The following is a 144179-nucleotide window of genomic DNA, read 5'->3' as shown; positions in this document are numbered from 1 at the left end:
TCCAAACCCACAAAGCTCAATTCCACACCGACCTGTTAGCTGCAGATTTCTCTGAATCAGTTCTGGACCTGACCTGACCAGACCCAGTGTAGGGTTAGGGTTAGGACAGCATCATTATCACCGTCTGTAGTCACAATGAATTTCTCCCACACATCTGACTGGGCCTTCAACAAGGTGTTTTCAACAATATGATCACTTTTAGTCCCCGTCCATCCCACATGGATGCTATTCAAGGAGACATGGTAGCTTGTTGTCACAGTTTTAAAAATCATAGGAAATAACTTGGTGGGCCTTAGTCTGGAAAACCCCTGCTCTGTGGTTTCTTTGGCATTTATTTGGATGCAGATCATTACTTTACATGTCAAAACCAATGGAAGCCACAGGCTGGGAGTGCAACAGAAGGTGCATACAGACTGACGTAATTGGAATCCAACTATAATAACCTAAGTTACCTATTTCAAACCTCAGACTTTTATAAGAATTTTCATTTGGACTTGGACCCAAAAGCAAACCAACTTTTGTTATTTCAGAGTCTAGTAAATGAACCCTGAAACCACAGCAAATTCATGTGCTTTCTTTCAAAAACATGAAGTAAAAGGAAATTAGCAAATAGCAAAAAAAAAAAAAAAAAAAAAAAAAAACCCAAAAACAAACAGACAACACATTAGTAAAATAAAAAAAAGAAAAATTAGCAAATATTTTTTATAGATCTTGTACTTTTACTGCTAAAATTGCAGGAATGCTATATTTGTAATTTAAAACAATATATAATTAAAATTATAGATTTAAACATGAGAAACAAGCATTTAAATTAGTGTGAAATTCAACCATTTCATTTAGGAACCATTGGGCCCTGGGGCCCCTCTTTGAAAACCACTGGATTAGACAACGAGCAACGCCGTATTTGTACATTATTATTGCACGGCTTCTGTGTAGATGCATTTACTACAGAATGTTAATCTATATTGTGTTTTCCTTGTAAATAGCTGCAATGCCCCTGAATTCTTGTAAGAAAGCAACACTGCATCAGTTTAGATGTTGTTATTATTTATGATCTTATGATCTGAGTCCTTGTGTTTGCATCTCCAGCACCTGTCAGCATCCCTGGAACCTCTTCCCATCAAGCCCAGGTTTATTTCCACCCACTGCCTCGCTGGCAAACAACTCGCCACTCTTCTGAAAAACACCCCTCCTCCCCTTCTGCCCCCCCACTCTGAGTGTCTGAGTTCTCACGAGTGGCATATACACAGTCAAAGTGCCAAATCCGGACCTGCAGGAGAGCTGCTTATTTGCTCTGTTAGGGTTTATTTTTAGACTGTGGCAGGGTCAAAGGTCAGCCCATGAGGCTTACACCCGCACATCTGCCAGGGTGAGGTTAAGCAGCCAGTGCATGGAAAACCTATCAGAGGTGTGGTCCAGCCTGTGTGTTTGCTGCTCCAAATAAATACATCCTACACAGAGATAATGGCGTCTTTTTAATGTTGCTGTGATCCTCCCAAACCCAGAGAGAGTGCCTTTCATCTGTCCTTCAGATGTCATTTGCACATTTGCACGTATACTTCACACAACACCAAGGATGAGGCAGAAGGTATGCAGCTTTGTTCTCCCCACTTTGTGTTTGTTGCTTGCTTAAAGAACCATATACAATTTTGGTTTGATTTTACACCATATAATCAAAATCCCTAGATTTTCAAATATTAATTTTTGGTTTAAACACCCACCTTATAATAGGCCACATGCATGAATGTTTTTTTTTTTTTTTTTTTTTTTATGTTTCTCTTATATTTGTTCTTGTACAAAGCAATGAGAGGAAAATAAGAAAATCATATGTGGCATTCATGAAATGTGTTCATAGGCCAGTTCTTATCCATGAGTGTGTGTTGATGAATTGCATTTGATCTTAAATTGGATGCATGTGCCGGGCAATTTGCAATTAGCAAAAGGAAACACCCCAGTAAACCCATATAAGGGCAGCAGACAAACCACAAACCAATAAGCAAAAGATGAAAATGAGAAAAAAGGAAAGGAAAATGCCACATATATGGGCAGCAAATAAATAAATAATAAATAAAATTTTAAAAAATTAAAAAATTCAAAGTTTCATTCAGAAAAAAATTGTCACTAGGATGTCCCTTTTTTAAGGTGAGTTTAAATTTGGAGATGGTTACAGGTGACCTTGTTTATTCTCTGTAATGTATTTTCCTTATACAGTTTCAAATGAAATGCTTGCATTCAGTTCTAAATGCCCATAGTGTGATGATTACCAAAGGTGACATGGGTTACATGTTTACATGATGGCGGAGTAAAATGACTATCTGTAATAATGCTGACTGAAGAATCCTGTTATTTCAGTTTCCAGAGAGAATTTAAGAACAACTGGGAAGTACGCAACTTTTGATGAATACCACAAAAGCTCTATCATTGTTTGCATATACAATTTAAGATCAAATCTGTGCATACACACATGATTCAGGCATGAGGCCCAATGTTCTGCTCCAGTGGTAAACAAAGTCATCCCCATTCATAAACCACAGAACTGATAATTGGTTGTGTAAAGCAAACAGGGGACTACTTGTGAGTGTTTCACCCAGTTTCACGTCATCAAAACACAACAGTGCTGCTGCTTTAAGGAAAACTATTGTGGACAACTTTATTCCAGTGATGGAATACTGAAGAAAGTTTGAAGCCTCTGAAAGTTCATTTTCATATCATAGTGGAATGAATGGAAACCAACAGCTGGAGAAAAGGGAGGAAAAATGATACGGCAGTTCTGAAATGCACTGCTTGCTTTGGTAAAAGATTAGCAGGAATGTAAAGTATATACATTGTGTAGATATTGCACTAAACATGTAGAATCACTGGTGCTGGTTGTGTTTCCATGCCCGTGCATTCTGAAGGAGCTCCACAGAGGAAAGTTTCTGTTCTGGGAAAGCCCCTGACCTTCTGACAGATGTCCCCCCCCTCCTCTGTAATTGCGCCAATTACTTTTCCATAACAGCCCCGAAACACTAATGTATGTGGTTAGAATAACAATTTCCACATGAAACACTCGCTCATTCATAACGTCCAGTTAGGTGATTCAGGGGTACGGGGGTATCCTCAGCATGGACGTCACAGTAGAAACACTGTAGCTCCATTAGTGGACTGAGAGCGCTGGCTGCCCTCTGTGTGGGCCCTGGGAGGCGGCCGCATGTCTTTCCTGCCCTCTGATCTCTGATTAGTGTGGGTGCTGCACTGCTGGCTGCCAGGCGCACCCTTTCCATGGCAGCAGGACAGGGAGATCCTTTTTGATCCACTGCTTCTTGTTTTGTCTAGAAATTGTCCAATCTACAACAACACTCACTCAAGTTGATGTAGATAAACTGAGCGCAGAGACCGAGTTTCTCTAGCTCGTCTTTCCAACAAAATGAGGAGTCATGTGACTTCACTAATTTACTAGAAATTTTAAAAAGTATGACTGATTAGGTTTAAAATTAGTATTCAATCTCACTACTTTATTTACTATGCTATTTATTTGTCTTCGATTATGACTTCTAAATAGTTTAATACCTAACACAAAATATTTTTTCATATCAGGGTCCCTATAGGGCAAAATCGCTTCAGATGGGGGTCCTTGACTTAATGAAAGTCAACTTGGGGGTCTAGAACATGAAAAAGTTTGAAAACCCCTGATCCTTGAGGGTCCCTCCTCCTTGAGGGAATAGTTTAATTTCAGTTTCACATCAGATATTGTTTCAAGGCTGAAACTGCATGAAGGATCATTTTAATATTGTCTTCTTCTTGGTATATTGCCAATATTTGCAATGTTTGTCCGTTTCAAGAATGACATTGAAACAGTTTAACCCCCTTGAAAAAAAAGAGAAAGAAAAATTTAAAATAGTAATAAATGAATAAAATTTTTACAAGAAAACTATGTATTTACAATTATTAAAATGATATATTTAAAAGTCAGATCAGTGATGCTGGATCAACATGAGATTTCTTGTGTTGACGCTGCATTCAGAAGTCTTTCACATGCATTTAACACTTGCCACAAACCAAACTATTTGTTGACATGGGGGTCCCTATGGGACAAAGTCACTTGAAATGGGGATGTATGGCTCACTGAAAGTCAATTTGGGGTCCAGAATATGAAAAAGTGTGAAAACCACTGACAGAGCTGATTCCAGCCAAGAGAGCAGGCCTCACAGGTCCTTGGACATGACAGGGTGTGAGGGAACAGAATAATACCTAATGCCTGTTATGCTACCACCATAACTCTTTAAATTTATGTCAGTATGTTATTCATTCTGATTAATAAGAGTTTCTTTTGCACCTTTTGTAGTTTTGGACTAAATATCCACCTGTCTCAGTGAACAAGGTCAGTGTAAACCCAGGCCTCCACAATAATATGTAGGGAACGAGAGTCATAGAGGTTTCTCCCATAATTCCCATAACTCCGCTCTCAGCTGGCAACCACACAATAACACCAAAGTATGGATGGTAACCTCTTGTCAGCACTTGGCACCACACTGTGAAAATGCACAGCATGAATCTTTAAAGATCTGCATTCATTCAGCTGGAATCGTTCCACTGTGTATGTGCTGCTCAGCCATATTTATGTCTTCTTGGTTACATGCAAAAGAGGGTGAAAAAAAAAAAAAAAGAATCCCAACCTGGTTTGAGCCAAATGGGTCACCCATCTGTAAGCACAGAAGAGCAGCACAGACCCTGAGCAGCATGAAAGAAGGAGAAAAGCGCTGGTGTCTGCATCCTGTCGGACTTACAACCTGCGTTTATGTTCACCTTACCCTGTTGTAGGAAATGATGTCAGCTTGGCAAGCTGCAGGCGCAGGGATGCATTGACTGAAAGCTTCCAGAGAAAAGGCCTGTCCAGCAAAGCCTGCAGACCTGTAGGCCTGTTTGTCAAGCTGGAATGCTGTAATGACTTACTTCAGACTGAAGAAATCCCATTTCAGGAAAAAAAAATCTTGTCTGTCGACCATACCTCACCACTTGTACGCGTACTTAAAAACACTCATTACATGACGTGTGGAATAAGTTACATAAGACTGTCATTAACTAGGTGACTTGTGATATAGATGCTCATACTGAACCATTATACCCCTGCCAGCCTCGGTGCATTTCGTCATTCCAAACAGGATGTTTACGAGCTCCGATTTAAAATGAGACTATCGGCTTTATTAATACCCCTCCAGATACAATGATATAACATCATGATAATCAATCAACTGCACTTGATTCATTTGCTGCAGAGCTGATTAGAGGTCTCGAGGTCTATTTGTGGCTGTCCAGACCACTGCCTCTTATCAGCACGGTCATTGCCATCTGTGTGATGACAGCTTGGATCACACACCCAGCTGCACACATGGAGGATGAGTGACCGCCAGGCACGTACAGCGGGCCTACACGTTTTGATAAGGGCAGGAAAAGTATAGGCTGCAGACGCTGTGGAGAACACAGCAGAGGTCACATGGCACCAGGAGTCCACAAAGTGTTCTTTTTATCCACCTTTATACCACCTCCTTAACATCATCACTGTTACTTACCATCATTTTCCAGGGAAAGTCAGCTGAGCCATCTTCTATGCTGCAGGTGGCCACTGGGCAGATGGGAGGGTTCAGTGCCTTGCTCAAAGGCACCTCAACAGTAGTTTATTCTTCTTCCTCTGTCACAGTTACAACAGTTGAACAAAAATGTAGGACAGTAGTGGTGCTGTCTTCCTCTCATTGTTACTGAGTGCTGGATACTGGCTGGATGCTCCAGATGCTAACTGTTAGCCTCCTGCCATTGAGATGGTCTTCCCCCGAGCTGACATTCTTAAAAATGTTTCAAAATGGGTGAACTATCCCTTTAAAGTTGATTGTGGCTCTGTATAGCTGCATATAGCTGTAGGAAGGGGTGCAGGAAGGAGGGAGGCTGGTGGCACGACGGCTCCACTGGCAGGGACTGCTGGGTAGAATCATGCTGCTTCTTACAAAGTCTGAGAGCTACTTCCCATCTGACTACCAAATGATCTTTTTTTTTTTTTTTTTGTCCTCCAAATACATCCGGCATTAATTTTCTTTTTCTCATGAACTCAAAGTCCGACCAGTGACTGTGTCAGCTGTTTTACAATCCTTTTTGTGTTGCAGTGTTGACGACTCTAATTTAACTTGCCAAGTGGCATCTCTCTGTTTTTAACAGGACCTTGATAGAAGGCTGTTGCCAAGAAAAATTCGATACGTCTGGTGATATGTCTTTCAAGTTTCCTGCCCTCTTACATTCTAGCTCTAACATAACAAATGAGTTCAGAGACTTCATAGTCCCTCAATTTTAATAGCAAGAGTGGAGCGAAGACACAGGCCAAATTGTCCAAAGAAAGGAAACACAGTTCAAAGTGTGTGCTTTGGCAGCTCTCCCAATGTGTTAAGAGAAACCATCATGGTACAATGAATCTCTCTCTATTCCTTTTCCAAGGCCTCTCTATATCCTCCACTGAGCAGGAGATCCCATCATAACTTTTACTCTCACAATCTCTTTGCTCCTCTTGGATGTGTAAATTGTTCATTTGAGGCCCCTGTGTGTAAACTTGTCTGTGCCACCTTGGGGAAAATCCTGTGGTCTCTGAATTTACTACCCTGAGAATCTCATAAAAAAAATTCTAAATATAGAACCGTCTTCAAATAATGATCATTGTTCGTGTCACATACCAGCCATATCTGTTTCAAAGCATTCTCTGTGGTAGTCAGTCAGTCATCTGTTCCAGTGGTTTTCAACCTTGTGCCATGAAAGCCATATATCCTGCAGGTTTTCATTCCGGCCAAACACCACAGCAACTGATTTTGCCCCCTGCAATGAAATCCTGCAGATTGTTGTTCCTCAGTGGCACATGGTTAAGAGCTATTGATGTCTATATGTACTTTTTCACACAGTGTTGCAGGAAAACCCCTGGCCCGCACATCCCACCCATCCTCCAGAGGACCAGGACACTCTGTCTCATCCACCCCAGGTCAGGTTACAGTTCCTGGGGTGTGGGACGCCACGCTGAAAGCTCCTCTTCCTTATTTTGACTGTGCACAGGGTGGGGCCCAGACTCAGGCTCCAGCCTCAGGATGCTGATCCTCCTCTGCTTATGAACTCCAATCATCAATGTCATTTGTGATTCATTTGTGTCATCTGGTACACTGTATAGGGCAACCAGGCTCAGGCTCTGCAGTCTGCAGGTTTTCATTGCAACCAAACACTAGAACAGCAGATTTCATTGATTACGACTTCAGACTTCTGGATTATAAGCTATTGTTCATTTGGTGTCAGGTGTATCGTATATTCCAGTTTCCCAGCAGTAAGTGCACATGAACGGCCTTCTAAGTCAAATCGTGCAATCAAGTTCAGTGGCCTCATGGGCGACTCTTCAAAACCATGCCCACAGCACAGAGTTGTCTGTGAAATGGATAGCTATTCTTGTTGTTATTAACATAACAAGCTAATGGCAATAGCATTTCTGCTTGTGCAACTGGAGTGCAACTGGATTTTTTTTTTTTTTTTTTATGTCCAACAGTGCAAACCCAGAAGTGGGGGTTTCCAAACTGCGCCATAGAATCTGATGAGGACATGAACGCGACATATGTCCCAGTTCAGTGGCCACATCCTTCAAAGGTCGCATTTCAGTTTGAATTTAGAGGACACAAGTGTATCCATTGCCATCCTCCGTATCCCATAATTCATGTTGCAGTTGTCATTTTGGAAAGCTACAGCAATGGTATGTGAAAGGGGAACTGAAAACTACAAAGCTCATAAATGTAAGTCCAAGCTATTTATTATGAAATTCATTTTAATTTAAAATAAATGCTAAATTGAAAAAAACAGTATCGTGACATTGACAGTTCAAGATTAATTTTATTATCCCATCCGCCAGGAAATTCATTGACCACTACCTCACTATAAAGTCTAACCTTCAGTCCTCTGAAGACCACACCTTTACAGACTGGATCTGTCAAAGTAAACTTCCCCTGAATTGGCACACAGCTATTGAAAGGCACTGCACCGAGCAAGGTCTTTTGAGGCTAAAGTTACATCTTCAACAAAGGATTAAGTCCAGCAAATAATAAGCATAACTTATATCGAGCCATCTGATGTAAAACAGCTTGTCTTGTCTTGTCTTGCCATTTCTGTACAATGATAAGAACAATTGAATTTTCTCTAAGGAAATGTTGCAGCAGGCTTTTGACTGGAATTGGCCATTGGCTCATATCCCCAGACTGGATCACAAAGATAGTACAGGGAGAGTGAATGAGTAATGCTCTCCCCTCCCTAAACTACTGCCAAAGTGCCCATTAGGAGGACACTGAAGCCCCAGTTGTTGTAGTCGAGCCGGTCAGCAGTATTAGTGTTTGTGCTGAGCAGCTCCCAGTGCCAGTGAGCTGAACCGTATGAATGTGAGACAGGGTGTTGACTGTCTCTGGATAAGGTTTTAAAAAAAAAAATCTCATTCATAATTTCTGACATGTTACATCTGGCAGTTTTTAAAAATGTTTTACAGTTAGAAGAAATGTCCCTCAATAGTGCAGCAAAAGGCACTTTTGCTCACACACCTCTAGAGGTCAGCACTGTCAACACTTGCCTGGCCACCTCACCTTCAGTCCTCCACAGCTGCAGTGAACACAATGAGCTTCTGATTTCCTGCTTTTCAAATTGCATTAAAAAGCAATCATACCATGGAAGTTATCACAGACCTAACATTCTGTTTAGGCCAACACTTGCAATATAGCAAGCTATATCTAAATTCTGTGTTTAAATTTGTATAGTAACAATACAAAAAATACAAAAATATGTTCGGTTATAGGCTGCAGAATGTTTACCTGTTTTAATTCTTTGAAACCTTAAGAAATTTACTTGATAATTTTCAAAAACATGGGAAAAGGCAATAGGCAAATTTGCCTAGTTTTTAGTTTAAAACAAAAGTTTAGTTTAAAACAATTTTAAAACAAAAAACAAAAAAAGAAAAGAAAAGAAAAGAAGCCACTTGTCTGAAATTTAGCAAGAGAATTTATTCATTATATATTTAAAAGTGAGATCATTGATGCTGGACTGACATCAAATTTACAATGTCAAATTTAGAGTGTTTTTAGTTTTTAAAGCAGAACTAGGCAGAGCAGCAGTGGCCACAGTGACTTGAAACATGTTTTCATGCATCCATGTTGGGTAGACCCTTTGAAAACAAAGGGGCAGGTCATACTGTGTGTGCTTTCCACCCCAGAATGTGTGCGGGCTACATGTGTGAGAAAATTCAGGCTCCCATGTAATTATTTCCACTGCTACTTGCGTAGCCGCCAACCTTACTAAGGGCCTTCCTGAAATTATTTTCTTGTGTAAGAAAAAAAAAAAGCCCTCATGCACTCAAACACACAAAGCTCCCACAGTTAGAATACCTGGGATCCTCCCACTTCCTATCACTTGATGCATTTTACAGGATTACTGAAGATGGCCTGCCTGGGCACTGGCAGAATGAATAGCCTGTTTCCGTTGAGCTGTTTTCCGCTGGTAGGGGCCTTCATCATTCACCTTGACTGAATATGCCCAAAGGGAGTACATGGATCGGTGAAACCCCAGCAAGACCACTGATCCAAGATAAACTGAACCCTTCTTACTAGAACTCCTGGTCTTGGTTGATGATAGTGGTAGCAATGTCCCTATACAGATCAGTTGCACTTAGGGTGCAGCAAATCCATGCAAACAGCCTTTCATATTCACCATGCAATCCTGTCTGTGAGGCTCTGGCAGCGCTTGAGACTGATGGGCTTAAGCCAAAATATCAGGCTGATATACTCTTTTTTTTTATTTAGACTTGTTTATTTAGTCATTTAATTGTTGAATGTTGAATCAGTCGGGTGGTCTCTCATCATCTACGACTTACCTACATGTCACTGGAAACTCCACTGACATCAGTCGAACCAGCAGACACATAGCAAGTTATGGCGCTTCCCATAGGCGGAGTTTGAAATTTGCGCTGGGGGGGGGGGCAAACTTTTTTTAATTATTATTATTTTATTTATTACAATACCAAACATAATGTAATTCAGATTTATTTCTGAAAATAATCTTATTTTATTGCATTGCTTAAATGTTTATAGATATGTATACAGGAAAAAAAAAATATTGGACCTGTTTTTGACTCAATGTAGTGACACATTTCAGACGCTAGGGGGGGCAATGCCCCACCTGCCCCCCCGCAAACTCCGCCTATGGCGCTTCCCCTTGACTGTCGGATGTTTCAGCTTCCAGGTTGAAACTTGCCACCTCCATGTTGAAAGTGTCCCATTGCAACAAACATGGCCGCCTGCAAAAAGATAGAAAAACCTCTTCATCTTCATTGCTGGGTTTTTTCATCAAATTAAAAGAACACACTGCTATAAATCTATAGCATCATAACATAAAGACGCGAAGAGCCGATTGAAGTTGAACACATTTTCAAAAAAAAATCCGGTCAGAGATTTATTGTTGACAGTGTTGTCCGACATTTTGTAATTCCCACTTGGAGTTCCGACTTAGCTGGCGTTCCTTCGCACTTTTCCGTGCAGGACGTCAGATTTATCCTAATTTGAAATTCAGTGGAAAGCTCTATTAGCCCTCTTAGTTCAATCCCATCTTTCACCGGCAAGTTAACGTTCTCTTTTTCCAGCTCCAAAATAAGTAGAAAATGGCCATTGGGTTTCTACAGACAGCTTGTGCAGCATAACCCAAGTGTTTTGTAGCCAAACAATTACACCATGGGACATTATCTCCTTTATTCTTTATTTTTACTGACAATGCTTTCATTTTCCGTTGCAGGGTGTTGGCGCATTGTTGAATAAAGTACTGTTGGTCAGCCTTGGCAAGAGTAAAATTCGGAGGGAAACACTGAAACCTTGTTATTTGTTGGCATGAAAAAAGTTTTTTTGTGATAAAAATTTTAGGAAAATACTGGCAATTGGCAGCTTCAGTTCAAAATGTCAGCATCTGGAATGACCTTCAAAAAGCCATATCAGTCAAAGCCTATCTGTGATGCTGGCCCGGTGTTGAGAGGATGATGAACTGTAGGGTGGACAACCTGTAACCCTTCATTCCTCTCTTTGCCCATGGGCCGCTCAGGAACAGTGGGCTCCATTCACCAGAGACAGGAACCAGAGAGCCGTCTACAGCTACTTCACCTCTCCCTATACCCGATGAAAAGGAGAAAAGCTGTTTGTCATGCTCTTTTTGTTGTTTCTTTCCTCCCAGTGACTGCTACACTGCCGCCCTCACAGTGCAGTTTGGCTACTGCTACTCACCACCCTCTCTGGTTGCACCAAAAAGTCCCATGATGCAGAGTTAATGAAAGCCTAGTCAGCTTTTGGCTGAGGTGAGTCTCAGTCTCCAAGACATATGAAATGCAAAATCAACTGTTGACACTGATGCATTGGTTTCATTTTGGCTTTGGAGAAATATTCTTTTTCTGTGTCGTTTAAAGGACCATACCAGTGATTTTGTATGTTTAGGGTCATATCTACAAAATGTATAAACTTCACGTTTCTGCAAATTTTTCCAACGCAAGCAGTGGTATTTAAAACACCGTTAGCATTTTTCCTCCCATTTATCCAGCTGTTGGTTTCCATTCATTCCACTATGATATGAAAATGAACTTTCAGAGACCTCAAACTTTCTTCACACCATCACCGCAATAAAGTTGTCCAAATTAGTTTTCCTAGAAGCAGCAGCACTGTTGTGATTTGATGACTTAAAATTGGTGAAATGGTTCTCATCTGGAAAATATTGTAATCTCCAGGGAAACATTTGCTTTCCACAGCCAACTATCAGCTCTGTGGTTTATCAATGGTGACGACGATGTTAGCTGCAGAAGCAGAACATTATAACATGGGTGTTGCAACCAAAAATTCAAATTTGGAAATGGTGGGATATATGTTGTGAGATCTTTCATTCCCCTGCATCATTTTTCAAAACAGTTTCTTGAAATGTAAAATATGGGGGAATTGTAGTAAATGGGCCAAACATTCAAAATGTTTGGGATGCTGCCTGTACCAATTGTCTTTTACTCACATTAAAAGGGGCTAAAGGCAATAATTCTTCACCAAATGAGCTGACGCCAAGTTGACAAAGGTCACAGTTTGCCAAACTGGCCTGTTGTCTAGCATTCCTGCTGCAAGGTGAATTGAAAATTGTGTGCTCAGCAGAAATCCTGTTTATCTGACTCAGTGAATACACTACCCAAGACACTGATTTGAGGGAAATAGAAATCTGTCTCCTAACTTAACAAATATGTCATATAATCACAACAGAAGAGCCCGGTATTCGCACAAGTAAAAACATAATCCCCTCACGATGAGGACTCGCACGTATAACCTTTCAGAGACCTTATTTTTCCATTAGTGTTTGGGTGGTGGAGAGCCTGTCAGGGGCAAAATGTGGTAATTGAACTTGAATAAAAGTTCTTAAATGCAAGCATTTTTATATAATCACTGTCATTATTGAGGCTACTAAAATAATCAGGCCCATTAAGAGCTTGAGGCCTCGCCGTGCCGGTGCCTCGGCTTCCTCCAAAGTGTTCGCAGATACCTTGCAGTGCTGAGCCGCCAGTGACCGCAGCAGAAGCAGACTCTGTTCTCCAATGCAGCAGGACTGGAAACACTGGGCTGCCTTGCCTCGGAGCTGTGAGCTCTCAGGGAACAGGAGGGCAAACATCTTTGAGGAGCCCGGGCCGACAAACCGAGGAAACCAATCCCTGGTGTTTGATGCACAGATGATATTTATAGCCTGTGGCTGGATGCTGTTCTTTTGCATGCAGCATGGGGTGCGGTAACTTAAGATGCCAGTGTCTTCGCGTGGGACGATGGGATTGTTGTGTTAAATGAAGGGGAACAACAGGCAGGCTGACTGGAGGTCTGGACGAGACGGCTGTAGATGACACAAGATTTGGCCGCGTGTTTGTTTTTGGGAAAGAGTAGCGTTTCACCTGTCAGCCAGTGATGTGACAAAATGAGAGTGAGCTAGGAAGGAATGTCCCGCTCTCTCTCTCTCCCCCCCTCTCTCTCTCCAACACAAACCACACGCAGCCTCAGAGGGATAGACAGAAAGGAGGCACCACTACAAAACACAGCAGGGGCTTTCAATACCAGAGAAGCTCAGGAACCAAAGCATGAAATGTGATCAACACCACACCGTCTAATTATCCATCCATTCCTTATGCATTCATATTTACTTAGAGACTTTCCATAACGTGTCTGTGTAGACCCAACAGGAACACGCTCAAATAAAAATCAACAGAACAGCTTTTCATTGAATTTAGCGAGAGCCGACATTCACTCATGGCTGATTCATGTTTAATATTTCTAACCATGCACTTTACCTGGGGTTATGTTGGAACACGACTTGGTGGTGGTCCTGCTGTTTGGTGGGTGTCGAGTTATCGGCCCCCAGCTGGAGGTGTTGTTGTTGCACACCAGGAGGGTTGAGCCAAACACAGCAATTCTCTGGCACTGAGGAATCCAGGCCTTTTCCCAGCATGCACCACTGATAGTAGTGTGGGGACTGTTATTATGTAAGTCTGGTTTTTCAAGATGGCAAATACAGTTCTTTACACTGGAAGACGCTGAACTAGAGCAACACTCCTTCAAGTTGTGTTAACCCTTTGAAATCTGAGCAAACATTACTTTAATAACCAAGAAATTAGCCAAAGGTTAGAAAAAAAATGCAAGAAAGTGACCATTAACTTGCCCCAAAATGACTGAAAAACTGCAGGAAAAAATAAGAAAAGTACCAAAAAAGAACAGAGAGCCGCCAAAGTAAAAGTCCACCCGTGGTCTTCTGTGTTTCAGCAGGTTAAAATATCAGATTATAAAGGTTATGACTAACTTACTAACTAGAACTAAAATCATAACTAACTAATTTATTGTTGGAAAAAAAAAGATTAGAGTGTTGACATGTTGAAAAAATATTAAAAACACAATTAAATTAGGCAATGAACTAGTGAAATTGGCCAAATAGTTGCAGCATCAACCTGTCAGTCTTCCACATGGGTGCCTTTTGGACAAAGCATCATTGGCAATGACATATAATATATATCCAAGTGTTATGCAATATGATTTGAAGATTTACAGTTTTGTTTCTGTTAAAAGTTGAGTGAAACATATTTTGGAAGACTGCCTTATAATATTTAAAATTGGATTTTGAATATATTTCAGGCAGGCAATAGGCCAAGCCGTGCATCATTTTTAAAAGCAGAAATGAGGACCCTTTAGACTCAGCTGAAGAAAAAACATGGCATACACAGGAAATTTGATGGTTGGATCCACATGGTCCTCAGTGGTCCAATGACAATCCCCTTCAACTCAGCTGACAAAACACATGGAACAAGCACAGACTTTGAAGTCTACATGGTTCCCATTGTTGATCACGATTCTTGTCAGTTGAATCTAAATGCTCCTCACTTCTGTCAACCCTCAATTTTGTACATTTTTTGGGCAATTTAACTGTGAAGAGTGATACTGGGCTTTAGATGCAGCCTGGGTTGAATAATCGTGAACATTTTCCTTCAATAATAGCTCAACACTAAATCACATAAGGCAGAAAACATCTGCTGCACTGCCCTCTAGGGGTTGAGACTTTCAGGCATGCTGCACCTCTGGCCACACCCGATCCAGAATGTGGCAGCAGGTATTTTCAGCAGCTGTCAGCGGGGAAATACCTGCAGCATCACTCACAGGGTGTGGCCACAAGTAAAACATGCCTCAAGGTTTCAACCCCTAGAGGGCAGGAGAGTAGGCGGCTTATGTTGCTGTTGAGTCACTCTTTAACTGATGAAAACATCAGTTCATTATTTACGGTCATAGCAACACCCCCCTCAAGCTTTATGGCTCTGATGAACATGTCTCCCATAAATCTGATGGAGCTGGAGGTGACACTTAATGAGATACAGACTCCTTTCTTATCAGCAAGTCTGCATCAGTATTTATTCATGGCAAACAGAGGATTTGGATCACATGTTGTACCATGCTGTCCCTTTTGAAGGTCTGCAATGGAAAATGCCGAGCACACAGAACTGTCATTCATCCTGTTTGTTGTTTGTTGTGACCAAATTTTTATAGATGTTTTTTTCATACGAGCTGTTGATTACATCGGGAATACATGGAAGCCAGACTCATCACTGTTGCAGAAATTTAAATGTGTACATAACATTCAAGACGTAAGATAACACAGAGCTTGTATATCAATTACACATGTAGATGTTCCCTTTTCTTGCTCTTGAATCAATACAGCATTCCTAAGTATTCCATCAATATTCATTTATTAAGAAAAGTTCAAAAACGATATATGATCCCTACCTTGCCTTATGAAAATGTCACATGTGAAAAGGTGTATTTCAGCATAAACTTTACATTTATAGCATAAACTTTACATTTAACATGTGAATTTACCATTTTCACATGTGATTGGCAATGTTCACCTGTGAACTAACATTTAGTGAATATCATGTGAAAAGAAAACGATGTCACACGTGAACTACATATTTCCACATGTGATTTGCTATTTTCACATTATTGAAATTTTCCACATGTGAAAAGGAAATTGGTCGTACAAAGTCATGTGGAATCAACATTTTCACATGGGACTGGCTTCTAAACTTGAATATCCACATGTGAAAAAACATGTGAAATAAACCACATAATTTTAGAGCACATGTGTTTTTCATGGTCCTTTTTCACATGCGAAATAATCACATGTCGTTGTAGATCACGTGAAAAACATGAAAATCACATGTGCAATAAACCACGTGATTTTGGAACACCTATGTTTTTCTTTTTGTTTTTTACCATGTGAAAAAATTAAATCACATGTGGTTGTAGATTACATGTGTTCCAAAACCACTGATTTTCTCGTAAGGGTTCCTCTGTTTTGTAACCTTTAAACAATATCTTCATCTCGTCTTCTCTCAGACCACCACCTTCATCTGAAATGAACACATTCATAATATTCCACTCCGAATTCACTTTCTCTGCTGCAACATTTAAACGTTCAATCTTTGCCCCAGTCATTCTGTCACATGTCAGTTCTACTGAAAGCATGTCTAAGCTTCAGGGGCCGCTGGTTAAGGTGAAGCTTCTGTCGAGGTTTCCACTTGACGGCCAACATTTTCTTGGCTGCTGTCACTCCTGCGAAAAAAATATTCCTTTCTGAAACATAACTGTAAAGATGAGTTGCCATTTATCAGTTGTGTGCTTGGAGTACATGGAATACTTACAATTTAGTAAGTTGTGATAAATTCTTTCTGATTCTTATATGTATTTTAAGGATAATAGCTAAGTATTCTGATTTTATTCCTCATAAGTGTGAGTTTTAGGCTGGCCATTATTCATTTAAATTGGGGGTTAGACTGATATATCAATTGGCCTTTCAGTTAAAAAGGAAAAAAAAACACCTATTCAATGTTGCCCACTGTCGATATAATGGAGCTCTTAAAGGGATAGTTCACCCATTTTGAAAATGTGATATTATTTCACTCCCCCAGCTGTTCTGTAGGACAGTAGTGGTGCTATCTTCCTCTCATTGTTACTGAGTGCTGGATGCTGGCTGGATGCTCCAAATGCTAACTGTTAGCCTCCTGCCATTGAGGGGGGAAGTGAAATAATCTAAATCTTTTTCAAAATAGGTGAACTATCCATATCTTCTTAAAGGAATGTCATTGATTTGAGTTTCAGTGGAGAATTTTGGTGGCCATGCGTCTTTTCCACCCTGACAAGTAAAATTATGTGGAAAATTCTGAATATTTACTTTTTTTTGTTGTTGTTGTGGAAATGGTCAGATTGGAATATGCAGCATAATATATCAACACAAAATATATTGTATTGACAGTTTCAGTCCAAAAATATCAGCAGTGGAGCTCCAACTCCCTTCACAGTCGGACCCTAATTTGAACTGAGCTCAGATTACGGCGCAGGGCTTCTCTGCTTGCTGAGAGTCAACCATGCACCGTGCCTTTTGAATTCCCTCGTCTTGTACAGTGTTGTTATGTAATCATCCAGCCGGCCATCTTTCACGATGGGCGCGGTGGGGAGATGTCATCCCAGCTGTCAGCTCAGCGGTTGTAAATGAGCTTCTTCCCTCACTCCTGAGCACTGTTGATCTGTCTGTTTGTGCCTGTTGCTTAGTGAGTTTAGCGCAGACGTTCAGGTCACCTGGACGTCGAGCGTCAAGTTCAGCAAGGCAGATGCTTGGAGATGCTGTGGGAATCTGCAGCATTCTTTGCAAATGAACTGAAATAGTTTCAGCCGATTAGTGTGGAATTGGTCAAATGTGTTGCTTTTAAAATTTGAGGTGCATCCATATTTCTACAGGGAACGGTCACCGGGATTTTCCACAACTTTTTGGTCAAATGGAATAATTGGGAGCATGAAGCAAGTGGGTCAGAATAATTCTTGATTTCACTGAATTAGCAAAATGGTATGCACAGTAAAATAAGGGAATGCAGACAGTAGTCTTCGTTTGATTGGTTGTTATATTGTTATGCCTGAATTTTCATGTCTTTCCCATAACAAAAACACTATTGTCACAGGTAATTATGTTTTTTTTTTTTTTTTTTTATTCATCTCCAAGCCTGTCTGTCTGAGTTCACTTCTTGCTTCTACCTGGGCCATACCACTGAGGACTGTAGCGTTACATGACTGTCAGGGACTGGATGTCCCAGTAGTTTTTCCAACTAAATTCAGACAAAACTAGCGTTGTTATTGGTCATATATAAATCTCTATACTGATTCAGTCATCTGATGTTCTTAAACTCCTTTTAACTGTATTTAAAAATCGAGGATGCATCTTTGCTTGTTGTTTCATCCTCGAGCCACGTACTAAAAAGCTGGTTAAGACATGTTATGAGATGCTGCGGTGAGGATGTTTTGTTTTTGAACCGCACGGAGCCTTTTGGATGTGTTTTCCTATGATCTAGCCCTGACATAAGGCCTATTGTCATGTGCACGGACAGGCTGTGACAGGCCTGGCCCCCGGCTGCAGCTCCCTTGTTCAGCCTCTGTGAGCCACATAATGACATCCTCATAAAGGTTACGCTTAACCCTTTGAATCCCATTCTGAAAGCTTTGACTTCACATGAATTTAACATTGGCCATTCCCTTATTACTGTTGCTGCTGCAAGTGAACCTGCTGCGAACTTGTCCTGTGTCCTTTGCTTGTATGGTTTGGGTATGTATGGAGTACTGACTAGTATTTTGTTAACAATCTGGTATCTTGTTATATAACTGTGTCTTACAGCTCTCTGTTGCACGATTTATGTGTTAGGTGTATATTACCATTTTACTAATCCATGACTTCTATTGGATTTATCTGCTCCTGCCGTCGACCTCTACTACAGTGTAGTAAAATATTGTACATATTGTATTATTTTCTTGGTCTAGGATGCCAAACAACACCCAACAAAGGGACCGACCATGAAAATTACTGCCATCTGGCTAATTTGGGTGTGTTTACAGTTTTGAATGTTGATTAATGTACATTGTCCCTTTTCAAATAAACACTAAAATAAGAAAAATAATAATAAAAAAATAACCCTCTGAGCAAAATTGCCTTAATTGCCTTAATTAGTGCTTTTCTTTTTTCCCCTTTAAAAAAACTTTTCTGTAATTTTCTGTTTCTTGTTTTTTTAAAAAAAAATAATATTTCATTATTATTTTAATTATAATTTTATTTTAGTAATATTTATTTATTTATTATCAGAAAACGTACCCTAAACATTTGTTTTACAAAATTTTCTGCAATTTTTTAAACTTATCTGTTTCTTTTTAATAAATTTTTGTGTTAATTTTGTGATGTTTGGTTTATTTTAAATAAATATTTATAATTACTATAAATCATTTTTATGTATTTTTTCTTGTTAATTTTTGGGTCATAGTAATTAGGTGATGTTTTATTGAAAGAAATCAAGTGAATTTGCAATTTGTAAGTATGACATACTAGTATGACATACATCTTTATGATATAAATTCATGCATCATAATAAATAACAAACTGGTGTATGTTAAATGAAGATAGGGTCATTTAATGAGAAAAAGCAGAAATGAATGCAATGAATTTCAGAGACAAACGGGAGCAATAATTCTCAAATCTGAATAAAATCACTGTATTTTTGTGTTTCCTAGTAAAGTTTAGGTAGCAAATTACAATTATGTGCACACTAGTAATGTTCTCTGACTCCATCAATAACAAAGAGGCAAAAAATATGACTTATAAGTTTGTTTTGTTAGTTAAACCACATTTACAGGTCAAACACAGAGTATGGCTGACTGATTTACTGTATTTCAAAACTTTGTCCATGTTTTGTTGGGTCTCTTCTCTCACAAACAGACAAGGCTGGTGATTACATGACTCTAGGAACACACATATACTTTAACGGATTAAATTAAGGAATATTTATACTACTTACAGAAATTGCATGGACTACATTTAGATTTTTTCTGTCTCAATGATCAGGTTTATTTTGCCCACAATTCTGCACCTAAGTCCCAGAGTCAGAAAGCAGCACTGTATTTCTGCTCTGCACGGAAAATGTCCTCAACAAATTTGCTATCCAAACATCATTTTCAAAACAGACAAATTGAATAATTCAGCACAATTACCTGAACAAACACACACTTTCACGCATGTTAATAGGATTAACGAGCTGCACTTAACTGTCTGTTGACATTTTCTGAGGACGTTTAGCTTTTCCATCTTTAAACCAACATCCTCACTTTCCGAGAGCTTGTAAAGGTTGCATTGATTAACTCCTAACAACAGCAGCATGCACCCCGACCCCAACAGACTTGGACACATCCAGTTGAGGTCTCTCCAAAAACAACCCTGAGGGCTTTTGAAGTGTGAGAGCGACCTGCAGGCTTGAACAACATGACCGTTTCTGTAGACGCGGCCAAGCCCACCAAAGAAGAAGCTTCCGCTCAGCAGATCCGTCGTCAGAGGCAGGAGGCTGCAGCACTCCAGCACTTCTCTTTGTTGTCTGTCTCTCCATGGAGCAAATACAGCCGACTGCTTATCCTTAATTAGGAACACACTTCAGCTCATGAAGTTGAACATTGTGCTTTTTGGAGAATTTATGAACTTAAAGTGGCAATGAGTAAGATTTTTTTACTGCCCTTTACCAGAATATGACTATAAAATATCTGCAAAGAGTTGTTGATCAATACCGAGAACTCAGTGATTACTCGGCCAGGTGGTGAGAATTCTGGCTCTCAAAAGTCACTCTCCATCCTGTACTGTGTTTTGGAACAAAACCTCTCCACCCACTGGAGCTTCAAGAGACTCCCAGTCCCCCTCCACACCTACTGACGTTTGCAGCTCCGCAGCGATAGAAGCCGGCGCTACCAAGCACACAGACCTTGAACAGAGTAAAACACTCGCACTGTTTGCTGTGGTCATTTGGCTTAGTATAGCATAAAGTGGCAAGTATGGTTTGTTGCTATGGTAACAGTGCAAGTCATTGGGGCTGTTAAATGTGTCACACCTGCTTGGGAAGTGTGCAGACATGTGCTGTGGCTGCAGCCCTACAGCAGATATTACAGAAAGAATTGTGTGCATTTGAGGCTAGGTCCACTTTCCAAGGCTGAATATTTTGAAAAAACATCAAAATGAAACAATTTGATAATGCCGATGTCAGCGGCAAACCCTGTTTTCTAAAACTTATGTTCTTGTGCAAGTAAACTGCATTGACAATTACATTTTGAGGGGAATGTATTCTTCCGTGGATTACGTTTGTCTGTAACATTTCATATGAATGTATGTGATCACATGGTCTGTGGTGTTCCTTTGTTGCACACATTACATATGTTACATTACATTACCATAACCAATTGTTTTTTATGCCTAAACCCAGCCTTTCCTTAACTTTAACCAAGCAGCTTTGGTGGCTAAAGGTGATGATCGTAATAAGAATGCAGTTTAGTCATGTGGGCCAACACTTTCTCACTCCCAGGTTGTGAAACAGCACAGCTTGGTCACACCACTTCTGTGACAACAAAACCACTTGGTTAAGGTTAGGAAATGGTTAAGGCTATTGTAAATGGTTAGTTATCCATAGATATGTTAATAATAACGTAACGTCCTTCTGGGGCTGATATTGTAGTATTATGGTTGAATTTAATTTTATTATTAATCATAATTGCGACTCCTCTCTGCCTTGAGTTGTAATTTGCGGTAAAAACATGAGGAAAGCATGTAGATTTTAGGACAGTGTGTCTTGTGTTAGTTAAGTGAGTTTCTTGCAATAAACATATATCGACTTGTGTTTTGAGAATATCATTAATGACTTTTAACTGTTTTGCCTGATTCCCCATTCCACATATGTTCCAACGGTTAAGGGTTTAGGCATAAAAACTACTTGGTTAAGGTTAGGGAAAAGCAACAAAATGGAAACTCATACGTGAAGGTCCTGTGGCTTCCACCCCCACCTTCCTTCACAAACTTTCTCGCTCTTCCTCTTCCCTACAGTTTTGGACGTTGATAAGATAAGAGTTAGAACCGTATCTGCTCTTGTATTTGCAGCTAACTCCAGCACACCAACAAACCGCTCACCCTCATCCTCTTTGCACAGTTAAGCTCATATCTCAAAGACGCACACATTTTTTGTCTAGTGTATACACAGATATTTTCCAAAACACACCACACCGAGTGGACAGAATTTTGTTTGCTCCGTCCTGCTGTGTTGCATCGCTGAATGTCATCAAAACCACTGGTAACACATGACGAAAACAGCACATATCTGATATTGGACGTGTGCTCCAGGTGGGTAATCCTTGCAGCCCATAATTTAATGCTTGACACAAACCAGTCCACACTAAATAAAGGACCACGTAAAATTAACTGCACAAGAGATTCAATATTTTTAAAGTAATGAGACATGGCCCTTGATCTTGGAGGCCTGCTTCAAAATGGGCTGTATTCCCTACCAAATAAAATTTTTTGCCCTATTTTTCTGTTCACCTCCATTCTTGCCCGTTACTTTCCAATAATAAGTCACTGCTCCCCTGTGGAGACCCAGCAGCGCTCCACTTGGAGATACATGGGGAATGTGTGGCTGAGCTTAGCCAGAAATGAAATTATAAAATTTGAGAAATATGGAAGAATGGAGATTTGACATCAAACGATTACAGTGCACAGTAAAGAGTACAAAACAATTGCAACGGGTCCCTCCAGTACACGCTTGTCATCCGATATTCCGAAGCAGGGACGTCCTCTTCGCAGCCGATCCTCCAGCTCGCTGCATCTCAGACGGAAGATCAAAGTCCCGGTTACAAGATGAATCCTGGAATGCTGTTTCTCTGTGGTCATTCAGATGAAGGCCAGGTTTTTCCAAGTGTCCGGGGATGTGCAAAAACCATCGGTCCTGAGAAGGGAAAACACATGTTGGAGCTTGGCAAAGCAAGGCCGATCCTGGATTTCCTTGATTTCCCTGGTAATGATTCCGATCTGTGGACCACTCCGAAGACAAAAGGCAGACCACGAAATGGAATGTCTGTGTGTGTGTGTGTGTGTGTGTGTGTGTGTGTGTGTGTGAGTGAGAGTGTGTGTGTGTGTGTGTGTGTGTTTGTGTCCGCATGTGCATTCACTTTTATGTTTGCATTTGTTTTGGTGAAAACCACATCCGCAGTGTCTATTCACTATATAATATGGCTATCATGTAAGCTATATAATGAGCGATGTAGAGGAGGGTAAACGAAAGTGAACTCAGCTTCCTCCTGCTTTTATTGGCAGGGCAAAGTCTGTCCGTCTTTCAAGGAAAACAAAACAAAACACAACATGTTTTATGCTTTAATATAATTGTTTTTTGTTCACATTGTTTTCCATTCACTGGAAGTCGTAGTTACACTATATTTCTGTGTAGAGTACAACGCAGCTCAGCTCAATGGGTCGACTTTCTTGGTCTCAAACAAAGACAGCCTGCAGTAAAACCATTTCAGCAAATGAAATGCAGGACAAATGTCCCTTTGCACAGTATGGTTACAGAACATAGGTTCATTTTTTTTCTACTGAGCCACATATCTGTGTTCTTCATTCAGTGCCATCATCTGATTGAGCCCATGCTCTCTGTAGTGTGTGTGTGTGTTTCTCAACCAACAATGTTAGAGGCAAGCACTGATAACAGCTGTGTGGGCCGACACACACCAGCAAGCATTACTGTGGGTCTGAAAATAAAAATCAAGTGAAATGTAAACATTCTACTATATTACTATATTAGGATTTATTATTTATTTATTTTTAAGTGTCCCAGGAATGCTCTTCCAGAGACTTTCCCACCCTGACAAGATTACAAGAATACAGGCATGGGAAGTTACTAGATATTTTACTTTTATTTGCTTAAAACAAAACTTTGTATTTTTTATGACCTAAACGCTAATCTCACCTTTGAACAAAAAGTTGAGCGCACAAACAATAAAATGCATTCTTGCCCTTTTCAATAACCTCAGAGTTGATCATTTTATAAGCTGCGGCTTGCTGGTTGGGTACATGTCTTTCCTTGTGTGTCAATAGACTTGACCCAAAATCTCTGGGGGTTGACAGCTTACCTCTGCTGCTCTGCAGACCACAGCTAACATCACTGGGCAGTGTGCTCTGTTACAGTTGTGACCACGTCCACCAGTGATGTGCAAGATCAAATCACTGCAGCAAGATTAAAAAAAAAAAAAAAATCAACTTCACTAGGTGCCAGCAAAGTCTAAATTTTCTACCTGGGTTTTATGCCACTTTAATACATCCATGGCTGGTCTCCATGTTTGTCTCTGTTGTTTTATGTTACCCACTCCTTCTCAGAAACCAAAGGGGATCTCCGGAAATAAAGCCAAATCTACCTGAAAGTTACCTTTTAAATGAATAGAAAGGAATTAATTCGTTATTTTTATGAATGTTAGCCGGGGGGAAGTCCATGTCAATAGCAGGGGGCTAACAGTTAGCATGTGGAGCATCCAGCCAGTATCCAGCACTCAGTAACAATGAGAGGAAGACAGCACCACTACTGTCCTACAGAACAGCTAGAGGGGGAGTGAAATAATGTGACATTTTTCCAAATGGGTGAACTATCCCTTTAAGGTCCACAGTTTCCAAGTAGTGCAAATGACTGCAAGAAAATGCATTGGAGAGGCATGTTTAAGATAAATGAGTGTGTTCCCTGGTTGACAGTGATAAAGAGACAGGGACATTGTGCAAGAGGAGAGAGAGACAAACTGCAAGAGACAGTGTTCCTGTGTGAGCCTGCGTTGAGAGCTTCATTAAAAACAGTCCAACCTGACAATTATTATTTGAAAGAAAAGCTGCCATGCATAATATGAGCAACATGTCCCGGAAAAAAAAAAAAAAAAGAGAAAGAAAAAAAAAAAAACATGTTTGAAATGTGTTGCATGCATTTGGAAAAATGCCTGCCTTGGTTTATTAATGAAGTGTGTGTGTGTGTGTGTGTGTGTGTGTGTGTGTGTGTGTGTATGCGTGTCGAGGGGGTGGGGGTAGTGATGTGGTGTGATCTTGCAAGTTTTAGTCACCACAGCGCTGGCCGCCAAAAGCCAATCATACTTTTCCATTGTAATGTTTGCAAATGGAGTCTATATGACGCGTGACAAGTCGGCGAGGGCGCGCTCGGTCCTGAATGTGCTAATGATAAGAGGAGAGCGGGCTTTGTCCCAGCGGCAGAGTCTGGTTCCTCTCAACATGGGAGCCAAACTCGCTCTAATTACCGTTATCATGGCATATTAATCCACGGCCTTAGCCTCATGCAACACATGCTCCAGCTTTATGAGCATTAAGCTATGTGTGGATCTGATTGATTTTTCTGTGAGATAATTCGGTTTGATGACATATATTTGCTGCATTGTTTAACATAAGCCGTACAAACTGCCTGTGTCACATAAAGCCCTTTTCAAGTCCACATGCCAGAATGATCATTAGACGCATGAATCTCGCTGTGTGTATGGTAGTGTCGGACTCTGGCACGTCACAAGTGACAAGTCACCAGTATTTAGACTTGGGGGACAATCAGTTTGGCGATCTGACTGCCACCGCCTCACTCTGTGCTGGCCAAGGGGAGCCTGGCCCGCCACGGCCTCCTCATCCAATCTGCCTGCTCCCTGTTACAGTCTTGGCTATTCACATTGGATTGCAATCTGCATTTGGATGTTACTCCTCACCCATGTGCATTTGATTCAAATTTGTCATTAAAATTTACTTCTTTCCTGTCTACAGTACTTCTCCACATTGTTTTTGCTCTTCCAGCGTTTATGCGGTTTCGCCATAATTCATGTTTTATTGTACCTTCTCTCTCCTCGCTTCCATTGTTCCTCGTGTAGGTGGAGTCGTGGCAGAGAGTTGGAAGCGCTCGGGCTTCAAGGTTCAAGATATGCACACAGAGCAAGATTGTTTTGCCGCTCTCAGGTGCGAGCAGATTTGGTCCTGTGCTCAGTGGCACTGGGGTGGCTTGATTTGGCACCACATGCAGTCTGAGCACTGCTGGAGAAAGTGACTTCTGAGAGTAACCAGTTACTTTACACAGTTACTGGTCCTAAACAGTAACTAGTTACTTTACTTAGTTACTCTTTAGTTAAAGTAACTGGTTAGAATTACTTATATGTTACCTACTTAAAAGATGGCTTTCTCAGTGTGCTTTTTGGTGAGGTCACCACTGCTGTTGAGAAAGAAAGACAGCCTTCCTGAGTGCACAGTCAACTCAAAAATCATCACAGGCAAGAACCTTTCATTTGCATTTATTGCAAGAACTGAGACTGAGACTGACCAAATGTTCTCAGTGTTTGATGACAGCAAACGCACAAGTACCAACAAGTCGGCCAGAGTGGAGATAATGAGCTTTGACTCCATTTATTCACCATGCTTAGACAAACAAACCAAAGTGGTATAGAGCAAATACCACATGATGCAAGCTGCTGCACGGATCCCATTTGACACAACGCTTCCAGCTTAAAGCACATCTATCTGTCTGTATATCTGTCTATCTAGAACTGATTTTTTTTACTGGGGTTATATAGTAAAACTTGTTTCTATTCATCTTTGTTACTTCTTTTTTGTATTTATGAGTCTTATGTTTACATATATTTTTATGCTTATATAGTTGTAAATGTTAGGATTATTTAGGTTTAGATGGCAGTTCACTTTAGTTTGAGCTTCTTGTTTGAAATACAATAGTGTAATAATATGGTTCTCTCATTTATGAGTGTGTTATTCTATTGGTGTATTGATGTGATAAAAAAAAAATGTTTCTATTTGACTTTGTTACTTTTTATATTTATGAGTCTTGTGTTTGTACTGTATATGTTTTTATATTTATATAGTTAGGATTAAAAGTGTTCGGATTAAACTTTTGTGTTTTTACAAATGTTTGGATAAAATGACAGTTTAGTGCAGAATAGTGCAAACTTTTTTCTATCTATCTATCTATTTATCTATCTATCTATCTACATACATCTTTTTAACTTAATAGATTAAAATAAAAAAGTAACTAAAGTAACATTTTCAAAAGTAACAAGTAACTGATTACTAAAAATGAAAAAGTAATTAGTTAAGTTACTTGTTACTGCAAAAAAGTAATCTGATTACTTTAACCTGTTACTTGGTAACCAGTAACCCCCAACAATGAGTTTGAGTTATCAATATGTATCTTCATTGGCAGCCACAGGCACATTTGCATTCTATGTAGCGCTGTGGAACGTATGTTATGAACTGACATGGAGAGCTGAGATACAGGAAGACACACCGTTCCTCTGCTTGAAACAGATGTACACGACCTCTCAGCCACGGTGATGAAGGCTAAACTGACCCACAAATCACACTAAGCTGGCCGGAAAGGGCTAACAGAACTTGTTGGGGTAAGAAATAAATTTAACCCCCTGAGGGGAAACCATTTCAGCTCCAACCAGCATATCCAGACAAAGAACAAACCCTAAGAGAGGAATCAAAATAAAAATCCATCTTGCGGCCCATCTTTGTGGCCACTCCCTCGCACAGCTTTCACAGGCTCGGGAATAATTCTGCACAGAGCCACTGCTGCAAAACATGAGCACGGTCCTCGCTCTTATGTTTTATTTTTGCAAAACTGACTAAAATAAAGGGTGCATTTATTCAGAGATTGTTTCTTTCTCCTCAGGTTTTTTTTTTCCCGCCTTCCTTGTCTGTGGCAATGGAACAGTCAGTATATTTCACCCAGAGTTTGGCTTCGGGATGCTGCCAGGCTGCCGGCTCTCCACCACCGCCCTGACTGCACCTCCAATTCCCCCTGCTGACAATCTGAACATTTCTGCTCTTAGTTTGTTCCCTTTTTTCCTCAATGGATAAAAGAGACCATTTACAGACATGATGGAGAACCTCTGAAAAAAAAAAAAAGTGCACAATGTGAACATAATTCTCTCTCAGCTCCTTGGTGGACACGTCGTTAATTCATTTAAGAGACTTTCAGCTTGAATTGGGCCTGCTAACCACCAGTGAGTGTTGTCAAGTGACTCAGAGAATAGGGCTGAGTCATAGATGAAGCTGATGTGAGCCCTGTGCAGATAAATCTTTAATTCTGCATCCTGACGGCTCTCCACTGTAATTGCCCTCCTTCTCCATCCTAGCTTCCCTTGTCTTACTACATCCTGATTCCCAAGCATCCTGGCGCCATGAATAAGGACTGATTTTTTTCTCCTTCTTCTTCTTCTCCGAGACACTGCCAAAGCCCCTTGCTATGAGCCTGTGAAGTGGAGCGTTGTAACAGATACCGATGGGCAATAAGTTCAAAGTCCTCTCTCTTTTTCTTTTTTTTTTTCTTTTTTTTTTTTTTTTTTTAACAGGCTTTTTGGTGAGCACCCTTGCTGGGAATAATGCTCTCTCTGTATGTCCACTTTGCCACTTCATTGCAGGGTCTATGAAAGCTGACAGCCTTTTTCATCAGAATGAGATTTTAGATGAAAGCTCCCTGGCATCGGCTCAAGGTGAGGAGGGGTCCACTTATTGTCAACAAAATGAGCAACGCTGTTTTGGATAGTTTTAGGGCTTGAGAACCAATGAACCTGGAGCCACTTCAAAGTAGACACTCCACTTCATATAACACCGCTGTCTTGGAAAGCAATTTGGGTGTTTTTCCTTTTTTGTTGCATGAAAGCTAGCATGACCTAAGATGTGCTCATTTTCAGGATCCCAGATGACTATATATATTTATATATGTAGTATCTTGTCACTGAAAATTAAAGTTGTTATAATTAAAGATGCACTGTGCAATTTCTGCACCTTTGCAGCCAAAAATGAGTGCAAAATACTTGTTTGAAATTTAAGTGAACCAAAGTGGAATTTGTGGTTTTGTGTAATTTCGCAAGCAGTAGATTACCATCTCAACATCTGTGCATTCATATGATTAATATTTTATGGTATGATTCACACTGAATCATTTGTTGTTCATATACATCATCATATTAAACTGCCAGATAGCTATGTTGTGGTCCTTTTTCCCCCCAAAAAAAGTAGTCTAACATTACATGAGCAGCAGCTGATTTAAAACTAACTTTTATTTCATGGAACACAACGTAGTATAGCTAGTAAGGTTTTGTGTATCACAGACTAAAATTATGGCATTTCTTATAAATCATGTTTTCCATATGGCTTTGGCTTACACACTATTTCAATTAGCACAGTCTATGTTGCAAATTAGCCCGCAATCCTGCTCCTTTCTGATGTCTTTTGTCATTACTGTTGTCATAGGACACGCTTCTTTTATGACCAGTCATCAGCCAAAGCAGCTCAGTGCCGCCTTGAACTCTGACCAGTTTCCCCACCACATTTTGTGATGTATGTGTTTGGAAACTGTGGCCCTATTCGTGCTCAGCCCGGCTCTGTTTTGGCAGTGCTGTTACATGCCTCTTTCAGTCAATCACTGGGCAAAGTTGGTCGGTGCTGCCTTGATACATGATCAACCTACCTGCCCGATTTCATGATGTTATGTCGATGCATTTGAAAACTACAGCCCTGTCTGTGCCAAGCAGCGCCCATTGCCATATTCCCTTCAGACCAAATGACTATAAACAGTGAGAAAAAAAATTGCACTGCCCTCTAGTGGTTGAAACTTACAGGCATGTTGCCCTTGTAGCCACACCCAGTCAGTGATGTAGCCACAGGTACTCTACCATGAACAGCTGCTAAAAACACCTGCACACACATCACTAAGCCTAATCACCTGTGCTTACTGCACATCTCTCAGTTGAGTCCAGAGGGTCCTCACTTCACTCAGCCCTTGGCACTTTTGCACAAGGCACCTTTAAAAGAATGCAGCTTGAACCGTGTACTTTCATCACACCTGACAAAATTAGTGATTTGAAAAAGTCACTCAGTAACTTTTACTCTGAGTACATTTTAAATGAGCTAAATTTTACTTTTTCTGCAGTAGATTTTCACAGCAGCACCTCTACTTCTACTTAAGCAAAATATCGGCAAAGCAACAGAACCTCTACTTTTGTAGCAATTTCTGGTACGCTTTCCACTACTGATTGTTAGCTAGCTATCAAAACCTCTAGATTCTTTAGAAACATTCTTTCTAGAGCATTTTTATATGAGAAATCTGTGAACTGGTAACTATTTGTACAATTCCTGTTCTGTCTGTCTGTTTTGCTAAGACCACCTAACAGATCTGTGCTTGCTCTTCCAGGGTTTCCCACCCTGACAGTGGCCTAAGTTTGAAATGCGCATTGTGGGTCTATACCCTGTAAACATGTAACATGCAATGTAAACATGTAATTTGCCTCATTACTTTGTACCAAAAGATACCAAAGCGAAGGGAGGAGCTAAAGACCTTGAGGTCATTCCTATGTTTTCATTCGTCACTTCCTGTGGGCATGAAGGACACAATGTCCATCCACAACACCAGAATTTTATGAGTATAAGTGGAGCAAATCTGTGGCATCACATTTTGTGGCTATAAGATGCTCTTCTCCACTGTAATCTTTGTGATTTAGGCGGACAAGATGAGTTTTTACATACAAAAAAAAAAAAAAAAACTCACTACTGCTTTGAATAAAAAAAAAAAAAAAAAAAGCTTACTTGGGGATTTAAGATTTTCATACAGCAGCAAATTTTCAGTGCAAAAAGACCTCAGAGGATTTGAGACACGTGTAATTTGCCCTCATTCTCCAACAATGAACCATTTAGAGAGTAAGCCACTTCCCTGGTCTGGTTTTGACTGGGAGTAAACGGACAGTTTTTTCTCAATAGGTATGATTCATTATAGCACAGAGTGATATAGCACATAATTAGATCACTCTGCAGTATATCTGGATCTCTTTCTTGGTCTTGTGTAACTGAAACAAATGCATAAGGGAGCGTGTCTTCATCCTGTAACTGCTGATCCTTTCACAGGTATATATCATCAAGCTCTTTGGGAGGAAATTATATAATTTGGAGATTTTATCAAGTATACAGACAAGACTTTGATAATACTTTGACAATATGTTTTACTGTGAGAGATGATTCACTGCTGTTCCACCCCCACCAGGTACTGTTAGCCTAAGCTTCATTGTAGTGATACTCTGAAGAGACTTCTACGGTTGTGTTCTTGATGTTATTACACATCAGGTTGGCCCCAGCAGGTCCAACTGCACTCAAGTTGAGGATTCGTGGGAGGTTCTGAGAAATATTACAGCAAGGGAAAGCGTTTGGCTGCCCTGGACCAGCCACTTAGCACATTCCTCTGCAACAGCCATAGACGTGGTCTGGGTTCAGTCCTGTGTGTCCCTACGCTCTCCTCTGGGTGAAAATTGGGCAACCGTAAAGCCAGTCAATCAAATGGCTCGCATCTGAGGCAAAGGTGCTGAGTCAGCAGGCTGTGACCGAGCTCCGCTGTGCTGCCGATAGCTGAGTTTGCTTTTACTCTTCTGTGTCTCTCCAGACCAAAGAAAGCCATTTTTGTCTTTCAAACATGTTCTTTTTTCAGAGAGAGGAAACCTAGGGAAAATTCCTGAACTCCTGTTAGAGAGGTCGTAAAGCCTTTTTGAAAGTCAAATTGCCACAGTTCTTGTAGCTGTGAGATCCACGTGCTTCAGACCATCTCTGCTTAAGTTCATTAAGCTTACTGACATTTCAGTACATGGCCTAATACATGTAAGACATTTTCCTTTAATGAAACTGAATTTAAAATCAATTTAATCACCAAAACAAAACTGTTTCTAATTGCACATAACCAAAGAAAGGCAACCGGAAATTCATTGTTACAGAATGTGAGGTAGCTAAGCTTACAGCAAGCCTTTTTCACAGAAGACATTTTGACATTAAATATGAGGGTAAACACAGGTGGTGCTAATGACATTAATTAAGGTTGTGTTCCAAGTAGGTCTAATGCTGCGTTCACATCCTCATCAGATCCATGGGGTAATTTAGGGTATTTTCACACATAGGGTGTTTAGGTCCACCTAACTGTCTAGGCCGGCCGAATTGGTGCGGTGCGGGTAGTGTGAACACAACTAGCCACACCCGAGGTCGACCTAAACAGCCGTACCGAGAGCGGCTGGAAGGGGTGGTCTCAGAGCGGCGCACCAAGCCCTTTAGTGCGGCGCACCAAACCAGTGGTGTGAACGCGCAGCGAACCCAGGGTCGGCCCAAGCCTGGTGTACTCCACAAGTTTGGGCTACGTAGGCTCCCGTGGCGAAAGACACAACAAGTCGTGGACAGACATGGAGTCCAGAGGAAATTCATTGCCTCATAGACATTTGGTCACAGGAGTATATCGACGCGCAACTTTCATCAACACACAAGAACAGCGAAATATACGGAGAATTTAGCAAAAGGCTCCTTGAAAGGGGCTTTACTAGGACTGCCGCACAGTGCCGCATGAAGGCCAAAAAACTTCGTTCAGAATACATAAAAGTGCGAGATGCACTGAACAAAACTGGCAGTGATGGCTCTGAAAAAGACAAGTTCCCTTGGTTCGACGACCTCCACAAAATCCTTGGGACAAAACCTGTCGTTGATGCGGTAGATATTGTGGAGTCCCATGAGATGTCATCATCTGCTTCCAGCACCGCCAGTGCTAACGTTAGCACAGCCGGCCTGTTTATGGACAAGGATGCCGATGATGGTGAGTAACGTTAACAGTTAACGTTAGTTTATTCAACTTTTCGCAGAGCTGTTGGTGGAAAGCATTGTTTACATAGGAAGCACAAGCTCTCAAGTCAAAATGCAGCAAGCAAGCTTGAAGCTACTGTACTATCTGCCTATTCGGGCTATGTAGCTAGCCAGCTTGCTAATGGAATGGTGCTACACACATCATTTCCGTCTGGTTGCCATGGATACGTGACGCTCCATTCTGTAGAACGGTGGACTTGGTACGGCGATAAAAAGCATATGTGAAACCGAGCCGCTCCAGTTGAAAATTGATACATTGTATATTTGGGTCGACCCAAATATGTGACTGGGTCGACCCAAATATGTGTGAAAACACCCTTAGACGCTTCCACTTTCTGGTTTGTGAAAAACATAGCATTGTGTTCACGTGCTTTGTAACCCTGAAGAAGGCTAGCTTTAACCACCAAGGCTAGCTTTAACCACCAAGGCTAGCTTTAGTCAATACTCTAGTCTAGGCAACTGCCCGTGGGTTCGACGGCCCATCATTCCAAAACCCCAATAGTCTGAAAAATGTCCCATTCGACTGAAAGCCCATTAGTCCCATGGCCCTTGATTCCAAATATAAACACCCATTATTCCAAAACCCCAACAGTGTGAAAAATGTCCACTCAGTAAATTTGGTTGGGTTCAGGCAGGGGTTTCCTCAGGTTAGGGTTAGGGTAAACAGGGCTGGATACATTTCTCAGCAGGAAACCAAACTCAGCACATCACCAGCAGGCAGAAGCCCAACAGCTCCAGAGTGTGTGTTGTCAGAGCAATGACCCTTCAAAGGAAAGGCCATTCATCAGGATGATGGGCCATCGCACCAATGGCATGACACCAGCATGCTTATGTTTTTCATTGTTTTATTAAAACAACCATATTGGAAAACAAAGCATTTGTGGATTAAACATCTCAAACATGACTCAAACATGAAATTTTTAGCTGTGGCTGTGGTATTATCAGATCAAATTTCTTGCCATTCACAGAAAACTCTGTATCATGAACTGATGTTCTGAAACATCACAACTCGGCTAATTTGTGTTACACGTAGAATCCTGATTTATCTGACTTGATTTAGGGCGTACAAGTGCACGTCTTGCTCGCAAACAGGAATATACGATAAACTGGACACCACATGAACTGAGCATAGCAGCCAGGGTCCTGGTTGTTCAAGCTGGCTCACTGGACAGACGAGGTACAACAGCAAATGGAGCAAAACCTTAATTAAGGTCAGGATCAAATTAGTTTAACACATGAGTGTGTTTTGTGTTGTAAACAATAATAACAAAGTCTCAGATGTCCTAGGCTAACCCTAAAGCCATCTAGGGTGTGTCCAGGCGGATGCGACCATGGCAACATTTCAAGGATCAAGGATCAAGGATTGTGATTCCACTCAGATTTCTACAGATGCATCTCAGTCTGGACGCTCTGGCCGCTCAGTTTGGATTTCACACCGTCTTTTGCAGCACTCGCACTGCGACACACAATGATGACGTCTAATTCACACTTAAAGAAGTACATCAGAGCAGCTGAGTAGAATCCATGCTGCTGATAACAGAGCAGCGTGGAGGATAACTCAGAGAACAACAGAAGCTGAGATAAACTGTCAGCGGACACTTTGGGGGAAGACTTCTGGGTATTTCTTCCTGCTTCTGCACTGGAAAGCCGTGTACATACAGTACTTACTACAGCTAGTGCACATACTTACTGATGTCGACGTTGTTACCATAGCAACCTGTCCACAATGGATGATGATGTCTGGGCACACAAATCAGATCTGATCACCTGCAAATGACAGTGCAGACAGTCTTACTTAAGCTCTGATTTGAGAAACAAATCCAGCGTGCCTGCAGTCTGAACAAGGTCTTATTGTACAGGGCTAGCATCCACACCGAGTGCAAAACACCAAAGCAATGACCACTTCTCACCAAAGGTGTCACCAGAAACAAGTAACACATGGATCTGGTGGATTTATCATTTTAAATTTAATCAAGGACTCCACCGTCCTTATGTAACTCATCTGGAGTTAAGATGTATTTTGGTGTGAGAGCATACTGGGGTCACTGCAGGCAGATTTTTTTTTTAGTCAGAAATTTACAAGGATAAAGCTCAGATATTCTCTGAGTTTAAAGCAGTACATTTGCAAGAAAAAACTCACAAATTTATGAGAAAAAAAACCTCAAACATATGACAAAAAACTCAACTTGAAAATTCAGAGATTATAAAATCACAAATTTATGAGACAAAAACTGGGAAAACTATTTTTTTTTCTCCTGTGGGATTTGGTATGAAGGAAATCCTGGTGGTTTGAGCCCAGAATCACAATCTTCTTATCAGCATCTGGACTTTGAAGAGACATTGCTGTGACTTGGGCTGATTCAGAAGAAAACAATCATGTGATTTTGAGCTAAAATCAGCAGGATCTCCTTGTTCCTGAATCCCATGTCAGAGTAGAATCTGCTGAGGGGATCAGCTGCAGGCCTGAGACACGGCCAGCAGGGGGCAGCGTCTGCAGTGTGAGGCTGATCCAACCTTGCAAAGTCAACGCGTGCATCCTTTAGAAGAGTACTTGAAAGATACGTTTTTCCAAGTAATTTTCTCATAAATTTGTGACTTTATAATATCACAATTTTACATTTTTTTCTCTCAGAAATGTATAACTTGTTTTCTCATAAATTTACCACTTTAATATCAGAGAATATTTGAGTTTTTTCTTGGAGTATTACAGGCTACTGACCAAGAGTCAGTATCCTGTGCTGCCACTAGATGGCCATTGGAACAGCCAAAGTGTCCCTTGTATGAGACAATTAGCCCATCCAACTGCTCCACATCCATAAACACACTGAACCGAGTGCGCCCTCTGCCACCACAGCATTCATCTCCACCTGCCAGCTGGGCTCTGAAGAACTGACACTAAGCGCCTTTATGCCCTGTGGATCTTGTGGCTTGAGGCTTTGCCACTCGGTGCCCATGGAGAGTTCTTGGAAAGCCAGTGGCTAAGGGGATCCACACAGCCTCCCAGCCACCTCAAGCCCATGGCCCAGGCCACAGAACAGTAAACCTGGCAAAGCGTACGACCAGACTGTGGTCAAGTCAAACCCTCCTGGCCTCATTGCCCAAATTAGGACTCCCCTCCGAGTGAAGGATTTAAAAAGTACATATATGACTGTGTGAAAACCTGCAGAAAGCTATCGACTCAATGGGGAATGAGTTCTTCTCTCTCTCCAATGTCTGAAACATCTTTTTCAAACCACCAGTCCAGCAAATCACTGGAAGGCCATATAACCACGTTGCTCCCTGATTCATCTGAAGCTATCAAATTCAAATTCAAGTTCAAGCAATTCATAGGTGCTTTGGCTTTTAAAGGCACTGTCGATGTTGGTATTTTCTGACTGACAAAGTCTTTGATGGATGGTGAAATTTAATATCTTTAAATCTGACCATTTTCATGCCAAAACCAGATTTATTTTTCCAGAATTTTCTTTGCATGATCCTAAAAGAACCACTCAGTAATTACACAGATAAATAAAACATGCAAAGACAGTAAAATGTCATGTTTCCCAGACTGATTTTATGTAACGAAGGTCAGAGAGACAATACTGACTACATGATATGTGACTTTTAATAAATGACCACTGTCAGCAAACCATACATCACTCATTTAGGCTGCTGGTTGGCTTTGTGGAATCACATCATGGGATCACAGAGTCACTTGTTACGAGGTCAAATCTAATATTCTTAAGAAATTGCCTGGCCACCATGACGAAGACAGTAATTCTTGCTTATTGCAGTGAAGCAGTCGAATCATGTTCAAGTGATGCTGTGAGTGTGTGTCTCTGCCAGCATTGGTTATAAACTGTTCTGACAAGCAGCGCATAAGGATGAAAGATTTTTTACCAATTGAGCTTAGATGATTTTTGGAACTCTTATTGATTTAAATTATTCCTTTGAAACCTGAGCAAAATCATAGGAGCAAAGGTGATCAGCAAATTAGCCAAAAAAATACCGTCCTCCCACACACACACACACACGCACACAACCACCACCAGAAACATACGAAAAAACAGAAAATTACCTGAAATTTAGCAAATATAACAATAGCTGAAGGTTTGCCAGAATTTTTTTTTAATTTACAAGAAAATGATATTCATAATTATTAAAATTTTATATTTAAATGTCAGATCAGTGATGCTAGATCGCCACAAACATTTGACCCTTTGAAACCTGAGCAAGAAAGGTAATGAGCAAACTGGCAAGAAATAACCTGAAAATGAGAAGAATAAATTAGTAAAATGTTACAGGAAAATGACCAGAAAAAAATAAACAAAACAAAACAAAACAAAAAATATGTGTTAAAAAAAAAAAATCTGAAAATCAGCACACACAAAAAAAACAAAAAACAAACAAACAAACAAACAAAAACAGAACATTAGTAAATAGGAAAATAGGCAAAAAAGAGTAAAAACAATTAAACAATTAAATATACATTTAAAAATAAATTACAAGAAAATTACCACAAAAATGTATTAAAAATTAAAAAATAAAAAACGTACAAAAGCTAAAATGATTTTTGTTAAGTGGGTGAAGTAACACCTTTCAACAACTCTGTTAAGCAGGGACTTGGTGTTTATATGCACCTCTGTGTATACATGTGCAGCCATGGTTTTGCACCGATGCCTGTTACATACACTGGTTTAGTTCCACACATTGACACCTGGACGCTCGCCTTTACAAGCACAGCGTTCCACAGGTAGCCACAGAATGACTGTATTTGAGCAGCTGGGGGTTCAATGACTTGCTCAAGGACAGTGGACAGTGATCATTGAGAGAGTAGACTGATGCAGACAGACTGATTTGGTTTCTTGTGCAGAGTTTCCCTGTCAGTCCTTGGACTCAGATCAGCCCACCTCTCTCACATCTTGACTACTGCTGACCGTACAACGAGCCGTGCTGCTGTAAATGGCTATACTGAGAGTCATAGCACCCAACGTGTCCCTGAAGTTGATGAAATCTTTACTCTTTCCCATTACGATGTGATTACTGTTGCACGAAACCTTGAAAAGGATTCTATCGGACCTCTTCAAATGCTGCTTTCACCCCGCTAAACATGATTTTCGTCTAACTTTCTAGGGGAGCTATCAGCACCCCCATGTTTCTCCAAACTATTTAGGAGTCCATTTCAACATGTCTGTTCGAAAGCAAGGCCAATTATATTTAATGACCTCTGAGTTCTTGGCTACCAGCTTCACAATGAGCTCCGCTGGGAAGCACAACTCTGTGAACCGCGGTCCGAGAGCCTGAAAACTTGAGAACATTTAAATGTATTCCAAACAGTGTTTTAATTCCATCAATAAAAAAGTGCAATATACACTGAGCCCCTTTGTATGGAAATGATTTCTGAACCTATAACCCGTTTCCTGTCAGAAGTGTGCTTTGAGACTTGCTCACAAATAATGGAAAATGTTGCTACTAAGCGAGCAGTAATCGTTGGATCCGGCTCTTAAACGTGCCTGCATATTAGAATTTAATTAATCGTCTCTCTCATAACTGCTCATACCACCAGAATCGTCATTTTGACTTGCATTTTTGTTATGTTTGGAGTGCATTTAACATACCTTTGTGAAGTCCCCTTATTTGAAACATTGCTTGTATCCTTAATGATTTTGCATGTTTCTAAGTGACTCACTGAAGAGAATATTTTCCACTACCTAGTGAGGTCTTTTCTCTAGCCACCCACTGCTCTCTCCTCTTTATACGTACCCATGTGCCTCCCACCCACACCACTTGTATACACTCTAGCACCACCCCTCTTTCAACATCCTGCCAAATAATGAGACAATCTTCATATTGGAATGGGCCTCCACTTATACGGAACACCAAGACTACAGTATAAACCCATGTCGCCCCACTTGGGCAGTGTCTGACTCAAATCCAGGCCTGTGCTATATGTCCTCATCATTAAAGGTTGCACTAATCACCAATAAAAGTATTTGTGTCAAACGTTTCTGCTGTTTCATATAAAACTTCCAAAACACAACATTTGGACAGAGTTTCAGGATCACATGGAATTTTTTGGTACATAGACATCAAAATGATTCCTGTGTTCCTGGTAGATTGTTGGCTTTGGTGCTCAGTGCAATCACTCTTGTTAAGAGGCAGTAGATAGAAAAGTCAGAAAATGAGGATTTATAGCAGCTCTACAGCTAAATACTTTGGTAATTTGAACAATTTTGTAACCTGAGCAAATTGGCATGATTTCTTTCAAAAACATGGGGGAAAAAACAAAGAGCAAATGACTCAGTGACCTGAAAATTTGCAAGAAATGACTTGTACAAGGCTGCTTTCAGACGTCTTTTACAAACACTTAAACCCAAGAAATATGACATTGCTCCAGGTTTCAATGGGTGACATGCAAGTAAGTCTGGCATTTTTGTGTAAGACATGAGTACAGTTACAGTTTTTAACTAACGGGGACGTCTTTCCCTGTTTCACAGGAAAGTGGTGGGTGATAGGACCACCTCAACTGAAATACGTCCACATAAACCAAATGATCAACCAATAAACCATGAGTACATCATCTACATTGAGTCATTAAAAAAAAGTATTTATAAAATACGGATGATGTAATTTTTCTCTGTCACCCTTTAAGTTTTTAAATGTGTCTTCTATGATGACATTTAACAATGCCTGACGATCACCCTCTGTCACATATTTTGATGTCATTTTCGAGAAAAAAAATGAATGAATGATCTTTAAAGCAACACTGAACTTTGGTAGAGTGCTGGGTTGAATGGTTATGTTGCGTGGTATATGAGTCCACATGGTGGTGAAACATCCTCGTTAGCGGCTCCATGCTCCTTTGGGCTGCTAATCCACAATACTGGATTTCTAGCGCTCCATTCACTTTCATTTTATGGCAAAACTGGTCCCAGAATAACAATTTTAGCACATAATACTATGTTTCATGCGGGTGAAAGGTTCCTATGCAGAAGGTTCTTGCAGATGCTACCATCCGGATCTACTTTCAATTCAAATAGAAAAGAGCTGTTTAATTCCCTAAAAAATGTGCACTGAGACTTGTTGTGGTTAATGATGAAGCAGAACACAGGTGTTTTAGGGCCATTTGTTGCATTCGTTTTGCAATGTGATGCACAAGCCTTTTCAGATCTTAGCCAGTTGGTTAGTGCTGGCTGAACTTAAAACTTATGTTCTAACTGTGTGTTAAATTACTGCCCGTTAGCATTTTGTGGACTCAAAGTCTCTTTCTCGACAGTCCTGCAATGATCTGACAAGAAACACAGAGAAATATTTGAATTACAAGACCTGTCAAACTACATGATTTATTAAATTGCAAACAAAGTTTTCACAGACTGAGTCAGAGGTGACAGCCTCAGGCTTTATAGCATGGCTGCTGGAGAAGCCCTGCATTTCCTCTCAGTTCTCAAGTAAAATCCCTGGTGTTTGTCTCTGCGGTGGTCTGGTGGTTCATTGGTGATATTTTGAACATTTTGGTGACAGTAAAAGAATGGGTCAAAACCCAGAAATGAGGGAAAGAAAAGGCCTCTCTCCATGCTTCCATGTTTTGCCTCTGGCATAAGAGTGTGCAGAAAAGTGACTGGTTGATTCAGTCTCACAAATACTAACCAGCCACAATACACTGTATCATGCATGAATACAATTTAGTGAAGCTAACCTAATCACCTATTATTTCAGGGGTCACCAATCATGTGCCATGGAGGGCCGAGAGGCTGCAGGTTTTCATTCCAACCAAGACCTCCACCAGGTGATTTCACTGATTAGCTCCTCCTTTCTGATACAAGGTGAGGTGATCAGTGAAATCACCTGGTGGAGGTCTTGGTTGGAATGAAAACCTGCAGCCTCTTGGCCCTCCATGGCACATGATTGGTGACCCCTGTGTTATTTTGATAAAATCTTAAGTAGCTTAGTGTTACTTGTATGGGTGCCATGCCACTGGTTCGATGGTTCATTATTCCAAAATCCCAACAGTCCGAAAAATGTGCCATTGGACATTCGTTGCCCAGTGGCACTTAGGAATTCATTGTTTTCTAGTGTTGTGTCCAGTTTTGCATCCCTTTGCAAAGAAAGAAGTTCCCTGCACACCCTTTCACCTCTGCATTGCACTGCATTTATTTCAGGGAGTTAGTCGACATTTCAGTTACAAGTACCTCTCTCAAGACGCTTGAGAAAGGGTCTTGTCACTGAAACGTCTAGTAAGGTGATGTATGCACACTTGGAGTATCGTTACAAGAACCTTTCTCAAGACTTTCTGTCTCAAGAGAAAGAAAGTTTTTCTCAAGGTTCTTGTTGACTAATGTTAGTCCATCATGGCAGGTGATGTAGTTTAAATGTTGACTAGCGCCTAGCGGTTACAGGAGCCTTTCTCAAGAGTCTTGAGAAAGGCTCTTGTAACTGAAATGTCAATTATCTCCCTGAAATAAATCAATGCGCAGGTGAAAAAGTGTGTGCAGGAACCGACTTCTTTCTTTGGAAATGGATCTTGGAGGACTTGGATTCCCTGCACCACAGAAGAGACAAAGCCCATGGTGTGTGTGTCTTCAACTCATCAACCAATTTTGCATCCCTGCCAAGACGTGCATGCATCCCTGTTTACCCTAACCCTAACATGAGGAAACTTAACCAAATATACAGAATGGACATTTTTTTTAACTTTGGTTTTTGGAATAATAGGCATTTGTTCCAGACTATTGGGGTTCCAGAACAGTGAGCCTTCGGACCACAGGAGAGTCCTTGTTGTGGGCTTGCTAGCAGAGCACATTTGCTAACTAGTTGATTAGTTTAGCTTGTTTAGATATAATAGAGACTAAAGAAATATTGATTTTTTTTTTTTTTTTTTACTGGTGGTTGTTTGTCTCATGGCAGCCATTAGCAGTGTCACAGCTACATCACTGGCCATGATCTGAGTTCTTCGTGCAGATGAAATGATGTCATATCTCAAATTCATAAATACAGAGGAAAGTAATTTTAGAAATAAAACAGTAGTTATGCACTGCAATATTATCACATTATAGACCTTTTTCACAGCAGTCATTTCGGCATGAATGGCAGGGCAAACACATGGTGTGACTATTTACATTCATTACTGGAAAGCCACACTTAGTGCACACCTGTGCTTACCCTGCTATTTCTATGTTAAATGATTGCTGTGAAAAAGGTCCATTGTGCAAATATGTACAGACATTACACATGGTTTACTTCATACCCGCCGTTGCCATTAGATATTGAAACTGACAATTATTTTCAAACGAATAAAAAGCGTAATTTTTTTAATTTCCTTCATATGCCAAAATACTCCTTTTCCACTGCAAACATTTCAAATTAAAGGTCAACTGAGCTAATCTCAACACAAACGATAGCCTCAGAACAACCACTACATGACCTGCATGCAGTTGGGTTCACGTGACATTGTCTCTGTAGCTTTGACGTATTAATTTAAGCAAGTTCATAGTGGTGGGATTTTTTTTTTTAATTACATTGAAAATGCCACCCTAGAGGCTTTGATGTGTATTGTCAAAACCCAGCATGCAGCCTTGCCTTCATGCCTTAGGGAAGGCTGCCACCATGAGGTCAGACTGTGTAAAACATGAAGTTGAGATCTTGTGTGGCTTCAGCTTGATGAGCCAGAATCTCAAACCCTCAGGGTCCCGCTGGAGTGCTTTTACATCTTTTTTATGGTTTGCTCTAGTTAATGAACCCTTTGAATGTTAATTCATACTACAATGTGCAAAAAAGTACAAAAAAAATTCAAAAACATGGCCATGTAAATATGGAAACTTAAGGAATACAGTACGAAGGCTTGTTTCATGTCTCAACAAACATGGTAAACCATGTAATTTGGGGATTATTCATAGATAGTGAAAATCTGATGATGTGATTCAATATATATTTTATGCTTTGAAAAGAAGTACTGTCAAAAGTCATTTTTTTTTCAAGATCTATAAAAACTGTATTTGAGATAGTCTTGCAAATCAACCCAAAAACGATGAGAAATATATTGAGTAAGTAAGTTCTTAACTCCCACCATTCATGAGGACAAGGCCCAGGGTGCTTAGGCTGAACCAATCCTCACTTCAGTCTTCTGTCTTTTAATAATGAAGGAATTTGATACAGTATTGAGAATGTCACTTTGTTTAAAGAGGCCCACATGATCAAGGTGTCCCAGATTTATTACTGGAAACAAAAGCAGATGGACCGTTTTCTCCATTTTCTCCCACATTTGAGAAGCACTACTTTTACTTTTTGTTACATAACTGGTACACTGACACCATTTAGCATTTTCCTTCTCCCTCTCTCTTCATTTGTTCTTTTCCAAATGTTGCATACATGTTATTCCTTGCAACCCTTTAAATTTTAATAAAATCAAAAATAACTGCCAAAGATTCTTTTAGTGGCTGATGCAAACCATTGCTTTTACAGATATGCTAATAAAACCGCTCATTTGTACAAAATGAGCCTAATCAACATTTTATTCATTAAACTGCTACTTTACTGGATCAAATCTTGGCCAGAAGTATTGCTGACATCAAGTGCAGTGTTTCCGTGCTAGACCCAAATATTAACCAACAATCAACAAAGAAATAAGCCCAGGTGAGACTATTGCTCCTTTTCTATCATAGAGATTTTATTTTCCCGCACAATATGAAAAAAGACAGCGCCTTTAGAAGAAGGTGTTTGGTCTCTTGGTGGTGAAGCGGGGTTTGTGCTGGCGACGCAGTACCCTGTGGGGCAGAGGGAACTTGATCTTGGAGTCCTGCAGGGAACAGTCAAACAAAATGTTTTGTTTAAGTGCAGAACACACAAGTTTCAAACTGTGCAGACATTACAAAATTAATTTCAGATCTGTAAAGCACACTGTTGGTAACTGCATGTTGCCAGTTTCAAAGCCGCCAGGTTTGAAGATGAGAAGCTAGAAATCTGGAAGAGGAATCTGGCTTTTGTCTAGCGGGTTTTTGAACTGGATCTGACAAATGATGAGGCAGTCCAGAGAGAGACCCGCCAGCTTATAAGAAAACAGCTTGTGCAACGAAAAGAGAAGCGACAATCTAATGAAAATGCACTGGGTGAAAAACAACGACACAAGTCAGTTTTAAGTGCATAACCCTTTCAGCAGTGCTAATGCTCATGACGTGTGAGAAACTTACGTGGAACTGCTTGATGGCAGGTCTGCGACACTTGTTGGCAGGGATGACCTGCACTTTCATGATCTGGATGGAGTGGGCACGGGCACGATGGCGGGCTCCCATATCCCGATCTAAAGGAAAATGCAACAACAATCAAACACTGCTTAAAGTGCAACAACTAATACATCTGTATTCAGTCTTGAGCCAAGGTTTGTATTCATAGACAACTACACTGTATACAGTAAGTCTAGTACACAGGAAAGAGGGGCAAAAGTTGTGGTCCGACTGCCAGCCTTAAACATCTCACTTAAATCCTACATGTGCTGTCTCGCTGTTCTTACAGGCCAAAGACCAAAACGGTGACAGGGTACAGAGGCCCCTCCATTCTATATTTGTTCTTTTGTTCCTCCGCTCCTGCATAAAGACTCAGGTGTGCCAACATTGTTTGTTTGCATTTTATAATGCTAATGAATCTTAGAAAAGCATGTAATTTCCACATTTGTGAAGACATAACCATCAAATGTCTTTTTTAACTCGCTAAAATGACTTAATTGATTAGGTCATAAGTTATTTTTTGTTGCGCAACTAATTGTTTCCGTTAAAAGAGCCACATTCCAAAACAAATTTAGAAAGTAAAACAGGGCTGCATTATATCTCTACACATTCATACTGCCTCCTATAGTCACATAATATTTGCAAAATGATATTTGTAACTCTCAGCCAAATTCATAATGCAAAAAAAAAAAAAAAAAAAAATCTGTTTTGGTCGTTCTACTTAACACGCTGAGTGTTGGAATTGTTAGCTGTGTGTTTCAACAAGTATTTGCTTTATTCTTACTTTCATCCTACTTACCAGCTACCCAGTTCCCCATGGATAATATTTAAGTTGCATCTAAAACATGTACATATTTGCGTCTGTTCATGCTACAAGTCCCTGCAGCCAGAGCCAGGCTGCCTGCTTGCAGTGGAACTTACAGCACTGTGTGACAGCTCCAGAGGTGGTCAGGTCCCTGTACTCTCTGTACATGTTGTGGGTGCCACTACGGGAGTCATAACGCAGCCAGATACCAAAGTTCTTCACCTTCAGTGGGGTCTTCTCATGAACCTGAAGGATGCAATAAACAACACAAGACATTAGTTAAAAGACTGTCAGTCAATATACAATGCCAAAAGTAGAATATATATTTGAAGTCAAGCTTTCTCATCTAAATCATCTAAAATCTGCGATTGTAAAGATGAGATTTCTGACAAGTCCAAGCGGTGCCAACCATATTATTTGGTTAATTTTCTGGATGACTGCAACAAACACTTATATTTAAGAGATATAAGAATGACTGAATAGAGAACACTCAAAATAAAAAGCGGCATATGCCTACTCACACGCTATTTATCTGAAGCAATAAATAGGCAGTTTAAGAAAAACCAAAACCAGAAAATTATCTGTTAAAGGACAAGTGATTCCATACTGTTCAGTGAGGTAGACAGGATGCATACTAGTTGTCAACCAATATGGATTTCCAATGGCTGATGTTGGTATGTAGAGAGCAGGGCAGCTGCTGGCCGATATATATATATATAATACCAATCATTTTTATTCGCATCTGACAAAACACTGTAGTAACAAATGAGACGAAATGTCTTAAGTCAAATGAAATTTATTTTTTTTAAAATGTATCAATTAAATAAATGTCCACGGGGAGTCAAATCAGACAACAATTTCCCCTGGAGGAACAATAAAGTATTTCTGATTAGTCAAAAATGTAAACTTTGTGTAGATAAAAGTAAAAAAAAAGTCAAGAACACTTAAGAGCATGTATCAAGTATTATTTAAATATGGGCAGCACTAACATCACTATACTGCAGCCACACTGACAGGCCTGCCAGAAGACATTTTCTGTTTGTGAGTGCATATATCACCTAATGCCAATTATCTCAAAAAGGCCAAGTACTGGCCCAATTAATTGGCCTCTCTCTAATGTATACTGCACTATTCACCCTGTTCTTGGTTAATCTAAGAGAAAACATACAGGAAAAACTCTGAACACATGGTATTCATGGTATGTGAATGCTTTTAAGGCCTAAAATTGACATGAAGAAGACTTTTTCAGAGTAATTTCCATCTTCAGCTTGGGTACAAGACTCCTCCTTGCTTCAGAGACTCACCAGGCCACAGTAGACCGTCTCTCCAGAGGCCTTCTTCATCTTCCTCAGCTGGGAGACAAAGTACCAGAAGCGGGACTTGGCCACTACATGGTTGGGGGCGAAGATCCTCATGCGATACAGAGGAGGATTGGGGTTCTTGGTGGAGGGCAGCAGACGCCCAACAACCTTGTATTCCCTAAGCTGGGCAAAAATCAACACAAATCTGTTAGACAGAACCAACATTTACATGCCAACACGTACAGTCAATGCTGAAAATAACTTGTTAGATCTTGAATTCACTTTCAAAGGCACTACAGCATCAATGAAAGGCGACAAGATCCAATTTTCTATTTGCACACCAGATTAAAATCATACCAATTATGTGATATGACCTTTGGGTTAGGGTGCATGTACGTCTGTCTGTGGGTGACTGACTGAGACGTGCAGATAGTTATATGGCTGGAAAATACATCGCTATCCAATATTATATTGTGATGTGAAACTAGATTTCTGGGATTTCAGATATTGCAATATCAGGGTATGGCATAAGTGATGTCTTGAACTGGTCTGAAGGCTGTATTACAAGAAAAAAAATATTTTTTCTTTAGTTAGACTGTTTTTGCTGTTGTATTATTTGTCTTTACTATGGTTTAACAACACATCGTTTTGATATCATCTACAGATAAACATGTGAGATATTAACCTCGTGAAAGGCAACAATATGAAGGATATCAAACTTAGGGTTAGTTTTAAACAATAAGACGGTTCTAATTAATAAAATACTTTGTCAAGTAACAGCATCCTCTACAACCATTTGGTATTATTCTCATTTTTGTGGAACACTTAATTTTCACTGTTGCAGCACTTAATTTCAAATAAGTGTGAACGTATAATCAAATACCGAGATATTTGACATAAATATCAGGGTATGAAATTTTGTCTCTACCCACTTGTTCATCATATCCACGTTATTGATGACTGTGTAGCACTAATGTCTGGTGCACCAACGGTCATCCTTACAGTATCAGTAGAGGTATCAGATCTACGACATTGTAATTTGATTTTGTGCACATTCCCAGCCCTACTAGTTCTACAAGCGGCGTGGAAAATGTGCACGCCGGTCAATCTGTTTCCCTTTAACGTGCGTGCAACTCATCAGAAGCAAATCTCTTTCTTGGTACCGTTGACCTGCATGATGAAGTCAATTATCCAACACGGCAGCTAAGAAATACACTTATGTTCTTCGTTAACCCGTAATACTGATTTAAAATGGTATTTAACAGTTTGAAAAGCTAGCAAATGGAACCTCAAAGCGACAACGCACCGCATATAGAAACGTTTTGCCACAATACCGGCGATTAACGTTAGCTAGCTAGCTGATTTTCTTGCTAAAGCCTGACATTGCCAATCATATGGGGTTATTCACTTTTTTAAAAAAAAACTGATGGATCAAGGCTTTTGAGAAAATTGTGTTCTTTTGCGCTCATAGCCGTGTTCCTATTGTGATTGACAATATGGCAATCTCCATGGGACCCTGGTCTTATTTCAAGCTACCGTCGTCCACATGGTAAAGCGGACGCCATGTTGTAGCCGCACAAGCATCGCTATGACAAAGTCTCAAAATATCACTACATGGCACACTTTGGTGTTACAAAAATGCATACGCCTAAGCAACATAATCTTATTTTACCAAATAGACAAAAACTGGCCGTCTCCCGCCGCCCTAGAATAATAAACTTAACAATTTTACGTACTGTGCCAGACGCCTTCATGGTGCCTCTCGCTGACTGCCACAGTAAAAGAGGAAGTAGCAGGGCGGCGCAACGGTACGTCAAGTACGGAGGAGGCGGGCTCAGCAACAGAAAATTAAGAGCTTCTAAAATGTTTTAAAATATATCGAAACTCAAACAGCCTAGTTTTAAAGTGTAATACGACACAGCAAATTAAGTGTTTTCTTTTTCAATTTTAATTGTCAGCTAGGAGGAAGTGGCCTTTAAAAAAAAAAAAATAATTCTAACATTAATAAATGAAGGATATTTTTCTTATGAGTTATTTTGAGTAACGTCCACAAAAAGTAAGACGACATTTGTTATAATATTTTATCATTATATTAAAAAAAAATACAATGAATGTGAATTCCTTCCTGTGGTTGTGACCCGGAGACTTCCGCTGAGTGGACACGCCGTACCGTTCTGTCGTGTGAGTCCAACCGACATATACAACTGATTTCTGGAGAATTCGCAGCGTTTCTGTAATAAGTTGACGGGAGTCCAAACAATGTGATTCGGTGTTTCTTTTTACTAAGGTGAGGCATTGGTGGTGTGCTGTATCTGTTGGTATTTTGTCGTGTTTGTCAGAGTTACATTGCTTAGAGTTTGTCTTCGTAAGATTTTCGATGATGTGATTGAGGGAGGCAAGCGTGCCGATGATGCGCGAGGAAACGCAGCCGGTACAGAGCCGTAATAAACTACAATAAAGCATCCTGTACTTTTCCCAAGACCACCAGTACGACTATTAGTCCAAGGCATTCAGCTCATGGATGTAGCTACTTGAACAGGGTTTGATTATGTGCAGAGTAACAGCATTACTTCAGCCAAGGCAGCTCCTAAGCTAGATTGCTAACGTTAGCTTGCCAGCAAGTTAGCACCAGTCAGCTATTTCAGTGCTAAGTTAGCATTGCAGTGTCAACTTTTTTGAGGAGTGGCCCCCGGCTAGCCTGTCATGTAGTCCATAACGCTACCAACTTCTTGCATTTCAACAAATTAAGAACTATTAGCAGAAATGTTCAAATTATTGGCTGTGTTATCACTTGGCTAACAGTTATGAGTCGGACGTTAAATTATTGACGCCGTGTTGCATCATATAGACACTGATAGCTGGCTGGGCTGTATTGTTCACTGGCTCTTTTGAAGCCAGCAGAACCTGACCCTTTCACAATAAACACCATTTGTTTGCGTTAATGCGGCATATTCATTCGCAAAACAGCGCTGCGCCCATCTTTTGTGGTCATCTCACATGCATGTCATAAAGCACCCCTAACAGCTTACAACAAACCACTATGTGGCCATATTTTACTAAACATGAGCATGTTATCACAGTCTTAACAGGATACTGTGTATGTGATATCCTCTCATTAGTTGTATGGCTGAAATGTCATTTTTCCTTTCTCATGCTTGATTGGTAGATGTATGGCATCTGCTTGATGGTAGCTGAGAGGAGTGAACCTGCGTTGGAGACGAGCTAACCCACGAATGGCCTGCCAGTCTGTTGCTGCAGTCATGGATGAGCAGGCCCTGCTTGGGCTCAACCCAAATGCTGATGCCCGTTACAGGCAGCGGGTAAGAGCCTGCGTCTTTTCATATGTCTGGCTGATCATCTGAAGGGGTTGTCTTACTGTCACAAAGGTCGACTTATGCTAAATGTCAGAGTCGACTGGGGTTTATGCAGCAGAAGTTCAAGTCATCCTGTCTAGGGCTGCAACTAACTAGTATGTTTATTGTCAGCTATTTTTTCAATGAATGACGTTAGCTATAAAATGTTAAAACTAATGTCAAGTGCCTGTCACACCCAAAAGCGGTGTCTTCCAATTGATTCCCTTGTCTGATTCCCTTCCCACATTCTTAAAAAAGAACTGCAACATTTTGGTCAGAGATCTTTGCTTGTTGGTAAGGCCTACATGATAAAACATTGACACAATGATATATACAACATGGTATAGCTAGTCAAACACTTATGTGTCACAAAGTGATACATAACAAGTCATAAATCACATTGGATGTCAAACAACTGATGTTAAAACAGCTAATTATTTTCGCAGCAAATAGTTTTTTGGTGAATGAAAATGGGAGGTTCTGTGCTTTCCAGCAGTGTTTAGGATGACCTCCTTTCTACATTTGGTCTGTTTTTGCTCCTCCATGCCTACATAAAGACAACATGTGGACAGAAGTTGTTTGTTTGCATTTTGTAATGATATGAAAACACAGAAAAGCAAGACACTCTAGGCATTTGTGAAAATAAAACCTGTAAATATTTGGTATTTTATTTGATAAATGACTAAAATAATTAATTGATCATCATAATAATGAATAGATTTTCTGTGGACTGATTTATTGTTTCAGCTCCAATCCTGTCTTAGTATGACAGTGAACGGTTTCAAACTCTGCTCTGCAGAAGTTAAGAAGTTAAGTTATTGCACAGCATCTTGCGCAGATAACAGGTTGCTGTGACCATGGAACATAAATATATTTCTGAGTTTGTTGCTATTTTGCAGGTGGAAAAGTACAGACACAGCTTGTTGTATTGTGAGCCAGAGAATATGATGAGTTTCACTCAGTTCATGAGACACGATAGAAGGTTAAGAGGCTATTAGTAAATTTCCACAAAAATCTGATATTTCTTTGATCCTCTGTTTATTTCTTTTGTTTTTCTCATTGTGGCCATCTTTTCCTCAGGCTATGGCATATTTTGAACAGCTTAAGGAGTCTCAGGATGCTTGGGAAGTATGTGCAGAGGCCCTGGCTAAAGGGATTTACAAGTAAGTTCTAGTTCCTTTGTCTGATCTTTTTCTATTAGTATATACTGAGAGAAGCATATCATGTATAATATAAAATGATTTCATCTGCTTAGGTTTACTTGTGTCACAATGGAATGCTGCAGATGTGTTTTAACATATGAAACTGTTGTTGTACATTATTTTAGTGACGACCATGTGAAGTTTTTTTGCTTCCAAGTCCTGGAGCATCAGATTAAATACAGGTAAGGAAGATGCTTTTCCACAAAATGTCAAGGAGCTGTTTTCCTGTGACAGCAGTCATATTCTTTTGTGAATGTTTTAGGTATTATTTGTTTATCCTGAATGGAAGGTCATAAGATCTATACTGTTTTGTTCTATTACAGACATGCTGGCCTCAGTGCGGTTCAGCAGCAACTAATTCGAGAAACTCTGATGAAATGGCTCCAGTGTCAGGTAGCTGTATGTTTTTTATGTGATAGTCAAATTTCAGTTATAATACATTGACATTATGCTGTCAATGAAGAGTTTTTTGACACCACAAAATGCAGTCCAAGTGTTCCAGAGGTAATGATTTTATTATAATTTTAAAAAATATTTTTTTTTTAGCACTAGGACCTCAACTTGAAAAATAACAGAGACCCAAACAGCAACTCATATGGGACAAAACTAAGATTATTTCCTACAGCTGCATAACATTAGTGAGGAAACTGATGGTTTCATTTGTTAAGGGAAAATGTACAATGTTAGCTAAGTTGATATGAAAATGACATTGTTTATATAAAAGTGGTAAATGTTGGACATTTTTAGCTGATGAAAATTAGAGTACAGTTGCTCCTTTACAGAGTTGTTTATTTCATTTTCATCCCATCTCCCTCGACATCTAGCTGATGAATTCCCAGCCTGAGAAGCCCTTCATCCGGAACAAGGCAGCCCAGGTGTTTGCCTTGACTTTTGTAATGGAGTACGTGACCCTTTGGCCCAAGTTCTTCTTTGACATCCTGTCCCTTGTGGGGTTGAACCCCCATGGTGTGGACATCTACCTGCGGACACTCATGGCCATTGATGCTGAAGTGGTTGACCGGGATATCCTCCACTCACCTGAGGCAAGGAACCATCTTCCTTTTTCCAGGCTTCCCACTAGTTCTGGAATTTCTGTCAGATCATGGAATTTGGAGAGTTTTATTCCAGACAGGGGAAGTCAGGGATCCTCTGGGGATGTTAGGGAATTTTACCAAAGGAATCTAGCAAGATATTTTCCAGCTTATGTTTCATTCTTATTGAATTAGATAGTGATTGCCAGCCCAACAATAGTGGAAACTCTGGAATATCAGTTGACCAAGCCTAAAGGCAGATATCTGAATGGATTTTAAATGTAAAAACCATGATGGTAAAAAACAGTTGGACATAAGGAAGACTTATGTCAAAATGGTTACTGCAACTGAAATATCCCTAACAGCTGAATCAATATGGAATCAAAATGAAATGAGTTTTGAATTGAGACCTTGTGATTCAGAATCGAAATCGAATCAGTGCATCGGTGCCAATACTCAATGCTGTTGAGTGCATATGCCTATAATAAAGAAGTCTGCCTTAGTGGAAATTCATACAAAGCGTATGCAGTTGTAGTTTTTTTTTTTTTTTTTTTTTTTTTTTTTTTTTATCAGTCGTAAACCTTAATGATGTTCCATCCCTCCTGTGGAGTCTCCAGAGACTTGTAGAATCTATGCCAAGGAGCACTGAAGCTGTTCTGGTGGCTCATAGTGGCCCATCTTACTAAGACACTTCATGTTGGTTTCTCCTTTAATTTGTTACCCATCATCATCATTGTTTTTGATTAAACACCACACAATATTACAATGAAAATGTGTGGTGTGGTTTCTCAAATGACTTACAGTGAGTGCGTAAATGATTAACTGGCTGAACCTACCCTTCCTTTCTCAGGAGACCCGCAGGAACACCTTGATCAAAGACACCATGCGGGAGCAGTGCATCCCCAATCTGGTGGAGTCCTGGTTCCAGATCCTGCAGGCCTATCAGCAGTCCCATCCGGAGCTCACCTGCCAGTGTCTGGAGGTGGTTGGGGCCTATGTGTCATGGATCGACCTCAACCTCATTGCTAATGACCGGTTAGTGACTTGACACAAAGACATAGGAAGTTAGCTGGGGAGGTATACAGCTTTTAAGAATACACCAAGTTTTTGAGAGATTGTTCTGTTGATCAACTGGTTAGGTAGTAAAAAACAAAAAGCAAAATCATTTGCATTTTCCTGGATAATCGATAGGTTCAGTGCTCCATGCTAATAAGTCGGTATTCACAAGCGTTAGTAGTAGGCTCTTCTTTAGTATACATATGTTAGGGGTAGTCAGCCTCTGGTATTATCTCAGCTAAATGAGCAACTGCCATGAATAATTTTGTGTCAGATTAGTAAGCTTTGCACAATCTTCTTGATTGGGATGCTGCTCCCAGCCTATCCCAACATGTTGTGTGCTAAAGTGTTAGCATGGAGCACCAGAGGTACGGATCAGCCAAGTACATATGAATGATTTTGGTGTCTGTTGTCAACAACTAAATAGGTCAGACAACCGAGAGGCCTATCTACAAAAACATTTATTAACCAACTTGTGGTTCTGGTGGAAGTTTTGAAATTCCGCTGCTACATAACGGTACCTGATTAAACCCAAGTATCTGCCTCTTATGCAGTGATATCCCTGGATTCCCTGTAACTATTGGCTTGATTTAAAGTGTTCCTGAACTAGCAGATTCTGCCGCTGGGCAAAAACATTCACCAGCCTCTGAACAGTGCATTGTCTTATATCCTTTAGTATTCAGTTGAGCAACTGAATGTCCACTATATTTGTTCACTGATACAGTAAACATCATAGTCATACTCATGTCTTCAGAACAGATGAATGACAAAGGAAATGAGGTACTTAAGAGAGGTAGTTGATGATTTTGGATGTTGTAAGTAATGTTAGTTTTATTGCAGAAGAGTTACAAAGCCTGTCACTGGTTGTTATGACTGCTCCAAATGCAAAAAATATTTTTTGAGGCACCACGGTATTAGGAAATTCCCAATGCCATGGTGAGACAGGAAATGGTCCTGGATGGCACTGTTTTGCTCGAACAGATGCTGGTTCGAGTATATGCATATCATGTAAACGGACACAACAGATCCTGCTCATTATGTAAAACTGAAAACTGCCAGGAGACTCAACAGTTGCCATCGTATATGCATGCTGACACACATTCCAGACTGTTCCCAGGTTCAGCTTTTTATTTATTTATTTATTTATTTTCATTTTGGTTAGACAGAGGTTCCTGTGACAAATTGACAGTGCTTTCACATATGTATGTCATTTTGCAAGCCAGTACCATGTTCAGCAGTTGTGGAATAGATATCCTCCAGCAGAGTTTCAGTCCTCATTCACTCAGTATTTGGCAGACAAACCAGATAAATTCAGCATTCAGTTTTGGTTAACTGTAGACATGTAAACAAAATTCATGCTGAATACGTAATGTATTTGGGAAAACAGGCCTGCCGATCGGAGGGACAATCACTGTTTTCCAGATCTCCCAAATGATTTTATATCTCAATGAAACTTGTCTGGTTAAATGAATAAATAATATCCTAAGACAGCTGGCTACTGAAGTCTTCAAAGTTCAAACTGTTGCCTCTCGCTGTTATTTTAAGTTGCCAATTGCAAGATTACCTAGTGCAGCTGGAATTACAACTTCAGTTGTAAGTGCAGAATGCAAAGCCATCAGATCCAGAAAAAAATTAAGTTATCCTGTGCATTCTGTGTTTGTTTATTAAAAACATCCTTTTCCCTGGGGGCAACAATTTATTCAGTGTGTTACATTAAAAATGCCAATCATTCATTGTATTGTATTGCAAAATATTTGCCACATGAGTACATTGAAACATACTGTTGGCTGCCCTACACAATAATCTCACATACACACCATTGTTCAAGGTGAAGTAAATCAACAGGCAACAAGCAGAAAACAAGAAGAGCACACATGCAAGCGGTGCTGGATTATTGGTCAGCTGCTCAATAAGTGCATTTTTAGATGGTTTGCTACTCATACATGCCAGTCATATGATGTGGCAGTCTCCATACCTTGCATATAAACTAGTGAGAGTTGAAGTCATCATCAGATTAAGTGGTGCTGTGTTTGCAGGTTTGTGAACCTGTTGCTGAGTCACATGTCAGTGGAGGAGCTGAGAGAGGAGGCCTGCGACTGCCTGTTTGAAATAGTCAACAAGGGCATGGACCCTGTGGATAAAACCAAGCTGGTGGAGTCTCTGTGCCAAGTGCTGCAGTCTGCTGGGTTCTTCAATGTAGAACAGGTAATACCTTACTCCAGCATATCTTAATTTTGTTCATGAACTCAGATAGATTATAATGATGTGTGGTAAAATGAAAAGTTAATTCAAAGGGATAGACCTGCTGTACCAAAATGCCTCCTGTCTGATGAAATACTTGGGTTATTCACATATCCTTAAAGGGATAGTTTACCCATAAAACTAGTACTACTACTACTACCACTACTAATAATGATGATGATAATGATTATAATAATGATAATGTCCCCTTTAGCTGTTATAGCAAAAATACAGTTATAAACTGTAATTTTAGCAAAGCTATTGTCTATATTCATTCAATGGTTGCATGTGTATATTAGTTTCTGGAAGTGACACTTTTAAAGTAAAGTTAAACCCTCTTCGAGTGAATTAAAGCAATTATTTTTCAGAGTGTTAGCTGGGGGAAGTCTGCCTCAATGGCAGGAGGCTAACAGTTAGCATTTGGAGCATCCAGCCACTATCCGGCACTCAGTAACACTGAGAGGAAGATAGCACCACTACTGTCCTACAGAACAGTCAGGGGGAATCATATTTTTCAAAGTGGGTGAACGATCTCTTTAAAAAGTGTTAAATTATCTAAATGTAATGTCTTAACATGTTATATTATCTTAAATAGACTTAATAGAGACTTAATAGATTTTTTTTACTGTCATCTCTTAGATTAAGAGCAAGGTTAGAAGTACAGTCTCAGTCATGGACTTAATGTCCCTTAGCAATTATTTTTTCCGATCTGTTTTTCTTAAACCACCTATATTCATACAATGAATTCTAAGCTTTATTTCTTTATTTGGATTTTTTAAAAGTTAATATCAACTTCCACTTCAAGCAGAATTTACAAACATTTGAAAAAATTTTGGTGTCTGAAACCTGCTGATTCCATGATATGTTAGATAACAAGGACTTCATACAAGCACTAGGCTGAAGTTGTTTTTGCTACTAGCCTTTGTAGGTCATTGAAGATATGAGAGAGAAACAAGAGGTGCAGGTTTACTTTTGGGTCATGTGTTCATTTTCACACAAAGAGGATAGAAGCCAGAAGTCACATGTGCTTTTCCTGCTTCTCCTCACTTCCTGGCTGGCAAATGCAAACTTTTCTCTCTTCCTCCCATGTCAGGAGGAGGATGTGGACTTCCTGGCCAAATTCTCCAGGCTGGTGAATGGGATGGGCCAAAGTTTGGTGCTGAGCTGGACCAAACTGGTCAAGGCGGGCAATGTAAAGGTCGCTGCTGACACACTTCAGGCGGTAGAGGCCAAGGTGCCGCTGCTGCTGCAGCTGCTGGTGCATGAAGATGATGACATCTCGGCCAATATTGTGGGCTTTTGCTACGACTACCTGCATGTCCTCAAACAGGTGTGTTCTGTACCTCAGTACAGCTTCACATTCTCATAGGAGTCACACAAGTTGAAGAGGTCAGCAGTATGCTAAATTACTGCAGGGTTCCAGCTGACCATGGAATTTCTGGAACAACATGGAACTTTGAGAGCTGCATTCCAGATGGGAGAATTTAAGATTTGTCTCAACTTCACAAATGAAAAGAACACCCTTTTTGGAAATGCAGCCTTACCTATGTTTCTTTTCTTTAAAAAAAATCCCTCGACAGAGGATTGTTTTGAAACACATTGTACACACAAGAAGGCAAAAAATGCATATTTTATATAGGTGACGTAAGTATGTTCAAAGAAGTAAAGGAATGACTGAAAGCGGTGTGTTGACGTTCCAGAGTTAGCTATAAATGCAAGTGCAAAAATATCTTAACAACATCCAAAACTGAAGGGAAGATAAAAACAAGGCTGGATAGTTTATATGGACAGAGGAGGAGCTTTAGCTAGATGAATACAAGGAGTTGAAACAACTGCATGATCAGAGTCATGTGAGGTCCCACACAGACACATAGTGTCCCACTGTGAACATGCTCAAAGATGCAAAGTCGAGCCGGTGACATTAGTGTTGTCATATTGTTTCATTTTCACTGTACACAACAAAAAATTCTACTGTGGAGAGCATTTTCCAGAAACTTCCTTTGAGCAAAACGCGTTTCATGCGGACAGAAGGTTGAAAAAATTTTTTGTTTAGTCACCATATAGTTGAGGCCTCAGTTTGGGGTGAACAACAAAATCTTATCAAAATTGCTGTTTAGCCAAATACAGTATGCAAATTGTTGGAGCTGCAATTTTTTTTTGACACAGATGAAATGTTAGCAAAACATATTCATTAACTGCAAATTTGGCTGAGATGATATAATAATAATAATAATAATAATAATAATAATAATAACAATGATAACAACAACAACAACAACAACAATAATAATAATAATAAATAAAATAATTATTATTGTTGTTATTGTATTTATTTTTTTAATTAATGATGTTTTTATTGTATTTCTAGCTTCCTCAACTGACAGACCAGCAGAAGGCAAATATAGAGGTGAGATTTCAGCAAAGATAAGTACCATCAGATATGTTTTTGTCTGTATAGGTGACAAAATTAATGCTTTGAATTTCCTTTTCACAACAGGCAATCATGCTTGCCGTCATGAAGAAACTTACATATGATGACGAGTACAACTTTGAAAATGAAGTGAGTATTATTCTTCATTGCTGACATAGCATTGAGCCAGCTGGAGAGGATAAAACGATAACAGGCAGTGTTGATGTCTTTGCCAGGGGGAGGATGAGGCTATGTTTGTGGAGTACAGGAAGCAGTTGAAGATGCTGTTGGACCGCCTGGCCCAGGTCTCTCCTGAGCTGCTGCTGGAGGCTGTGCGCAGAGTCTTCACCAACACCATGCAGTAAGAACCTTCCCAAAGAAAAGTACAAAGAGAGTGTGCTGACTCTTGATTTATCCACCGAAGACAGATTTGATCTGCATTTGGTGTGTAGCAAGTGGTAAATTCGAATTCTGATCACAGTGCCATCAGAGTTTTGAAAATTACACTGTATAAATACCATCCATTTTTATTTTTCCATTTTCCTGAAAATTCCTGATTCCTTAAAGAAAAAATGAATAAAAGATACTTGCAAGTACATGGTGTTTATTTGAAAATTATATTGTGAATTGGAGTAACTAAAAAGGTTAGTGTATCAGTGTCACAAAACAAACAGAACTTACAAACAGGTTAGATGCTGCTAGGTGTGAGACAATAATACATTGATGATAAGATATGCTACAAGTCACACCCTTCATTCAGTTCTGAAGTTTGTGTGTGTGTGTGTGTGTGTGTGTGTGTCAGAAACTGGCAAACTGCTCTGTTCATGGAGGTGGAAGTGGCCATCAGACTGCTCTACATGCTTGGTGAAGCCCTGCCTGCATCTCATGGTGCTCACTTCTCGGGAGATACAGCCAAGACCAGCGCCCTGCAGGACATGATGAGGACGGTCAGTCACATCAGACTTTAGCTGCGATTAACAAACATCTCCAACCCCTGTTGTAGTGATGAGGTGGATCACAGTTATGCCTAATGTTACAGCAAAGCCCATAGAGAGAGAAAGGCAAACCACACTACTGACTGCTGTGAGACAGAGAGTGCAGTACAGTCTTTTGACCATTGGGGGCAGTGCTGAGCAGTTGCTAAACATAGAATGGTTAATGGGGCTAAGTGCTATAAAATGATCACCACATTTGATTGCAAATATTTTCCAGTAACTGAATGATTATTCTCATTGCTACACAGTCCATTTTATAATGAAGGCATATTTATAAGCTGATGTGAAATCCATGATTGTATAATTAGGGCAAGTTAAGATTTTCACTAGCTGTGTCAGATTTAGGCAACCATGTGCCATAGTGAGCCAGAGGCTGCCTGTTTTCATTCCAACCAAACCTTACAGCAGGTGATTCACTGATTACCACACCTTCAAGCAGAAAGAAGGAACTGATTAGTGAAATCACCTGGTGCAGTTTTTGGTTGGAATGAAAACCTGCAGCCTCTTGGCTCACTATGGCACATGGTTGCCTACCCCTGAGCTATGTGGTGATGACTGGTTGCATTAGCAGAGGAATTTTTTCCCCAGAATGGTTCTAGATTTCATTTATCTAAGCACATTGAAATGTGTCTCTTTTGAACCAGCGACCTGGTCATTTTCACCTATGCACTGTATAAAGAACATTATAATTTAGAGAGCTGATTTTCTCAAAGTTCCATTGACCCTCGTTCATTTAACTCTGTTTGGCTCAGTCTTATGCCCCTTTTCCACTAGTACCTACTCAGCTCGACTCAGCTCGACTCTACTCGGTTTAAGAGCTTTTCCATTAGGTGGTAGTACCTGCTAGCAGGTCCCATTTTAGCACCTACTCAGCCGGGGTTCTAAGCGAGCTGAGTCGAGCTGAAAATGTGACGTAAACGCCGTGCAGGCAGCTGATTGGACAGGGAGTGACGAGAGCGACTCCCGCACGAAAACAAAACCCGACATTTAAAAAAAAAAAAAAAACGGCAACAGCGGCCGTGCGCATTGATCGTCAGTGAAGTTGTCAAAGTCGGAAAATAAAGACGTAGAGACTTTTCTGAGCTTGGTGGCGGCCCAAAGAATCCAGAGGGAGCTGGACGGTGCGCCGCCTTGCTATGACGACTCCACCCACGGCGAGGTGCTACTCAACTGTAATGGAAAACCACCTAAACCGTGTCGAGGCGAGTAGAGTCGAGCTGAGTTGAGCCGAGTAGATACTAATGGAAAAGGGCCATTTGTGCTCTGCATCGCCCCCTTAACTAGAACAGTAGTAGCTGCAGTCAAACAGTGACAATGGTGCCTATGGAAACCTGAGGAATTAGAAGCCTTTTGATTCTTTATATAGATGCAGAAATCCTATAAATAGTAAGACCTTAGCGTGGAGTTGGATACAAGGAAATGGAGACACTGCTCTATTGCTAAATTCAACAAACTATGTTTTTTAAACACATATTTTACTAAACACAGTTGGACTTTATGCTTCATTATCCTCAATTTCATGCTTCTCCATTATGCTCAATTTCAGTTTGACAACTTTTAAAGACAGTGGGGAATTCAGTAGAAGTAGATTTTGCTAGCTTTGTTTAAATTTAGATTTTTAAATCTGTCTTATATTCAGTTTCAGGTAGAATCTAAAATGATTTAATAAAGTCTTTGCTTCTGTTTGTGCCATGTGTATTACTACTTTTGGGTAATTGGATTGTAATCACATAAAACAAAAATGCATGGAATTCAGACCTGAAATAGAGGCCTTTATTTCAGGTGCAGTGTGGCGTAACAGCAATTATATGGTAATTAGCTTTTTAAGAGGTTAGGTGTCTGTGTTTAAATTGTCCCTTCTGCCTTTAACATTGGGCATAGAGGCATTTGAAAGTCGTGTCTTAGACATAGTTGTATATGATGATGTTTTTTTTTTCTTTTAATATTCAGCTGGTCTCCTGTGGTGTCAGTGGATATCAACACACTTCAGTGTCTTTGGAGTTCTTTGAAACTGTTGTTCGATATGACAAATTCTTCATTGTGGAACCGCAGCACATTCCAAATGTTTTGGTGAGTGTCTGATTTAGTAGTTATAATAAACTAAGTCCTAGTACCTGCCTAAGTCTAAATGATTTATACATCTAAAACTTCTCCAATCAATGTTCTCATAAGGCTACACAATACACCAATTGTCTTTATTCATGTGGACAACAGCAATACAAATGAAACAGAGGAAGCAACCAGTCATGATACAAAAAATGTAAAGTGTCCACTAAAATGGGGCACCCCAGTACCTCACCTGGTACCAAGAGCATGTACCACATATCACGGTTAAGTCCTTACCGCAGTGGTCAGGGTTCAAATTTCCTCTCTCTCCTGCCTTTCCTGTCTCTACTACTTCTATCTACTGTCAGTCAGTATCAAATAAAGCAGAAATACCAAAAAAAAAAAAAATCTTAAAAATATATACGCTAAAATTATGCTTTGTCATGAGATTGTGATTATTGGGGGCTGCATGTATATGGGGGATTCAGAGTAAGGTAACACATAAGTGTATTACCATGACAGTACCTGCCATAACCTGATCACCCACAATAATCTGGTTTCTTGTGTGCATGTAAATATAGTAAATAAGGACCTTCTGTAGTTGGATTGGAGACAAAAATAACATTAACCCTTGAAGCTGACTGCTAATATTAGTAAACATTCTCTGTTCATCACTTGATGGTAGCTAAAAATAACATCTGCTTTTGTGTCTTAAGAGTACACAAATGATTTTGTTCTCTTAAGTGAATGTGTGTGTTACTAATGTGTCTAAAGCATATTATAATTTTTATTGCTGTTCCCTTTTTGTGTAGATGGCGTTTCTGGACCAAAGAGGATTGAGGCATAGCAGCCCCAAGGTCAGGAGCAGGGTGGCTTACCTCTTTTCTAGATTCGTCAAAACCCTGCAGTAAGTCCACCCTAACCTCTGCACGTCCAACACATGCAAACATGTCAGACAGTTAAGATTCTGTAAATGATAACCACCAAGACCATGACACAGCACTGGACTGGTTGTTGATGCTGATACTACTGATGCTGTCTTTGCAGTAAACACATGAATGCCTTCATTGAGGACATTCTCAGCAGGATCCAGGACCTGCTTGAACTCACTCCTCCAGTAAGTAGCAACATTGTGGTCCATGATGAAATTATCTAGGTCTTGTAATGTCCATATCTCAGATTCATTCAGCCATAGGCCCCCCACTGATGAGTGGATTTATTCTCAGACTCATGAAGGAAGATTTTATTGTTGCTGTTGAATCGTCATAGAATCTACACTATATTTGCATTAATCAATTTGTCTTCTGCACTAAAAAATGTAAAAGTGAAACCTAGACTATAGTACATTCTCTAATTAATTTAAATAAAATTAAAACTAGTGAAATTAACCCTCTTATTTTGCTGGGGAACCCCTGAAAACCCACTAAATAGGCCTTTTTGACCAAGAAGGAATTTGGCTCCGATATGGTTTGCAGACCTAGTTTTTAACCATTTGGAGCATTTTTACTAAAAATAAATTGGTTCAGAACCTGGAAAGTTGTTAACGAGCTGGAACCAAAAATAGTAGGACCTTAATTGGGAACCGAAATGACAACAGGAGTGGCAGTGATTTATTCTACAGGGAAAGATGGAGACAGTGGAGAAATTGAATCAATCATCTGCTGAAGAAGCAAAACTATTGCTTTCAGTCCAGAGTCCAGAGGAGAGCACAGACTCTCAAAAGGACCGAGAGAAAAGTGGTGTTGGATGGGCTAATATGGGGGAGTGTCATGAACTTCTCAGTGGTGAGCTGGGTCATAGACCAGCAAACCAGCAGACTGGGACTAAATGCTGGAGTCAGTGGCCAGCAACCATGATGCAGTGGTTCCACTCCAAAAGAACAGTTTAAGTGAGAACCATTAAGAGTCAACTGAAAAAAAAAACATGCCAAAAACAAAACAAAAACACGTAATCTTTTAAGGATTAAGACAACTATTGAAACTCAACCATTATATTATGTTCTTTTTTTTTTTTTACACATTAGACAGTTAAGTCTAAACAGTCCATCACTTAAATTGTCCCCTGATTAACCATTTAAACGTTCTGTTTTGCCAAAGATTTGAGCTCAACTCTGCTGACCCAGTGCTGATCTCATTCATCACGTCTATCTCTGATTTCCAGGAAAATGGTTTCCCAGCATTGCTGACCAGCGATGACCAGCTGTTCATGTTTGAGACAGCAGGGGTGCTGATAGTGAATGGGGAGAGTCCCGCAGAGAGGAAACAAGCCCTGATGAGGAGCCTGCTGACTCCTCTGATGGATGCCTTCCGCCTCTTGCTAGCCAAACTGCCCCAGGAGACCGAAGAGGAGAGACAGGCGGCTCTTGCGGACTGCCTGAGCCATGCTGTAGGCTTTGCAAGGTAATGTGGCTGGTCTAGTCTAGACTTTTCATGTTGTTGTTTTAGTGGACAGCGTGTAGTTGGGAAAAGTCTCATCTTCAAGAAATGAAGTTCAACATCTCAACATTCCTCAAATTTGTGCTTCTAGTCGGACCAGCAAAGCCTTCAGCAACAAGCAGACGGTGAAGCAGTGTGGTTGCACAGAAGTATACAGGGACTGTCTCCAGGCCTTCCTGCCTGCGCTGAGTTGCCCGGTCCAGAGGGGGCCACTGCGCAGCTCTGTTCGCTCCTTCTTGCATCGTATGATCATCTGCCTGGAGGAGGAGGTGCTGCCCTTCATTCCTGCGGCCTCAGAACACATGCTGAAGGACTGTGAGGCCAAGGACCTACAGGAGTTCATCCCCCTCATCAGCCAGATCACTGCCAAGTTCAAGGTAACGCCCACCTTTCTGTAAAGCCTACAGATGCTAAGAAATTAGACAAACATCATTAAGTTGGCATGTAACACGATGACAGCTTCTAAAAAGCATTACTTAACTTTTCATCTTTTCCTCCTCGAAAGTCATGCTGAGAAAGTCAGTAGAGTTAAAACATCTGGTTCATAATGGGTAATAAAGAGCACAAACGGAAGTGGGCGTGCTCTAGTCAATTTGTCATTAGCTAGAATCAGAAGGTTGCCCCATAATATAAGGCCTCCTTCGGACAAAACAGCAAAGAAGGAAGTGGGCATGGCCTTGGGAGGAAGTGAGTGAGGCTCAATCAGTGTGAGAAGTTAATATGTTGTTTCTTAGCTCTGGACGAGCCATGCATCAAAAGTTTATGGTGTTATCACCAATCTGTTGGGAAGTTCAGGTTTTGACTCAGCGCCCTTAAAAGTTGATCAAATCTTGTGTGGTTCATGACCTGGTTTTCTGATGGCATGTGAGTCCACTCAGAATTTGTGATATGTTTTGTGATATGCTACACCTAAGCCTTTTGGCCAAGGGTGCAAAAACGTAGGCTGCCTCTTCCTTGCCCCATAATTAACTTTCCCACCACATTTGGTGTAAAGCTGAGTGTCTGTTGGAAGTTATGCCACTGCCTCCATAAACTTGGTAAAACAACTGACAGTAGCCACCTATGTATTGAAATCAGAACTTTGGTTTTTCTCCCCAGAATTGCCCTTGAATCCTGCTCACGCTACAGGATAATTGGCACTGACTATCAGGCCTGAGTGTTCTCAAAATTTGCAGGTTACAGCTCTTGTAAAGTATATAAATGGCACAGGTTAGGATTGAAAACTAAATGGTCTCATTACTGTGCTTCTGTGGCAACATATGACAAGGGCCAAAGTCAGCTAACTAGCTTGTTGATGTTGCCTCGGCAGCGGCAGGTATCTCCTTTCCTGCAGCAAGTCTTCATGCCTCTGGTGCTGGCCATCTTCGAGGTGCTGGCCCGGCCGGCAGAGGACAATGACCAGGCCGCCGCCTTGGAGAAGCAGATGCTGAGGAGGAGTTACTTCTGCTTCATCCAGACTATCGCCAGCAGTGGCATGAATGAGGTGATGGCAAACCAGGGTAAGTTCCGCTGACGCAAGATTTTTATTACTTTATGTGTTTCTTCTGTCTTTCTTTTTGACATACTGAGATGCATCATTAAAATTTTAAGCATTCTTAAAATTTTGGCTGTCATTTCCCAGGGGCAGAGAACATTGAGCGGGTTGTGTTCACCATCATACAGGGAGCAGTGGACTTTCCTGACCCCATTGCACAGAAAACCTGTTTTATCATCCTCTCCAAACTGGTGGAACTGTGGGGTAAGGAAAATCTGGGCAGCATGATCCAAACCATGTTGATACAATGACTAAATAAGTTTTAGGAGGAATTTATAATGTATGAAAAGGAAATGTACAGAGGCTACGCTTAAAAAACAAAAGAAAAAAAAACTTGTTTAAGATTGTGTATACTGCAACTTTGATTGATTGATTGATTTCACAAACCCTCCAGGAGGTAAAGATGGCATGGTGGGGTTTCCTGACTTCATCTACAAACACATCGTTCCTGCATGCTTCCTGGCTCCTCTCAAACCAACTTTTGACCTCACAGATGCTCAGACAGTGCTGGTAAGTTTCTACATCAGTGTACAATGTGTGACTTTACAGTTTTTCCACACAGGACTTAGCACAACCCTTGTTGTTTTTCAGACACTGTCCGAGTGTGCTCTCACGCTGAAAATAATCCATCTCAAAAGGGTATGTTTTACTTGATGAAAGAAACATTTTTAAAAATCTTATTAAATAACTAAAAATGTTCAGAGTTACGTTTTTAACCACTTTGTCTGATATATTCTTAATATTGCAGGGGCCGGAATTCATTCAGTTCTTACAACAAGAGTACCTGCCCTCTCTTCAAGTGTCACCAGAAATTGCACAGGTATGACAAAGCCTTAAAATATCTTAAAATAAGTAATTCAGTGCAGCTATGAAATTAGTTGCATCAAAAATGGTGCTGTTTTGCTGTTGTTTCACCAAAAGCTGGAAAGGGACCAGTTTTCGTGTTGGTTGTATTTTACATTTTTGCATTTGTAGTTGGTTATAACACAGTTGACCCATAGCTGAAATGTATTGCAATGCTGGTTGCTCACATGTAGCATCATTCAGCTTGCCACACGTATAACATGCTCTACTTGTGTAAAAGTCAGTAAAAATCTATGAAGATGTCAAACTTTGGTTTCTGAAACCTGTAGATTCTGTATTAAATTTGTTTGACGTTGCTTCATTTAACAGGAGCTGTGTCAAGTGCTTCAGCAGCCAGATGTCAAAGTCCTAAAAACCTACATTAAGGTAAGAGCAGATGAAAGGGATAGTTCACTCATTTTGAAAAATGTGATTTTATGTCACGTCCCCCCTAGCTGTTATGAAGGACAGTAGTGGTGCTATCTTCCTCTCAGTGTCAGGAGGCTAACAGTTAGCATTTGGAGCATCCAGCCAGTATCCAGCACTCAGAAACAATGAGAGGAAGAGAGCACCACTACTGTCCTACAGAACAGCTAGAGGGGAATCAGATTTTTCAAAGTGGGTGGACTCTCCCTTTAATGATTAATGCTCTGTCTCTTTAGTTAAGATGCTCAGTTCTTTGGGTGTTTCCTGACAAAACTCTCCTCTTCTCTGTGTGTCTACAGGCATTCTTTCAGCGAGCCAAGCTCTAGGACAGAAAATATCAACTGGAAGTTCACTGGGTCTGAACGAACACTTAAGAGAGGAAGTGGTTGTCTGTGCCACTTACCGCAAAAATGGAACTTAGCATAGGAGCTGCTTTTGCACTTAAAAAGAAATTGCATAACAAAGCCCAGTGTGTCTAAGTTGGGATAATGGACAGAGGAGGTAAAGAGGACGGCACTGGAGAGCACGGTGGCCAAATCCCTCCAGCGGACGAGGGCCACGAGACGTGCTCTCCATGGGTGCTTGAATCATGACCGAGGGAGGTGTTTGATTTGCGTGACCACTCAATATGACCGGGAGAAGTCTATGAAATACTGGAGGCTCGTGGAAAGGCTTTGCTTTAGTAAACAGCTCCACGGGGAGGATTGGAACCTGAATTTGTTGCTGCCTATCCCAAATCGTTTGGTAATTATCTAAAATGACATGGCCTCTCGTTAGGATTTGTGAAGCATAGCTTTATTAGGCAAACCAATACAGTTAGACATTTCAAAAGGTTTTCATTTGAATGTGTGGATATATTTGTTGCCACATTAATGGATTTGTTTAAAAAAAAAAAATAAGGGCTGAATTGTGTAATTTTTATTGGATATGTGGCATTGATTTTTTTTTTTTTTTATGTTGAAGAATGTTTGCTTGAGAAATGTTTTAGTTTGGAGTGAACTACATGGGAATTTTAAGTGCTTATGGCCCTGGTTCATTTTGCATTTGCCTTCCAGGTGTATTGCAAACCTCTGTGGTCTTTTCCATAGACTGTGTGCATGGCAAAACAACAGCACCTGCAGTTTCCCTCTCAATTCTCTAGCCTTGCAAGCAAATACTATTGGTCTTATTTGAACCCATGATATTTTGTTACCTAATTTGATGTAACCACATTTGAGCTACATCACTTCTTACGTATGGCAGTTTAGTGCTAAAGTTGAAGATATGGTCATTAGTTGTTTCATATTTAGTATTCCATTAACTGGAAAACAGTTTTTGTTGTGTTTGTTTGGGTAGTATGACTAATTGTTTGCATTGGCGCGGGATGACAGCTGTTTGCTTTCAGATGGAAATGAACAGAAATGGAGGAACAAACTGTAAATAAGAGAATAAGATGTTAAATGTAAATAAAGTTCCTAGGTTTAGCTTTTTTTAATCTTCATTCCCATCTGAAAAACAAGTGCAAATGATTGGTTTATAGGAACCTTCATGTACAGCTCATGTAAACACTGCCCGTGTATAGAAGTAAACCAGCGAGATGCATTTTATATTGAAGAATTTGTGACAATTCAGGAGTCTGATTATGCAACGCTAATGGCGAGCAATACTGTGAAGTACCTGTCAAACAGCAGCCCCATAAAGAATTGTCAGTGCTATCTATTCCTAAGTGAATATCAATCAGAGCTAGAGGAGACTTGATTAGTGTCTGGTTTTTGTAAGTACTTGCTTTACCCTTCACTTGTGTCTGATGTTTCCTCTTATTGGTGTGCAGATGTGAACAAGGCAAATCCAATTAGACTTTTTCTGTCATTTTTGTACAGATGCTTTTGTCAGGCCTTTGTACTTGAAAGCGTACAGGTATTGCGACCCCACTTTTTGTCATTGTTTTGCCATCTTTTGACGTGTCAGTTAAAGGCACCCCCCCTTCAGATACTCACACTGTTACATATCATTCCAGGACTGATTTTAGGATGAAGTGTTGTAATTTACTGTTTTGATGTAGCTACCAACTTCCCCTCAGCCTGCCACGTCTACTTCTATTGGTGACTTCCTGTGTTTCCCTGAATGTCTCTCAACCCCCAGAGAAAGGGCATGAACTCAGTGCTTTAAATCAAATGTGGACCTATGGGCGTACACATATCTAGTTGACTAGCTGAAGAACGTTGTGTGTTTATGATGGCAGTGATATATGGCTACATTGCATTCTGGTCTGTTAAAGCTATTATAGGTGTTTTAAAGGGAAAATTCACCTTTTTTGCAAAAAAGTGATATTTCACTTCCCTTTTAGCTGTTATGTGGTGGTGCTATCTTCCTGTCATTGTTACTGAGTGCTGGATACTGGCTGGATGCTCCAAATGCTATTGAGGTGGATTGCCCCCAGCTAACATTCTTCTAAACAACTACCTTAAGGCAGTGATTTGTAAGAATGTTTGCTGGGGGCAATCCACCTCAATGGCAGGAGGCTAACAGTTAGCATTTGGAGCATCCAGCCAGTATCCAGCACTCAGTAACAATGAGAGGAAGATAGCACCACTACTGTCCTACAGAACAGCTAACATATTTCAAAATAAGTGAACTACCACTTTAAGGGGGGATTTGTCCTTTTCAGGTCTACATAGATTTACCATATGTAACTACCAGATACTGGCAAGTCGCCTTGCTGATTTTTTCCCCAACACTAAACCAGCTGCACCGAATACAAGAATCACAGCTGTCACATTGAAGATCTGCACTTCCCCTGCACTTCCCTGCTATAGAGAGCAGACCATGATCTGACTGTTGAAATATAGGCTACTAATGTAGCAGGCCTGTTAGTTACTAGTTCAGTGAGCGAGCCCTGTTTTTGATGTGCTTGTGTTTTCCCATTGTACCAACTACCACAATAGTATTCACACTGACATTAGTGCCACTGAACACTTCTTCCTCAGTTAACCCACTAAAGTAGAATCAGTCAACAGTTACGACGGGTGGCAAGTAAAACCCCTCTGAATCTCAGGCATACTGCAGTGAGCAGTCTGATAGACGCTCAGCTTGTATGTCTGTCCTTTTAAATGTCCCATGAGCCCTTGCAAATCAGATTCATTAGATATTAATATCCAATGAACATGCAGCTTGTAACAGTCTACTTGTAAACATTGTCATCTTTGGGTGGACAAAGGGGAAAACGGTTTGCGCAGATACCAGAAATATTTATGCCAAATGAATTCATTTATTCATTGATGGTGAAATGTCTTTAGAACTTGATTTATTTTTTGATATTGCAATGAACCTTCTGTCAGAACATCTGTTAGTACCAATAAAGTGTTCACTAATCAGGACTTTGTTCTCATATATATACACCTGTGATAACTGAACATGAATTCAAACTGGTGTTGGAAAACTGCACATTCATCGAATAGTGTTTAACATCAGAAAGAGGGCACTTTGCCAATAATTTCACATATGAGCACTGAGCGGTAGATGAAATTAATTTTTAGTTCATCATATTTATTGTGAGGCAAACCACACCCTGCACAGTGCCTGGCATTAACAGAAAAACAAACTCAGGAAAGACAATTTCAGCTGAGAACTTAGATGATCAATCTCTTTGCCCCTGTTTTCTTTGATAACATTCACGCCTCAAAAAAAAAAAAAAAAAAGTCAGCCAACTGTCAAAACCTCTTTTTTTTTCCTCTTAAAATGCCGGTTTGTCCATCTCGTGGCATTCTTCTTGGATATAAATTCCATGAAGTCCTTCATTTGCTGAGGAATGTCCTGACTGTTGCACACAGTCGTCAGTAAAGCAACACAACGTTTAGCCTTTAATCACAGCAATTGGTCGAAGTTTGATAGCCTTCTTGCTAATTCCAGCATCGTGGCATGTGTTGACAACATCTGTCACGTTTTTGTAAGATTCAGGAGCCTGGGGAGAAAAAAAAAGGTTATTTTTTGATATCAGAATTGGTATTGAAGTCAAAACTCTGATATGGAGACAACATTGCTGTTATTTCCAACTAGAGACAAGAAAGTTTCGAGCATACGGTTTTCTTCCTTACCTCCTCCATGACTAGTTTTGGCGAGGCCACTCGTATGGCAATGCCCATGTCTGCCAGCTTGTCCAGCACGTCTTGGAAGTCCAAGTTCCTGCGGGATTTGGCTCGGGACAGAGCACGACCCTGGGGAGGCAGGCACATGGAAAACATAACTTGTCCAACCGCTTTTAGATCTTCTGTGCAACACATTTCAACAAACAGATCAGATAGGAGGGGAACATCAGCTGACTCCACTGACCAGTCCCTCCTCTGTGCTGACATATCGTGTGCTGTGTATGTCATATTGGATTTATAATAAACACAAACTGCCAATTTGAAAAAAAATATTACATCAGCTTTCTACTGGTAATTACAAGGACATGTAACGTCTCTAAGATAGAAAGGATTTCAAAATACACAGGATACTCATGTAGTATGTGACATTATTCTGTTTGCTATTTTTTTTCTCTTAACTTCATTTTTTATTTAATTTTGTTAATATAAAATTTTATTTCTCATTTTTGTGTATTAATTGCAATTACTGTCAAATAAAAAAAAGTCCTTACTTTTGTCCAAAATCAGATAATAATGTATTGTAATACAAATACTAATACTAAATCACTATAATTACAGAATTGCAATACACATTTAATCGGCACCCATGTAGCATGAATCGACTCATGGGGTCCCTGCTGAGTCCCATCCCTACTATAGATAAGTCAATTTTGTGATATGAGACTAGATGTTGTGTGGGCTTTTGGATATTGTGATATGACATCAGTGTTGTTGCATTAAACTCTTCTTAACTTATTAGACTGTTCCATCTGTTCTAGTATTTGCCTCAACCTGCTTGGTCATCACATCTTCATTGCTAATTATTGTTGATCAAAAATTCTATGGTGCAAATATTTTACAAAAGCACCAACAGTTCCAAGAAATGTCGTAACAATGTTGAGGTATTTGCTCAAAAATGTGCTGATGTTTGATTTGTCGGGCCTGAGAAGCTCTGACACAGACAGGAGCACGCAGACTCCTACCGCTCCGTGGCAGGTGGTGCCGAAGGTTTCTGTCATGCCTTGTTCGGTCCCCGTCAAGACGTAGCTGCAGGTTCCCATCGTGCCTCCAATCAGCACGGGCTGACCTGTGAGCTGATTGGGTTGAAAAACAAAAAAAACGTGAAAGGCAGAACTTTTCAGTGCTCGCCTCCCGCACACGCCTGCTCTGCTTTTACATCTTGGTGTATTCCCTTGAGCTGGTACCTGGTAGTCGACAGCGATGAGCGGGTGGTGGGGAGGGAAGGCTCTGGTGGAGCCTTTGCGGTGAACCAGAAGGGTCTTCTGTTTGCCGTCCACTATGTGCTCCTCCACTTTGGCGATGTTGTGGGAAACGTCGTAGATGACGTGCATGTCCAGGTCGTCTGGCGTGGTGGTGAACACTTTGGAGAAGGCCTGCAAGTCAGTGAACAGAGCCGGACGCCTGGCAGTTAGTGGCACAACCTTGGCTTCCAGAGTCTCTGAAGGTGAACACTAATCCAGAGTTTTATTTGTGTCGATGCAGCTGATGATGCAGCTGATGCAATATTTAGTGTCTTTTCAGTTATCTTTTGATCATTTCCATGTCAAAAACAGATATTCAGTGTTTCTCTGAGGCTGACTCTTGACAAGGCTCAAATTTGGAAACACAGGCCTTCCCCCAGACAACCAGTCTTGTGCTGAACAATTTCTTCCATAAATATGCACCATATCAGGCTGATGACAGTGACTGGATGACATAATTATACCTTTAAATTAAAAAAAAAAAAGTGAATTTTGTTGACAGGATGAAACCTTTCAAAATAAAAGCCCATCTACAGGCTCATGGGTTTCAAAAACATCAGCCCCACATATTGGTCAAACCCCTTCTGTAACATTATGTCATATTTAAACAAACAGTGCACACTTGAAGTGTAATTAAAAGAGAGGTGAGGATTAAAGCAGTGTCCTGATTCGTCATGACTCACAGTGATACAGGACACAGGTCTGTAGGACAATATATGAATAGAGCTTAAAAGTAATGCACACTTTTTCACTGGCTCTGATCCTGGAAGCTCAGGAAGTTCATTTTCCATTCATTTTCTCTATGAGAACTTTAGAAAATACAGATCTAAAGAGTACCTCCACACTAAATTACATGAGGCAGAGAACTTCTGCTGCACTTCCGGCACATCCAGTGAGTGATGGAGCTGCAGGTACTTTGTCATTGACAGCTGCTTAAAATAGCTGCTACCACAGCAGCAGGTACGGCCAGAAGTGCAACATGTCTGAAAGTTATCTGAAAGTTTCACTGCTGAAGGAATGATTTCACCCCAAGCCCAACAAACTGCAAAGGATCTCATTTTCAGGGCCTGATAAACTCTGTAGAATGACTAAACATCTTGAGGTGACAATACAGTGAGTCACCATTTGTTCTGAAAGATGAGACTGGGTTCCTGACTGAGGAGCATCACTACATTACAAATGGAGCAAAAAATGTAAGGATGTCACCAATAAGAGAAAAATTAAATGCAAAAATTTAAGTCTTTCTACAACCACATTAAAACATGGTTTGTGAATTCTAAAGGAATCCTATGGTGTGAGGATGTTATTTGGAGTATACCTGTCTGGTGAGGAAGGTCATGGAGGATCGGTTGACCCAGGCATAGTTGCCAGCGGCGGCCATGCCCTTCAGATAGTCCTGACCCTCCTGGGATGTGATGCGAGCACAGGCCAGCTGACGATCATTCACTATAATCTTGTCCCTTTTCATGGCCTTCTCCATGGCAACAAGGGCGTCTGCGGTGGAGAAATAAGCATGAGCCGCATGAAAATGCATTCTGCAGCCCTGGTTCCTTAATTGAAAGAGACCTCACAAGAGTACCTGCAGCTTCTAGAAATTAACATGTAAAACTTGCTAGTAAAATCAGTCTTTGGTGGTGGCATCAAAGAGCAGGCACCCGTCTTCACCATTAGAGGGCAGGCTTGACACAGATTTGGGTTTGGGGTTTAGTTACTTTTTATAGATAACCTTATTGGTGCTTTTGCAGTATTTAGTGACTACTCCTGTCAGTGTTTGCATAAATTCAAGAGGACACCGGTTATAAAGGTAAAAAATATTTGATTCATTCATTCATTTTTTAAGGAAGTAGAGAGAAACAGTGTCTACCTGTGGCCACTTGGTGGCCCAGTCCCCTGCTGCCACTGTGGATCATCACACAGACCTGGCCCTTATGGTCGATGCCCATCTTCTTTGCTGCATAGTCGTTATAGATCTCATCCACGACCTGGATCTCAGCATAGTGGTTCCCTGCCCCTAAAGTACCCAGCTTGAAGAGACAAAGAAATAACACAGAACTTTTAGAGACAAAATCCTGAAGGCCTTGGTTGATTAAACTCTTTGGATGATTCAGACAACCATGGCAAAAAAAAAAAAAAAAAAACTCGGCCTTTGCAAAATAATTAAAGCAAAATATTTATTACTTGAGTGAGGCAACTAAACAGACTAGCTAATTGACTCTCAGTCTTCTGGGTCTGACAAACACATCATCAATTGGCATTATACACCAGCTGGTGGTGGCATTCCACTCCACAATTTAAGTCATTGTACGCAGAGCTACTATTATAATCATATTCCCATACAGTTTTGTTACATTTTTTATAAATATTGATTTTTTTCCCCCCAATTCCATCAATTCCATACTGGTCTTTACAGATCATATAAGTCTGCATTCTCCCTTTGCCTCAGTAATGCCACTTGGCATATGCTAATGACTCCCGTGGTCCATACTTTTTCCACATCTGATCTTAATCTACACGAATAAATTAGTGTTTGTTCCACAGCCAGTTACTGGAAGGTCTCCTTATCAAAAGGAACAGGACTGTGTAAGCTCCAGGAACAGGAGGCCTACCTGAGGCAGGCCTCTCTTCTTGGCTTTGGAGGAGACCTTGTTGGGGTCAGCCTGCAGCATCCTGCCGTACTCCTCACAGTGCTCCTTGTCCTCAGCCCAGGCATAGCCCTCCCTCAGAGACCAGTCCACCCCCATCTCCAGCGCCTCCTCCAGATCCCTGCATCACCAGCCACAGTCAGCACAAACGCTCATGGCACTGGGAGGTATCATCATATGTAAATGGTTATTTTATGCCAGTGTAACACGTGACCTGGGAATATTACTGCACACTGACACAGCTCTGAGGGCCTGACACCTAGAAGTAAATTTCTCTCTCATTTTTCCCACTGCAGACTGGACTGGAAACTAGCAGAAGACTTTTTCTGCACTGCCCTCTAGGGGTTGAAACTGTCAGAAGTACATGTTGTACTTCTGGCCACATCCAATCAGTGATGTAGCTGCAGGTGCTTTGTCATTGACAGCTGCTTAAAATAGCTGCTGCCTCATCACTGATTGAGTGTGACCACAAGTGCAACATACTTGAAAGTTTCAAACCCGAGACCAGAGTGCAGCAGAAGTCTGACCATGCGATTTAGTGTTGAGCTATTCTTTAAAACTCCTTATACAACAGGATTTTCTAAAAATGAATGGAATTTAAATTCCAGAACAAGAACGAGTGGGAAAAGTGGGTGGAAGATTTAAGTTCTATTCACAATGTCCTGCAAAACAGAAAATCCATTATCACTTTGGATCATACTAAAGCAGGACGGGGCCTTAAACCTTGCCTCTCTTTGGGTGTTAACTTCACAAACATCATTAAAAGCTCATGTGTTTACACTCATAGCTCATGTGTTTACACTTGATCATCTTAATGGTGAACAACCTGGTGTCATAATTCCCTGATCTCCATGCTGTTCTCTGTTGTGTGGAAAGCGAGCATACTAACACCAAACAACATCATACAAGACTTTTTGCCAATTCAGTATGCAAGTAATTGTTTAAGTGGGGAGAGTTATGATAAACAGCGATGCAATCCGAGAGTTTCAAGTCCTTAGTAATGAGAGCCACTCCCCTTACACAAAACACAACAGCATAAACCTGTTTTTCTTTTGTGAGCATATTTTCTGATCCACTGTAAGCTGGAAAATTAGAAGACAACAAAAGGAGACAGCCACAAAAGCTGAGATTTTACTGAAATTGCAGCTGCTGCTGTCTAAGATGCCTTACTTGGCTCCCATGGGAATAACTCCTTTGGATCCCACTCCCACTGGGATGTGGTCAAAGAGCGCCTGGGCCAGCTGCTCCTTCACCGGCTGTACATCACTCTCATCCAGGTTGGTCCTCAGCAGCCGCACCCCACAGTTAATGTCGAAACCCACACCGCCTGCAAAGTGACAAGCAATTAGAGCACGCTGAACGTTGGCATGAGCGGACAGCTCAGACAATAAAAATGAAAAGGGCGTAATGTACCTGGAGACACCACAGCAGTGGGGTCACTCATGTCAAAGGCTGCCATGTTACCAATGGCAAATCCATATCCTGAGTGGACATCTGGGAGGCCGATGGACCTCTGTGGAGCAATGAAGAGTTTCAACATGCTTTGACTCCTGAATCTCTGTGAGGGTTTGTAAATGGCATGTAAAGCTACTCACATGTACTATCCCCGGAAGGGCTGCAACATTCCCAATTTGTTTCATGGCTGGAAGGAATCCACCAAAACCTGGGGAAGAATAAAATGACATCATAAATTTCCAACAGATGTCAACTTGTATCCATACTTGTGATGATGACTGTAGTGATGAAGTCAGGGTGATACTGGCATGAAGGCCTAACAACTGACCTCCTCCTCGACAGGCGTTACGGAGCTCCTCAAACATCAGTTTCTCAAGTGGATCATTAACATAGAATATTCCTTCAACCTGTAAAGCAAGGGAAACCCTGGTTTGTCACTTTGGCGGCTGAGAATATGTCCGATAAGGGCCAAAACACATTTCAATGTTACAGTGGTCAGATTTTTTTTTTCTTGTTGTCAGAGCCAAAGTATGTTTGATTCCCTATTTTGTGGAGAGGACTTCAATCACCAATCAAAAATCAGTCGTTATTAATGTGGCTTAGTGTACCTGCAAACTTATACATCTGGTGACTTGTAGAACATGACCCTGGACCTTTTAGGTATCAACAGAAGCCACTCCTAAATTCAATATACATCAAATACACTAAGCATTGCTTTTAACCCTTTGCGGTCAATTTGATCCCATTCAATGTTTGACATTGAATGGGATTAACATGATTAACATGTTTTTTTTTTGTTTCATATTTAATGACTTTTTCTAAAATAATGGCAACAAGTGGGTAAACATGATATTAACATGATATTTTTTCAATGTCCTGGACACATTTTGCATGCATCTGTGTTTTATTGGAGTCAGTTTGACTCCAGGAGGTTTTGGATGACACTGAGGAACTGTAGTGCGTGAACCACTTACAGTTCATATGATGTTTGGGATGGAAAACATGATTCCCACAACAACTGTGATGAATGTGGGGGTGGGGTTATGTTTTAGTTAAAGGGCTGCTTAGGGCGTCAACAAGACACAAAGTACCTGACACATCAACTCGGGTGACAGATTTCACTCTGAAGGTTTAAATCGCCGGCTCAAATTGACCCCAACTGATAAACAGTGGGTAAATTTGAAAGTAACAGGAGGCTTAAATATTGGCATTTAATTGAAATTAGTACTGTAGTAGACCACTGAGATGCTGAGATCAGGGGGACAAACACTCATTGAGAAAAGGCTTTATGTTACATCATGTTTACATACAGATGGCTTTAGCAATCTGAGTTAGCTCATTTATGCATTTGAATCCCGTGACGTGCACTGTAGAGATAAGCGACGTTATGTATGACGGCTAGAGTCAAATGCAGTCATACAGTTGATGTAATTTTGTTCAGCCATGACTCTCTGATCAAAGAGCTACATGTCTACAGATATGGACACAACATGTGCTAGCTCAGCAGAGGCTCAGTCCATATGCAGCCCGAAGCTAGCTAAACAGCTACTTGGCTAGCTAGTTCATTCCACTCAGCGTCTCACCTGCATGTTGGGAACAAAGCCCTTTTTAATCCTCCAGCAGTTCTTGTCAATCTTGTCCAAGAACTGCAGCTCGTCATTGTAAGTTCGACTCATTGTGCAGCTCCAAACAGTGCAAATTGACCGGCTTTAACACTGCGTTCAACTGTTCACCACTCCTCAGTGCTGCCCACTGCCAAGTGCCACCACACAGCTACGGAAGCCCACAAGTATTTTATCAGTACAAAACGCGTTTCCTGTTTTAGTATGACGCATGTCAATTGAACCTACATGACAGGTTTCAACTGACAGTTAACTTGCAACGTGTACGAGCTACATGTCGCTAATGACACTGTTATTTTGTAACTTTAGGTGCAGTCAGTCACGCATTTGCACCGAAGCGTGAAGACAAACAGTCACTCTCACTTTGCTACACTTCTGTAACGGTAAACCACTCGTCTGCCGTAGTTGTAGTACTTCCGGCTATCCTGTAAAGCCTGCTGAGGACAACAAGGGTAAAACGGGAGGTAAGTAACACGGCCTTCAAAATAAAGGCAGGCTTTGTCAATGAAAAAACGAGGCTTTGGGGTGCATTTAATAACAAAACTCCTACTAAAACAGTCAGTAGAATAACCCAGTTTCAGTTCAGACAGAATAATGCACCGCTGACTTGCCCTGTACAATAATTACGATAACAAACTTTATTTGTACTTTATTTGTTCTCAAAACATAGTGACAAAGTGATTTACATAACAAGTAAAAATGATACACCATCAAGATAAGAGCATAAAAAGTAAAGTTAAAACGTAGAACATAGGACCCGATAAAGCAAAGCATACAATAAATACAGCAAAAATAAAAACAAGTCGAGCATTAAAACCGAAAAATATTATTAGTAAAAGATGAATAAGAAACATAACATTGCTATTTTAAAAAAGGCTTCTTGTAAAAGTATGTTTTGAGGAGTGATGTGGAGGAGGGTGGCGCGTTTGCTAAGCCAAGCTCCTCGGGTAATAACTCTGTTTCATTTGTGGCACTGCTATAAGATAAAGCTGACTTTTTATCTGCTGCATGTGTATTCACTGAGTCTAAATACTGTGTACACTAATATGTTGAAGTCAATGTGTTGAAAAGGAAAAGAGTTTTATTTTGGAATTTATAACCGGATGTACTACGGTTTACTGTGAAACTTGACTAACGAGTGCAGGCACCTCCTGTGTCATGTCTTGTTTTGTGTTTACTCCCCAAAATATGCTGTGAAGGAAGAAACGACATTAAGTAAGTTCAAATAAACCCGCTAGTGAAGTGGTATTTAATCTTCCTGGGTCATACGCTTCACTGTTTTGACCGTTTATTCAGCGCCAGCCTGCCAAGTCAACTAAGTTAGCTAGCTTAGTTAAGCCAAAACGTAACTTAGCTACCAACTCTTTGCTGGAAACGAAAATGAAACGTATGGAGTGAGCTAACGTTAGCTAACCACGATATTAGATCTAACGTTATTATAACACCACAAATTACAAAAATACCTCTCTTATTGTGTCACGACAAATGAGCCATATATCCATTCAGACGGAGAATATTTAACCATTTGTAATTTTTAAGACAATATCAATAAACAGACTGACTGACCTTAAAGTTAGAACATTTAGTCTGGCCCATAACATTGTAGGAAATTATTTTAATGAAAACAGGAGTTGGTTGGTAAACAATAGCCCTGATAAAGTTTTGTACACTGTATATGTGAGTAATGTGTGTATTCATTTATTTAAGTTTACCAAAGATATAGTCATTTAATTTATGAATCAAGTGTTAACCTTTTTTTTTTTTTTTTATTAGGAAAAAAATCATTCAGAGGGAAACAACGATGTCTACAGTAGATGATAAAATCATTAAGGCATGGGCAAATAATAGTTAAATCATGGGGACTGTGTTAAGAAAGGAAGTGTTGGGGAGTTTAATGAGATGCCGTTATTTTGGGGGAAAACCAAACTTCACTACCATGTTGGAAATGATGGTGCATGAGAAACAGACGGAGTGATGAAGGGCTTCATCAGGAGGAGGTCCACAGGGTGTGAAAGCATGTGTGCATTGACATCAGTTCACCTTGCTTCCATGAACCGGCTTTGCTGTATTCTGACAGTTTACAGCAAACCTATTTCATTGCATCAGATTTCCTATCTGCTAGTTTTAGTGTTGCTTGAAAAAAAAAAAAAAAAAAAATCAAAAATTGATTCCTTAAATTGATTCCTTAAGTGTCACAATTCTTTTTTTTTTTTTTTTTAACAGTTTTTTCCTTTATTTTTTGATTGGTTATTCATTGTTTAAAGTAAAGATAATGGTATCATATGAAGCCAGACCAAGCATGGAGTTTGGGCCACAAACCCTGCAGTCAACATGTGTTCTTGTGGCCTGTTGTAAAATGGTGTATTAGTGCAGACTGGGGCCTAAACAGTCTTGGAGTTGCATCAATTGGCTTTGACTGGAAAGCTGAGACTCTTGTGGATTCAATGAGCCACATTTGATTCATGTGTGATGACGTTGGCCCCCATAGCAGCCATTACACTGTAGGCAGACCATTTTTGGAACTTGACATCACTGTGTAAAATGACCTATTTTGACCTCTAGGATAATAACAGCCTCATGAAACTTTAGAGCCACAAACGAATCGAATCAATAAACATGTCATCCCAGCCCTAATACTGAGTACAAGAAGTAGAGCAGAGTGGGAGAGGACCGGCACCCATCTGGCCCTGGTGCTGGCTTTTTCTCCCACAACATACAACATTGCTCCTCTTATTATCATATCAACCTATGATAATAAGAGGAGCAAAACTATTGCTAACAGAAACTTGATCAGTTTTGATTATAGCTGTGCAGGATGAATGGCTTCGTGTGTGTTCAACAACTCCCTTGTCCCCCACAGCATGAAGCTGCGGGTTCGAATCAACAAGCAGACTAGCAGAGTGGAGTTAGTGGGAGCAGAGCCCAGTGTGACTGAGCTCAGAGATCACATCAAGGAGACCGTCCTGTCTTCCCATGGACTCAGGTCAGACACCACAGTTCATTTTAATGTGTTGAACTTCTGCTTTTAAAGTAAACATGAAATAAAACCTGGCTTTTTCCACTTTGTTAGCTAATTGTCTGTACCATCAGACACAGCTTTGAATAGAGAATGCCAATAATTACAAAACATTTATTTTATTCCAATTTTATACTGTCCTCGTTATTTACAATACTGTGCTATTACTTTTATTTCCTGGAAAACTGTATTTTTGGAGGTACTTCATTTTCACAGATTTTTGGCCAACCGTCCTCTGCCCATCCCATCATATAAAACCTATAACTTGCACAGTGATCAGTGGGCAATATGGTGCAGTGGTGAAAAAGCTGATTCCTCTTCCTAGTTTAGTCATGGTGGCTGTGATGAAACTGTGTCATCAAATTTTCCAGTGCATTCTGGTAGTTAGGATAGGTCGTTTATGAGTGCTTGCTCTTTCACTTTCAGCTCAGACACAGAGTTCAGCCTGTCTCTTAATGGAACAGAGCCTCTATCCGATGCAGGCCAGACTCTCTCCTCCTGTGGTATTGTGTCTGGGGATCTGATCTGCGTGATCCTGCCTGAGTCTGTAGCCGTTGCCGCACCCTCATCTGCCCAGCAGGCAGCCAACAATACAGCAGCACAGAGTCAACAGCAGAACCAGACCAGACAGAGCACTGCCATGGCCTCCAGTCAGGTGAGCACTTATCTGCAGAACTCATTCATCTGACCGAAACACATTTCTTAGACCTGCTGCAGTCTAGCGAACTCAGATTTTAAATCTCACCTGTCATGATTTGATTTGTTGTCATTTTATTGTGTAATTTGAGATTAAGCAAATCTTTAATGATCATTGTGGAAGTTGGGTCATTGCAAATGGTAGCAGGATATAGTAAGGCAAAAAAATAAGTCAGTGACGAGTAAGGTTTTTAAGATTGTCAGGAACTAAGCGAGCAGGCAAGAGGAGCCACAGGTGTGTTTTTTTTTTTTTTTTTCAACAAAATAAGGGTTTTATTTACCCAAAAACTTCAACTTCAAAAAAGATGAAAAGCAAGATCAGCAAATGACAGTTCTTGGCCCTAAAAGGGGACAGGAAAACTGAACAAATCTCTAAAATCCAGTAACTTAAGATGGACTGACCAGAATAAACTTATCCAACCAAATGACAAACAGAGGAAACCGATCGGCCCACTTACATACACAGGGGGTGAACAAAAACTAACAAATCAAAATAGCTGCAGTGAACAAAAAAAGCTCCCAAGTCCAGTAAGTTAACAGTAAACCAAAACAATGAATACCTAAACTATACATAATTTTACTAAACTACAAATCAGAAATTGGTTTGCCCCTTATATAGCCCGTGTGTTACCTCCATTTATAGTGGAGCCATAGCTGTGGCCATCACACAAGTCTAGGAGACAGCCTGGCCAAAATTGATTGTTTAATTGTGTAATTAAACTTTTTGGCATTTCCAGTTTTTTAACGAGATTTCTTATCTTGCTACCATGAAAATGTCAAGTTGTGCAACCATAGGAAAATGTAGTTAATGTGCATTTACTGTAACATTTAGCATTCTAGTGTCCAAAATGCATGTAACTATTGGAAGAAATTATAAGGAATCTATCAGTATAAGTGATGATAATTGCACAACCAGGCATTTGGGCTAAATTGGGTGAATGAGTGAGTTATGTAGAGATGGGAATGGGGGAGGGTGTGTTTTATGGCATTACGTACGATGCAATAGAAATTATAAGTTATTATTCCATTTAATAGTGTGCAAACTGCATTTTTGAGGGTTCCACTTTGATATAAACAATTGCATGGCAGATAGAGTCAGCAAAACAAGCCTGTTTGGCCGTGTCATATTGATGAATAGAATGGCAGTGAAAGTGAAAGGCTTTCTGTGTGGCCTATTGTTTCAGCTTCCAGGTTGTTGATACACCACAACAACATACTGAAATCAAAACTCTTCCACTGAATCGAAAGTGACCGTCATATTAACATTCCTGTTCAATTCACTGACCTCCACTGAAGCTAAAAGCGGTGCTGTGGAGTGCTGAGTCACCTCTCTGCACTCACTGCATATAAACTGTGGCTGAAACAGGCTCCTGTGTTGAACTAGTGTGCACTGAAATGTGTTTGATTCAGAGCAAAGACACTCAAACAAAGGACGATGATGTATTATCATTGCTGCCAGTGGTATGAAAATAGAATACGCGTCTTCTCTCTGAAGTGTCAGCTTTTTTCTGCCTAGCAACATCTCTGCAGCGCCAACAGAGAGTGGTATGCTGAAACACAGCAGGTTTTGAACAGATTCACTTTTCTCCTGACTTGAAATGTTGTGAAGCTCTGTGTCTTGTGGAAAAACAGGTTGGATATTTACTTCAGTGGCTGTGATACAGAAGAATTACTCATAATCTGTCCTCAGGTATTATCAGGTTGCATATTTCTTTCAGCTCATAAAACATTTTGACAAATAAAATATTGTATCACAGAAAGAGATTGCTGGTCTTCCTGGTGTGCACCTTAACATTGATAATACAAGTATGCTCAAATACTTGTTAGCCAGGTACATAATTATCCCATCACATCCAAATAACTGTAGCTACCATGCAAACTAGCTCTTCGTAATGCAGAATTTCAATAATTCCCAAACCAAAACAGGACTTTCCAGTTCCAAAACAAGACTTTGGTCAAAATGAGACAATTTGTTTCTGAAATATCACCTAATATCATGCCAATGTTTGACAGATACCACTAAAGCTAACTCTGTTCGGAGAACAGGGTTGGGTCAAATCCCAACTGTAGGCCTGATGACTATGAGGTTCCAGTCATAACCTGTTGCTTTATTGTATTAAAATGTCCACAGGATAAACAGCCAAGTGCTAGCAGCACAGTGGAATCGAAGGAGTTGGAGGATAACAATGAAGAGGAAAACCATGGAACAGAGATCTCCAGTTGGGAGCCCATGCTGTGCAGTGAGGCGGAGGAGGGCCAGGTTCCTTTCTCCCTCGAGCTCCTCTACCACGGAGCTCAAAGCAGGAGCCCCAGCGACACCCTCATGGTGGCTGTGAACCTCCTGATGCTGGAGACTGGATTCATTCCTCAGGTGAAATAGATCCTATGCAATATCAAGTCTCTGTAAGGAAAGCACACCCAAACAAACAACAAACACTTGTGAAGTATGGCCGGATCCATCTTAAATACAAGAGACCTACTTATGCAGTCTGTTCAGGAGGATAACATAGTCAGCCGAGTTAGAGGCTGCGCTCAAATCAAGAAGCACCAGTGCAGAGAGCTTATTAACACCAAGGTTGACTCTGATGTCATTTACAACCCTCACCATAGCAGTCGTAGTGCTGTGCATTGCTTTAAAGCCAACCTTTTTCACAGCAGCCATTTTGACATAGAATTGCAGGGTGAAGCCAGCTGTTACTAATGATATTAATAAAGATTCTGTACTATTCCAAGTCAGTGCCTTGCTCAAGAGCATCTTGACAGTAATTGTTGACAGAGTGGAATGTTACTCATTGTTTTAATGAATTTTACATTCTAAACATTTACAATCGTTAATTTAATTTATTTTTTATGTGGATGTAGTGGATGTCAGGTGTCCACGGAATGGATATTTCAAAGTCATACAATTGCAAAGGATCAAAGAATGCATCTGATGTTCACTTACCTTTCAAAAGTAGGCAACAGTGTTGTATTCAGCAGGCAAAAATATTGCACATTCTGAAAATCCATTGAGCCAAACATCTCATCTTCATAAAAAATAATATACATATTGTCAGTCATACTCACTTACCTTTCCTGCTCCCATAAAATATACTGATTCAGACACATTCAGGCAGGGAAACTGTTTCCATAGTTACACTCACACATGCACAGCTACATGTGTGTATACAGTATATGATTGACTCTCACTGTTGAGTCAGGGATCTGTGGATCTTTAATTATGCCTACATTATTTAAATTTAAGGTGTTAAAATGTGTTTAAATGCGTTTGATGTTTTAGATATATAATACATTAGATGCCTTTGTAAATAAAAAATTAAATAGTCTTATTGACATATTGATTAGATTTGGTGATATTCAGTTGAGGCACAGTTTTAAAGTAAAACAAATCAGCATTGATGTAGAGTTGCTTAAATGTTGCTGAAACATTTTTTTATACTGCTCAGTAGCTGTTATTAGCCATGTTGTCACCTCACTGTGTTTTTGTGCATCTGTGCTGGTGATAGCCGTGGCCAGACAGATTATGTTTTCAGGTTGTTTGTCTGCACGTCCCATTCTCATGAACACATTACCTCAGGAATGCCTCGAGGGAATTTCTTCAAATTTGGCATAAACATCCTCTTGGAATCAAGGATGAGCTGATTAGACTTCAATGGTCAAAGGTCAAGGTCACTGGGACCTCACAAAACACATTTTTAGCATAACTCAAGAATTCATTATCCCAATTATGACAAAGTTTCACACAAATGTCTAAAAGGATAAAATGATGACATTTTATATCCAAAAAGTCCAAGGTCAACTTCACTGTGACATTGTAATGTTCTGCGAAAACACTTCTCTGTCTATTATTCCATGCCTTAACTCAGTATTTTCACTTGACTTCCTCTACTTGAATGATAGCCAGAGCAGGGGGCCTCCTGTTCCTCTGGTAGTCCACCACCAGCTCATTGGTTCCGCTGATATTGAGCTTCACGTGGTTATTGTTGCACCATGTCCACATCCTCTGTGCTCCTCTGTAAAAATAGGCTCAAAGAGAAGACAGCATGCCTCTCACTGGAATTTATTCACTGGAATCATACATGATTGATACAATACAGATACAATACAGTGATAGCTTCTTTATCACCAAAACATAGACTTAATACCTTTTATTTAATTCCTAAAGTCTTAACTACAAATAATGTAAACTGCAACCTGCCAGGTTTGCAGAGGCATACATCTGCGAGGCAGTCTTTTCATTTTTTGACATTCTGTTGTAAATAGGTCTTACACTTGGTTCAAGATAGCTTTAAAACGTCTTGAAGGGTCTTCAGTTTGGCTTTGAAATCTTCGGATACATCACCGCCCAGATCACACCCCAGTGGGATAACTGTTAGTGCTGAAATGCTGGAAATACAGTTCACAGGCATTTTGTACATGTTGTTTGTTCAGGGATCTGAGATGAAGCCTGGTGAGATGCCCAGCGGGTGGAGGGCAGCAGGGGGAGTGTACAAACTACAATACACCCATCCTCTGTGTGAGAGCAGCCTTGTCATGTTGGTGGCTGTGTCCATGGGACCTATGCTTGTCATTAATGGTGAGTGACCAACACATCATCCAACTACTTGTGTCAGTTCTTTTTAATTCCCCTAGAATTATAGTTTTTCTGAAGTGAACCTTGTTTTATTAGACCTATTAGAAATGGAGGGTTTCTTAAGTGTTGGGAACATCAGCACATGGATGAATTGCTGAAGCCAGTCTACAGTTTTAACTGTGCATGCAAAACAAATGCTCTTTAATTTGCAAGCATTAACACTTTTGGCTGTTTTCAAAGCTATCAAACAAGAAATTCATACATGTTGAAAAAAGAACTCTATGTCATCACCTCAATTTGCTCATTTTGTCCTTTTGGCAGATCAGCTTGTTCAGAAATGTGATATTTGGCTAAAGAAGACTGTGTATACTGGTTTCCTTCATTTATGGTCATAACCTGTTACCCTTTCTAGCTACCCTGAGGATGAATGAGAAGGTGGATGTGGTACACAAATTGTCAGTGAATCCATCCAGCTATGTGACTGATGAGTTTCAAGGTTAGTAGTAATGTATGAAAGCAGCAAGAATATACAAGGATCAGTGCAGCGCTAAAATCACTATAGTAGGTGTTGTGAAACACTCATGTCACTGTTGTGTCTCCCAGGAGAAAATGCAGCAGGAGCTTTCAAAGATCTGGGCAAACTGTCACGAATCTTCAAAGACCAGGTGGCATACCCTCTGATAGCTGCCGCCAGAGAAGGTACAGATCAGTCTGTGAATGAAATTGGAAATGAATGTGTCCTGTTTTGTTGGGTTCTGGCTCCAGTTGTTGGGCATGTTGATGTTTTTCCTCATAAAGCATCATTTTCAGGCACTTAAGTCTTTCATTCCAGTATAAACTAATGGCCTTGTAGCATTAGCTGGTTGTGTTATATTTCCATCTGGGTACAGAAGCAGCTTTTCGACCTTCAGTTTGTGTTGGTACTGAAACACTACAACTCTCACATAGACATTGTGTCATACATATAATGAATTGTGGTCATCTAGATTCACTAATAAGTTTTCAGTCCTTGGCAGCATTAAAAGCTGATAAAAACTTAAACATTTTAGGGCAGAAAAGCACTGCTAAACTGACCTCAGTGGGTTGAAAACAGAGGTGTGAACAAGCCATTGTTTCACAAGTCACAAGTAAGTCTCAAGTCCCAGGTTGAAACAGGGAAATCCCCAGTCAAGTCATAAGTCAAGAGTCCAAGCTATGTCCTGAGTCCTAAACTTTGAGGTTTGGGTCCTTACCTTCCAAATAAACCTTATAATTCCATGAAGAATATGGGTAGCTATGAGAGAAACAACTGATTTAACTTTCACTCAACTGTCTGTCAAGGGCTGATTTGCTGATGGCAAAGTCATTTTGCAGTAAGATAACTTCCTCAGGCTTTCTTATACCACTAAGGGGGACTGCAAAAATGGGTTAATTGCATGTTTTTTTCTGTGACTTTGGGGAGGGTAAGCTGTCATGTCTTTCCAAGTCAGAAGGCTCAAGACCAAGCAAACTGATGAGACACTGGTGTATGTCACTATACCAGAAATTCAGTGGTTGATACCAATACCAGTGAATTTCCATGATTCTTGATACCCATTTCGATACCATGGTTAAAAAAGAAAGAAAGAAAAGAAAAGAAAAGAAAAAATCCCACTTACTTCAACATACACTCCTTTATTTAAATATGTTGAACACTCAAGCGTTTAAGCCTTCAAGTATGTAAAACAAACAATAAGTCAACAGTAAGTCAACTGCAAGGGAACAGTTTCAACCCCTTAGAAGCCAGCAGCATCTAGGTTTTCTGCCTAGGTTTCAGAAAACTACAGTGGTGAAAACCACCAGGTCTGTGCAGGACACTTGAATCCATAACAGAAATGTACTCAGCAGTCAGGCAATTTACTTGGGGAGGAAACCCAAACACTGCACAGCACACACTGATTTTTTTGAAACAAGGAATGAACATCAAGGTACTTTTTGGGGCAATGAGCCCAACACAGGCCACCCTTGACCTATATATTGTATGATTGCTTTGACAACCTGGTTTCTGTATACAGTCTGACTTGCTGTGTGTGGTGTTTCCAGCCTTGGCTCTGCCTGTGGTGTTTGGCTTGGGTGCCTTACCACCGGAGCTGCTTCTCAGGGTGCTGAGGCTGCTTGATGTCCAGTCCCTGGTGGCGCTGTCCTCAGCCAGCAGACACTTCCACAGCACCACATCAGACTCCACATTATGGAGACACCTCTACCACCGGGACTTCAGGGGTAACACAAGGGGAAACCCATCACCATTATGTCTTTATACCAAATCAGTTTATTTTATCTCACCTTCGCTACATTTATATGCACAGAGAATTCCATTTTCAACCCCATACTCAACTGTCCTGTTTATGGTTACATGCATGCAACAGGGTTTATACAGTCATGACAGTCCTGGAAAAAGTCATGGAATTTTAAAATGTTTCCCAGGTCTAGAAAGGTTTTGGAAAATTATTAAATATCCTTTAGGTTTTTGGAAAAGTCATGGAGATATTTAATAATGGTCATAGTCTTAACAACTTCAACTAGAACCTGAGAAGGGAGAACAATGAAGATATTTATATTTCCTGGAAATCGGCTCTCGTACTGTTCTAAGGAACCAGCCAATTAGAGTCAAGAAATGGAATTAAACAAATTTTGTCTTTCGATTAGACCCCATATTCTCACATTCACGATTACTTATCTTGCTTTACACATTGCACTGCAGAAATACTGTCGTGGAAGTTGGGCATGTAGTTATTGACAAGTCATGGGAAAAAAAGGTTTTTGGCAAATAAGTGTAGAATCCCTGATTTAAACATGAAGTGTTATGGACTTTAATATTATTGTCTGTAACATAATGGACACAGTTATATGTAAACAAACAACATGGCAGTAAGTAGTACTTATAATAACTGCATGTAATTCTGTTTATTAGGATATTATTCAATAAGAGAGGGGTAATTTCTGTGACTTGGTTTATTCATGGGAACTATCAGACTTAATCACAGCGTTCATGGTTAAATCTTATATAACTGGTTTCATGTAAACATATTAACCTGAACCAAACCTTAACCAGAGGATGGACAATAGCCAGGTTCATCTTGTATGTAGTCACTAATATGTGTTGCAGTTTGTAAACTGAATATTACTTTTAAAATGTATTCTTTTATTTTATAGCCAGTCTTGGAAAGCTGTTCTGTGTTGTTAAAATGTTAAGAGTCCCTGCACATTTCATCACTCTCTATGACTTATAATTCTGCTTATTAGGTTGCAAGTGATACAACATTCCTGAGCTGCTTTTTTTCTCAGTATTTTCTGACTGAAAAAAGTCTTGTGAGTTGAGGTTTAATCAAGACAACTAACTCTGGCTGTGTACTTCCCTCCAGATCAAGATCCCAGCAGATCCAGAGACACAGACTGGAAAGAAGTAAGCAGCACACAGTGGTCACGAGTCTGACAAGAATCAATAGATTTGTCACGTTTCAGCTTGAATGTGGCATTCATCCCTGAAGCTATTTCACGCTTTTATTCACGCCTTATCTGGTCAGAGAATATTCTAACAGAGTTTTTGTGTCTTTCTTTAGCTTTACAAAAGGAAATACAAGTTGCGCAAGGAATATCGACGCATGGCCCGCCCCTATGTTACTCCTCCCATCCATCCTATCCCCTCCAATCCCTTTAACCCCTTCATCCCCTCGCCCCTGTACCCACCGGGCATTATCGGTGGTGAGTATGACCAAAGACCTAACATTCCCCAGGGCATCCTGCCTCAGCCTCGCTTCGACCCCATTGGCCCACTCCCAGATCACAGCCCTGCAAGAGGAGGTCTTGGTAGATGGCGTGGACCCAGACCCATGGGCAGTCGACCTACAGATATCCGCCGAGGCTTCATCTGACTCTGAACTCTCAAGTTTGTTTTCAGTGTGGATTAGACCAATGAATATTCATCTGTGTTAACACAAGGATTTGAATTATTTGAATGCTTGATAAAGCATTGTGCCCTCTTCATGGACTTAAACTCTGACAACTGTGTTTTTACTGTTTTGCCTAAAATGCAAATGTCTGAAAAGCATTTTGTGTTCTCTCATAATTACTCATCTGTGCTTTCTGCTTGCTTGAGGCAGTGGAAACATTGGCATAAGTCCAAAAACTAAACATCTAACCCAGTTACACTACAAGCAGAGTCTTAAATAACAATGCATTTTAGAATAGGTGATGTGATCTGGGACTAGCTGATAGAATCATATGACCTGACCAGTGAGTTCTCGCTCTGTACATATATTCTGAGAGGCTTTATTGTTACAGGCCTCTGTCTTTTCTTTCACCATCTCACAATGATACAGTTTGTGTCTTCTGTTAGCTTTTCGCACGTTGTGTATGATGTAAAGAAGATCTGGGTTAGGAAATCATAAATTCTCACTTGGGAAGGGCACACCCTGAAGTATTTATTTTCTCAAATAAAAATCAAATAATAAAAAATGATGATGTGTCAAGCCACTGTGTAAAAGTGTATCTGTTCTTCAAGGTGTGTGGCACAGGGCTGGCATTCAGTGAAATGACCGGACCTACTTAAAGTAACTGGCAGACCAAATAACACCTAATTATAGGTAATATGATTCGCTGTGATCACTGATCTTCAGTGTGTGAAACGCATTTTTACATCCACCATCGGGAGAGTGGCTTCCCGGGAAACAATGATGTCATCCTTTTCTTGAAACAAAGGGTACACTCGTTTAAGGTTAAGCGGTTCTCCCCGGCTGGGCGGAGTTAGCGAGGTGAAAAGCACCTCCGCAAGACAAAAGAAAGCTACACACCAATTAGAAACGACTCCATGATTGAAAACAATATTTTACAGATCAGAGTAATTACTGTAGGCTAATTAAATGCACTTTTGTCGTATGTTGCTCTACGTATCCATTTTCATTACTCACAGATTGCTTTCTGAGCTGGTTTATTATTCTCTTGCCATAAAAGTGTTTTTAAATGAGCTATCCTTTTAAAGGATCAGAATCTAGCTGTGTACTATTTGCTTTATCGCTGACTGCGACTTTTACACCCTTATATGTCGCGATTAGAGGTTGTTCTGTATTCAGCCTACCCACTCCATTAACGCGCTACACACCGCCCCTGCCTGGGTCCACCGTCAACGAGCCACATGGGAACATTAAAACGAGTGCGCCCAGCGTCTCCAAATGGGCTTATGTGATTGGTCCCAGGCTCAGCGGCTCCAACTAATTACAGGAGCATTGAATTCATCATCTGCTAGGCACCAGAAGAGCGGAGCCAGTTAGTAAGAGCAACACAATACAAAGCTTAGCGGCAAATCAGGGGTGATAGAAATATGTTATGTCACAATAAGGATGAAAGTTTATGCCATCTGTGTTTAGAATGCAACTTTTCAACTAGGCCTATGTTTCGGTTTTCTCTAACAGTGAATACAAAAACACTGCTTGAAAAGAGGGATAATTTGTTACTCCACGATAAGAATGACACTGAAAATAAAAATGAATTTACTGAAACTTTTTTTGTATAGAAAGTGCTCCATATCTAAATGGGTAAAAAGGATCCCAAATACAAAACGTGCCGAACTATGGACTAAAATAAAGTAACCCTGTTACAGTAGGCAGAGACATTGAGGCCAAAAAGAAACAAGTGCAACGTATTTGCAATATAAAGAATATACCAGACATGCAATATATTATGCACATTAGACATATAAATAGAACACAAATTGGAAAACAACTGCAAAGCTACGTCTATAATTACTCCTGCTGCTGCTGGTGTTGTATGGCAGTGGGTAAACAAACAGCTCATGTGAGGCAGTGCCGTCGGCTTACCGTGCGTGTTAACGGAGCCGCTGTTGAAACGTCGTGGCCCTTTAAATGCCTCGTGTTATCCTGCCTAACAGGAAGTGTGAGGGGTGTTTCCTATGCTGTTCCAGCTGATCTCCAGCACAACAGACGGAAGTCTCCCTGTCAAAGCGAGCTGTCTAGCCGCTCCTGCACACTGTCCTCAGCTCCCGGACAGAGCGTAGCGGCACCAGCGGCTCTGTGCTTTCACTCTCTGGATTATTATTCGGGATTAGTCGCGGGAGAAGGTGGGGAGATCCTCGGTGTCCCCCCTCGTCACCGTCACCGTCAGCCGGGGCTGGTTGAGCTGACCGTCGGCAGGACTGTCATGATCCCAGTTTGGAGATGGCGTCCTTCCCCAGTTTGTGTAAGGCTGTTCGGCCAGCGGAGGAGGAGAACGGAGAGCTGGACCAGTCCCTCCAGCAGATGCTGAAGGCCATTGCCGACGAAAGGAACCGACTGAACATCAGACAGGAGATAAGCGGACTCGGTAAGCAGCCCCATGGTTCTCTGTGCACAGCGGCCTCTGAGCCAACAAGTTCAGGCTGAGGAGCCAGGACATTGTCTTCCACTTGTCTTGAACACACACTTCCACTAGCTGAACGGACAAACGAGAGCCTGCTGCACCGAGCCGGGCTCTCTGTGGCAGTGCTCGGTCAATAATGACTGTTTGTAGGGATAACGCCACCAAATACATAATGGCAGACACGAACACCAGTTGATATTTCCAGGCCGGCGCCACATTACAACACAGTGTGCTGCAGCGGGACTCCAGCTAGCTGACAGAGCTGCTGTGGGAGCTGGTGCTATAAAGTGCACAGTCCAAGGCAGCTCAGGCTTTACTCTGTAGTTTGACTGGAAATCCATACTCTAATGCAGTGCAGTGCTTCTCCAACTTTTTCAGTAATGTTCACACTTTGAAATATTTTTTTAGCTAAATAAACCCTGACCAGTGCAAAAAATGGTAGCAAAAAAGCCAACATGAAGAGGTACTATATCACCACAGCATGTTAGGGCCATTGTATGGATAAAACTACCTATATACTGAGCCAGAGGAGGGGGGGGAATATTTTAAGAAAAACACTCCAGATTTCTGAGACTAAAGTTGCAAATTTCCGAGAAAAAAAACTCCCAAATTTATGAGAAACAAACTAGAAAATTCTGAGATTCTAAAATCACACATTTGCAAGAAAAAAAAAAAAAAAAAAAACTCATTCTCTGAGATTAAAGTCGCAATTTTCTAACTGATGAGTTAATGAGAAGAAAAAACTAAGAAATTCTGAGATTATAAAGTTACAAATTAACAAGAAAAACTCAAAGTCCAAGTCTAATAATCTCAGACTTTTTGAATTTTTAAACTTTAGAGAAAAAAACTTGGAAAATAGTTACTTTTTTTTTTTTTTTTTTTTTTTTTTTTTTTTTGTGAGAAACCAAGAACCGGATAGCCTACAGCAAAAGGAAGTGATGCGAGTCCTTGACCAAAAGAAAAGCAAAGAAAAGCTATTTTTCCAAGTTTTTTTTTTTTTCTCTAGAAATTCTGACTTTATAATCATATAATTTTGAATTTTCTCCCATAAATGTACCACTGTAGACAGGAACAGTCTTGGCTAGCTAGCTGTTAGCTGCTGTCATGTTGTGGTTGGAAACATCACTCCCAGCTAGCTAGCTAAAGGCCTCAGAACAGCAAAATGAGTTCTGTTCATTGTCTTCCTTCAAAAATTTGAAATTGATTAACTCTCTTGTCTAGCTTTTGTCTTTTTGATGTCTGCGCTACGCGGCCGAAGCCCTGCAGGACCCGTCGGGTTGGGCCGGGTTCAGACAAAAATCAAAAAATTATGTTCAGGTTTGGGTCAGGTTCAGTCATGTTGGTGTTATTTTAGTGAAAACTGATGGACCTTTTGTCTGTTCAGGGCAACTTCCTCTACAGTGTTGGAGTTTACATGGTGACACTGAAGGCAACACGTAGGCTGTTTCAGGTGATAACTGTAACCTAGTGATGGAGGGGTTTGGGTCAATAAACCATTTGTGTTTTTTGGGTCATGATTTTGGTTTCAGTTTGGTTGGCTACCATTTCTAATATTCTCTGCATTTTATCTTATTTGGAAAATAACCTTTTTCATGCAGAGATTTGGGATACCAATATGAAATCAATACATATTCTTTCAAAGGCAAAAGTCTACCAAAACTACTTGATCAGCTCAGTGTGTGGATGTGTGTGTAACACTGCACTTAATACGGTGTGTTGTGTGGGGGAAAAAAAAAAGTAAAAGAAAAACTTTTGAGTTTTTCTCTCACAAATTTGTGGCTTTATAATATCAGATTTTTTTTTACTCATACATTTGTGATCATTTTCCCATAAATCCCATAAACTTTAATAAAAATAGTGAGTTTTTCTTGGAATATTCCCCCTGATCCCCCCAGGTGTTTTCCTGCCTACAGTGGCCCTAAGACACTGTCGTAGTATTGTGGATTGAACGGTTTGTTGCTTCACGGTTTGGTTTCACAGCCCCATACAGTATGGATGGTATGAATGGCTTGCAGGACAGTACAACATTGCTCATGGTGCTTTGTTACCCCAAAGCTCTGTTTTGTGTTGCTTTTTTGTTTTATAGCAAAATGATCACTCCACCACTGAGGCTAGTGTCTTATATTAGACCAGATCATGTGCCCTTTCCACGTGGTGCAGAGAATCAGAAGTATAGCTGCGTCCCTCCAGCTCCTCTGAGCACAAACTCAGGCATCAGAGCACTAACTGTCTGTTAGCACTGATGCATGGGGTCACTCTGCCCCCCCCCAGCAGGGCCCACTTCACTGTAGCTGGCAATAACTGTAATCTTTCTTAAAAAGTCTATTAAGACTACTCAGTAACCATCAAATTAACACCAGCTGGTGCACAGATAAATTGTGTTTTTGTGTGAAATCATGAACTAGTGTTTGTTTTTCCTTTGAAAGCTCCTCCTAAGTTCCACCAGTGTGACTGGACTCACTGTGATGTGTACTGTTAACCCTGTGGAAGCCAGGAGCCCGGCCACAGGCCTTCATCTGGTCCTTTTCTGATAGGTTTTGTTAAAAAACAAACGTGTGTGTGTGTGTGTGTGTGTGTATGTATGTATGTATGTATGTATGTATGTATGTATCTATACATATATATATCTCCATACATATATATATCTATATATAGATATGTGTGTGTGTGTGTGTGTGTGTATATATGAATGTGTGTCTGTATATCAATATCTGTTTATATCTGTATGTGTATGCGTGTGTGTGTGTGTGTGTGTGTGTTTAACTTTTTCTTATAAATTTCTGCTAATTTTCTTGTAATTTCTCTGTTTGTAAAATGTTGCAAATTTTTGGGTCATTTCTTGCTAGTTCCATCAATCAAAGGCGGCTGAACAGAGTTTGGGTGGGTTTCCCCCCCACACCGTTGTCCCTGATTACGCTGCTGATACGTGGCTTTTATGTTGGTGCTCTGTGCCTCCATAAAGAAGTGTGTTCCGATTGTAATGGGATGAAAAGCAGGCGTGTTCATTAGCAGGAAGGCAGATTATCATGTGAAGGACATCGCTGATTAAACTCACTGTGGCAAGTTCCAGCGTGCTGATGACAGGAAGACAACATAAAGCGGCAGTTCTGCACGGCTGCATCTCCTACAGTGACACGCTCTTTGAACTGATTGATTTGGCTTGTGGCATGTGTGTGTGTTCACAATTAGCATTGACTGTGGCCTGTAGATATCTATTGTGGAAATTAAATCAGTGCCTCGGTGAGTTCCCACCGGGCCCATGTGCTGCTTGTTTTTGCGGCCCGCTCTTCAGACAAGGAAATCAATAGAGCGCTGTTCTCCAACCATGACCTCATCACGGCACATGGGGCCGCTCGGATCGCCCGACTACCTCAGTGTCACTGTCGGGGATGTTGGGAGTTTTTTTCAGAAAAGACATTCATCAGAAGAACGGCCGCTTGGCTCATTTGAACCTGAATGTTCACACCACAATCTGGATGTTTGTAGTCTTTAGCCAGCAAACATGAAGTTGACCTAATCATCATGAGCTGAAAGGCACAAAAACCTGTCTGTCTTCTTATCAGATTATCAGAAGTCAGCCGGAGACTTGCATTTTCAGGCTCACCTGGCCAAAACAGCACAGCTCCAGGAGGAAAAAAGCTAATTCTCTCCTCATTTTAACACATTCGGCACTAGCTGGTCTTAGTAGCGATTATGTCCACATGTAAACCACGCTGCAGCCCAGCATGGACAAACCTGAAGAAAGCAAAGGACAGTCTGAGTGTATAGAAGGCGCCAGGGTTTCACCACAACGAAAAGCATCCAGCTATTTTTACCAACAGGGAAGTGGGAGCAAACCAGTCTAGTACAACGACATTCATGTCCGTTCCTCAAAGTGTGACTGCAGCCAAACTGAGAACCTCTGCCGTCACTGCCAGCAGGATTACAGAGACAGAAAAAAAAAAAAAAAAAAGAAATGCAATCAGGCAAAATCATAGAAAGCTGAAAGTGATAGAAGTGGTTGCTTTTACGCATAATCTGCCTCAGCTTTATAAATTCTGGCATCATGCACCAAATATTCTAATCTAGACTGAGGCCGTGCACTGCTGACTGTGAGAAAATGTTGCGTGGCAGGCTATGGGACAAAACTGACGTAGTTACATATCAAAATATATGTTTTATATCACCATGCTGACCATGAATTGATACTTTGTGTTCCATTTAAATCTATATAGTTAAATTACAAATTAATGAATAAATTAAATATAGTGCCAGGACCAGAATAAATTAAAAAAAAAAAAAAAAAAAAAAAAAATATATATATATATATATATATATATATATATATTAAAACTTGAAGTAAGAAAAAGGAGTAGATATTTATTTCTAGATAGCCAAAACATCAACTTCTGCATAAAAAAAAAAAAAAATAGTCCACAAAAATGGTCTGCATCGATATATAGATATGAAACCAATATATCTGTGGTATGCCAATATCAGCCCATACTAACGACTTATATTGCCACTACAAAAATACATTCTTTTTTTTTTTATCAAAATCATAGTCATACAGCAAGCACTTTTATGTAGTATTTGACATTAATATTAATATTATTACTGCTATGCTTTTATTTAACTTATTTTACTTTTGTTTATTATTATCTTTTCATTTAATTTAGTTATTTAACTTTTTTGATTTTTTTTTTTATTTCTCTTTCTTTTTTTTTTTTTTTTTTTTATACATTAATTACAATAATCACAAAATGAATAAGTCCTTAACTTTGTCCAAAATTGCACAGTATTGCAGTATCAAATCGCAGGAACTGAAGAATCACCATACATATGGAACTGGTAGCCAAGTATTGTGGACCGTATCGTATCGGGGGGCTGATTGGGGGGGGGGGGGGGGGGGGGGGGGGGGGGGGCTACGTCACACTGCTGCGATGCGGAGTGCATGGCTGGTAGTTGGCCTCGCCCCACTGAGGCGCCGCCTTCGCTTCATTTATTTATTGTACCTTCATAAATCCAGTCAGGCCACCACGGCTGTGTCTGTGCCCTTGGATGCTCCTCTAAAGGCTGCTGTCTGAGTCAGTGCTTCAGCGTGGCCATGACAATTAGTCTCCACAGTGACTCAGGGCCATACTATACTGGAAAGACCTTGAGCACTGCAAGCTATAGTCATGCAATGCAATCTAAGTGAAGGATCTGCCTTAAATGTATATGTAGATAGTGTGTCATGGCTGTAAACTTCATAGTGATGGAGGCAACCAGCTCAGAGTGTGGTGCAGTCTGTTGTGTAGTGACGATACACATGTGGACAGGAGCAGGTAATTGAGTCACGTGCCAAGTCACAAGTGTAGTAAAAAAGTACGTTATCCAGATAAGATCATGTATTACAAATGGTAAAAACAGCTTATGGCAGTGTGTGACCTCTCCATGACTAAGACTTTGTGACAGACACAAATTCAAACAAATCCCGCTGTATTGTTAATCCCGTGAGTGTGGCTGAGCTGTGACTCTGTTGCTGAAACATGGTGTCGTGTGTGTGTGTGTGTCAAGGCTTAGAGCCACAGCATTGTGTCAAAAAGCCTGCAGTCACTGGAATAACTCTAAAAACCAGTTGCCTACAGGTTTAATGTTGATCAGGATGTATTGCATTTCATTGTTTCAGTGTATGTACACATGCACATTGAACCCTCACCCTTAGCAGAGGAAAATGGCAAACACGTGTGTGTGTGTGTGGTGTGTGTGTGTGTGTGTGTGTGTGTGTGTGTGTGTGTGTGTGTGTGTGTGTGTGTGTGTGTGTGTGTGTTGTGTGTGTGTGTGTGTGTGTGTGTGTGTGGCTATAGGCCACTGCTCAGAGGGGAGCATATCATTACAGACAGAAGGAGAGCACAGTGGGAGGCCCATCCATCTGTTTCAGTTGTGTGGAAGCAGCACACCCAGATAGTACACTGTGATTGTTCTCCTCTTCCACAGAGGCAGCAGTAGCTCGTCTAGACAGAAAGCTGCACAGGCAGGACGAGGCCGGTCACCATGGTAAACCTTATGTAATATATAGCATAAAAAAAATAGCCTCAAGTGCTCTAAATATCGCCTAAGTTGACTTTCAATAAGCCACCAAGTGATATGAGGTGATGTGATCCTACAGGGATCTTTATATCAAGAGCTGTTTAAGTTTGTATCGAGCATTTTAAAACAAGAAATCAGACATCCGGCGTCACTGATCTGATGTTTAAATATAGTTTTAATAATTATAAATATTGGTTTCTTGTATTTTTTTTTAACAATTTATTTTTTTCTAATTGTTTTTTTCTTCTTTTCCTTTTTTCTCCACTTTTTACTAATGTTCCCAGTAATTTTTGTACGAATTGCCTTTTCCCCCATGTTTTCAAACAAAATCATGTGAATTTGCAGAGGTTTCAAAAGGTTAAATAGTTTGGATATCAATGCACAATGTATTAATTATTAATTTTTGAATCAATTTTTATTCTTGCCTAATTAATTATTATATTACATATGTTATAAATACATTGTACATGCATACTTTGTGCTGATATCAGCAGCAGCAGCAGCCCAGGGTTCTCCCAGCTGCCCATCCTGAGCCTGTGAAGCTGACATGGAGCTGAGTGCCATGAAGTCAGTCTGACAACACAATCTCATATTTTCCAGTCATCACTTAATATACCCGGTACAGTGTATGTAGTGTTCACTCACTGAGCATTATCATGGGTGTAATTCATTTCAAAAGTTAACAGAATTTCCCGTGTTACATCTCACAAGAGTCAACATCTGCCTGTTTTAGAAAATAATTTTGACACAGAGGGAATCTGGGCCTGATCTCAAAATGCAGCTAAAAATGGGACCTTTCATCTGTTTTCATTTGTTTGATTTGTTTTAACCAACCGTGTATCCCATCCCAAGCATTTGTCATTACTTTTAACATCTTATAGATGATTAACTGAAAAATGTATTGACAATGAAGATATGCATTAGTTGCTTTGCTGCAGTATAGAACAAATAACTGTAACAGTGAAGCAGAGTTTCAGTTAATCCATACACTCTCTGTAAGAAAGTCGTCTAAACCAGCGCTCATTATGGTCTGTCGCCCTGCTTTTCTTATACTCGGTGTTTGCATCCAACCTGCTTGCATGTCAACATTTTCACTTCAGTTTTGACAGAGAGTAAAGCTTCCTGTTTGAGCACAGGATTAGTCAGCACTTCTGTCAGGAAATCACTTGTAGGTTCCTGCAGAGTGACTCTAATCCATGTGACATCCTCAAGTCAAGCCGTGTCATCAAACCTGCCGCATGTCGCTCATTTTCACGCAGCCGGGGACTACGTGCACAAGACGTGCCTGAGGGCTGGAGAGAGGACACATGACTGACACACGGTCGTACGTCCCAGCCTGAATGCAGCAGAGGTGATGCAGCGGATGACCTTAAAGCAGCTTAAACTGTTGTTCAGACACTCAGCACAGCCATAAGTTGGGTTAGGGTTTGGTTAGTTTAGTGTGGATCAGTTGAAACGCCATTATAATCCATTTGCTGCAGGCTCGGCAGCACCACCACTGTCTTCTTTGTGGAACCGATTTTTTCCTAACATTTCTGGTCGGATGTCGTTCGTCAGAGTTGTTGGTCATAAATCCCCAAGTGCCTGGATGCAGTGCTGCTTGAAGCTGATTGGCTGCAACGGGCCAATTTCTCGCTCAAGTTGGACAAACTCAGCCACAGCAAATGCCTCTTCGATCCGGTTCACACCACCCCGAGTGAAGTCGTGTCCGTCTTGCTCGGTTCAGCTCCCGTCCCCGACCCTGCCTGCACTCACACCACAGCAACAGGGTTAGCAGCGCCTTGCTAGGCTTGTGAATGACCATGTCAGTCTTGGAAACCAGGAGCCTGTGGGCGGCTGTCATTTTGAAAGGCTTTATTTCACACTCTGAACAAAACTCACTTGATGTCTTTTTTCATTTCCTGATTTCCTGTTTTTTTGGGGGGTTTTTTGTGCCAATTTTCTGGTAAATTTCTGGTGATTTTTTAAAAATACATTTTCAGGTCATTTTCAGATTTTTTTTAAAATTATTTATTATTATTTATTATTTTTCATTTTGCGGGGTAATTTATGGCAATTTTCTTGAAATGTAGTTTTCACGTTTTTTTTTTTTTTTTTTTTTTTTTTTTAATAATTTATGTATTTATTTATTTATTTATTTATTTAAACTTTTTTTGTTAATTTTCCTGGGGTTTTGGGCTATTTTTTTTATTTTTTTTATTTTTTTTTATTTTTATTAGTTTCTTTAAAATGTTTTGGGTAATTTCTTGGTAATTTGCTCATCACCTTTTTCCCATTTTTTTTTTTTTTTTTTTTTTTTTAAGAAATTGCAAGAAATTGTGTTTAAATTGCATTTAAACACAAAGTCTGATGCCAATCAGGCATCATTTATCTGATGTTTAATTATCTAATTTTGATAATTCTAAGTATAATTTTCTCATCATTAAAAATATTGTGCTAAATTTCTTGTTTTTGCTCATTTTCCTCCTCCAATTCTCCTTTTCTAATTGCCCCCTTTTCTCATATTTTTTGAAAGAAATCAAGTGACTTTGTGGAGGTTTCAAGGGCTGACACTCCTCGGGGCATCAGGGCTGCATTTACAAACCAGATTAGCCCGGCTGTTGTCCATACTCTGCTGAAGGTCTTATTTAGGTTTGTTCTGAGAATAACTGAATGAACAGAAAGCCCCTCCTCTGTCTTTGCCTCAGCAGCAGTAGTTTACCTCCAACAGGGGAAACAAATGATGATCCCAAGAGCAATCTGTGCCATTGCTCAATCCTCCTGACATCCTGCAATATACTTGTCTGGGCTGACATCTAACTGTAATCCATGTAATCCTGTGTCAGAAATTGCACAGACAGTGAGAGCCAAAGGCAGCAAGATGTCCCCTTGTCTGAGGAACTGATTTAACATGGCAGTATGAGCTCATCCAGGTTCTTCTGCACCTAATGTTCATACGCACTGACCAGAAACCAGAAACCAGGCCGGTGAAATATCCAGGTTAAGAAAGAGACTTGGGTGCATGTAAATGAAGCCAGTGTGACTCAGCAGCTAACGGCTGACTCCATGCCATGGACCAGCATGTCCCACGGCCTTCTGGACAATATGTTCACACTCCACAGGGATCAATGTTTTAAAAATAAATGACTATAGCTTTAACATAGATGGTTCGATCAGCAATAGTGGTAATTCACCTGCTGTCTTGATAGTGCTGACTGTCCAGCAGGTGTAAACTTATGTTCAATTTGTTTGACCTCCTGTGACAGAGGTTTTTGACCCTGGTGGGAACAAATCAGATCAATTAACTCTTTGAAAGCTGAGCAAATTCACTTGATTTCTTTCAGAAACATGGGGGAAACAGCAAATTATCCCCCCCCCCCCCCAAAAAAAGACCTGAAAATTAACAAGACATTACAATAAAATAAATAAATAAATGAATAAATAAATTAAGTGAATTTTGTTCTACATCCTGGGGTGTTAAACGTGTTGCAGTTTATTCTGGAGACGCGGGTCTCCTGCCAGACCCAGACACCATTCATATTTTAGTGAATACGTTAAAACACTGGGGCAATAGAGCATCTGGAGTGAATGAACAGGGATTTGATTGCTGTCACGGCTCAATCTAAACTGGATATTTCTCTTTATCCATCCATCCATCCATCCATCCATCCATCCATCCAACCATCCTCCTGTTCATTCTTTCATCCAGGCCACTGGAGCTTTGACAGAGTATCAGGGAGCTCCCACCAAGTGTTATATAACTCACATGAAAATGAAATATCCAAAAGAGGGCGCATGAAATTTCCTCAAAGTGCCACCGGAGATAGATTTTGGGTGATTCAGCTCTCTTTAATCAGACGATGTGTGTGTACTAGGCTTCGGAACACAGTTGATGTATATTTAAAGTGGAATGTGCAGCTATAAATAGAGCAGGACTTTTATCAGCGTCTCAGAGGCTGCTGCAGAACTGTACCACTTCACTCTGGAATACTAACATGCCGACTGGCAGGCAAATGGAGCTGAGCTTTAACTGCTACCTGGAAATGGGTTGTAGACCAATTTAGCTTCCAAAATTATGCAACACAAAGCGTCCAAACCTGCCTCTTTCTTACTGAACATACCGAATGGAAGGTATGTATCTCTAAATGGACAGTTAAAGAAATAGGACATACAGTTTTAGGGACATGGTGATTTAAAGGGATAGTTCACCCATTTTGGAAAAAAATATATTATTTTCATTTCCCCCTAGCTGTTCTGTAGGACAGTAGTGGTGCTATCATCCTCTCATCATTACTGAGCCCCGGATACTGACTGGATGCTCCAAATGCTAACTGAATTTTCACTTAATCTCTTCTTAGACTAAAATCTGCTCCCATATATGCCGTGCAGTGAACTATCTTTTCATATCAGGAGTGGAAATCCGTCTTCTGTCAAACACATGGCTTGATTCAGTGACAGATGTAAGCCTCCAGCTGCCAGTCACTCGCCACATCTCTTTATTAATTTAATATCTGCCTGATATGTCTGTCGTAGAGGGTGGACTGTTCTCGCATGCCCTCTCTCCCTTTCTGATGAAAATTAGGAATATAGGAATCAAATTCATACTTTCTGCCCTTCCTATTTCATTTTCAGTTTTACCTGGGAGTCACGCATTTTTATTCTGATTTACTTAGGCCACGATTTTCAGTGTTAGTAATAATGAGCCTGTCGTCTTATCATGTCTCAAGCATAGGGCCTCTGCTCTTCAAAAATCACCTCATTTCACAGAGAATCATGAAAAAAAAAAAATTTCCTCATAAGAGAGCTACTTGGGGGTAAAAAAAAACAACAACAACAAAAATGTAGGTTTGGTCCACCTTGCTGTTTGTTCAGACAGGTGTCAAAGCTTTACCGGAGACTGTCACTCATAACGAATGTGTCTGTGTGACAGGAGTGCCTACAAAGCCTTCTTCATTTTACTCCCACCTTGATATCGTATTCCTCTCAAACCAACATCAATTATTCTCCCAGTACAAACAATGCCTTAGTTTGCTTTGGTTAGATGAGCTCTCGGTCTCCTTAAAGCTCAACTTAAGACTCGTCCATAACCTTTTTTTTTCCACGGTTAATAAAAGAGTCAAGGTTTATGTGTGGGCAGGGAATCGACTTGGCTTGCTTGTGCCATTCTTCACTCTGTTTGTGGAGGGGTTTGGTTGTTCATCTTCCAAAGGCCACAGAGTCTTTGTCTTCACAGGCCTGATCTCAGCCATGCAGCGTCCTGGGTAAATATTTCATGTCTACATCAGCACACTTCCCAGGCCACGTCATAACGCCATCTTTAATTTATCAGCTTGGAAATGTGTTGTTAAACTCATTCAGGGCATGGAATGAGCCTTGGATTTTGCAGCTGATTAAATTATTGCTTATCTTGTTGTCCTCCACTTTTGAAGATTGGGGAAGGGATTATGGGTTGGGCTCTGCCTGTTTGGTACGTGCAGTTTTTCAGCCTCTGCTGGCCTGTTTGAGATGAAAATTGGAAGAATGATGGATTTTGAGGGTGGGGTCCTGCATTTTGATTGAATATAAACAGGATTGGTCCAGCACAGTGCCACCACATGGCCAACAAGGCAATAAGCCTCACGCTTGATATCTTAGACATTCACAGGTCATATTTGACGAACCTTTGGGGGATGATGTGTTTTTGCAGTGACATCCAATATGCAAAATGAACCTGATGGACCCGGCACAGCACTACCAACAGGCCAAAAGGTCCCCAAGCTTCAAGAGATTGCTGTTTGGAAAAAAATGAGTGAATTAAAATGATAACACCATGGGCACCTGGCACCGATTGTGGGCAATGTCTTTGTCCTGTTTACTTGTTTTTTTGTACCAACTACTACCTGTTGCCCAGGATGAAGATCTTTCAGTTCATGTAGGATTTTTGTGTAGGTTTGGCTGGTATATATGATTCAGCTGCATGAAATAACTCACAGGCAAGCTGTTCTGGAAGGACAATTAATATTATTGCTTCAATTAAACATCAGTTAGTGAAACTTTTCAGACCACAAATTGGGAAACCAACAAACCTGATAGATAGCTTTTTTTCAGTGAACTCCAGTTGAATGCCACCAGAAACACTGTGGTTCTTTGGCTTTGTCCATTGAGTTAGAGATCAACCAGTGAGATTATTTCTGCCTTCAGTCCTGCCAAAGAGAAGGTTTATTGTTGGCTGTGTTTGTGCAGACAACAGGTATTATAGCAAACTCTGAGCTTTCACGTCTTCATCATAATTTTAACTTAGAGATCCAAATCGTTCCAAGTTCCAAGGTGCGCCTTTGCACTTCTCCATGTAGAAGGTCAGATTTATCCTAGTTCCGAGTGCAATGGTAAGCTCTATTACATTTAACGCGTATATCATAGTGTCACCACAGTGCCAAGACCCTTTTGTTGTTCCTCATGTCTTCCTGTGCCACAACACAAGGTGCAGGACACTGGTTCCTCTTCTGCCAGCTCTGCTGAATGTGCTGCTGAAAGAGCCAGAAACCGGTGAGCTCACCTGTTTTTTTTTAGCCCTGTAGATGGATCAGTAACCGCAGATTACTGCTGTCAGCAGCTTCACACTTAACTCTCCATAGTGAGACCAAACACAGGAAGGAGGAGCAGGACGAAGGCAGGACAAGGACACCAGCCCACCAGTGATGACAGCACGGGACCCTTGCCTGGCTCAGATCTGATAGAGATATCGATTACCAGCAAAGTCTTGGCTTGTGAATGAAACAGTGTGAAGGATCAGTCCTGTCTCTGTATTCATTTCAGTCAATAAATGTGCAAGGACGCTCTCCTTTTTGTCTCTGAAGTTGTTTTGGGAGTTGCTACAAAGCAAGTTTTTTTTATTATTATTATTTTTGGATTCAGTTTTATTTATGGCACACTTGCTCACCCATTACCTGAATCAGTCACTCATTTACATTTACTACTGCCATGACCTGCCTGGCTCTCTTTTCTCTTACAAGGGGCCAATTTGTTTTAGGCATTGTGTTTCACTTTCTCAGTGTAATGGGCTCCAACTGAAAATCCCAGTGATGTCCTAGTATTTCAGGAAGTGTCCGTATCTCTGCACAACATTGTCCTTGGTGGAAAGCAAAATGCAAGTGTACATTTCCTTCCTTGCATTCTGCCCCATTTTCATTGCTCTGTCTATCCACTTTTCATATCACATACATTAGGACCAGACAGGGTCTGGGCTCTGACACATGTGCCTTCATGCTCTCTCCATAATTGATGGAGGGTGATCTGTCTTTCTGTACCACTGGCTCATCGTTCTTGCCCTGCTGGCTCTGTTACCAAATATACCTGCTACTCTGCTTCTGCGTCTTTGGCTTTCTCAGCCTTTGTGCTTTGAGAAGTGACAGGTGTACATTTTAAGATTGAGCAGGGATTAGACCTGAAGAGATGTGTGAATTAACTGATTGGTCAGTTGGTCAATAGACAGAGCATTAATCGAGTACTTTACCCATTTCTTTGCCATTTATGAAATAAAAATCTCAAACATTTTCTCACTAAAGCTTCACAAGATGCTAAGTTTTGCTTACTTTTCTCTGTTCATATCATTATAAAATGAACACTTTTTTTTTTTTTTTTTTTTTTTTTTTACATTTTATAGACTAAACAATGAATCAAAAGAAAAATCAGTAATTGAATAAACAATGAAAATAATCATCAGGTACAGCCCTGATGTCAGTACATCATTACCATAATTTATTGTGACAGCTTAAAATAATTACCACAAATAAATGACACTGTAGTGGAGATGATTAGTCGCCTTCATCTCAGTGATGCTGCCAGTGCTGCTGTTTTGTAGTCAGCAGGCCACTTTTCCCATAAACCCTGCTGCTGTGTTTTTGCCCCCTCTCCTTCCTGGAATCACTTTGGATGTGTTGGTTTCATAGGATGAAAGGCGACAGGCTAATTGTTGAGCGATTATTTCCATTGGCCTTTCTCTCTTTCCACCATCTAGCTTTGTTTGATCCACAGAAAAATGGTAGTGGCAATGGTAATTTTGTTACAAATTAGCATTTCATGGTATTAACTTTTTAAAAGGGACTTAATGTTTGCTGTATAGGCATAATCTGCTTTGTACGTGTTGGTGTATTTGATAACAGTTTTACATTGGGAGCTGTTTAATGAGCGTATATGACTATCCTGTGGTTATCACGCCCAGGTAACTCTACAACTCAACACCCAGTGTTGGGTGGATTAAAGTGGATTAGTGAGCATACTGACTGGGACAAGGACTTGTGAGTGTGGTAGTGTTTTGTGACACTGGGCCTCCCAGCACAGCTCCAGCTCTCTGGAAGCACTGGATCATGGCTCGTCTTGCTGCCTCCCTGCGTGCTGGTAGGCCACATTCACTCACCTCCGTCCAGAATGATCACATTCAACGCCAAGTGTTACTGGAGGGCTGCCAGAGGTCGTCTCTACTTCTGTTCTCCACAACCCAAGCAGTGGTTGGTGAGTCTCGGTCTGAGCGCAGAGAACTGGCTGTCAGCCTAAAGAAATAGTTGTGTAGTGTGAAATGGGAGCAGCTTCTCTGCAGCAGCCTGTTAACTGCAGCCTGACAACATGTTCACACTGCAAGATTCTTGGTTGTTGTGCTGCACTGTTCTGACTTACAGCGCACAGAGCATCCAGGTAGTGATCTGCAGCTCCAAAGTTTTTGAAGAGTTTATGGAGTTATTTCATTTTAGATAGCTACTAAAACACCAATTAGATAGCATTATCAAAAATAAACAGAAGAAAAACCTTTGCCGCATGTCACCCCTTCTCTTTCCCCTGCATCTCCTGTCTCTCTCTATTGTGACTGCCAAGTAAAGCAAAAATATCAAAAATAATCTTAAAAAAAATAAACAGAAGAACTTTAAAAAAAAACAACCTCAGAGCTTACTGTTACCCCACAGTGGATTCATTGTTTTCCAAGCATCATTTTTCTGTCGTTTATTGCTGTAGCCTTCAAAATAAAGGATGTGTTGTTCTGTTTACAGTCTTTCAGCATTTCTAGAGAACAGGGAAGTTGTGGAAGGCTGCAGTCAACTTCTTGATTTCAAGTTCTACTGAACTGGAGTCAGAGATCTGGTTTCCACTCTAGTTGGGCTGTAAAGCATCCTCAGATGTGTGAGACAAGCTGTAAAACACACTCTGCTGCATTCATGTAAAATCTGCCACCCAGGGTTTGTTTGTCGGCTAGCAGGATATCTCAGAAAGTCACGAACGCATTGGAATCAGACTTGGTTGAAAGATTTGTCATGTGGCAAGGAAATACTGATTGATTTTTGACTCTGTTTGACCTGATTAATGGTGATTAATATTTGGTTAATATCCAAAATGTGAAACTGGCATGTCTTGGCAAATGTGTTGTGTTGGCGGAGGTCTGCTGAGTGCTTACTGTAGTTTTTATTGATTAAATCAATACACATCAAACATAACCAATGAAACAAGCAGCACTGTTGCTTCTCCATGTCAGGACCAGATGTAGCTGAATGTGTCTCTGCAAAGGCTGGGCAACACGGACAGAATCAAATATCACAATATTTTTTACCAAATACCTCTATCAGTAATGTAGGGATGACCGTTGGTGCTTTCATAACACATTTATATGCATAACACATTTATATGCAAGTAATATGACTATTATGATCAAGCAGCTCTAGATAAATATTAGAATAAATATTAGAAGTTCAGAAAACTGCGTTTCTGTAATGCAGGCTTTAACACCAGGAAACAGCAACATTTATGGCATCTCACAATATTACAATATCTAAAATCCCAGATGATATCTATTCTCATCAAAATATTGATGTAATGTTGATACATTATACATGATGATACATTCCCTAGTCTCTACTTTTCTGTCTGTCTGTATCTACTGGCTACTGAAAATCTAGCAGCCGCTGTAGGAAGTAATATTTTGGGAATAAACTCAAAAATTTGGAGATTTTAAAGTCACAAATTTATGAGAAAAAAACTCCCGATGATGATGATAATATTGCGATTCTGGGATCAAATCACGAGGATTTCCTTCTTACTAAATCCCAGAGGAGAAGAAAAAATATTTTTCCCAGTTTTTTTTCTTGCAAATTAGTGACTTTATAATCTCAGAAGTTTTATTTAATAAATTTGTGAGTTTTTTTTTTTCTTTAATCTCAGAGAATATGTGAGTTTTTTTCTTTGTAAATTTATGAGTCTATTCTAAAAAAAAATTGAGATTTTCCCCTCAGAATATTACCCCCACTCCCCAGGCTGCATAATTTTTTCCCCCCTAGAGTGGCCCTAATATGCCGTCACAGTTTTCCCTCCACATGTTGGTTAGATTTCTGTTAGCAGTCAGAGAGTGGCGGTGAGCTCAGAAAGTATGTTGAGCCAGCACAGAAATATAGGCTACCTGCCTGCCGACCTATTGTTCCTGGCAACAGCCTCCAACAAACGTAAACTTCATTGTGACTCATCCTCATATCATGCAAGTTTACATCCACAGTGTGTGCATGAATCCGTTGCCTCTGTAAGGTGTAAAAGTAGATTGTGGTAGGTGGATTTTGTGTCTGCCTTCCACAAATCTTATGGTGTGTGTGTGTCGTGTACTGCTTCTTTTTCTGCAGTGTGTCTCCAGGCTAGGCTGGGTTCATCAGATCGCCTCCTAAGATCTTTTTTCAGGAGGTAAAATGTTGACAAGGCAGCTTCCTGCAGGCCAGCTCTGCCTCACTGGAGGTGATCTGATAGCTGACTGTTGAAGTGTGTGTTTAAATCCCCTCCTGTTCGGCCTTTTCTCTTTGAAAAGGAGAGGTTTCACAGCACCGCCGAGAGCTTTTACACTGAAATGCCTCGCGCAGATGCAGGACCGCTGTGGCTGTCCAACTGAACCACAGCGAAATTGTTGTACTGCTGTTAAACATAAGTTGAACGACAAAATTGCACTTATAGTCCTTTTACAGATGAAGCACCTATGCTGTTGTGTCCTGCTCATGTTAGCGACCTAAACCCTAACTTTGCCATTATGCTCTGCCAACAAGCAAAAGAAAGGTCTACAAAAGAAAATGCTGCATTGTCACTTTGAGGCTTCGACACGTACGAAGTGACACAGGCAAAGGATGAAAATATCAGGAAAATACTTGCCATGCATAAGACAGCATTTGCAAAAATAAAGTAATAAAGACAACCCTCCATGTGTAGTTGCTTTGTTTCGCAAAAGCTGAGAAAGAGAAATATTGAGGCGGTTACACAGTGGATATGTATCTGTCTTGCAATAATTATATAGGATTATATTGTGCTGCTCTGCATTGCATTGTGCTGAATAAGCAAAGCCATGTGTGCAAAAACTTTGCATGTGCAAAACTAATCGTATAATCCAGGGGTGGGGAAAAAATTGATACAGCATGGTATCGCAGTATTTTGTGTGGCAATATTTCATCAATACACGGATGCCAAGTATTGATATTTTATCAGCAAGAGTTGACATTTCTGGCAGGTTTTTATGACAGAGCTGGTCAGTCTGTCTCAGTTTGCTGCAATAAAAATGACTGAAGTGAGATGAACAGAATGAAAACTTAATCTTATTAGATAAAACAGATATTGACAAAGTTTTCCCTCAAGGACATCATTTGCAGTTGAAAAAGGTAATAAATCGCAATATACATTATTGCAATACTCAGTATATCGCAAATGCTTATAATTACAATGTAGGTGTACACTGTAAATTACAGTGAGAGACTAGACTAAAATGAAATGATAAAGTTCAGTAACACACAATAAAGCTGCGGTAAAACAGGAATGTGAAATGCCGTGGTCGAAAGTGGACAGAGCATCACCTGATAGAGGGCACCGCCGTCAGCCATCGATCTGCCGAAAAAAGCAGAAAAACCGAGTTTCAGGTGTGAGTCAGCAGGCGTAGCCCAACGTGGGAGGCTGTTCCAGAGCTCTGGGACCATCACAGCAAAAGATCGATCACCTCTGGATTTAAACTCAGACTCTGGACCAGCCAAAAGGCCGAGAGTGGCAGATCTGAGAGGCCTCTGAGGAAGAACAAAGTTCACTGATGTTGTCTGGCCTTGTATGTGATTTAGGGCTGGGCCATGTGGAAAAAATAAATATATTTTTCTACTGAATATCTAGACTGATATTGTGACAATATTGTGCTTTCACAAAATATTTACACAAGGACATTTTGGATAAAAAGTCACTAGTACTGAAGATCTGATAACTAAGCAGGTGGAGGCCAGTAACAGAACAGCTCCAACAGGCTGATTAGCTCAGACAGCTGCATCTCTTTACTGGAATGCAGCCTTTAATCCCTCTAAACCCCCACAACCTGCACATGGGCTTTTATTGAACCCTGCTAACCAAACTCCTGTTTTTCTCTCAAAAATATTTCTTAAAAGATTGCCACTTCAGCCTTTAAGGACATATTCCTTTTTGTAAAGCTCAGGTTCTTATGTATAAAAAAAAAAAAAAAACACCTAGAAATTTAAAATAACCATACTTTTCTTTTACTTGTTCATATTTTCATCCTTTTATTTGGGGATTTTTTTTTTTCACAAGACTCTACACTATACATCTTACTGGCCAATTTATCGATGTTTTTGTATTTTTATATATTTTTGTAGGGGAAAAAAATATTTTCTTCATGCATGAGAAAATATTCTCCTGGTATTTCTTTTTTTCTTTTTCTTTTTCTTTTTTTTTTTTGGTAATTTCTGTTCAATCCATTCAATGCAAATGCATTAAGATGACCTTCCTTTATAGCTCAGGGGTTTTCACAGTGAAATTAAAGCCTGAGCAGATCAAAGCAAACAATGTTAAGCTTCACAATCCCATATTACATTCGCCTAATTCAATCAGTCCGCGTGAAATTAAATGAAATGCCAATGCACAATGTTTATGTTCTCATAATGCAATTAAAGCCAACATTCCTCTCCATTTATTTTGTCAAAAGAGGGCTTCATCCATCTTTATAACCATCATATGTGTAAGAGCTCTTCTAATTTTTTTATTTCAAATTTTAGGGCACTCCTGTGGGGCTGCCACTCATGTGGTGACCTCCATATTCAAGAAAAAAATGTGAAGAAAGACCAGTTTACTAATTGATGGTACAGGATCACTCTCTGGGTTATTATTATTATTATTATTATTATTATTATTATTTTTACAAGGAATTGTATAGTAAGTAAAAACAGTGTGTCACAAGTCTGTTAAAGTTACTGACATCACCCACTGATGCTAAAGTCACACTGATCATATGTGAACAGCAGGAGTGGCTTGACACAGTATATGTGAACACAGTATTTGCTCAGGTGGAAATTTGTGTGAATCTCACAATCTATCTGACAACCAAGGCACAAAACGAGTGACCACTTTAATCAGAAGAGTTTTGAAACTTTGTCAGACTCTTTCCTACATAAGATTGCTTTACTATAAATTAAACCTGATCTGCCTCCACAGTAGCATCACAAGCCTGTTGAATCTCGATTTCCATGTGGCGACTTCTATACTCCAAGGCCAGTTTATTTAGCACTGAAGTGTATGGTCATGTATAATCAAGAGGACCCACATAGTAAAAGTAGGTAGCATAAATGCTTATAAAAACTATATAAATTCCACAGAGGATATTGGCGATGCTGTTGCAAAGCCAGGAACAAAAGGATTAATTGATATGGAATACTAATCCTGACAGAAGACTGTCTTGTCACAAAATATGTCAAAAAAAAAAATTTTTTTTTAATTAATTTATTTTTTTATTTATATCGTACATACACAGAACGTACCCTCTCATGCATACATATACTGACTTATACTGCAAGCTCACAATAATAATAGTGGCAGTGATGAAAATGTTAATAATGCTGACAATAATAACAGCAATGACCTGATACAAATATCACGAGAGTATTTAAAATAAAAAATAAATAAATAAATAAAAAGGAAAAAAAAAAATGAAACAAAAACCCTCATAATCACACACACGCACATCCACACACACACACGCACGCACACATACACAAACACACAATGTTGTGGTCTCTGCAGCTCTCGTTTACCGGGAGTCATAGATTAAACTCCATACCTGCAAAAAGATTTTTTCTCTCTTGTTGTCCTCCATTATTGCCCTTTCCATATTCAAATAATATTTCATCAGGTTTTTCCAATGTAATATGGTGGGGGCTTCAGTGTTTTTCCAATGTTGGAGAATTAATTTCTTAAAAACTAAAGATGAATATAGAATTTGCCAAGTCGCTGGATATCTTAATCTCCCCATACTTTGAAAAATACAAATTTCTGGTGATAATACCACCTTTGTGTTATGTCACCTTTGTTTTATATGTCAACAAAAGCTACTGATCACTGTGGGCGCTCTGTCATGTGTCAAGTGGTGTCATCAAAGCTGCCTGCATGTCATCCAGCCCATCTCACCATGAATTTTTCAAACTGGTGCGAGCACAGTCATGCTTCCAGTATGACTGTATGGCTAGAGACATCCAGCACCAGCGGACACTTTTAAGATGTGACAGTGGAGCTGCAAGTTAGCTTTGATGTCAGCCCGAGCCGAGCCACTTCAAAAAGCCCAGGCCCATGTGGAGAATATGGAATGAGCTGCGGCGTTTTATGCAGAAGCCTCATAAATATAGTCTAAACGGGACAAAGCACCTCACAATTTTTAGCATTCCACGTTGTGTGTTTTAAAATGATGAAAGTGTGCATGGGTGGGTTATTATTATATTTTTATTCACAAAGGGCTTATAGAAAAAAAATCCATTAGTCATTTTGGTCAGTGCACTTCAGTGAGAGTGGAGGATTCCCCCAGAGAGCTGTCAAAACGCACATCATCATGCTTAAATGAAAATGCTTAAAGGGAATTGTGCTGCACCAGGGATTGCAATTTGATTCTACTGTGTATTGCAATATATTGCAATTTATTATTCCATTATTCTATATTTGCCTGTTGTTTAATTAGGAATTATCAGAGGTAAAGAGCAATAAAATGCCATATCACTTAATGTTATTAGATGAAACTGTCTAGTGTTTCAAACACTCTTTCAGATACGTGCTTTACACTTTGCTGTCTACATATATTACTAGAGAAAGAGCACAGATATGCACAAACACACACTGTATACTGCCTAGCAACCATATTGAATGAGTAAATCAGTGTTTCATTTTGAGGCATTGGTTGAGGATTACCTAGCCGTCTGGCCCAATAGAAACAGTTGCCCTTGATTTGTATGGAGCATATGAAGCCATATGAATTGAAATGAGTGTGTGTTTTCGTGTGTGCAAGGCATGTTTGTGTCAATGTCATCTTCGGACCCTCTTTTTTCCACACTCTGCAGCGCTCCCCACAACATTTGCTCATGTTATTCCGGCGACAGCAGCAGCCACCTGCACTACAGCACCTCAGGGTGCTACCTTTTACAGGCCAGGCACCTGCCCGCCGGGCAACTGTTGCCTGGCAACCAGGCAGAGGATGACATGCATTAAAGTGAGACTTTCCATCACACAGCTGCCTCTCTCGGGCGTGAGGCAGGGAGAACTCCGCCAATCACAGTGCACAGCCCGACCTGCAGCACTGATCTTGATCTCAGAGTGCTGACCTGCAGTGTCATGTGTTTTTGTGCAGCTGAGGAAGAAGACAGTTTAACATTTAGAGGGCAGTTAAGTGTAGGATTATAGTACAATGTAATCTATATTACCCAGCCTGAAGATTTTAAAGAAAATACACTGATTGGTCTAATGGGGGCACTATAATAATAGTTGTTACTTAAAAACACAATATGCTGAAAAGCCGCTACACCATTAATGCGATTCTGATGAAACTTGAAGGGACGATGCACCTTGTGACTGACTGGCCAAAGGGTTTGCTACATCATTCGTGTGGGCCAACACTTGTATTTACCTGCGGTGCCGTGTGTTTTCGCAGGTTGCTTTAAGGATGACCGCATCGTGTTTTGGACGTGGATGTTCTCCACCTACTTCATGGAGAAGTGGGCACCCCGGCAGGACGATATGCTGTTCTACGTACGCAGGAAGCTCTCCTACGTCAGTGCAGACAACACTGAAGGGAAAAAGGTAAGGGGAGATGGACTGCATTTCATGGTTGGTCGGGGTGGCTCAGAGTTTAACACTATGGCCTCATAGACAGGGTTCCATGGGTCCTCTTTCCACCACAGTTTACCGCCACCCTGTTGTCATTTCCTGGTTTTGTCTTTCTAAATTTCTGTGTCAGCCTGAATAACCTCCTCCTCTGCACTCCACTTCACCCCTCCATTCCTCGACTTCATTCACAACCTCTCTGAAACTGCACATTCTGCAGATAAAACTATCCCAATTTCACATCCGTTGCACACATGCTTCTGTGGCTGCAATGAGCAGCACTGTGTTAGAGACAGACCATCCAAAGCATCTTACCTTGTAGCTTAAAGTTTGCAGCTTCACCACATTTTCATGTCGGAGGTCAAAGACAAAATAATCAAATAATCCAACTAGAGCCTTGTGAATTCAAGGCCTTAACTTTGAGCTCTCAGCACACTGTAGCGGTTTAGAAATTGCGTAGTGCAACTTTAAGGCTTTTCTTTCTCAAAAACACACTAAACAAGACAAGCTTCCTTGAATTTGTGCTTAGTTAGGCTACTGGAAGTGGTCATCTTTTGTGTTAAGTGCAAATCTACTTCCAGAGAGAAAAATGTCAAAAAAAAAAAAAGAATCATTACATCGGTAATGCTTTGTCAAAGGGTTCAATCAAAGCTTTTGTATGGCCCTGTTTCTTATTTTAATGGATCACTACATTATGACTTTTAATCTGCACTGGGCAACTTTACACACTGGCAACTCACAACGAGAGGTAACTGATTGAATTTGGGGGTTTATTCATTCTTGGTGAATTCAGCTTTCTCTGGACAAGGAACCTGCTCAAGTTTGGGTTTCGATTTAAAGTTTTGATTACTTCTTGTGCAAAGAAGATTCCCCACCTGTGACTAACTGACACTATGCTTTAATTTGGGCAAATAGCTCTTAATCTGCAGGGATGGGGTATGTTCTTCTCTGTAGAAACCCTGGCTTTGTGATGTAGGCTTATGGGGCAGCTGGATTTCTAGATGAATTTCCTCCCCTGTGCAGCTCCAAGACCAGGGAATATGACCTGTAAAAACATGTTAGATCAAGAGCATTGAGTTGAAATCAGATTTCGCTGTTGAATAACCCAAACAAGATTTAATGAGCTTAAGAAATCTTTGATCTTCCATCAGTACCTGTTTCCAGAGGTACTGATGGAAGATCAGAAGATTGATACAGGACTAATCTGAACAGGTTACTCGGTCTTTTCATGTCATATTGCCAGACCCATCTGGCCCACGGGTTCTAAAGCCTGTAACCATCCTCAGGATTAATAGCATGAAGAAAGACTGAGGAGGAACAGTTGCCATAGAAGACCTGCACATTGAAATCCCCCATGAGCCTCACGTCATAGTTCTCCACAGTCAGGAGGTGGATGGTGTCTGGAAAGGTGGAACAAAATGACATAGTGTGAGACTACCCAGAGATCTTCCTTTGCTGCGGTACAAACAAAGCTCAAAGTAACAAATTACATTCATGCTCATTACTGAATTGAGTAGTTTATTTGTGTGCTTGAACTTTATCGACTGCATTTTTACTGAGGCATCATACTTTGCTACATTTTAAATTGTTGTAGTTTCCCCATAAGCACTGCATCATAAATTGGGCAAATGTAGCTTGTATCTTGTATTTCTATCAAACGCCCATGGCAAAACATGTGGATGTAATGTTAAAGCAAAATGGGCTCTTGGTAAAGTGTTGGGTTGTATAGTTCCCTGGCATGATCTGAGTCCACATGGTGGTGAAATATGCTCACTAGCTGCTCTGTGCTCCCCTGGACTGCTAATCCACAATACTAGATTTATGTCTCTCCATTCACTTAGATTATCCTAATCTAAAAAAAGTCCCAGTTTCCAAAATTTAACAGCTCTTTTCTTGTTATTTTCCTATTTGAATTTAAAAGTACATCTGGCAGGTAGAGGCTGTAGGAAACTTCAGCATAGTACCTTTGAGCTCAGAATAAACAACCCGATGGTGCTTTAGAAAAAACTCTCTCTACTACTTTTGACTCGCTCACAATCCTGTGAGGAATCAGTGTTAAATAAATAGTGTCCCATATTATTAGAAATCATATATATAGATAAAGCCACTTAACTGGGTTACTCGGTCGGTCTGGTGACTTGTAAGTGAAAATGGCCGGTACGTAAGCCAGACACACTATTAATTTGGCCACAAAGATGGATCCAAGCAAGGGACTGCAGCCTAGGGGAAAGCTGTAGAATACAAAGGAATTAGAAGTGAACTTTGCTGTGAGCTGATCTGTGATATTGGATCTGACTTTGGGTTTAGATGATAATGGAATAAGATGAAGTCACTGTTGCAGATAATCTACCACTGTGGTCGCTGCAGCCAACTCCTGCAGATACCCAAGATTGATCACTGGAGCAACATGATCTATTACGGCCTTTTTATAAATTTAGGTGCACAACATTTTGCATCCTCACCAGTGTCAAGGTTACATGAGCAAATAGCTGAGGATATGGTGTGATGTGGCATTTCTGGTAATAACATATTGCATGTCTTTTCCAGTGTCTAACAATTTTAAGAATAACTGCCTTAATCCACTCAAATTGTTTAATTAGTAAAGTTTGAATTTTATAATGTGTAGTAGGATTTATACAGTCTGAAATGGCATAAAAATGAATTGTGTTCAATGAAGAAAACAAAAAAGAATAAACCGTACAATCTCTCTCCATGTGTGGTGGCTATTGCTCCCTGAGTGCGGAATGATACAGAAGTGCACAAGCTACCAGATATTCTCAGATGTTGAACAGGAAAAATATAATAATTTGAGCAAAACTATTGTCCTTGTTCACTCAATAGTTGCGTGCAGTTTAGTTTGGGAACGTGATGTTTATCATTTTTTGAGTAGATTAAGACGGTTATTTTTCAGAATGTTAGCTGGGGGGAAGTCCACCTCAATAGCAGGAGGCTAACAGTTAGCATTTGGAGCATCCAGCCAGTATCCAGCACTCAGAAATGATGAGAGAAATATATCACCAATACTATCCTACATAACAGCTAGGTGGAAGTCAAATAACATATATATTTTTTCAGATGACTTAATTGTCCCTTTAAGCTTATGCAGTCTGATGTATCTCCTGAGGCTGGTTGAATGGCTTGGTCATTAAACTAGTTTGTTGCAACAGTGTATATTGCTCTTTTGAGCTACAGAAGTACAGGTTTGCTACCTTATCTTTAAGAAGATGGATTTTGCTGAGTAGAAATCTTTCCAAGCCCTTAAATTCATTCCCATCTTTGAGATAAAACCCCAATTAGAAAGCCATGGGGGTGAGAGGGATAGCAGCAGCTCCACCACCGCCTGCATGGCCTCTTGCGCACGTCCCCTCCACTGTCCTGCTGCATTTCTGACCCGTGTGGTCCGTCCAAAACACGACAACAGAGTTTTTCGTCTAATGAACGTATTGCAGTGATGGATTCAATACTTAATTAGGGACCTGATAATGCAGTACAATGGAGCCTGAAATTGTGCTTGCCTGTGGCTCCTGCTCTAAAACCAGCAGTGGGTCACCATTAGTCTTCTAGCTCAGGATCTGTTAGTGGAAAAATGGATAAGGTAGGACAACAAACCGACTTTATTCCATTCGAAAGTCCTTCACTGTTAGCTTGTAGACGATTTTTAGCGTGAGGCCAAAAATAGTGGCCAAACCTATCTGCAGTATGTTCTGTAACTCAGTAGAGGGTGGCTTTGAAATGCCTCAACAGTATTCAGCTCTAAATTCTCAACAAACTGTTGTTTTAATGATGTCTAATGTTCAGAGTTTTAGTTCTTTGAAAGTTTCATTAGTGGTCTCTTGAATTCTCAGTTTCTTCCACATCTGCTCCTCTGTGCCTGGACCTTCAGTGAGAGTTTAAATTGGTAAATGTCACGATTAATTAAAATGAAAATGGAGGCTGCAATTAGAGGGCTTGCAATTTGAAACCTCATCAGCTAATCAAATTGGCTAAATTCCTTTAGTGATCAAGGTAGTCCACTCAAAGGATGTCTGTCTGTTTTGTGAAGATATTTTTTGACGAGATGCATATAGATAGATAGATCAGATAGAAGTTGTGTTGTGAAGTACAACAAAAGGCTTTGTCAGTCCAGATTCCAGTGGAACAATGAGAGAATGTCTTTTGGAAGAATGGATTCCCATCCCTTCAATAGAGCAGCAGAAAATTTGGACTCTATTCCAAGGAGCTGTTCTGGTGGCTTGTGGTGGCTCAGCACTTTACTAGGATGTTTAATGTTGGTTTTTCCTTTGAATGGTCACCCATCTGTTTATTTCTGCAGTCTATACATCTTCTGTGATGGATTTACCCCTGTATGATTGTGGAATGTCAGTATGGACAGTGTGGACTTTTACAATACTATATGAACTTCTAGAAAGAAATGCAGCGCAAACTGCATCACCTCTGTGTTAGTGTTTGGGGGACTGTAAGTTTAAATTTACAACTCTATTTACAGAGAGGGAGACCTCTTTGCTTCCATTCCCTATTCCCACAAAGAACAAAGCAATGCAAAGCACAATAAGTCATTTTTATACACTTGTTTTTATGTAATGATCTGTTATTACTGCCCCCTAGCACCACTTTTTGTTTTACTTTTATATTTGTAGAGCTGATGTTTGATGGACACAATGCAAAACAATACATGTTCCATTTTTACATCTGGTCAGTTACCAGTTGAACCTTATTGATCAGCATAACCTACCTAAAAGCCAGTGAGGTCAAAAGCCATGGAGACGTTAAATAACTTCTGCCATAGTGTTATTCCTCAAGAGGAGAACATGATCTTATGAGGCTGTTGTCTATGTTAAAGAGCTGAAATTGAGGTTTTGTAGCCTTTTTGAAAAGCTCTATCTGCTGCTGTTCCCTCTCCTGCAGCAGCGTCTGAAGCAAAGGGCGGGTCTGGTGATGAATCCCTCTGGTGTCACATTTTGTTTTGTGTGACATTTCATCAGAGGGGCTCTATTCTCAGCTCTATGCTCTGAGAACAAATATGACGTAGAAGAGTTGCTCACCCACGCAAACAAGACACGAGGCTAATCTGAATGATTTTCATGTGTATCTCAAATCATTCACAATTCATTTTGTTCAATGTAGCAAGGTTGTTGGGGGGGGGGTTGTCGGGGGCATCCTGTTGTTTCTGTGCAGTATAGCCCCCCTGCCAGCATTTAGCTGCCATCTAGATTCTACTATAAATCTGGCATAATATGAATTCTGAAATCAGATATAGGCCTGAACAATATGGTAAAAAATCATATTGTAATTATGTATCTTATGAGCACAATATGATTAACAATTTTAGTGCAAATGCTAATCATACATTTCATTTTCACTTAAAAAATATTAAGATGATGATGATAAGCTTTTGTAAACAAGTTTTCTAACATCTGGAGAACACCCATTGTCGCTCAGGGTGTCTCTGTAGCACCACAATACTTTATTTGTAGGAGTTTTTGTCACACTACTCATTTTACCTTTATCAAAAAGTTTGACCTGCATTATTTCAATTATTTGTTCAGCCCTAATCAAATACTCACATTATTAAAATCTTTCCCTCTACTTGGAGTCAGAAGAAATATTTCATTCATTGCAGGTTTATAGTTGGACAGAATGGGGATGATTCAGTTAACTGAAATTTTTTAGACAGCATAAAATAACTTCCAAAAATACACCTTTTCCGTTAAGTAAAACCAAGGGATTTTCACTTAAAGTAATTTCAATTCAATTTTATTTATTTTATTAATTTTTTGCAAATATTTTCAAATAGGTGTATGCTATATTATAGAAAATTGGCTTAACAAAGTTTAAAAAGTAAATTTTTTATTTGTCACTTTAAAGCAATTAATTAAGTTGTGAAAGGTCTATCAAATTGTTTGTTCTTGGTGCAAGGTAGCTCTGCAGACACAACCTGCCGATCTACTGTCCCGTTCAAGGAAAATAACAAGAAAAGAGACATTTAATTTCCTCAAAAAAATGGGAACCGGGATTTATCTCATTTTACATTGGCATAATCCGCTTTGTTCACATTCGTTGATTTACTAGTGCTATTTTGGGAGCTGTTTTGCTGCACTGTGGAAGTCAATGGAGAGATAAAAATACAGTATTGTGGCTTAGCAGTTCAGTGGAGCAACTAATGAGGACATTTCACCACCATGTGAGGTCACATGAAGTCATGTGAAGCCCAGGTAACTATACAACCAAACCTCTACCAAACTTCAGTTTTGCTTTAACCCTCCTCCATACTCCCTCACTGTCTGTTTTTCTCTGTCTGAGTAAATAATAGGACATGCATCCCCCCAATGTGCATCCACACTGAAATAGATCACATTAGTGCATTCATAGGATTCATTTAAAGGAACTCCCATTTATTTTTCCAGTTGTGAGTCTTCTTTGCATTTGTTCTTGGTGCTTAGTAACCTTTTAGTTTGAGTTGAGGAACATTTAAGTGGACAAGAATAACCCTGAGGTCAATGCAGCACACTTCGACTCGGCTTAGATCATGAGCAGATCACTCAGCCATGGAGGAGGAACAATGAGGGTGTTTTTATGTGTGAGCATGGCTTTCAATTAAAATATGGCTCCTCGCTCATCTGGTTTCTGCAGTTACATTGTATCTGTTTATTCAGTTTTCCATCTGCCGTATGCTACTGAGGAAAGCTGAAAAGATACAGTGTCCATGTTATTTGGAATATGGTAATGGTAAGAGAGGCCTGGTAATTATTGTTTTTATTTATTCAGCAGTTATGTAGAAACATGACATAGAAAGCGGTGATCACATACTAACATCATAAAAAATTCACACAAATCACTTAATCACAATTACTTTACATTTCATTAAATTAGGTAGAAGGGGATGTAGACAGGAGAGGAACTCAAAATTCTGGCTGTAAATAGAGTTTAGGATCAGTCCAGTCTAATATCAGTATTGGGTGCCAGTACTGATAAAATTCATTGATCGGACATCGGAGTGATGTCATTAATCCGCGATCCAGATTCGGTTGTCTGATGTTTTTATGATTTAGAAATATGTAATAATGCAAGTTTAACCCCATAGCCAAAATCTTGTAGCACATAATTATTAATTAAACAGTTCAACAAAGATTTTCAGTTTTTTTCTTCTAACAGAATTCTGAATTAGATGTACAGATGAAGTTTGGGCTCGACCATTAGTCTGCAACTGATTGACCTAGTAAAGGGCTTTATACCTGGGCAGTAAATATTGCCGGCCTTAATAAATTTTTAATGAGAGGCGAGTGGCAGAGCAACACGGGACAAGTGATGCAGGCAGACGGAGCGGGACATGGGCTCGTCCTCACCCATGCTTTTAGATGCACAGGCCTGCCTGCCACTTCAACAAAGTTGATTCATCCTGAACTTTTGACTGGTGTGACGTGGAAATCATTCACCCTGTTGACTAGTCAGCAGACACTAGGTATATTATGTTATGTCTAGGTCTACCATCAAAAGATGAAATTCACCCAGCTCAGATGTGGAAGGCAGCACAGGCTGTACCCCCTGCTCTCCTGCTGCTTCTGCTCCCATAAAAAAAACTAAACTGATGATCTCCCACTCCTGTTTCACAGCTCTTTTGCCCACAACCTTTAACTGACTACAGTGTTTACTTTGCCCGTAGGCAAATTTGTACATTTGGAACACCTTTAGATATTTTTAGGGGAATTGGATCAGACCTGAAAAAAAGTAGACCGGTGCATTTCTAATTGTAAAGAGGTCAATAGGATATACAGTACAAGAGGAAATCTTTGGAGATTTGAAATGGCGTCAGTGGAAGGATCTGCGCACCACCAGAACACCACAGGGGTATAAATATGTATTAAATAATCAACCTACCCATGTCTTTACTTTGATTATTCCATGTGCACTTTCAATTTAAATGCAGCTCTTATTGTAAGCTGATGATCTCTGGTTGCTAAATGACCTTTTGAAGATTGTACCAGTTACTGAACTGCCACAAGAATACAAACAACACCAAAGATTGTGTTTCAGTTGTAGTTATTGCTAACTGTTTTTGACATTGTTTAAACAGAGACAGAGTCCAGTCACATCTAGGGTTGGGAACCGGAACCGGTTCTTTTTCAGAACCGGTTTCTGAAATTGAAGAAACGGAAACCGGATCCATCATTTTCGCAAAACCCGTTCCCATAACGATTCCTGTAATTTCTCATCTGCATTCATATTTGCTCAGTTGTGTGCACTGAAGTGACTGTGGTGACGTCACGTCACCTAACAAGACGAGCGGGGCCCCGGGTGGATACCCCCCCCTGCACTGCTATGAAGATGTCGTACCGTCATTATCAAGCGCGGGAGGAGTGCAGCCCTGCAGCGTAACCAAACATGTCGAAGCCAGAAAAACGCAACTTAACTTAACTAGGGTCCTATAATTTCCGTGAATATGGGAATCAGCGGAATTAGAAAACAACTGCACCGGCACCGGACGAGTCCAAAAGGCAAAGAAACTTTCCAGCTACAGCACGCACTGACATAGATTGTGTACCAAAGCGAAGTAAAGAGTTGCCATAACCGCTCTGTTGTCACTGGCTAACAGCAGCACACTGTCTTAGCTTGTCTTTTCAGAGAAGAGGTATCACTTTGGCTTATTTTTCATATTCAATCTATGTATCACAGGCATACTCCTGCTCATTCATTGGTAGTTGAATTGTTAGGTCTGTTTGATAAGTAATTTACATTTTTAAAACTAAATAATAATATAACATATTGTTAAATTATTGGAGTCAAGCTGACTGGTAAACATCTACTCCTTCAGATAATTATTATGTTCTAGAACTCAAAAACATACACTACATACACTACTTACACTAACCCAACCCCCACCCCCAAGCTGGCAGCAGCTTGTTGTTTATTACTGTTTTATTTTTAAGTATAATGGGGTCATAAAAAAAATACAAAAATGTATATTTGGAACTGTTATCAGAACCGGTAGGAACCAGAATCGTTAAGAGGAATCGTTAAGGAATCGGAATTGTTAAATCCAAACGGGTCCCAACCCTAGTCAACATCACAATCGGTGGAATGTTTGATGCTATTTGAATGTTTTCAGTTGTTTGACTCAGACAACACCATTTCCAGCGTCAAATGAATGAATTATAATCAATTCCAGTCAGTCATCAAGAAATTGCAGCATCATCGGGTCTCTGGTACAGCTTATGGTGGCCTGTTATTGACGCAAATACCAGTCATATTTTTTCACAGTAGGAATGAGTAAGCTAGCTGATTTGTGTAGTGGTCCAACACAAGTGTCTTCTGAAGAGATCATCTATAACAATGCTAAATAGTGGAGCAACAACAACAACAACAATAATAATAATAATGATAGTAATAATAATAATAATAATAATAATAATACATTGCTTTGTCATTTGCTTTTTGGCTTGAGAACAATTGTGTCACATGTATCTTCATCTATTGGCAGCTGAAGATGTGAGAGGGTGTAGAGCAGAAAGTGCATTTAGAAAGCCAGAAATCTCAGCAGCTGGCCAAGTGATCATTGAGTCATTGGTATTGATCAACAACACCACCAACCTCCGCAGATATATATTGTGGTCATGATGTTTTGCGGGATAGTAAAAACTTTACTTAATGCACCCTCTAGGTACATTATGCCCGAGTGGTATGGAAAAGAAGAGAGCTGACATCTTGTACCTCTACACCTTCAGCTTCAACCCTCTGCCACATGAAAACATTGCCTATTCATAGAGCTTGTGGGACAGTTGGAATCAAAGTGAGGAATATTACAGTCATTTATAATCATTTGTCAGCAGGATAAGAATAACACAGTGTCGTTCTATTTGGTAGACCAGCATTGTCATTCTCACTTCTTATCAGTCAGGAGGGGAAATGAGCAGTTTGACACAAAGGCCAAACACATATGAGATAAATCGCACTGGCAACGGCATAGAGATGATCAGTTTTCCCAGTTTGTCATTGCTTCACTCAGACACTAACTTCACTGCAGCCAGGCACCAGCAAGGACCAGACCAGAAGCTAAATACCTCAAACACATGTAGCGCACAGGCAGTTTTCTAAATGTGACCTCCATTCATTTACAGCACACTTTACATAATGCTTTCTGTCATTCAGGATGTCTGCACATTTCGAATAGTCAAATTTTAGACTTTTTTTAGACATTATTATTGCTACATGGAACTGGATCTAAGACCAATTTTACAGCTAAACTAAATGAAAATCTATCAGCTAATGATCAGACTAATGAAAGTTCTAATACTGTAAACAAGACATTAAAAAAGATGCCAGGAAACTTACTGATAGTTAGTTATTGAATTAAATCACATTCATGTGGGTCAAACTCAATATTACCAAATGCAAAAGATGTAATGTGATATAGAGCACAAGAAAATATAGCCAGTGCTACTTCTGGTTCCATCTTTTGCTTAAACTACACAATCCATTGCATTTTTCTTATTTTATTTATCTTACTTTCCAACTCTGCTTTGGCTAGGCTAAATATCACTGTATGTGAGGAAGCTATATTTGTATTGTTCCATAGCACAGCATACAGCTCCCAAAATAACACTTTTAACACATAAACAAACACAAACAAAGTGGATTATGCCAGTGTAAAAAACAAGTCCCCACTGTATAAGTGAATAAAACAAATCTTTTCTTATATCCCTGTTGGAGTTGGAAAGTAGATCTGGCACGGAGCATGTGCAGGTTAACAATGTAACCTTACACCAGGAAGAGATGACCTGATAGTACTTTAACAAATAATTGTAATTACAATAAGAAAAAAATTATACAGGACTTGGCTTTGTTTTGCATATGTTTATGGACTAAAAGTGTTATTTTGGGAGCTGTTTCGCTATGAATGTGAATGGAGATAGAAATACAGTATTCTGGATGGCATAGCTAATGAGGACATTTCAACACCATGTGGACCGCCCAATTCTGCTTTCAAATTAAAATCATTTAAGACTTCAGAGTTTAAAAGGACCCACAGATCAAATGAAATGTGCATACATAAATGCCAGAGTAACGTGCTTTACTTCATCTGGTTTTTGTGGTCATATTGCTGTTTGATGTCCAAATAATAAGAGTGTAGATCCAAGTGGGGCAGAAAAGTAAGGCAGTGCTCTTGCATCCTATCTCGTAGTCTCATATTTGTGTACAGTGCTTATCTGGACTGAGTCTCTGTCTGCCTTTTGTAGTTTATTCTGCATCTCTGTTCCCCCATCCATGGGTTGTCATGGTTACATGGCATTGTTCTTTGGCCCAGGTTGGGTTTACCATCATCTCTAGGTCTGCCTCATTGTATTCTGACTTATTAAAACACACATAAGTGCAGATTTGGGGAGAACCTGTGTGTGTATTAGGGGTGTTTTGTTCACTGAAAAAAAAAAAAAAAAAAACAGCAGCACATGTATGCATGTGTAAATCTGTACTTTAAGTCCGACATGTGTGAATGTGCATCCATGTGTGATTAGTACCGTAACTAACCCTAACCCTAACTACCACATCGATGTACAGATATACACATGTATATCTCTCAACAGGCAGGCTTCTTCTTGCAGCTGTTAGCAGCAAGAGACAATTTTATTTCACTGTTGTACTTTAACACATATTATAATACATATTTTCACTTGTTTAGTGTAGTATTTCTCAGCTTAGCCACAGCTATAAATAGTCTTGTTTTTATTGTTATTGTCTTACTCTTATTGTGTCCTTGTTCACAAAATTCAGATTAGTACTTTATTACTTTGGCGCACAGCTACAATCCAAAGGCGAACTTTGCACAGAATCTGGACTTGTTTATGCTCATCGGTTTTAAACCAAAGGTTCTCCAATGACAGCCATAAGGTTGCAATAATCGCTTCTTTTCTACTTCACTCATTGCTATGTTTTTCATGGATGCTCAATGAAAAATTTCGCTGCCGTCTCTCCATACGAACTTCATGGGATCACATGGGTGCACGTTTGACATTCAGCAGCTGTGATTAGTCACAGGTGATGGACACATGTGATGTGTTACACCAGGAATCGAAAGGATGTTTGGAATATTCAAATATAATGTATACTTCGTATTGCCACATTATACAGGGTGACCCAAAAAAACGGGAATCTTTGAAGTGCGTATTGGCAGACATGAGCAAGTGGCAGCACAATTTTTAAAAAATGAATATTCCATCATTGTTTCTTAAATGGCATGTTTTAAGGTTTCAATTACTATGAATAAATATTTTTCTTCCATCACTCTTGGTTTTATTGGATTGTTAAAAGTTCCTGTTTTTTTGTGTCACCCTTGTACAATCATTCATTATGGTACCACAAAATGGCAATATATCATCATCTACAATTAATTGTGCTGTCTTAGATATAGATTTGGGTAAGGATTAAGGGTAAAGTTAGTTTAGGATTAAGGATCAAGCAATATATTTATTTACCAGTGCTATCTTACAAACTGACAGGGTTTCTGTTTTTCTAATTTGAAGAATATTCACTTCCTGGATTATTGCGGTTTTCATTTCAACTAAATGCGAGTCACATCCTTTATTTAAAACCTGAGTTTGAAGTGTGTTGTTTTCAGTGGTTTGGAAGTTGCATATTATATGCTGCATTTGCACATCCTCTTTCCTAATGTTTTTTCTGTACCTAACACTGTTTCTGTGAAACATTTCATACTTAGCATTAAGCTATTGTCTTTTTGTTATCTTAGAGAGAGCCACTGATTCACTTCTGCCCTTTGGGGGTATTCCCCAACCCATATGCACACACACATACACACATTCCATAACGTAACCATGGAAACTATTCCTGTGCTCTAAATGGTTTCTGAGTGATGTTCAGCCTGACATGTCAAGACCCCCGCCTCCCTTCGGAGATGTTGGCAGAGAGCCTCATCAGGTTTGTTTAGAAGATTTAAGGGAGATGGGACAGAAACCCACATTATTGTTCTGCAGAACATGCCAACTCTAGAAAAGTCGGTCACTGCAAGACAGCAACAGTGTTCTGCCTCAGTAAGCAGAGTGAGCTCTCAGTCCACGGCCTACACCTCCCCTCGACCTGCACCCCCCTAATGGGACACTCTGAGGTCGTTTCATTTCACTTCATTGCATTGCTTTCAACCTCTATCTAATTCTAAGGGACAAGGCTCGTCTTTTCCAGACTTTATGAGTGGTTGGTACTAACTAGATGTTAGAAGTGGCCTTGGTTCAATCCCTTGACCAGCCCTCAGTAAGTGCAGTTGACGTGCCCTTGAACTTGTGGACCCCCAACTACTGCAGTGAAGTTCCTCAGTGGTTTAGCTGCTTCAACAATAAAAGACTGTGTGAATGTGTGGAACTGTTTGAACATGAAGCAGGGTGTTGCTAGAAAGGCACATTGAGCTCAGTGTATCTTTTCTTTAAAATTAGAGGTCAAAAAGGGCTGGGTTCTGCGTATAGACTAGGGATTGGCACTTCAAGCAAAAATGCTATTCAATAATCACAGGGGAACTATTCAAACAATTCATGGCAAAGAGGATCCTGGCTTTGATTACTGCTGCTTCATGTGTTCCAATTTACAGCAATGCAAAGACAAACCAGTCAGGTGGATTGGAGATGCTAAATTGCTATAGGCAATGACTGTGGTTTGTCTAACGGTGTTAGCGTTGTGATGGACTGGAGACGTGTTCAGAGTGTTTCTCTGTCTTCCACCAAATGCACACTGGAATAGGGCTTTAGCCCCAGTGAACCTGAATACGAATTAATAGGTAAAGAGAATGAGACCAGTGTACATCAAGAGGGCCATGGGCATCTCTGGTTATATATTTAAGAAACAAATGACATCATCTAAGGGTCTGATGGTATCGCATGTCCAAAGATCACATCACTGTAATGTTAAACAGCAAGAGGTTTTGTAAACAGTTTTCACCCTATGGAAGATGGAAAAAAAAAACATTATTGTTTTAAAAAATCTAAGTTTAATTCTCAGTTGAGGGCTTGCAACAGAGGAGAGTGTCCCATTCCCACAAATAGAACAGGGAGCCACTCACTCCACTGGCCCAAACTAAGTTCTGGTATTGGGTATTGCCTCTATTATTAAATCTCTTCAGCCTATAGAAGTGATTCTAATTGAAACACAAGAGTTAACTCCAAAGGTGTCAAGCAAGCATTACATCCAGAGAAAGTTGGACACTGTTTTATCCTGTGGGTTCATGGGTATAAAGCATTCCAGACCAGCCAGTTTGGTACCATGAGTATGCTGTATGCAGATTACTGATGACATGCTACAAGATTTCTCAGTATCGAAGTCCTCAATCAAAGCAGTTACCTGTCTTATTTAGGACCACCAAATGTGGAAATTGTACAGTATAAGTAAATTTGCATGCCAGGGTTTACTGACTAGTAATATGAGCATCATTATGAATCCTACCTGTCACTGCTCTGATGTGACAGGTAGGAACTTGTAAGAAGTGTCTCACTAAAATATATGTTTAGTTGATCATTCATTATAATTGTTAAACTAAACTTGTTTGAAATTGGGAAATTTCGTAGAGAATTGAAAGCAAGTCGTAGGTTTTCACAATAGAGAACAGTGGAGAGTCATCAGCATAGAGACAGTATATGACCAATACTAATCATTACGAAAGGACTGAGCTGAAACTTGAAGCTGTGGGAAATGCCCTTGGTTCCAGTAAGGATCAGATCACACATGTATAGCCTAAATCCATGGGCATGACCCCACAAATCAAGAGAATGGAAAACACCTTCCAGATGAGGATGGTGACGCTAACAAGACTCAGACACAACCTGGATGTAGGAGAGTACTAGAATGCCCTGAAGCAGTACTAAAACATACTATACACATTATGAATAAAGCATACTGGGGTGTTTATGATGGTCTTTGTTTGCTGTGTTTTAGGTGGAGGTGGAGGTTTACAGAAGGGACTCCAAGAAGCTGCCTGGCCTCGGTGACCCTGACATCGACTGGGAGGAGAGCGTCTACTTGAACCTCATCTTACAGAAGGTGCTCAATATACAGATCAACTGTCATTTTCAGTGTCCTACCACCATCTATTGTTTCTAGACATTAAAAGGAACTACTCCCACCGGGAAATTGCACTAGCAAGAGTAACAGAGATACAAAGATATAGTTATGGCCAAATGTAGCTGAATTAAGACTTGTGTAAAGTATCATAATTGGTATACATACAGCAGTATGCAACAGTTTAAGGAGTAGGAGGGAAAGTAGGAGGAGTGGGAGGGGCTTGAGTCCAGCAAAGATTTTGGCAACAAACTTTTCCACACAGCACACATTAGTTTCAGGATTGTTAATAGCTTCTGAAATCACTTGGTGTAGGTTTAAGAGAACTGAAAACAATGTTACTTAACTGTTTATGATGGTAAGAACTAAGACTGGGCGATATAACAATATTATATTAATTTCATGATATAAGACTAGGTATCGTCTGGAATTTAAGATTGTCTTTTTGGTTCCATTAGAGAAGAGGGATGCAGTTTTCTTGACTGTTTTAGCTGTTTTAGTATTTGCCTGTGCCTGCTTGGTCATCATATCCGCATTACTAATGATTTTGTTTATCAAAAATCTGTTGGGTGAATATTTTGTGGAAACACCAATACCATATTTAATTTTGTCCATATTGCCCAGCCCCAGTAAAGACATATTTTCATCTGATCATGGCCAGTAGCAGAAAATTGCCCATTATTGCCCACTGGTACCAGTCCTTTGTAATGGCTCCAGTTCTGAAAATAAGATGTGACACTTTAAGCATGTATGTATATCAGCAAAATGTGCATCATTCGTCCTTGTCCCAGCAAATGAGTTTGAGTTCAGTCTGGCTTCTTTATAGTCAAATCCTCTCTATCCTGGCTTCCTCTCTCTCGTTCTATTGTGACTGTCCAATAAAGCAAAAACACGAAAAAAATCCACAGAGTCACTGGTACTAACTTACTTATTCAGTTCAAGAATTTACTAATCTTTATTAACCCATGAGGGAAACTGACATAGAGCTTTGGCGTTTTAGACTCTGTACTTTGTATACCAAGGAGTACGAAGCCTACCATGCCCTGAAAGCTGTGCTCTCTTTCAGTTGGACTATGTGGTGACTTGTGCCGTGTGCACACGCTCAGATGCAGGAGACATTCATATCCACAAGAAGAAGTGCCAGGTACAAAAACTGCAGTTCACCAAGCTCTTCAGCTAGTCAGAGATACTATCATTCCATTAGCAGAACACTCTAATTAGCATGTTTCTGGCTTCATTTATCACAGTTGTTAATTACGTTGTGGGTCTGCCTGACTTGTTTTGTTCCCCATCTCTCAGGAAGTGTTTGCATCTCCCAGCAAACATGCGATGGATAGCAAAGGAGAGGAGTCCAAGATGAGCTATCCAAACATCTTCTTCATGATCGACAACTTTGAGGAGGTACCTTTTGCCTTATTTTACTATTACTCCTACTTATACTATTACTGCTGTTACTAACACTACTATTTCTGATTCTATTATTACTACTATTGCTAGTAGTACTACTACTGCTACTTCCACTATCACTACTGCTACTTCCACTATCACTACTGCTACCATTATTACTATTACACTATTATACTAGTGCAGTATAACTACTTCTACTATTACTGTTACCTCTACTACTACTTGTACTATTACTACTAATGCTACTTCTACTACTACATCTACAACTATTAATACTTATACTTATGCTAGGGCTTGGTAATATGGACAAAATCAACTATCACTATATCTATATATATAGGCCTATCTATATATATCTGTATCTATATATAGATATATACATATCACTATATTCTTGACCTAATACCTTAATATCAATATTTTGATGACAAAATGTTTACACAATAAGATTTTTGATAAACAGTAATTTGTAATGTGCATATGGTGACCAAGCAAAGAGACCAATAACAGAACAGCTACAACAGTCTAATAAGTTGGGTAAGCAGCATCACTTTGCTGTAGTGCAGCCTTTAAAACTAGGAAAAGACAACACTGATGCCATGTCATGATAGCATGGAATCAAAAACCCCAGACTATATCTGATCTTATATCACAATATTAGGATAATATCGACAGATTGCCCAACTACTGCTACCACTACTATTATTACATCTACTTCTATGATTTCTATTACTATTGCTATTACTATTGCTATCTGTATTGTTACTACTGCTGTTACTACAACTGCTATTACCGCTTCTAACTGATACTATTATTACTGCTACCACTACTAGTAGTATTGCTAATATTGCAACTACTACTTCTACCGCTACTGCTACTACTAAGCTATTACTGCTTCCATCAGTATCTCTGCTGATATTTCTACTAAAATAATAGTAATAATAATAACAACAACAATAGTGATAATAATTATGATCATCTTTATTTCAATTTGTACAATTTGTATAGCTCCTCAGCTCTCAATCAAAACCAATCAAAACAATATTAACAATAAAAACAAATATAAAAAGTAGGATTATATTTTTAGTTTGCTCTTCTTTGTATATGTATTTTTTCTTCACAGGGAGTTGCACACTGAATTTTGTTGTACAGCTGTGCATTGATAACAAAGGCATTGTGTTCTATTAATTATATTCTAAAAGTGTGATCACACTTAATAACAGATCATTACACAAAACCCAGTTTTTATAGACTTATAAATGCGATTTAAAAGATAATGCATATTTAGCAGCCTGAGCTCCTCAGATTGATCCAAAGTCCAGAAGCTCTGATGAAGAAAAAAAAAAAAGAAACATCTCCCTGTTTTTAACAGCCAGTACGAATCTCATATTTTTAATGTTGACAGGAACAGTCAGTAAGAAAATCTTACTTTAAACGTAGACCTTGCCAACCGCCAACAGAATCCTCCTCTTTCATCTAGACTGTGGAGTGACCAACAGGAATCTGCCCAAGAAACACGGGCTGTCAGTCAGCTTATTTGGTTTCAAAGGTTTGGCGGTGGAGTCATCCCTTCCCTAAATGAAATCAGTAAACATCTGAAACAAATTAGATAACCAGTGTAAAGATGCTTAAATTGTTGTGTCTTCTCTGATGAGCTTATCGTCCCCACCAATAAGATGCCAGAGTAGCTGACTGTGGTGATGTGCATTGCTCTTGTGGCAGGTGGGCTGATCGACTTGATGCCACTAAAGTAATGAGGTGTGACTTCATGCTTTTTCACTTCATTTAAAAACAAGCTCCTGCACTAATGCCTATTTTTATAGGTTGGCTAGAGGGAACAACGCCAGCCTCGAGCAATTTCTCCCCATGGAGGAAATCAATAAATGTTTCTGGCTGTTCAGAAGCGAGAGAAAACGGCTATCTGTTGTCTGTGGTGGGAGCACACTCAGTTAAATGACTTCATGTCAGCTGGGTATCTACAATACTAGTAAACAATGGTTGTGTGCTTGTGTGTGTAGGTCTTCAGTGATATGACAGTGGGTGAGGGGGAGATGGTGTGTGTGGAGCTGGTGGCCAGTGACAAAAGCAACACTTTCCAGGGTGTCATCTTCCAAGGCTCCATCCGCTACGAGGCTCTCAAGAAGGTCTACGACAACCGGGTGAGAACCAGCACCCTCAGTCCATCAGAGGGAAGAGACCGACACTTATATGGGATTCAGTACAGTGTATATGAAAAGTTTACCAAATGCTGCAGCCTACAGTTAGCTTGGAAAACAGATGAGTTCTACAAGCTTATACAAGCTTCGTGCTAGTTCCATGTTTGCCAGCTGCAAATATCTTGGCTAAGAAGCCGTCCTCCAGCTTGTTGCACCAGGTGTGCCTAACTTCAGTCATAGCTTAGTTTGCACATAAAGGTAGGAAGTACACTGTAAATGGGTTGCATCATCGAGTTCAGGTCAAACTTAGAGTTAAGATATCACTGCAAATCTTCACTGGCCCAGTATAAATGGTATAAAATCTGCCTCTTTCACACTTTATCGCAGCACCTCGTCGGGATGCCCTTTGTCCCCATTATTATTCACTGTCGTCATTGAGCTCTTAGCCATTTGGCTTCATAAAGAGGAGAAATTGGATTACATATCAGTCTATTATACCTATTATAACCTCTGAGAACTAGTGGGGTGAAAGCAACCACACAGCAATGTAGATATTGTCATCTCTTGTGCATATTGTTCACGTCTATGCAAAATCCAATAAATAGTCTTGGGGAAAAAAATTACGTGAGCCCCCTACTAGATGTCATTTCTAAAACAACCATTATTATGGCTGAGCTATTAGAGAGATGCAAGAGACTCTTAGAAGACTGGAGGAGCAATATCTTGGTGATTTGCTTCAGCAGCATATCCTCTTTGATACACCGCACTTACCTGGGCATGATTCGAGTCCACAAGGTAGTGAAATATCCTCATTAGCTGCTCCAGAATAACTCTTTTATGGCAGTATAAAAAACAACAAGTCCCAGCACCTTTTTTCCCATGTAATTACAGTTATTTCTGAAAGCACTATTATGTTGTTTCTTCCTAGTGCCAAGGCCAATATGTGGAGGTTTGCTGCAGACACTTTACCTGCCACATCTATTTTCCAATTCAAATATGATGATAAGGAGGGATGTTTAATTTCCTTAGAAAACTGGTCCGGGACTTGTTCATTATGTAGGGGAGCAAGGAGCAATTGCTTGGGATAATTTTCCACCATGTGGACGTGAAGCGAGTTTTCACACGGCACAGTTACATAAAATGTCAACGCAAATACACAAAAATATGTGAATTTGCGCCGGGCTACACAAATTGTTTGTTCACATGTATTCGTGTGAGTTTTCAACTCGAGCAGAAAATTCGCAGCTATATTTGTGTGAGTCCACAATGCAAATATTCACTTTGGTCTGAACATGCTGTTAGAGGAGGATTAAGTCAACTCACACCAAAAACATCCAATAAACATACAAAACCTACATCAAACAATCTATCCGTTTGTTATATAATATCATGACTTAATTAATCAAGAAAAGAATCTTGGACTAGCTAGCCAAACACTTCCACAGGCATTTTGAATTGTAGACACATGAAATGGAAAAATGTGTTATTAGTAGTATTAAGCATGAAAATAATTTCCTGAGGATCATCATTCATTTAATATTAGTCAAGACTGCAGCAGAGTTTATTTAGAGTTAATCACTTTTTTCAAATGGTTATACATTTTTGTATTATTATATGTTGATGATAGAGCTTTGGTGTGTGTGTGTGTGTGTGTGTGTGTGTGTGTGCTGTAGGTGAGCGTGGCTGCCAAGATGGCCCAAAGGATGTCCTTTGGCTTCTACAAGTACAACAACATGGAGTTTGTGAGGATGAAGGGTCCGCAGGGGAAAGGCCACGCTGAAATGGCTGTGAGCAGGGTGCCAACAGGTGACACGTCCCCATGCGGGACCGAGGAGGACCAGGACTCACCCATGCACGAGAGGGTGAGGACAACACAGCCATCCCTCTTACCTGGCAAATGCACCATTATAATAGTAATCGTCCAAGGTGCAAGTGCATCTGGCTTTTAAAAGGCAATTGGAGTGCCGAATCCCATTCCTTTTAAAAGACTGGGTTATTGCATGTTATACCCAAAACACACCCATAATTAACTAAGAAACAAAGTACAGCACTTTTGAACCATGTGCCTGGTGCAACCACTCTGTTAAAATAGTCAAAGTGGCCTTGGACACACCCTAAACACACTTGCACCGTGCTCTGCTGACCATGTGCTCAGATCTTTAAAATAGAGCCCTGAGTCTGAACTGCCACCAAGAAAAAAAACATGTAAGTTGAGGTTTAAGTCTACATGGTAATCACTGTATCAGCGAGGGCAGCAGTGAGAGCATTATTCAAAAGAGAACATTTTATGAAAAACCCTGAAAGTATACGTAACAAAGAGTTTAATAACTGCAACACTGAATATTTTGGACATCATGTGTCCCTGTTGTTGCTTTGAGGAAGGCAGAAATAAAAGATTGATGGACCATCAGGTAGAAAACAGATATGCTCCCTAGACATATTTACCACTTGCAAACCCGAGATTTGCTACTTCCATACCATTTCTCCCAATTTGCCATACAGCGTCATCAATTCTGATGATTCTGACTAAGTTAATCATGGAATCGTCGGTAGTAATACATGTTATCAATACCCAGGCAGCCTACATAAGCTGCTCTACACTTTTAAAAACGACAAGCTAGCACTAGCTTCAAGCATTTACTATTGACCTGTGAACCTGTGTCGTTGTTAGCTGTGATGATTTTGCAAGGGTTTGAACAAACGTGTCAACACACTGAAGGCATCAGGACGAATTGTCAAGTAGGCCTCCCAACATCTCTGATATGACGTGAACACAGTATTAAGGTGTGTTCAGACCAAACATGAAGCCAGCTTTTAATATGGTGTGATTACATACAAAGCTAATGCAAAGACAAATGACACGAATTACGTGAACTGACACAAACACTTAAAATTTGCGTCACTCGCTTATATTTGCATCACATGAAATTTTTCATCTTGAGTGAAAAATTCACGTCCGTATTGTGTTTGGTCTGAACACTCCTTTAGACTACCACATGGCCAAACATTTTCATGGAAGAACCTCCGAGGGATCAGGGCCTTCGTCAGAAAGAGTATTGATTGAGGGGTGATGAATTCAAATCTCCTCTCCACAGGGAAACTGTTTGGATCTGGAAACTCAAAGCCATGGTATTCTCAGTTAATGAAGAAATAGATTTCAGACCATATTTGTACTTGTTGTGTTGGTATATATCAGGATGTCCCTCATTGCTGCAGTCAATATGAGCTCTTCATATGGACTAGACATCCCTGCTGGTATGTTTTTACTCCCTATGTGTGACATGCCAGGCTCATAAAGGCGTTTTTCATAGACAAGTGTTTTTGAAGAGCGTATGTCTCCTGTTCTTCTCTAAGAAGCTTTTCAGAAATTGAATTCAGGTTAACGTGGACGCTCTGAAGCCTGCAGATAACCTAAAGTCATGATCTACCAAGACAAGGCTTCCTGTTTGTCAGTGCTCATAAGCAGCATGCCGGCAGACCAGCAGTCTGGAGCCGCTCAGTTCCTCAGGTTTGCCTGTGGCCGGCGAGAGGGGGCTGGGAAACAGAGCAGACACAGAGAGCCCCAGCCTGCCAGGCACACACTGAACCAGCAGAGAAGCTTCAGTGTGTGTGGAGGAAACGAGGTCATCATCAATAATACATGTTGCTGGACTGTATGATACATCTTTTAGCAGGACTGTCATCTAGATGTGGGCCTGTGTGTGTGCTATGCACACACCCTTGTTTCAGCTGTGATGGCTTCAGATGATTTCCAGTGTAGCTGCTGAGATGAGCCTTTTTTTGTAGGCCCTGCATGGCGGCTGGTATTTGATTTGATTTGATTTAAAAAGTTTATTTTGAACAACAATAAAACAAAGCAACATGAATAACAACAGACAATGAAGTTATGTTCAAAAAGGAGTGGGAAGAAGTCGAAACTTATGTAATCCCACCCCCTCTACTAGTACCTGTACAAGTACCTGATGGATTTATCCTGCTTCTTAAATATTACTACTATCAATAACCATTATATAATAATAATAATAATAATAATAATACAATAACAATAGCAATAATAATAATAATAATAATAATGAGAATACAATATTAGCAATAGTAATAACTACGATCATAATTTCTAATTAATATACACCAGTTAATATATTTACATTTATATTAAAGGACAAGGACAAAAGTACTTAACAATAACAACACACAACATAAAAGAAAAGAATCCAATAATAATGAACAGATTTAAGTATAGTAACAATAAATAAAGAATAATTAATAATACAGTGTCCTGTGCTCACCTAGTAGCCTGTGTTTACCAGTACACCCAATCTGATGCATGCTGCACCCTGTGCTGTTTAACAAGGGGGAGCACCTGCAAATGAATGCTTGAATTAGCTTAATAAATGATCTCATTACCTTCGCTGGATAGATTTAATATATCATGGTGATTGTGGCAGGACATTAGGCTGCTGAAGTTCTCCTCTCATTTATTTGAGGATGAAACTGGTGATACATTTTATTTGAGCTGGCACTGGAAGGATCTTGAGGTTACGTCATCTGGTTTATGGTTTTGGTTTGTCTTCCCTCCGAAATAAAACAGGAAACTTTCATCGTCTTCCTTCAGAATTTGCTTAAATCTCACTGTTTGATTCATTGGATCAAACGGTGATCTGAAGGTGTTGTTACATCTCTGGTGTTTTAAACTTGTAGGTGACCTCCTTCAGCACACCTCCAACACCAGAGAAGAACCGTCCCTCGTTTTTCTCCCCGTCTCTGCGGCGTAAGATGCCCCGCAACCGAATCGCCGAGATGAAGAAGTCCCACTCGGCAAACGACAGTGAAGAGTTCTTCAGGGAGGAGGAAGATGAAGGTAGTTCCAGGTTTCCCAGTACTCACGTCATTTCTAGAATATCATCAAATCATGAGCGGTGTCTTTTAGGCAGGAAATTCTCAAGTGAAGTCATAGAATATCAGAGAATTTTTTTTTAAAGTGATATTGGCATTTTATGTTTCTTGAAATGTCACATTTTCAAGTTTTGTGTCATAGTATAAAACGAGCAAACCAAATGTAACTCTCCATTCACTTCCATAGTGCAGCAGAACAGCTCCCAAAATGACACTTAAAGCACAGAAACCTGACCAAAGTGGATTATGCCAATATAAAAAGCGACAAGTACCCATTTTTCGAGGAAATGAAACACATTTTTCTTGTTACTTTCATATTTGAAATGGAGAGTAGATCTCGTAGTTAGTGTCCTCAGCAAACCTCCACATACCTTGTGCCATGAACAAATGACCTAATAGTATTTTCACAATTACTTGTAATTACACATGAAAAATGAGTATCAGGACTCTCTGTTAATTATATTGGCATAATTCACATTGTTTGCATTTGTTTCTGTTTGAAAAGTGTTATTTTGGGAGGAGTTTTGCTGCACTATGGAAGTGAATGGAGAGACACAAATCCAGTAACTGTAAAACCCAACACCCTACCAAAGTTCAGTTTGCTTTAAGTGTTGGGAACTTGTCACAGCAGCAGCTTCTCCTCTGTGCTTCACTGGATGAGATACAAATAAGCTGTATTGGTTCGGAGGCTGACAGAAGGGCAGGATTCATCATGAGCAGGAGTGGAGGGGCGGATGATTAATGTGCCGATGTGAAGCAGTGTGTGCTTGTGTCTGCCAGACCTCCACAACACCACCAACCTGCGCTCTCGCTCTCTGTCTGGTAACGGGCCGATCGCTGGTCGGCTCCTGGCTCAAGCTCAACCGGACGGAGGAATACTTCCTGCTGTACTCCCACCTCACCCTACGTCACCCTGCCGCTTCACCGCATCACCACAGGTCAGAGGAGCACGCTGCACACACTCACTGGCTCTCTGCATACGGCCCCTCTGATGAGGCCAACACTAATGTGCATCTGCAGACCTGCTCGTGTGTACATGGACTGTGTGGAAATGCAGGAGATTTTGTGAGATAGTTTTTATCACAACACAATGCATGCCAAGATACTTTCTGTGCACGCCTGTAGAGCTGCTACTATAATTATGATGTACAATCTGAATATATGGGATATCTAATTCCCCCTAGTTATGCTATTCATGAATTGTACTCTATTGTTGCTGTACACTGTTTTGCAACTGCAGTGGCATTGAGCTCATAGTTAGTGCTGCATTTTATTCAGAGGTGTTTCCACTATTCTGTCCCCCTCATGTTTATAAATAGGGAGGACAAAAAATTAGAAATACACATCTATTGCCTTAGTCTATCTATCTATCTATCTGTTTCCCCCCAACAAAAATAAGTGTTCACTTTCTCACAATATAAAATGTAGGATGTTTAAAAAAAAGTATTTGTGAAAGAAATAAAGGTCATTTCATTTAGGTTTCCAAGGGTTAAAGTTTGATAGACTTATTTTGTTTGGGTTTTTTTTGTGTGTTTTTTTTATTTTTATTTTTTTTTTATTTTCTTGCTCAGATATTCTGGAGGTGAGGCAGAAGCCCATTCTGATGACATAGCAGAGCCTGGCTCCCTCAGAGCATCACTACCAAGTGCCTATCTGCATCAGGCCCCTGAGACAACAGCGCCACCCAGTGTTGAGACAGAGCAAACAACCAAACGTCAGCTTTGCCTGACAGAGGAGAGGACTAATGTAAAACCTTTGCGGACAACAAACAAACCAGCCATTCAAGAAGTGCCTCTTCCTTCTTTTAATTACCTGCGTGCGGAGGATTTGCAGGTGATCGGTCGTCTCCATGGCAACGGGCCCTGGCACACAACGTGGCTGTCAGGATCACATGACCTCAGCGTGACTAGGCACTGGCTGAACTCTGACCAGGAGGAGAGAGGATGAGGAATGTGTCTGTTTTCTTGTAAATATCTTGCTGCTTAACTATTCACTGATACGCCTTGAGAAAGGTTCTGCTTTTAACGATACATGAAGCTTTCCCCGTTCTTTGGTTCTTTTTGTTGTGGAAGTGTTTTTGTTCCTATCTGCGACAACGTGCGATGTGATGTTAAAGGGATTCTGTATGTAACTAGTTTATGTTAAAACACACGAGTGTGTATTATAATTTTGTGTGCGAGGAAAGAGACAATAACTGCTAGACTGCTGCACTCTTGATCCTACATGTAGGCGTAGTACAAGATATATTAGCAAATAGGCTGTGAAGGTCAAGGTTTGGGTCAAATCCACAGCTCCTCACATTTGTAAGACGTATCCAAAAACAGGGAGTAGGTATTTGTAAAGTATTTCAAACGCCCGGGGAAGTGAAACGCACCACTAGAAAGAGTACACTTCCTTGAGATTCAAATCGTTTTATTTCCAAACCATCTCAGGGTTCCCACGCATCCTGGAAAACCTGGAAATGTATAGACTAGCTTTCCAGGCATGGAAAACGCCTAGAGAATTCCAAAGCTGATCCAATGCCCTGCAAATATTAGTGAGATCCTGGAAAATTATACGGTTCGGCTGAGATGACATCTCCAGATGCTTCAGATCACACTGCACGTTTTCAGAGGCTGGTGCCCCGTTGTGTTTTGGTGAACTGCGGTGCCACACGTGTTTGGAAGGCCAAACGGGGCAAAACCACACAAACCTGGCACTTTGTGCATCAAGAACTCATGTAAACCTTGTCCACATGTTTGCATACTGTTACCATGTTTTCAGCTGTTTGGCCACTTTGTCCGTTTGGAATCATGCTAAGATGGCTTGTGAGGAACAGCTGGCATGTGCAGGGCTCAGTGAGTATGTCCTTGAAAAATCCTGGAATATGATTTCCTTAAAAGACCCCTGGGAACCCTGCATCTCCTGAGACATGGAATCCTACTGGATTTGACCACAACCTGCGAGACAGAACAACTTTTCCATTTTGAGCTAAACTGGCCCCGCTGTGTAATAACCAACGGTATTATAGCGTAGAACTTAATCTGTAGCTTTCCACCGCAAAGAGAAACAAAGAATCCTAATCCAACTTTAACATTTTTACACAAATTGTGATTTTTGCAAACTGGACGTGACTTGAATAAGTATTAACAGTGATGAAGGAAATAGGGAAACTGGAATAAGCAGCTTGACTGTAGTTTCTCCTAAGTGTGGAAGAGTGAACTCCAAACCAGACCCGGGTCAGCTGTAAATACTGTTTTCCGAGTTTGTTTTATCTCCCTTGTCGTGCAAGATGGGTGGGGTTTAACACATCAGGGGATTTTGGTGCAAGTGGTCAATCACAGAGAAATATTCTGTAATTAATCTGGCTGTTTTTGCATTATTTTACGAGGCAAGCCTCCACCCTGTTGCACCTGTTAAGGATGAATCGAACTCTTACAAAATATATTTTTCAACTTTATTTGACCCGCATCTGTCCCAAACCTATAGCCATAGGGTTTTTGCGCAGGGATACGCGGTGTTGACGTTAGAACTAAACTGATCCCCTTTTCCTCGATGGCCCCTAAAGCCTTAAGATCAGACTGTGTAATTCTAATCTTGATCGCATTTGCTTTCTGACCACTGAGGTCCTATCATTTCTCCAGACTTGTAAATGTTCTTTCCGACTGCATTCTCATCCTCTTTCACCACAACGGGCATTGCTCTCCACCAGCCATGGCTTCCAAAGAAACCTCGCTCCACTCTGTGCGCACAGTCACATTGAAGTACTTCGTTTTTTGGGGGATGGTCCCGATTGCCTAGTTGGCGATGACGTGACGAGAACATAGACACCAGAGTCATCCGCGTATACGGCTGACTCCATGCTAACACTTCAGCTTACACTATGATGTGTGACATATGTGACCACCGGCCACTAGCGTTGTCTCGAAAGTGCAAAACACCGACTTGCAGCAGCTCTAAAGCAAAGTGGAAATTTTAAATGACGTGGCAGTTTTGTGTGAATTGACACAAAACATTAAATATAATCGAAATATGAGAAATGGCTCACAGCTACGAGGAACTATTTTCTGCTTCCACAAACAGAGGTCTTTGCCGAGTTTGCTATTGACCATATTCACTTGGTGGACATTTTCAAAAGTCTGGGTGGGACCGAAAGAGCGAGTCCGGCCAGTTATTTCACAGATGCACTTCAGAAAACCATGCGTCTGCAGAATCCAGAGGGATATCGCTTCACATTTTGACTGAGACTGAGATTTTAAGAATGTAAAGTTGTTTTTATTCTATGGCCTGTAGATTTTTTTTTTAAATTAAAATAAAAAAAGTAAGAAAAATAAAAATGAAGTCGTTATAGCTGATAGGTTCGTTTTCCAGCCACGTCTTCGTCCACTGTTGAGTGATTTTTCACGGCAGTCTGCTGTCACCACCAGCTTCACTTCCCCTGGTCATTTAAAACTCTGATATTAAAGAGCCTCTCTGATGAAAACCAAATTTTAACCCTGTTCGCATGTCTGTGTGCCACAAGACATATCAGGAGTGAAATAAGCAGCTCACATCATGGCCGACTGTCTGCATCGTCAGAGATCCACACAAAAACACAGGCCAAAGGGACAGTGACATCTAAGCCATTTTCAAGTGTGAAGGGAGGTTTTTTCTCATAGAATAAACCTCTACATATGTAATATTAATGAACAGAGATGCGTTTTTAGGGGTTTTGTCAATGCATGGAGGGGGCCTTTAATTATTTTTGTACATTTTTCTGGTCTCTAATACAAAACTGCTACTTGGCTGCGTATGATATTTTAGCGGAACAGTAGCCAAGAACAGACACTGTATCCAACACTGGCAAGACAGTCACTCACAACTTCCAGCCATTTTTGTAAATTAATTTTCAACGCACAGTACACATTTAATGTTCAATTACATCTATTTGAGAAGGTACATACAACGTTTTATTAAGATATATTGACATTTGGGCACATAAACGGTTAACGTATTATCTCAGGTAGGGAAAAGCTGCCAGGCTCTAGAGATTCCACTTTGTTTGACGGCTGCTGGAAGTTCATACTTCCTCACTTTGGAGATGATGCTAGTGGTTTACTCTCAGGTGGCACTGAGCACCAGCGCCACTGATCTACCAGGGTGAACACACACAGATGAATTGGGAGACAGGGACGTTGGCCGGCGGTCCATGAAAATCCTGAAATTCTCCCGGAGTCAGAGCTCCTGGTGTTGTGTGCGTTACTGTTCCTGTTGCTGTCGGTTATCCCTCAGATCTGCACTCAAACATGAAGCCATTCCTGATCAAAGTCAGTCCGCAGTGTTCTCCATGTTCTGTCGTCTGTCTGTTTATTTGTCTGTCTGTCTGTCTGCATCTCGTTCTCACACACACACACACACACATCCAGGCCACTTCTCAGTTTGGACTCCCGGGCTTGTGAGCGGAAGGCGGCCGAGCCAGACAGCACTGTTTTTTTCTGCGTCGCTGTTTGAGTCCGGTTTGGTTTCCTGGCTGAATGTATCCACTCTGTCGAACAGCAGCGACCGCTTTCCCAACCATTTGATATGAGCGAAATGACAGTTTTGCACTGTAAAATGCTTTTAGAGACAGTTTGAGAATCGTTGGGTTTGGTGTTTATTTCTTGACTTTTAGGACTTTGTTAAACCTGTTTCTGTTTTTCTGTTGTTTTGTTTTGTTTTGGACATGTTCTTACATCACACTTTCTGATGCTTTAATCATTGCTTTTTGTATTCAGATAGAAAATAATGTGCATGTTAAGTCCATACTCCTGTTGCATAATTTCCAAACTGTATGTACATTTCTCTGTATTTATTTATTGAAATACACATTACCAGAAAAAATGCAACTTGTTTTATCCTCCTGACTATTTGATATCAGTTATGGACCTGCAATTTAAAGGAATGCCGCATTGTTTTGCTTTTCTTGATTTTATTTAGTCTGGACCGTCAGATCCTTTAATTATCTTACCGAGGGACAGAGATTGTTCAAAGAAAGACTTTGAAGTTTTAGCCAGTTTTCATGCCACCAGTTTCAGTATCTTCCAAAAAAAAAAAAAAAAAAAAAAAATAAGGTGAGACAGTATTTTTCTTACAGCCTTAAGAGGCGGACCATTTATAGCTGCTTTTGTTTTCCAGTGTAGAGATCCAGTCAATTTGTAGATAATTCAAAAAGCTAATAACAGCAAAAGAACGAAGATGCAATTTGTTTGGTGCAGAGTGAAGAAGAACTGGGTCATAATGGCATGAGCAGTGATTGCCACCATGGCTGAACAGACAGAAAAGAGCGCCATGTACTGAAACTGCATCAGCAGGGACTGGGAGGTCACAGCCCCGCCCACGCGGCTTGATTGACAGTTGCATCATGAACTAGAGTGCGGATTGGGCTTCAGATTTTTGTCCAAACCCGACTTGAGCCTGAGATTTTGCCATCACCTGAAATAGCCTACATGTTGCCTTCAGCGTCATCACGTAAACTCGAGCACTGTACAGGAAATTGCCCAGAACAGACAGTACGTATTTAGGTTTTCACTAAAATATATGAATATGATCTGAACCCAAACATAATTTCTAAGTTTTTGTCTAAACCCAGCCCAACCTGGATGAGTGTGGACAAAAATTTAGAAATGGAACGAAAAGTCAGAGGCATCCCGGTGGCTCACTGGGTAAGAGCGCGTGCCGTGTACCAAGGCTGAGTCCTGATCACATCATTCTGGGTTGGAATCTGACCTTTGACCCTTTGCTGCTGGTCATCCCCTCTGCGACTGTCAGATAAAGCAGAAATGCCAAAAAATATAATCTTTAAATTGGAAAGGAAAGCAAGACCTTTGCCTTTTGTGGGAAACAATAAAACTTAGGAATTATGTTTGGGTTCAGGTTGGGCTCAATCACATCGATGTTATTTTAGTGAAACTGAAAAATGAATCAAAATGATGGACCTGTTGTCTGTTCTGGGCAGCTTCCTGGGTGAAACTGTGACAGTTTGCAGCATTTAAGAGATTTGATGATGCTGACCAGCCGGGTTTGCCAGTTTGCAGATGTGGACTGGAGCAGCACAAAGTTGGAATGGTGTCCAGCACAACATGTTGGCACAGCTCGCACACACTTTAAAGCTCTACTGACTTAGCTGAGAACCGCAACTGCCATTTTACTCTGTGGCGGCCAAACGACCACGGCACACCTCACTCCCAAAAGTCACCAGCATACACCAAACCACAGCTGACATTTCCACCCTCACAAAAATTCAATCCAACAAACAACAAATTCAATCTAACACCTCTCAGATGGTTTGAGAGCAGATCAAGTGCAAACAGCTCCTGTGTCACAGCAGAGACAGGACTGAGTAAAGTGCTGCCAGGGGAGCAAATGATTTCCTGAATCTGGTTTTAAACTTTCACACGCGTTTAAACACAAGGAATCTGATGTCCATCCAGTTTTACAGGGTTAATAATCATCATCATTAAAGTTCAAGTATTGAAATGAAACGTACCGCTGACAAAACTGAAGTTTGGTCGGAGGCTGACTCCTGGTGTTCATGTCGGCTCAGAGGAAACACTCGGCTGAGCTGAATCAGAAGCCAATCTGAACGCCATCAGTCACACCTGAGCTCACCTGAGCCAGCTCACGCCAAAACTGCTGCTGGGAAAAACACCGACTGGAAGAGGTGGACAAATTATTCTAGTTTTTATATTAGTTTCCTGTTGACTTTTTGTTTTCAATTTCAGTTTAGTTTGAAAAGCGGGTTGGCCAGTTTTGTTTAGTTTTTATCTTTTGAAAATACTTAGTTTT

At 40.3% G+C, this 144179-nt stretch overlaps 5 protein-coding genes and 1 non-coding gene across 7 annotated transcripts; 3 read left to right on the top strand and 3 right to left on the bottom strand.

Annotated features, from left to right (window-relative positions):
• Nucleotides 1–42760: 42760 nt before the first annotated feature.
• On the bottom strand, nucleotides 42761–47292 carry rpl18a (ribosomal protein L18a). Its single transcript, XM_030045812.1, has 5 exons — nucleotides 47177–47292; nucleotides 45444–45623; nucleotides 44256–44385; nucleotides 43302–43411; nucleotides 42761–42910 (listed from the first exon to the last, which is right to left on the bottom strand). The coding sequence occupies exons 1-5, from the start codon at nucleotides 47192–47194 to the stop codon at nucleotides 42818–42820; spliced, it is 531 nt and encodes a 176-aa protein (XP_029901672.1). The 5' UTR covers nucleotides 47195–47292; the 3' UTR covers nucleotides 42761–42817.
• LOC115355656 (small nucleolar RNA SNORA68) lies at nucleotides 45701–45833 on the bottom strand. Its single transcript, XR_003927895.1, has one exon. It is a non-coding gene; the product is annotated as a small nucleolar RNA SNORA68 (small nucleolar RNA).
• Nucleotides 47293–47605: 313 nt separating the features above from the next.
• On the top strand, nucleotides 47606–68368 carry xpot (exportin, tRNA (nuclear export receptor for tRNAs)). The gene is made up of 25 exons (XM_030045807.1): nucleotides 47606–47727; nucleotides 48607–48760; nucleotides 49874–49956; nucleotides 50121–50177; nucleotides 50319–50388; nucleotides 50820–51038; nucleotides 51877–52061; nucleotides 54119–54287; nucleotides 55417–55653; nucleotides 56692–56730; nucleotides 56821–56883; nucleotides 56970–57094; nucleotides 57536–57680; nucleotides 59679–59798; nucleotides 60587–60681; nucleotides 60822–60891; nucleotides 61935–62173; nucleotides 62301–62586; nucleotides 63519–63708; nucleotides 63831–63947; nucleotides 64138–64253; nucleotides 64335–64382; nucleotides 64492–64563; nucleotides 64917–64973; nucleotides 65312–68368. The coding sequence occupies exons 2-25, from the start codon at nucleotides 48674–48676 to the stop codon at nucleotides 65336–65338; spliced, it is 2916 nt and encodes a 971-aa protein (XP_029901667.1). The 5' UTR covers nucleotides 47606–47727; nucleotides 48607–48673; the 3' UTR covers nucleotides 65339–68368.
• On the bottom strand, nucleotides 68279–76252 carry rtcb (RNA 2',3'-cyclic phosphate and 5'-OH ligase). Its single transcript, XM_030045808.1, has 12 exons — nucleotides 76058–76252; nucleotides 74803–74881; nucleotides 74615–74682; nucleotides 74433–74532; nucleotides 74190–74346; nucleotides 72984–73140; nucleotides 72242–72401; nucleotides 71696–71871; nucleotides 70321–70509; nucleotides 70099–70209; nucleotides 69086–69205; nucleotides 68279–68952 (listed from the first exon to the last, which is right to left on the bottom strand). The coding sequence occupies exons 1-12, from the start codon at nucleotides 76148–76150 to the stop codon at nucleotides 68845–68847; spliced, it is 1518 nt and encodes a 505-aa protein (XP_029901668.1). The 5' UTR covers nucleotides 76151–76252; the 3' UTR covers nucleotides 68279–68844.
• Nucleotides 76253–77207: 955 nt separating this feature from the next.
• fbxo7 (F-box protein 7) lies at nucleotides 77208–88859 on the top strand. Of its 2 annotated transcripts, none has more exons than XM_030045810.1 (10): nucleotides 77208–77311; nucleotides 78957–79079; nucleotides 79539–79767; nucleotides 81940–82179; nucleotides 84240–84384; nucleotides 84794–84877; nucleotides 84985–85080; nucleotides 86443–86619; nucleotides 87762–87802; nucleotides 87960–88859. In XM_030045810.1, exons 2-10 carry the CDS (start codon nucleotides 78958–78960, stop codon nucleotides 88269–88271), a joined length of 1446 nt encoding a protein of 481 aa, XP_029901670.1. In that variant the 5' UTR covers nucleotides 77208–77311; nucleotide 78957; the 3' UTR covers nucleotides 88272–88859. The 2 variants fall into 2 exon arrangements, with proteins under 2 accessions (XP_029901670.1, XP_029901669.1); XM_030045809.1 differs by having other exon boundaries at nucleotides 81931–82179.
• A 1428-nt stretch (nucleotides 88860–90287) lies between these two features.
• On the top strand, nucleotides 90288–140690 carry kiaa0930. The gene is given in 12 exon segments (XM_030045811.1): nucleotides 90288–90714; nucleotides 112721–112869; nucleotides 127816–127920; nucleotides 129005–129082; nucleotides 129238–129339; nucleotides 131364–131504; nucleotides 133175–133363; nucleotides 136203–136362; nucleotides 137178–137221; nucleotides 137223–137300; nucleotides 137302–137335; nucleotides 137969–140690. Coding segments are annotated over 12 exon segments (1266 nt in total). The 5' UTR covers nucleotides 90288–90569; the 3' UTR covers nucleotides 138010–140690.
• The last annotated feature ends 3489 nt before the right edge of the window (nucleotides 140691–144179 follow it).

Source organism: Myripristis murdjan, chromosome 23 (assembly GCF_902150065.1).
Source record: "Myripristis murdjan chromosome 23, fMyrMur1.1, whole genome shotgun sequence".
Lineage (NCBI taxonomy): Eukaryota > Metazoa > Chordata > Actinopteri > Holocentriformes > Holocentridae > Myripristis > Myripristis murdjan.
The sequence above is the reverse complement of the archived record's forward strand: the minus strand, read 5'-3'. Positions and strand labels throughout refer to the sequence as shown.

What these genes read in the sequence shown, in the direction of transcription:
- rpl18a (XM_030045812.1), bottom strand. An exon ending in AGACGGTCTACTGTGGCCTG is followed by an intron (nt 44,386 to 45,443) that starts GTGAGTCTCTGA and finishes TGCATCCTTCAG; the next exon opens with GTTCATGAGAAGACCCCACT. An exon ending in TGGAGCTGTCACACAGTGCT is followed by an intron (nt 43,412 to 44,255) that starts GTAAGTTCCACT and finishes ATTTTCCTTTAG; the next exon opens with ATCGGGATATGGGAGCCCGC.
- xpot (XM_030045807.1), top strand. Translation starts at nt 48,674, where the DNA reads ATGGCCTGCCAGTCTGTTGCTGCAGTCATGGATGAGCAGGCCCTGCTT. An exon ending in CATGCTGTAGGCTTTGCAAG is followed by an intron (nt 62,174 to 62,300) that starts GTAATGTGGCTG and finishes TTGTGCTTCTAG; the next exon opens with TCGGACCAGCAAAGCCTTCA. An exon ending in AGATCACTGCCAAGTTCAAG is followed by an intron (nt 62,587 to 63,518) that starts GTAACGCCCACC and finishes TTGCCTCGGCAG; the next exon opens with CGGCAGGTATCTCCTTTCCT.
- rtcb (XM_030045808.1), bottom strand. Translation starts at nt 76,150, where the DNA reads ATGAGTCGAACTTACAATGACGAGCTGCAGTTCTTGGACAAGATTGAC. An exon ending in GCTTTGTTCCCAACATGCAG is followed by an intron (nt 74,882 to 76,057) that starts GTGAGACGCTGA and finishes CTTGCTTTACAG; the next exon opens with GTTGAAGGAATATTCTATGT. An exon ending in AGAAGAGAGGCCTGCCTCAG is followed by an intron (nt 72,402 to 72,983) that starts GTAGGCCTCCTG and finishes TGTCTCTTCAAG; the next exon opens with CTGGGTACTTTAGGGGCAGG.
- fbxo7 (XM_030045809.1), top strand. Translation starts at nt 78,958, where the DNA reads ATGAAGCTGCGGGTTCGAATCAACAAGCAGACTAGCAGAGTGGAGTTA. An exon ending in CTGCCATGGCCTCCAGTCAG is followed by an intron (nt 79,768 to 81,930) that starts GTGAGCACTTAT and finishes ATTGTATTAAAA; the next exon opens with TGTCCACAGGATAAACAGCC. An exon ending in CTACCACCGGGACTTCAGGG is followed by an intron (nt 86,620 to 87,761) that starts GTAACACAAGGG and finishes ACTTCCCTCCAG; the next exon opens with ATCAAGATCCCAGCAGATCC.